Source organism: Talpa occidentalis, unplaced genomic scaffold, assembly GCF_014898055.3.
Source record: "Talpa occidentalis isolate TD23 unplaced genomic scaffold, MPIMG_talOcc4v2.1 talOcc4.14, whole genome shotgun sequence".
Lineage (NCBI taxonomy): Eukaryota > Metazoa > Chordata > Mammalia > Eulipotyphla > Talpidae > Talpa > Talpa occidentalis.
The window spans coordinates 79,988,783-80,120,129 of record NW_023601433.1 but is presented as its reverse complement, the minus strand read 5'-3'; the positions used below and the strand labels follow the sequence as shown (position 1 = coordinate 80,120,129).

At 43.6% G+C, this 131,347-nt stretch overlaps 2 long non-coding RNA genes across 3 annotated transcripts; one reads left to right on the top strand and one right to left on the bottom strand.

Moving 5' to 3' along the window:
* Positions 1-17,868: 17,868 nt before the first annotated feature.
* LOC129145804 (uncharacterized) lies at positions 17,869-126,719 on the top strand. The gene is made up of 4 exons (XR_008551880.1): positions 17,869-17,979; positions 76,484-76,564; positions 91,392-91,569; positions 126,511-126,719. It is a non-coding gene; the product is annotated as an uncharacterized LOC129145804 (long non-coding RNA).
* Positions 20,488-48,605, bottom strand: LOC119245309 (uncharacterized). Of its 2 annotated transcripts, none has more exons than XR_005125261.2 (3): positions 48,525-48,605; positions 25,470-25,600; positions 20,488-21,849 (listed from the first exon to the last, which is right to left on the bottom strand). It is a non-coding gene; the product is annotated as an uncharacterized LOC119245309 (long non-coding RNA). The 2 variants fall into 2 exon arrangements; XR_008551878.1 differs by lacking the exon at positions 48,525-48,605 and adding an exon at positions 38,599-38,791.
* Positions 126,720-131,347: the final 4,628 nt, after the last annotated feature.

The following is a 131,347-nucleotide window of genomic DNA, read 5'->3' as shown; positions in this document are numbered from 1 at the left end:
GACAATTCGGCTCTCCCTGCTGGCTTCAAGCACTCTCTAGCCAGCCACATTTACTAGATAATTCCTGAGAAATGGTGATTTGTCAGTACTAGGCCTTGGGGACCTTTCCTAGGGCCTAAATCAAATTCAGAAGCTGAAGAGCCAACCCTGAGTTTAGTGTAGATTTTACAGGTCAGTGAGGCTGAACAGCAGCTCCCGGACTGGTGATAAATGTGCTGGGTTCTCTCTCTGGCTCTGCCAAGGCCACTGTCAAGTCAGTGTCTTCATTTCCCCTGACTGTAATGGAGAGACTGGAAATAGTCATCAGGCTGGAATCCTATCCTCCACCAGGGAGGACCTTTGGGGGAGGGGGAGCTGAGCATTCTCTCCTGGTCTGGATCTTAGGTGATCTGGGGCATCCTCCATCCTGGGAAGTGACTGGGACAGGAGGGAATGGAGGGTGGTCTCCTAAGAGTAGGGACTGTGTATTACCATCCCCTTATCCCTGTGCTGAGAATTGTGCGCAGTACAAATAGAAATCTGTTGGATGACCAGATTCACAAAGGAAAGGCACCTTATGTAAAAAGCAGAGACAATGTTCATGAATGTATGACTATCCATAACATGTTCTCCATCCTTCATTCTCTTGGGATAATTTTTGGCTTTGCCTGTTTAGTATCATTGCCAGTGTTCCTACCCCAGGCTCAAATGCAAGATGTGCTCATCCATGGGTGGAGAACCACAGAAGAGATACTGGTATTTTCTTCTGAAAAGACATAGATGTACTTGTCCGAGAAGAAAGAGAACAGATTGCTAGGAAAGAGAGGGGGTATGTGAGACACTCATGGACAGAAGAGTGTGGTGGGGGGTAAGTTGGGGTATGGAATGTTCAGACAAGGTATGGGGGAGATTGGTGTGTGACACAATGGGGTCTTTTAGTGAAGTGTTTCTGTAGCTCATGAATTTGATCCTTTAGGGTGACAAAGAGATGCAGAAAGCCCATTCTTTGGTTGCAGGACTAAGTTTCCACAGTGAAACTCCAGGGGTCCAGAAATGGCCACTTGGGAACCTGAGTTTAACCAGGGTTTCACATGTACTTTTCATTCAGTTTTGGTGTCCAACATTTGCTGACCTTGACCAGTCTGAGACCTACTGTAATCTCTGGTGGTCTCAAGTCTTCTGCACCACAATGCTAATAGCTGACAAATAGCAAGAGCTTATTAAGTGCTAGACACTGTTTCGCTTAGCTAATACGCATCACAACATTTTGAGGTTTGTGCATTTTGCAAAATGAATGAAAAAAAATTCCATTTGCACACGAAGAAGCTGTTGAAAGGAAGGTTAAGCAACTTGTCCAAAGTCACAGGGATAGTAGGTGGGAGAAGCGGGGTGTGCACCTGTGTAGTGTGACTCTTGTATCAGAACTCTCAGCCTCTCCTCCAAGCGGCGGTTCAGGCTGTGATCCGCAGTATTCTGTTGTGGAGTGAGAAGACAAATTCCGTGTCCTTCCTAGACTTAAATTTGAGGTTTCACGTCACTATTTCCTAGAATCCTCTCCCCCCCCCCCCGCCAAGGCACACACACATATCATTAGGTTTATCCTCTCTCTGTTGCATTTTCCCCGGACCTGCCACTTCCTGCTACCCTGCATACCTTCTTGTTGAGACTGCCAAGTCTCCATGTCCCTTTATGATGACATTTCTCTGAGGACCTGAACCATTTTCCTATAACTAGGTTTCTGTTACCTTCTCCGCCTCGCCCAGCTCTCTTTCAGATGATGTTTGAACATGGATAAAGCCCAACTATGGAATAGATCAAATCTTTTTTTTTTTTTTTTTTAATAGAGGCATGTTTTATTTATTTATTTATTTGTTTGTTTGTTTTTGTTTATACATGCACTGGGTACAGTCAGAAGCGCGGGAGGGTGAGAGAATTCACCAGAGCCAGAGCGGGGAGCAGAGCAGGCAGAAGGACTGAAGTACACTGCTGAGGGGAGCAGCGGGCGGCAGGAGAGGTCTGCGCGCCATGCGGGACCCTCCTCCAGTGGCCGGGGAGCAGCCGGGGATCGAACCGGCGCCGCAGAGGCCGCGAGCAGCTTCGCAACCCAGCGCTCAACCGCTGCGCCACCGGGGAGGCCCGGAATAGATCAAATCTTGTTCTTCATCTCATACTTCAGTTGGATGTAAATAAATACTTGGTAGAAGTCTGTAAATCTCAGAGCTGACCCTGCTGGGTTCCCCATGAAATGTTAAATAAGTTATATGTCGTATTTTAAGCAGCTTACAAGTGGAGTTATTAATAATGCATCTATTTTTGTAAATAACAATTAGGCTCAATGGTGAATGTTTGGGAGAGAGATTAGGCTCCATGTGTGGAAATTATGGCAGATACTTGTGTACCCGCTTTCTAAAAGCCCCTCCCCCTACTGGAAGAACTTTTTTAAAAAGATTTATTTATTTATGTATACAAGAGCTGGGGTACAGGCCAGACATGTGGGAGGGTGAGAGGATTCACCAGAGACAGAGTGGGGAGCAGAACAGGCAGATCTACTGAAATACACTGCTGAGGGGAGCAGCGGGCGAGTCCAGAGATGTCTGCTGTGCCATGTGGGTATCTCCCTGGCTGGCTGGGAATCGAACCCTCATTGCAGAGGCTGCAGACAGCTTCATAGTGCTGCGCTCAACCACCTGCACCACTGGGGAGGCCCTGGAAGAACATTTTTTTACAGGCAGTGGTGTATCTAATCCCTGGCTATGAGTCATGATTGGAACAGTGTAATTTCCCTACCCCATCTGAAGGAAAGATGGAGCTGGGCAGGAAGGTGAAGCTAGGAATTGTAACAGTGTGAAGCTAATAAGGACTGGGAAAAAGAAGGGGAGTAGAAGAGAAGCAGAGGGAGATGGAGGAAGGAGACTGGCGGAGGCAGATGGAGCAGAGAGCCGTGAAGAAGAAACCACACTGGCTTCTTGGCCTTGGACTTGTACCAGGGACTTGGGGGACATGGAAGGAGCCATTTGAAAGAAACAGACGTGGGTGAGAGACCCGTGGGGAGGCTGCCGATGGCTGTTTTTATCTTGATTTTGATATTGCTCTTTTCCTTCCAGACTTGTCTGGCCCCTTCTGCCCCTTTCCTGTGGATCCCACCAGAAGGTGCCTTAGACTTGAGGCAAGCTTTTGGGCCTCAGCGGCCCTGCTTTGGGCCAACCCTGTTTGGCTGGGCACTTTCCCACAAGGGGCTGGGTAACTTTGGGTGCTTGGTTTGGAAACTATATTCTTCTTCTTCCTCTTCTCTCTGTTGAACACTAATTATTGTACACTAATTGTATTAAAGTTCTTTTCTATTGAAGGCCTTATGCATTAGAGTATGTTTTGTCTTGATGTGGTGGATGGCAGAACCCATTTAGCATGGGCAGATTTGGGGGTTCTGGGGTGCCCCTTATTCTGCCCATTGGCATGATGAGTTGAAGCCAATGGTGACACCTTCTTGCTTATTTTGTCAGCCTCCCTTGGAAGTAGAAGTGACCTGTGAGTGTTTCTGGGGACAATAGTCTTTCACAATAAAAGGGGAAAGTCACAGTTGAGAGCATCTTTCCTCATTTTTTTGCTTGCACGGTAGACGAGATACCTGTGGATACACCGGCCATCTTGTGGGAATATGCACAAGAGAGGAGCATGGAGAAGAACTCAGATGAGCTAAGAATGGCAGGTGGGCCTGGTGGCTGAACCAACAGCAGCCGCCTACTTCTGGGCACCTTGTTTAGGGTTAGCCCCACTCCATTTTTGGGGTCTCGGTTCCTGTTCAAAATTTCTGTCACTTGAAGCTAAATGTATTTTGAACTGTTACAGGAATGATTTCATTTTCTTTCTTCTTGACAACTAATGAATGCTTATTTTAGAAAAAAAAATTTAAACAGGCAAGCAAAAATTATGTGATCCATAAATAATCACAGTTGTCATCCTTTTGAAGTTTTTCTATGATTAAAAAATATTTAGTTACCATTTACCTAGTATTTACTATATGGCAGGCTCACAATAAATATTTTACTTCCTTTATTTCATTTTATTTTCACAATAACCTATGAGGCACACATCGTTACAATGCAGGAAAAAAAATGCACTTACTCCCTCTAAATTTCCCTCTTCCTATTAAAGTTAACCATTGTTATTGATTTGTTCTTATGAGTCCCAATATTTTTCCTATGCAATTACATGCACACTCAGAAGGTTTTGTATTTTGCATAATAATTAGATCATACTAGGCACACAGTCCTTCAACTTGCTTTTTGTCTTTAATAATTCATCTTGTAGATTTTTCTGTGTCAGTTCAAGCAGATCTATCTCAAAATTCTCAATAGCTGCACACTAAAGCCACTCTTTCTAAATGTTTGAACTATTCAAATGTGGTGGGAGTGGACTGCTTAAGAATTCAGGATCCCCCTGTTCCTGGAGGAACCAAGTAGAACCAAGGGAACCTCTTGCAGAGGGAAGTTCAACATCTGGAAGCTCAGTTTCTCTTGAAATAGGAGTTCAGGCAATAATTGTGCCTGGTTCCACAGGGCATACTTTCTCAAGCTCAATAGTAGCATTTAGATGGCATCAGTCCTCACTCAGACTCAATGTCCCTTTTTAGAAAAGAAAAATTTTTTATAACACTCTCTTTACTACCCAGAAGTGAATTTCACAGATAATAGAATCTACATATACACACAACTTCCAAAAATCAGTATCATGTCTTAATAGTGTTATAACAGAAGAAAGTGAAATTAGGCGATATTAAGATAGTCCATGTTTCAATATGTAAATGCTTGAATTATGGGGATCAGAGGACTCCCCTGACATCTATTCATGGCCCTGCTCAGTCCAGAACAGGGCTGGGGAGCAAATCTCAGACTTTGAGATGCTTGGCATGCTCCTGTTAACCTCTGGGTCCCACATTGAAAGGCATTTGACACACATCTTGATTACTGACATGAAAGTGACCCACGTGTACCTGGAGATGGTGCTGGGAGCCTGGCTGTAAGGGCCAGGACTGGCCACAGTACAGGTTTTCTGATCCCATGCAAACCGGGTAAAGGAGGAGTCAGAGTCCTCAGTAGTTTTGCAGGTCTTTTATTTGGGGTTCACCAGGCATATGGCAGGCAGGGGTGCTGGCTGGGGGGCTGGGAGGCTGGCAGGCCTACTAGCCCCCAGCAAGTCTTCACTCTACCTGGGCTCTCTAGCGTTTGTTCTGCTGCTTCTCGGCTTCTCTTTCGGCTTCGGCTTCGGCTTCGGCTTCTGCTGCTGGTGCTGCTGGTGCTGCTGGTGCTGCTGCTGCTGCTGCTGCTGCTGCTGCTGCTGCTGCTGCTGCTGCTGCTGCTGCTGCTGCTGCTGCTGGCGTCCCCGTGACGCCGCCCTTAAAAGCACAGCCTTAACTCAGCTGAATCCCATCTACCTATGCCCACACCCTATTCCAGGTGCCCGCCATCAGGCATGCATTCAGGACAAGTATCCATCATCTATCCTGATGGCGGAAGGGCAGAAAAGCCTGACATTTTCTTTACCCTACATTGGCTTTCCAGCTGACTCCAGGAGTGACTGGAAGCAGGGGACTTTGACCCTTCTCCTTTGGGCACTTCGGTTCATCACCTGGAGATCTGATTGGTCCAGTTGGGTGAACTGCCCTTTTTGGTCCAACCACCATGGGCTGAGAACTTTGGGGCAGGAAGTTGGCTCAGAGAGTATGAATGAGCTTCCAAGTGTTTAACTCTGGTATGGAGTGAGGAATATTTTTAGAGGAAGACAAACACCAGTTGCATTCATTGCCTGCTACAGCTTGAATGGGAGTTATCACTTTTCATGAGTCCGGGGCTGGGCTAAATGCTTCACAAGTGTTGTTATTTAGTCCTCCCAATGGTCCTCTGGATTAGGTCGTTCTTCTAGTCTCATTTCAAAAATCGGGAAACTGAGGCTCAGAGCAATGCAGCTTCCCCAAAGTCACCTGGGGGAACTGGCAGTCTTCATCCAGCTGTCGTTTGCCCCAGCAGCTGTTTTCAGATTGATAAGTGCTTTCTTTTTGAATCTTGGAGGATAAGAGGCTCCATCCCTTGGTGAAACTCTGACAGCCTGATGATGATTGTTATAAAGTTAGAGCACCTGAGTTTTGATCACTCAGCATTAGCGATGCTGGTCATATCCCGTATTCCAGAACTGTGTTGAGAAATGCAATTTGTAGCATCCCAGGTGGAAAATTTCTGATTCTCTCTGACGGAGGATGCCAAGGAGAATTGGTCTCTATCCTGGTGGAAACATAAACATCAATTCTGAGAATAAAGGGGGAGAAATGAGGACCTGGAAATTGATGGAAAGTTGGCTGTTTGGCATCTTGAAATTAACCACGGCTCTCCCTGTTGCTGGCTTCTTGGGCTCTGAGACACACATGTGGGTTTCTGAGACACATTTTTAATCCTCTTGTCATTTCATTTGACCTGGAAAAGAATATAGATTGTTAGGTGCTCGGGCAGTAGAATTTACACACAGGGAGAATTGACCTGACGGGGGCTGCTATGGCTGTTCACACACTGGCCACACAGCTTCATGTTGGGTGATGGACATGGCCAGGTCTTTGGCTGGCACACAGCAGGGACTCAGGACATTCCCTGTTTTCTTCCTTTCATTCGGCGCAACACTCATGCTGAGTCTGGAAGGGTATTTGTTGCTACTGCCAGCTAGCAGAGGGCGCTCTGAATACAACTGGTGCAAATTGAACAGAACCCATGCTAGCAAAGAGGAAATAGAACAGTATAATAAAGCGTTGCCCTGCATGGTAAAGATATTGATGGTGTCTTCGAGGGCACATTCTTCCAGATACTCAGCAACCAAGTGTGAACACCTCCTGTGATCTTGACCTTGGGCTAGATGCTGGTCGGGGTCAAATTATTCTTTATGTTTACCAGATATAGTGAAGCAGAGCCCACAATTTGCAAGGTTAAGGGAGAAAGGGTAATAAAAGCTAGGAAGTAAGAGGTGCCAAATATTAAGTACTCATCATGTACCAAGCAATATGCTAAATGCTTTTTATATGTTATCTCACATAAGCCATTCATCAGCTTCCCAAAGTAGGCATTGAACAGAAGCGGGAAGGGAGGCTTAGGAAAAGAGGTTGAATAAGTACATTATTTTGAATGACAGGGTGGGGATTGAAACTTAGGTATGTGAAACTTCCAAATCCATGCGTTGAATGAGTGGCTTGGACAAGTGTTTGAGGTGATGGAGAACTGTGATTCTTTGTTCTTTCTTCTTGCTGTGTTAAATACTTAAGGTAAACTATATGCCTCTTGGCTGAGTTAAGTTGCTTTGAGGTCATCAAAGGTTCTTAAGAGCATAAATAAAGCAGGGAAGCAAGGACACACATGCTCAGATTATGTTTATTGGGGGAGAGGAGTGTGTCTAATCAGCACCCACCCTGGTGGCTCTGGGTAGAAATGGCTACAGAGTCTGGTGTACCCCACCCTGACATGAATTGGACATAAGGACAATGCCCCACATGCATCAGCATAATAGTTATGTTTATTCACACCAAACATCCCCCCCACCCAAATATCCAGAAGTCTCCAAAACCATCAGGTTAAAATAAAGAAAAATTAAGATAAATAAGACAAAGGTGGGGGGATAGTCAGATAAATAAGATGGATCCAGGAAAGAGATTAATGCATGAATTACAAGACAAGTAGCTCTCTCCTGGCCTGCTATTTTCCTGCAGCCAATGTTATGGGAGAAATGTGTCAGTTACGGAATGCAGAGGGTTCGTAAGGCAATGAAATCTGGTGGCTCAGAAGAGGCACATCCATGGTTTATTTGAAGATCAAAAAGGCATTTTTTATATCTCCTGGAGCCTCATAGAGAAGATAGTATATAAAGTAATGAACAATACCTGAGCAATATTCTCACAGTAAACACGATTTCATTTAACTGTTTCATATCATGTCCCCCCCAAGTGCAATTCAGAAAAGTAAAAGCATTCTAGGGAGAAGAGGTAATATGATAAAATGCAAGTAGTCTGTTCCGTGGTGACAGAGGGTACTATGGAAGAGCATATTTGGAACAGAAAGAGGAATAGCTAATGAGATTATTGCAATCATGGAGAAGACACAAGCAGTGGACCATTGAGGTCAGGTTGGAAAGTGGCTTTAATCTTGCATGGCACCCCAAATCAATGAGTAGTGACTTTCTCAGATCAGTGGGATGAGAGGCATTTGAAGTTGTACCTAGGGTGAAGGTGTGCTATAATCGATTAGTGATGTCTGCTAGGAGTGAGTGGTATATTTTATGCCGGGAATTTGTTGTTGCCATTTATGCCAGGACTGTTGTTGGTGCTTTGAAGGAGGCCACAAGTCACTCAGTCACCACGGCCCTTTGCTGCATAACAGCTTTGTTCCCAATTGACCCCCATGCCCATGAGTAGCTCTTTTTTTGATAAACTGGGAGGAAGGTTGTCAGTGAAGTGCTTTGAGCGAGGGAAGTGGCTTGAACAAAACTGGTTTCTGTTTGTCTCTGGAACTCTGATGTCTCCAAATTGGGAGGAGCTTCTCATTCTCCAGGGCTTTCATCCAAGTCGCCTCCTCTCTGGAGTCCTTCATCAGCCTAGGTGGTAAGTATTGTGAGGTGCAGGGTAAATGAAGATGGCTCAGGCTTTTGTGCCGCTGGCCTCTGTGGTTATCACCTGTGGCCTTGAATGCAGGAGGCACTTGGGAGTGTGGGCTTGGGGTACATGTACCTGATGCTGGACACCTGGAATATGGTGTGGGCATGCGTAAATGGGCACACCTGCACCTGGAGGCTGAGCATCGAGAGAGCAGCAGAGGAGTGTGGCAGAGGGCAGTGGACAGTGGTGGAGAGACTGCAAGAAAACTTCAGAACGAGCTCAGAGAGTGAAGATTTGCCAGTCTCCTGTCTCCCCAAGCCCTTCTGCCCGCCCTGCACCTGGCTGCCTCACTACAAATGGTATAGAAAGATCATTAAAATCCTGAAAAAGCCACGGAGGGCTCCAGGACTCTCCTTTACCTGTCTTCCCAGATTCATAGAGAACCTGTCCTGTGCCTTTCACTGGCTCTACAGAGGTCAACATGACAATGGTGACAACCAGGAGAGAAGATCATGCCAGTTAAGTACCAAAAGCTGGCAGAAAGGCATATTGGAGCATGGCTCCTATCACCCATTCATTTGTTCATCCATTCAACAAACACTTTCTGAGCATCTACCTTATGCCAGAGCATTTATGTTTGTTGAGGAGAATGCCAGAGCAAAAAGTGCAAAGATTTGTGGCTTGGTTGCCTCCCAAGCTTCCTGAGACCACTGCCCTGCCTGCCTGCTTTTCACTACAACATTCTTGTTCACAAAGTGGGAAATGTAAGGTCATAGAATTTGTAAAATCCAGTTAAGCATTAACTGCAGTTCCTTGATTTAGACTTAAAACCAGCCAATAATTGTGGCTTTAGGCTCCATATTTTAGGCTCTACCCTCTGAATTGTCCTTCCTTTTACATAAAAAGTAGTGTGCGTTTTCATGGAGTATTTTTCTCAGCCTGCCTCCTGCTTGTAGGAATTTAGTGATCTGGATGTCTCTTTTCACTCTGTCCTCTCTCTTTCCCTTTTATTTCAATAGCACAGTGTTTGTTGAAATATAATTCTCTTAAAGACTGAATGGGTCTACAATGAGTCCTATCTATTTTTATCCTCTAGACCATAATACACAAACTACTGTACAATGAGCAACTTTGCCTGGAGGGCAAAAATATCAGGAAAGGTGCCATAGAGAAAGATGAAATCCTTTTTCTATCTGTGATGTCTGGTGCAGCTGCAGCCATCTTGCAACCATGAGGAGAGAGACAAAAGAATTGCAGAGCTGATCCAGGACCCTTGTGTGGTTGATCCACTGAAACAAACCTGGAGCTATCCACACTGCACTTCTTTGTCATGAGATAAAGAGAAAAATCAGCCTTTTTTTGAAATCCAAACAGGATGCAGTTGAATGAATCTGACTACTTATTGTCCTGTTTGTTGACTTAGCTTGTGCTTCCTACCTGACCTCATGCCCAGCTGATTTCTATTTTCTCCACAAGACTCATACCCATCCCTTTCCTGACCCCATCTGCCCTTCTTCACTCCCAGTTAGGTGAAGTGTCCTTTTTCTGGACTTTCAAATCTCCTGTGCTCCCTTCCTTAAAATCACAGGAGCTTAGTGTGTATGTGTATATGTGTGTGTGTGTGTGTATTTATATATATATATATATATATATATATATATAATCTTCATCACAGAAAAAATGGAAAACAAAACAAAATAACTCACATCCCTGGAAAAGAGCACTTAGACTACAGTTGAAACAGGGACCTGTCCTTACTATTTGTATAATCTTACCTGACTCATAACTGTATCTCTTAGCCATTACTTATGGCAGAAGGAAGGTCTCTTAGAAGTCAAGTAGGTGTTAAAAATGGAGGACACTAGAGTCTGTCTAGTGAAGTTCAATTCCTACTCCAGCACACTCACTTGGGCTTGACCCCTCTTAACTTCCATTTTCTCCTCTAGATTGGGGATGCCAATAGCGCCAACCTCAGAGTTCACTGGAATAATTGAGATGGTGCATGTGAGACTTCTGGTCTATAGTAAGGATGCGATCATTTGCTCTGATTATTAGAAATTACTGTGTCTGATAATAAGGTCAATGCTGTCGAACAGTTCTTGAACCAAGGTTTCTGTTGAGAGATGTCACTCTCTGCAACCCCTCCTGGAGATTCACAATGTTCATCAAAGACTCTGAGGACTTGTTTCTCTATTTTTCCAGGTATGTGACACATTAAAAACTGGAAGCATTGGTGCCATGTAAGGTGCTCTTGATACTTCCTCTGAAAGTAGCACTTTAAGTTTCACTTGGGGCCTACAGAATAGTATCAACCTGATCACAAAGTCTCCAGGGGACTCGTGTGCATAGTGGAGTGTGAGAAGCACTGGACAGGAGACATCTGTGGGTGACAGAGGAGGCATAGGAGCCAAAATCTTGGCCCTCAGCAAGTCTCCAAGAGCTCACATGTTTGAAACCAGTAAGGTGTAATATAAAAGAAGGGAGTGTGTGGCTAGGTTGTTTGCCCAAACTCTGTCAAAGGGAGATAAGATGGGAGTGGAGTTTGTGAAAGCCCAGGAAGGCTTCCTGGAAGAGGTGGACCAAAAACTGAAAATTAGAGGCTAAGGATGATAGAAGGGGTGAGGGGGCATTGTGAGCTTGAAGAGGAATACAAAGGAAGGTCCTTCTGGTGCAGTGTAGACTCACAGGCCTGAACAATTTCACCCTGATTCAGCTCCCTTGAGAGGAGGCCTCTGCTCTGGCCTCTCAACCATTCAGCTAACTTAGGACCATTCTAAGTTCTTAGAGACCTTTCAAAGCATGTCCAATAGCTGCAAAGCCTATACCTCCGAAGCATCTGCTTTGGTCAGGTGCAGAAAGTCCTTCGGTGCCAAGATTCCCTTGCTCTTGCACTGGGAAGACACTTTCTCCAGGTCCCTGCTGTTATAGGCACCAATGTGGGATATGCACCGTGATGTTTACCATCTATTGGGCACCTACTATATGCCGGCACTTATCACACATTTCCTCTGACTGGCACAACAACCCCATTGTCTTATTTATTCATAAGTGGAACTCTCTGAGATTCATCTTTAAAGCTTCCCAGACCCTTTGGCCAATGCTAAGGAAGATGGGGTAAACTGCCTTCATTTGGGGGATCCCATCTGCTCTCTTGGTACACTGAGGCTCTGTTCTTCAGAACTGTCCTATTCTAACCCTGTGTCAGGCTCAATGGTGATGAAACTTGAAACATGTTGGCCTTGGTGCTTCCTATTATCTTTGATCTTCTCCCTACAGAATTCTGGGTAAAAGAACAGTGAAGCTAGGGATATTGTGCGTATTTCCAAACCTCCTAAAGGTCGTTAATTTGCATCATTTTATTAGGAACTGGGTACTTAGAATCGCTTTAAAGGATTATTTGCAAGAGCTGTTTTCATTAGCGTGCTGGGTTTAGGTTTCTGTTAAATAATGCCCTGGTGAGCGAGTTGGAGGGAGACTTTATTGTCTATAGAAAAATCCGTTAATCAAGGGTACTGGTGCAGACAGAGTTGGATTAAGAAGCAGCTAATCAGGGCAGTGGTCCAGTTTCAAGAGTGCCTAAAACATCCCTGGAAATAGAATAAGATGGAGAAAATTGTGTTGGCCAGAACATCTCTCAAAAGGATTCCAGTATGTGGTTGGAAGGAATACTTGGCTAAGTTGCTTTGTTGAGGATCAAGGGCATGTTGCCATAACAATAGAAACTCATTCAATTGCCTTGTAGGTAAGTGGGGTCTCATTACCTGCTGGACTTTGTCCACAGGTCTAAGCAAGCCAGAGGTCTAAGTTCCCTCAGCAGCAGAGGAGACCCTGATGACTTAGACTGGGCTTTGTGTACCTTGTCAGTTTTGTTCATTCATTATTCATTTATTCATTGCATTAACCAATCATTGGTCATGTATTCAACAAGTATTTTTCCAGCTCTTACCTTAAGCCTTATATTGTTCTTCATGCTGGGGAGAAAACAATGACCATAATAGACAAGTTTCTTGTCCCTCAGGAACATTCGAGTGGGGATGGAGGCAGATATAAACAAATAAGTGAACAGGATGATTTCCGGTTGCATTAAGGAGTGGACTGGTCAGTGGCACACGAGCTGGCCTTTGTATGGAGACTGTTCAAACAGAGATGAAGCTGAGTCCCTGAGCCAATCAGGTTCTTTCTCTGGGGAACTTGAGCTAGTGCCATGGAGAAGAAATGCTGTAGGAGAAGAAATGCCAATCCACTCTTTTCTCATTTACCATGGCCCATTAGAACAACTTTCACCCTTTAGGAAGTATTGGGGAGAGCATCAGTTCATCCTCTCCCTTCCTTCTTCACTCTATCCAAAGTGGGGTGACTAGATAATCTATTGGGGAAGCAGGGAACAAATTGTGAATGTGACCAACTCCTTTTTTTCTTCAAGCTCTGATTTCAGATTTGCTGTGCTACTAAGAACATCTGTTGTGGGCCCCTGATTCTGCACCTCAGGATGACCTGTTCTCCATCCCCCACTCTCCACCCCAGCCCTGAAGGTCCATTCAGGATCAGCAGGTGTGGCGCAGGCTAGCAAGGGAGCCCATACTCTGCTTAGGGAAGTCCTACGGTCTAGACTGGGGAGAAGTAGAATTCTTACCTCTTGTCCCAACTCAATGCTGTGTTCCCCAGCACAGCTTTCCCACCTCTGAAGCTGACATCTTTGTCCCAGTTTGATAGCTGAGACTTTTTCTCAATTGGATCAGAACCCATGGGGGTGGAGTAAGGGAGAAGATGTGGCTGGAAATGCTGAGATCGCAATGAAACCAGAAAGTTGTATAGAGAGAAGACCAAGAGCCAATGACTTGCAATAGTGGTGGATCTCTAGGAGAGATAATAAAAAAACATTCCACAGCTCAGGGGATGACAGGATAACCCAATCCCTAGGGCTGTTCTTGGAGTTGGAGCCACCTTCATAACCCAATTATGCTTCTGCCTTGGTTTGGTCTACAGCTCCCTGGAGATGCCTGTCTCTATTCTTACAGATACATCCTTGAAACAAGTTTCCTTGCTTATCTTAACTTGAGTGAATTCTTAGCATCCAGAAGAATCCAAGTAACATGGAATGAAATCTTAATATAAAGACTTCCTCCATCCCCAGAGATTCAATATGCTTCAACCAGGAAACTATTTTGGGGAGCGCTAGCCTACACCAGGCGCTTCGTTAGACCTTGAAAATAATACCTAATACTTACAAAATTTTCTCTAGATCAGGCACTTTCCCCAGCTCAACCTAGCTTATCTCATTCTCCTAGTAGAATTACATAAGTAAAATTATTTCATTTACAGATGAGGAAACTGAGGCCAGAGAATTTAACATGCTCAAGATCTCAGCGCTAGCAAGGATATGTGTCTTAATTTGGATTCTCCTTCCTCCATCCCAAGACAAGGAATTGAATGCAAGCAGGGGAGTAAAGATGAGGGCGTAGGGGAGTGAGACAACAGGGAAGACAACTGTGCAAAGGTGCTTTGTCAAGTGCAGTTAATTTTATGTGTTAATATAATGGGGCTAAGGGACACCCAGATAGCTGGTTAATCATTATCTCCATATGTGTCTATGAGAGTGTTTCTGGAAGAGATTAGCATTTGAATGGATAGACCGAGTAAAGAAGCTGGCCCTCACCAATGTGGATGAGCTTTATCCTATCTGCAGAGAACCCAAATAGAATGGAAAGGCAGAGGGAGGGTGAAATTGCTCTCCCTCTGCTTGAATTGAGACATCCATCTTTTCCAGTGCTTCTGGTTCTCAGGCCTTTTGGACTTGACCTAAATTATACTACCAGCTTGCCTAGTTCTTGAGCTTGTGGATGGTCAATGATGGGACTTCTCAGCCTCCAAATCACATGAACCAGTTTCTACAATAAATATCCTCATATAGAAAGAGTATCTATCTATCTATCTATCTATCTATCTATCTATCTATCTATCTATCTATCTATCTATCTATCTATCTATCTATCATCTGTCTGTCAAAGCAATCTAGCAATCCAATTATCTATGTATAATTTATCTATGTATAATCTATGTGTCCAGCCACCCATCTACCCCATCCTATCCTTTAATCTACCCATCATCCTATCCCATCTATTCACCTTTCCTTCCATACATCTAACCCTCTATACATCCATCCATCTATCCATCTATTCATGCATCCATCCATCTGTCCATCCAAAAGGATAGATATCTATAGATCCATCTCTCTATTTATAGAGTTAAATATATCTCTATCCTCTGTTTTTCTGGAGACCCCTGTGGGTAAGTGGATTTTGATCCCAATGGGGAAATACTGGGACCCAAATACGTCACAGCTTCAGAGATCACCCAAACAGGGTATAACAGGACAGGGAATCTCTGCACTCACTTCTGTTGGGCCTTGGTTGAGTGCTGCTCCTGGTATGTGGGGAGGGGGACAGTCATTCACTGGCACTCTGGTCAGCCCTACAGGTGGCAAAGCAGACTCCATGATCCAGCAAAGTCCTCACGTTCACATGCCAATCACTGTCCTTACTGGTTTCTCATACTTTTTTTTTCAATTTATTTTTATTTTTCATTTTTGCATAGAAGAACTGGGGTGTAAGCCAGAGGTGTAGGGGTTGAGGATTCACCAGAGACAGAGAGGGGAACAGAACAGGTAGATTTACCAAAACACACTGCTTAACCCCTAGGCCACCAGGAAGGCCCTGACTTCTCATACTTGGTGCCACCATGCACTTTCTGTAATCAAGCCAGAGCCAGAATAACAGTTGTTTTGTTCAACATAGGCAGGATTCGTTTTTCTCATCAACATTGAAGTGAAACCATGGTGAACAAAGTGACATTATTCAAGAAACTGGTTTTGCTGTACATCATTTTGCTTCAAGTCACAGTTTCCAAAAACTTATCAAAACAAGGAAGATGTTGAGTGAGGATTAACCATACTAGATTAGGAGCGCCAGCTCCTGTGCTCTGAAGCCTGCTGAGTCATTCAAACCAGTCAACCCACAAGGAGCCTGGGAGGCCTAGGTAACACCGCTCTGCTGGCCATAAGCTGCCCCCCTAGCAGCAGCAGCTAACTCGACTCTGTCCCTGGGAGCAATCCCTGTGTGAGCCTAAGTGGTAGCTTTGACTGTAAGTTACAAAGACTTCTTCTGCTTGTCCCCTATATGAGTGTGGAGTCATGTTCTGCCATCAAAAGGATGGCTAAATCTTACACAGCAGCCTCTGAACTGGAATCCCTGGGTCTGCCACTTAATCGCCAAAGGCGCCTATGAAAGTCACTGCAGCTCTCTGAGTCTCAGTTTTTTCATCCATCAAGCAGGGCTATAAAGAGCAAATTCAATAATTTTTCCCCTCCCCCTTTTGTTTGCCCAGAGTCAGTTGGGGCATGGGAGAGCAGGACTGAGCAAGTGTTTAGGGCTGGGAATTTGGCGGGGGTAGGAACACTTCTCCATGGCCTGGACATCTCAGGATAAAAATATTAACTATTTCATCCATTGAGGGGGAGAAAGTCTATAGCTGTCAGCAGGAGCCACCTCTTGCCCTCCTGCTCAGGGGCCCGTCCCCCACACCAGGGGTAGAGAGAGGGCCCAGGAGGACAGTGAAATGAAAAACACCGGTCCATTTTCCATGCATGGGGGATGTTGGTGATTCTGGAGTCAGCTATCTTGCAACCTGTTTGTCCAGAACCTTACATCTAAATTAGGTCCCTCCAAATTTAATAAATGAGGTTTAATAGAATGCACTCAGGCGGCACTGATGAAATCTGTTGTGGAAAATATTACGATTGCATTGTTTTTGTATAACCTCCTTGGAAGCTGCTGCTTCTTGTTTCTGGGCCTCCCACCTTCCCTCCCATTTACAGGTGTTTAAGTTTTTAGCTTCGCTGTGGAGCTCGGAAGCCCGTGAGAGTGGTTTCCTCTCTCTCTCCTCCATTATCCACGGCAGGGAGGGGCTGAAAGACTTGGTCTCACCCAGGTAGGGAGTAAACAAAGTCGTAAACAGTGGTTTTAAAAAGCAGTTGGTTTCACATGAAAAAGTTCTGTGTTCAATTTGTCTTCTGTACCTAGAAGACCACCGTGGCGCCTCTCCCCCAGGGAAGGGTATGGACTATTTCAGCCCTGGGAACAACCCATGTCTTGGAAATCCTGAGCTGGAATGGGGAGAGGAGGTAACTTAGTGGCAGAGAACCCCCTGCTCTCCTCATACTTAATTCCCTGACAACCCCTGAGGTAGGTCCTCTTGTTGTCACAGGTTACTGAAGAAGTTGAGACTCAGAGGGATCTAGTGACTTCCTCAAGTCACACAGCGCCAAGTGATGGAGGCGGGATATGAACTGAGCGAGGCTTAATTATTCAAAGTCTGTGGCCTTAGCTCCTTTACAAACTGCCTTCTGCCGTCTCATTTTACATGCAGGGAAACTAAGGCTCAGGAAAGTGAAACATGGGTCATGGGTAAGATCAGACTGCTTCAGAAGACAGGCAGGCAAGAGAAGTTTCCTCTTATTCATGGTCAGCCTATGTTCTATCCAGGTTTTCAATGGGCTGGATGAGACCTACCCACCTTAGTGAGGACAACCTGCTTTATTTAGGTTAGCAACTCAGCTGTTCCTCTCCTATAGAAACCTGCTCACAGACATACTCAGAATAATGTTTGACCAAATGTCTGGGTACCAGATAGTCAGTTGAGTTTACAAGTGAAATTAACCATCACAATGTTCAAAAATTGTTAATAAATATCATTTTTATTTTTCAGACGACACTTCGGTGTTCCTATTTTTATTAGGGGATAAAAATTCTGTCTACACCCTGGGATGCTATGAGATATAAATTAGATAACATCTATAGAGTTTTTTAGGGTGATATGTAGCTCCAGACATTTTCAGGAATTGAAGGCAAGGGATTATCCCAAATGACCTTTGCAGTTTTCTTTTGCTTTTAGAATTCCTCAGCACTGAAGGACATCAGTGTGTGGTAAGCATTGGCTATGGAATTGGGGAGACTCAAAAGAATAGTGATTTCTGCCCTTAGGAAATTTATAATCTCATTAGGAGAACAAAATCTTCAGGAATCCAAATATGCCTGGATTCCTGGCTGAGCCAACGTAGAGACAAGGAATATGGCAGAGACTGGCCAGATGCTAGAAATTCTATTTCTTTTTCTTGACCACACAGGAAGATCAAATGGCCCAGCTTTTAGGCCTTTGGCCAAAATGTGGCTGGCTGTTTGAAAGTTCCTCCATATTCTCTCCCCAGCTTCTGCAGTGACTGCAGAGGTCGTGTATTAAAGACCACAGAGGCTCATGATGAAAGGAACTGGGGTCCCTGAGTCATCACCTAGAGAAGAACCTTCCAACCTGCATGGAACTGTGAGGTCAGTGGGACATAAACCTGGCTTGTCTTAGGCCACTGAGCTTTGGCTTGGTTTGGTAAAGCAGCAAGCAATACCCTTTTACATTACACAGAATATATGATTCCAGAAATAGCTCTTTCCTCTATTTGCATATACTGATTTGCCCTGGAGGCTTCTGGAATAAAAGAATTCATTAGCCTCAGTGACTGGTGTTCAGATACAGCAAGCATGCACTCAGGATAGCATGGTGATAGTGATGGTGAAGGTGGTAAGTGGGGAAGACACTCAATGAGAAGAGATTGTAGAGACAAGCGTTCAAGTGAATCTGCTGGTAGGGAAAATGTTCAATGGGCTTAGTGACTCAATCTCAGCAGAAACACCTGGAAGTTGGAGGAAAAGAGTAGTTCTGGAAAAAAAAAAGGGCAACTTTTACTTTGTTCAACCTGGACTTGTCTCTGTTGACAGAGAAGGGCCGTGTTTGCAGAAATGCAAAGTGCTGCCACACTGTGGTCCCAAGCACCAGATAATAGGAGCTCCTGGGGTGCAGGGTGAGGGGTGAGTTATGCATGATAACAGGGAGGTTGGGGCCTGGAAGGGAATGTAGGAAAGCAGTGCTTCAGGCTGGGCCTTGGAGGGGTGGTGGTAGGGGAAACAGTGGCCGCAGGAGTGCCAAATACCAGGGACTGCATAAGGTTATGCAGTCTGGGGACCACCCCCCCAGCTTCTGGATGGGGACTGGAAGTTTGAATGGGGGGTCAGAAAGGGCATGGATTATGGAGCTGGAGAACCTCAGGTGCACCCTCCCCATGACTATGTTCATGCAAACCAGTGGAGGGCCCTGGGAAGGTGCAGGGCACTACCGAGACCAGGTAGTGTGTCAGTAAATGCAGATTTAACACCTAGCAGCCTGGGCAGAGAAATGCCAGTGAAGATTCACAGCCAAGGAATCACAGGGGCACCAGTGGGCTCAGCCTTGCTGCCCAAGGACACCGGAAGATGGATTGTGACTCTAAAACATTGCAACAAGGCCCCAGTGGTGGGGGACCCTTGCTTTCTTTCTACCTTGCTCCAAACAGTTCGCAGTTTCAGGCTTAGCTGTCAATTCCCTTCCCCTGCCATCTCTCGATAGGAAATAGCAGCCCTCATTCAGCACCCGTGTTCTGTCTCTCACCAATTTTTAGCTGCTTAGAAAAAAGAAATGCACATAAAAAGAAATGCAATTTAAAAAAATGCATGGCTGTAACTGATTTATTAATAGCCCATAATGCTGGTAATAGGCAATCTATAAGTCTGTTCTTAAGAATTTATAGGGCAAATATTCCAGAAACATATTAAAGACACCACTCATAAATGCCTGCAAGCTCCCATCTATTAACTTAGGTGGTGGGAGAATATCATTATCTGTAAGAAAACAAACAGAGATCCAGCCCCCAGGTTTGGTTTCCTCGGATGCTCAAAAAAGCACACAGTAAGTAAGCAAATTGTATGGCATGCCGTAGGCAAAGGGTCCAAGCATAGAAATCAGATGTTGGCTTTCTTAATGTGTACATGTGCATTTCAGAAAGAGTCTGTGCTCAGGACTTGCAGGAAGGGGTCACAATATCTTCACTGATAGGGCGGGGGCTGGGGAGAAGCACACGCTTGGGCTCAGGCATGAAAGCCTTTTCTTTATTCTTGATTCATCATTACTTGAAATAATTCAAAATATAAATGTGAACTATACTCACTATTGAATATTTGACAAATAATGGCAAGTGTTAAAAAATAGGGGAAAAATGAATCATATTTCACTCAGCCATAGGTGACCTCCTCTTTTAAATTGTCCTCACAAGGCCTCCCTGGTGGCCTAGGGGTCAAGTCTCAGTGCTATTACCCCAGCGGCCTGAGTTTGAACCCCCAACAGGGAGCTAACCCACATATGGCGCAGCAGACCTCTCTTGTCTTGCACACTGCTCCCCTTAGCAATGTATTTCAGTAGATCCACCTGTTCCCCACAACCCTTCCCTGCCCCCTGGCACCGCCGGCCTACACCCCAGTTCTTCTACGCAAAAATAAAAATAAAATAAATAATTTTTAAATATCATCCTTACAAAATGGTGGAGAGGTCACTTACATCAGAATTCCTGGGGTGGAGGGTGGGAACCTATGAAAAATGCAGATTTCCAGGCTCCACCCCAATCTACTGCATCAGGATATTTGGAAGTGGGGTTCTGGCACCTGTATTTTTGCAAGCAATCTGTATTTGGGGGTGTGAGAGCTGTGGTTTCTTAAGAGTTTGTAACCTCAGTACTGGTTCCCTAGTGGAAACTGCAGTCTGAGGGTGAAATCTCTTGGGAGCAGCCCACTTTCCTGTGGCCCGAAGGTGAAAACAATGAAAATACCCACCCGCTGATACACACCATGTGATCTTAGTCAGCCATAAACGCGAATGTAGTGGCGACACACGCAGCTGCAATGTGGAGGAACCTTGAAACATTATGCTAAGTGAAAGAAAACAAACAGGAAAGGACACATATTGTATGATTCCATTTATTCGCAGTAACCAGAGTCGGCACCGCCATAGAAACAGAAAGCAGATTAGTGCTTTCCAGGGGCTGGGGGGAGAGCATGGGTTATGGAGTTCCTTTTTAATGGCTAAGGAGTTTCTTTGGGGGATGATGAATGTTTTGGAGCTCGAGAGAGCTGGCATACATTTTGAATCTATCTAAGTGCCACTTTAAAATGGTCAATTTTATGTTGTGGGAATTTTACCTCAATGAAAACAATCACTTGAGAAAACAAACAGACAAACAAATGCAGATTTTTCTCTGGCTCTGTCCCAAGAGACTCTGTCCCAAGAGTCCATCTGCGGCAGCGCCCAGGATTCTGAATTGTTTGAAGGCATCTCAAGAGCTACTTTTTCTCCAGCACTAGGTTTGATTGCCCCTACCTGAGCTAGAATTAAAGCCATAAAGGAGCAGAGGGAAGACAGGGTCTGGAAAAAGGCAAGTCACCTGCAAAGTTAGAGTTTCTTTCCCTATTTCACGCATCTCGCCCATGACCTTAGTCTCTGTTATGACCTTAATCTCTGTTAAATGTTTTTTTCCCCACCCCTCAAGTTCGTGTGTTGAAACCTTACCCCCAATGTGATATTTGGAAGTGGGGTCCTTGGGAAGTAATTAGGTTTAGATGACATCGTGAATGTAGGGCTGCCATGATGTATTGTCCTTAGAAGAAGAGGAAGAGACAGGAGCTCATTCTTTCTCTGCCATGTGAGGACACAATGAGAAGGAAGCCGTCTGCAACCCAGCAAGGGAGTTCTCACCAGAAATAGATTCTTGACACCTTGGCCTTGAGTCCTAGCCTCTCATACCGCAAGCCTCCCAGTCTGCGGCAATTTTGTTATAGCAGCACAAGCAGACGTATACACTCTTAATACTTGACATTCCAATCATGACTTTGCTGATGTAGCAGCCCCAGGCTGGAGTGTCTTCTTTCTGAATCTCTCCCCAAACTTAGCCTCTACCTCAGCTCAAGTTCCAATTTCAGAAGACTTCTCCACCAACATGTCTTCCCCTCCCCAGGGCAATGGCTGTTCATTTCTAGCCCCTGCATTTAGGGAGTTGAGTTAGTCAGTCCTTGACTTCATTTAGTTTTGCTCTTCATGCATCTGTTTTCACTGGCTTCATTTTTTTTTTATCATATCAGTGTCACTTTTATCATTAAAATAATGAATATCATGCTCTGTGTTGGATGAGAATTCACCTGTCTCTCTCAGCTCTGTTTCTCTGAGGCAGGGTCCCTACCTTTCTCACCTAGGGGTTCCCCACAGGTCCCACACATATCACAGAGGACTTCTTCTCCAGAAGGCTCTCATGTTCAGCCAGCAATCACTTCTCTTCCCCTTACCTCCTGCAGAAACAACAGTGTTCAAAGCAAAAGAGTATTAGTAGTGTGGTTTATTGAGCACTTATTATGTTCTTAGCATTGGATAAATTCTTTATATATATCTTCTTGGATCCTTACAACCAACTTACAAAGAAGCTATTATAATTATCACTGTCTTATAGATAAGGGAATGGAAGCCCAGAAAGCAATTTGCCCCAAGTCAAAGATAGCAAAATAAAAAATGAGACAGAGTTGAAACTATAGCTGTGACCACTAAGTCCGTGTTTCTGACCACTACCCTTCTTGCATTTCTTGTGCATCAGTCAGAGCCCTTAGCTCTACTTGCTTTGAAGGCTGTGGTGCTCCCATCATTCATTCATTCATTCATTCATTCATTCATAAAACTTAGCAAGACATTACTGCTGGAGACTCAGAGATGAATGAATGGGATGATATCCCTGCTTGTATTTGAGATAGAGTCCTGTTGTTTGTTCACTGACAAACACCCACTTTTATTTCAGATTACTCCCTTTAGTGGGGTAATCTCTCCCCATTGCAGACAGAACGGTGAGACCATAGTTGGAGGCCTGCTCTACTCTGGTCAAGGTGTGGGCCTGTGCCCGTAGCAAGACCAGTCTGTCATCTCCTTCCTGGAACTGGATTCTGAGCAGAGGGGTGAGGGATCTGAGAGAGTCAAGGCGGTTCCCCTCCCAGCCATGGCATTGTGCCCAGATTCAACGTCCTTGGCTCCCTGGAGCATCTTTAGTGCATTCCCCAGGCCCATTCTCCAACCCTGCATTGATTTCATGAGCTCTGACATCCAGCTTCATTGCTGCTTAAGCTCGCCAGAGGCTGTCCCTGTCACTCACAACCAGTGAGCCCTGCCCTGTACGGGGAAGTAGTGTGTAAACTGGGGCACATGACATGGGGACCGATTCAGCCTAAGGGGCTGAGATGAGGCATCTTGAGAGAGGAAACCTCTAAATCTTGGAGGATGAAAAGGAATCAGTGAGATGTAGCAGGAGTTGGGAGAAGGGTGTTCATAAATAACAACTACTGACAGGAGCCCTCACTGGGTGCTTTTCTACCTTGCTGCCCATGATAACTCCTGTGGCTGGTGCTATTGCTGCTTCTATTTTATACTCCAGGCCCAGATAGGCAGTGTGATTTGCTCAAGGCCACCCAGCTAGAGAATGACAGAGATGGGATTTGAATCTAGTCCCATGAAGTTTTGGAGGCCTGATTTCACCTAGGGAGGTTCAAGGTCACTCCCCAGAGAGCCAGGCAAGGGATCCTTCTGTTCTGCTGGCCTTTCCAGCCATGTGGTTCCTGCCTCTGGCAATATTTGAGCATTCCTTGGGGAAGCCTGTGCTGTGTGTATGTGAGGCTAGTGGCTGAGATGCTTCTATTTCTTGCAGAAAGAGCCATCGTTTATTTCCTTTCAGGACAGTGGCCAATTACAGGAGTCAGGCAGCAGGCCCTTGCTAATTGCCTTTGTTGGCGGATCTCAATGCGTCCTTCACTGTGGCCCCAGCAGCAGCGGCTGCTGGACATCAGCCTCTGGGAAGAGGAGAAAGCTGCCAAGAGCAGTGAAAGCCAGGGAAGGCAGGCTTTCAGGGGTATGTGAGTGTGAGAATGTGGGTGTGCATGACTGTGCATGTGTCAGAGTATGGGCATGTGCCTGTGGAAGTGTGTGTGAATGTATGTGGGTGTGTGAGATGGAGATCGGAGGGGGAGACACAGACTGCAGTTGTCTCTCCTTCCTAGGTCCTTCCCTTTCTTATTTCCAACTACACTCCTTTTTCTTATTCAATTCTTTTTCTCCTTTCTTATACAAAATCACCAGTACATTTGGGGGGAAATTCATTTAGAAAAGCAAAAATATGGGGCCCAAACTGATTCCCTCAAACCAACCACTGTGAACAATTTGTGATCACCCACTTTTACGCTCTTTTGTCAAAAACAACCAGTGGCTTAGATTAATGTTTAGGTGATGTCAGAGCTTTGGAGACAGATTTGGCATATTTAAGGGCTTTTTGTAGATTTAGTAGACAGGATCTAGTGATGGGATAGAAAAGGGAGGAGAGGGAAGAGAGACGAGCGGGGAAAGGGTTGTGGGAAGAGGGCAAACCATGAATGGTGGGGCCCAGTGGCTTGGGCACTGGCTGGATGTGCTCACGGGGACAGGAGTGTTGGCGTGGAAGATGATCACTGTGAGCTTAGCCCCAGGGTTTGGGACGTGTTGGCAACAACTGAAAGGACATGTTGAACACGGATTGTTTCATAAGTGCTTGTGAAGAGAGATCGAGCCTGATGTGGTATTTGGGAATTGTCAACAAGTGACAGTTTCATGGTGGGCCTGAATATGGCTGCCTTGACAGAGACTAGAGTAGGCCTCAGTTTCCCCTCCCTAAGGGTCAGCCCACGTGCCTCCATCCTTCAACACTCTGACTCTAACAAAATGGATCCTTCCCTTTCCCCTGGGGTTGGGAAGTAGGGTGGGGTGAAACAAAGTGGGTTTTGAATGAAGAGAAGCATTTGATATAGAAAATGGAGATAAAATTTCCAACCTCCTAGGATCTTATCTGTACACATGGCTGGCATTGGCTGGTTCACATAAGGTGGCTTTAAGAGCAAGAGCAAGTGGCTTGTCAAGAAGCCCTGCCTGGTGGGGACTTAAGGGCGGCCATCAGACAAAAGCATGACCTTCGTCACTGCAGAATGGTGACACTTTGGGGTCCCCAACTCTCTTGCTTAAAGGCCTCCTAGTCCTCATGGAAGAATGATTGCCTCTCTTAGCATGTGGATCCATGCTCCAGGGTATAAAAATCTCATTCCAGTACCAACAACTAGGTTTGTCAGCTAAGTCTGTGGTCGCTTGAGAGCAGGTAGTGGCTGTACTGGCAGCAATAATGGAAGAACAAAGGCTAATGCCCAGCTTCTGGATTGGGGAGTGCACTGACCTTGAGGGGATGTGTCTGAATTAGTGTGTGTCAGCTACTGAGGTTAAAGTTGAAGAGAAGAAGTGGAGACTTTTCTGCCTGTTTGGGTAGGTAGTCTCCCTAAGGAAACTATAAATCTGTAAAAGGGTGGCATCGTATGTCCTTGTTTGTGATATGCTCACAGACATTTTGATAGCTTCCATTCCCCCCATTATTAGTGTGCTAGAGGATCATGTTAGTGGAAGTAGGAAGAAGATGTTACCATTGGTCTGGGGCCATGTGGCAGAATGGGTGACCTGTCATGTTCAGGCAGGAAGACATCCATGTTACAAAACTCCGCGAGTGGGCTTTGCTGAACCTTCGGCAACTAATCCTAAATCTTGGAAAGATCTTCGGCCTCTCTGAGAACCTCCAAAGCCCCCACTGGGAAGTGGGAATAATGGCATGAGAATACGATCATAATCATTTGCTTCCAATTTATGAGGATTTCAGGCCTTGTTCCCATCATCTGGTTTGTACTAGTTAACATTTATTGAGCACCTACTATGTGCCTGGCATTGCCCCAGGCACTTTACATAAGTTATCATAGGAAAAGGGATGGATAATATGTCTTCCTTTAAACATATGGAATCCAAACTTCAGAGAGTTTGAATAATGACCCAAGGTCACACATCCAAAAAGGGGCAAAGCCAAAATACTTACCCAGGGTGCAGAGCAGGTGTGTTTTCTTTTATGCCTGATGCACTAAAATAACCAGTTCCTTTTATTCAACAACTCTCAGGATGAAGTACAAAACTCTTCAGAAAGAGCTTAGCGTTGCAAAACGAAACATCCTGGAATGAGATGGTAAAAAACACATTTCAAAAGAACATAACAAGGTTTTTAAAAAATGTGTCTCCTCTCATTGTTTTTCTTTTTTCCTCATTATGAAAGCAATTCATGTTCACTGTGGAAATTTGGAAAATACAGAAAAGTATAAAGAAGAAAATAAAAATCACCCTAATCTTATTACAGGAAGAAAAGTACTGTTAACATTTGTTTTATATCCTCCCAGCATTTTTATATGCCTAAATGTACATATGTATTTTTTAACATAATTGGAAGTGTCCTGCCAATTTGCTTTCCAGAAAGGTTGAACTAATTTACTATCCTACTAGCAGTGTTTAGAACTGCTTCCTTCACCCTGGCCAGCATAGGGGATTTTCTTTTTGTCTGTGAATTTAATAGGTTTAAAAGGTAGTGCCTTGTTTCCATTTGCATTTCTTTGATTACTGAAAAGGCTGAGTTCAAAACAAATTTCTAATAGCTAATAAGCTTATTAGACACTTGTATTTGCCATATGGAGAATTGATTTTTATGTCTTTTGTTCAGTTTCTTTCACCGGAATTTTTCTTTTATATTTCTTATTGATTTGTAAGAGCTCTTTATATATGTTAGCTTTAAAATTTGGGGGTTATTGGGGATATGCATACTCTCCCCTTGGTCTTGCATATTTTCACAGTTTCTTTTTAAGAAGTTGGCTCTCTGGCTTCTTAATTTGGCTTATGATTTTGGGGAGAGGAGTAAAAAAGAGATTTATTTCTTTTAATTGTGGTAAAATATAGCATTCTTTTCCTTATGATAAAGTTTAAAAATATGAATTTAAGACATTATCCTGTCACTGTAGATTACTCATTACTAGTCCTAGTTTCTCTAGCTTGATGGTCCTCAAACATAACTGCAAATTATATTGCCCCAGATCATTTAAAAAGAGATAGTCTATAACCAACTTCCAGCTACTTAAGTAACCAGAAGGGAGAGTCATCTGTGATTTGCCTGAGTTAAAAAAAAATTCCCAATGCCTTGGTTACTCCAAAGCAATTGAATCTTGTTGGGGGCGGGGGGTGGTGGGGTAGGGGCAGTAAGAGAGGTTGAACTTGGGATTCAGTATTTTACAATCTTCCCTGGTGAGTGCAATGAGCAGCCTTGGCTAAAGACCACTGCTTTAGCCCCACTCTACCCACAAGGGGAGGGATCATTGTAGGAGGTGATATAGCCACTACAAATCAGTAATAATGCAAAGTCTAACCACCACCCCCATTTATGAAATACATAATACCAAAATGGACCTCTTTCTTCTTGGAGGAGAAAATAGAATGTGGCAAAGCTAGCAAATTTTGGGTAGTGGGATGGGATGGCATGGTTATGCTCTTCAGAAAGAGAAGTACTCTGATCTAAGCCATCTGTAGAAGAACAGGAAATGCAGAGAGAAGATGCAGTGCTGAAGTCTGGTTTTATTATGTCCATTTTACTCACAAGAGATTGAGTGCCGGAGCAGAGGTTAGGCTGAGTCATGTGTTCTGAATTTTGAGGAAAGGGGAATTGTGCCATCCATCCATCCTAGCAGGGGCGGGGGCTTGATGGAGGTTCTTTCTCCCAGGGTCTTGTCTATATTTTGAACAACTGACAATGCTGGGTAGTGGAATCTCTCTTCTCATTCTTCACCTATTGTTGGGAATTTCATGAAAAATAGCTCAAACCAAATATGCTATTTTCGGTTACTTTAGTCTAGGATTCTCCAAGCCACTATTCTTTTTGGGGACACTGTAGTTGGAAGTTGGCTAGACTCTCACATTCCATCCTTAAAGGTTGGGGGTCTATAGTCATGTCTGCAGACAACAATGTCACCTTCCGGAACCGTTACAGAGTCCCACCTACAGTGCCCAGTTAATTGGAGGTTAAATCCACACTTATTTGATACATGCAAACTCAATCCTCAGAACAGCTCTAAGAAGCTGATAACATTTTTTTATCCCCATTTCACAGATAAGGAAACTGAGGCACACAGTTTAAGTCACACAAATCTCAAGGCCACTCCGGCTGTTGAACAGTGGAGAAGAAACATCGGCAAAGGCTGGAACAATCTTCCTGCCTTGTCCCCAACCCGACCAGCCTCAAGTCCCCCCACTGCATGCTTGTTACCGCCTTTCTCCCCTTTTCTCCGTCCTCAGCCTGGGAGATCTGCTTCTCAAAGCCTTTCTTCATCAGAGTGTGACAGAGTTTCTCTCCAGAGCAGCTCCTGGCTTGTAATTACTAATCAGATGGAGGCAATCAAGCTGCATTTCCATGGCCCCATTTTCCACCCCTCACCCCCTCTAGGGACACCTTTCTGGGGGCAAGGTGACTCCTTCAGGAATTCAGATTAACATCAACAACAGGGGTGGGGAGGGTAAGAGGATGGAGAAAGGCATCAAACTCGTTTGCAAATTGCAAATGACAAGGCATCTTCAGTGCTAGTTTGCTTTCTGCTATTTTAAGGGGACTCATTTAGCATAATATTTGCATCGTTTGTGTCTTACCCGATAATTAGGAGTAGAGACAAATTCTTCTTGTTCCCAGACTAAGGGCATTGGAGTGGAGAATAAAGGAAGCTGTGGAGACCGCACTAAGGCAGTAAAACCTTTAAAAGTTATTTACCCCCAACTCCCACTCTCTTGCGAAAGTTCCCTCAACACCAGACATTCTAAACTGGGGTCACTGTTCATTGTTTGGTTTCAGGGAGCCTACAATCCCCCTGAAACTCTAAGCAGAATTCTGTGTTTATGGAATTACTCGAAATTCCATAAATTCTGGGGGGAGTATCCCTAGTGTCCTTCAATCTCAAATTAAGGATGATTCTCAGTAGGCATCAGTTTAGTTTCCCAGTGTCATCTTGATTTTCCTTTAGGAAACCGGTCCTCCTCTGCTCCCTTTCCATTTTTAGGTCTGTCCAATTGAACGTTCTATGAGGATGAAAAGGCTCCAGAGAGAGCAGCTCCCCACAAAAGAAGGCTAAGAAGCTACTATTACTGTCTGACACAGCCATGAGGGTCCCTGGTGGTCTAATTTTGATCTGGTTTCTGCCCAAGCCTGACAAATTCTTCTTCCCCTCTGATTTACTTGCAATGTTGGTGGATCATTCAGTAATGTGTCAGTGGCTGAGTGGATTTAAATGCAAAATACCGTTATCCTTCATTAAAAGGCCCGTCATCACTGGGCTTGTGTGTGAGAGTGTTTATGCAATTAGAGACCCTTGACATATGGCCCAAGAATGACCATCCCATCCTGGGGTTCCTGCTTCCCTCTCTGGGATGATCATCTTCTGACTCGGCTGCTGATGTTGATAAGGACAAAGCAAAGCCCCATGGAGTCAAAGTTATGTAAGGATTTAGGACAATGCTACTTCATTTTCACCAGTGTGATAGGAATCAGGGCAGAATCCTATTACCTTCTAGAGGAGATGCATTTTCTGTCTTTCTCATCATTGGATCCTCAGGCCTGCCTTTAAATCTGTATTCTTGGTGGGAATTGTATGGGGACCATAGCCAAGATGAAAATGCATACATTGTGCAATGTAAAAAATATATAAAATTAAAAAATTAAAAAAAATTGTGACTGCCTTAAAATTGTCTATCTTTTGACTTTTAAAAGTATAATGGGTAGCTAGGATGGGATTTGCCAATGGTTAGGAACACAGCTTTTGGAGTTGGACATAACCATGCTCATGATTCTGCCTCTTATTCATTGTGTGACATTGAACAAGTTATTTAACCTTGTTAAGGTTAAATGAATTTGCTAAGTTTTCTGAATTTCCATTGAGGAATAATGGTGTGGCAGAGACTGGTGGATCCCTAAACTATAGCCATGTCTCATTTCTTTTTCTTGTGACCACTTTCCCCTATAGAAGTTGACAAAACTGGAAACTTCCCCAGCCTCCCTTGAGTTGATGGTCACCATGTGACCAATGAGATAAAAGGGGGATTGACATAGAGTCAATTATTTTATTTATTATTTTATATATTTTTTACATGATTTTTCATTTATGCACAATGTATGCATTTCCATTTTGGTTATAGTCCCCACACAATTCCCACCCCTCTTATTTTGACCCTAATCCCTCCTCCCCCAACCCCAACCCCCACAGTGTGTCTCTGGTTTATAGTTCCTTGTTGATTTTGATTTTTACTTTATTATAATTAGTCTTTTTCCTGGTCCCTTATTTAGGTTTTCTAAATTCCTGCTACGAGTGAGACCATGTAGTATTTTTCTTTTTCTTTCTGGCTTATTTCACTGAGCATGATCCCTTCCAGCTCCATCCATGTTGCTGCAAATGGCATGAGTTTATCTGTTTGATTGCTGAGTAATATTCCATGGTGTATATGTTCCACATCTTCTTGATCCAGTCATCTATTTTGGGCATTTGGGTTGTTTCCATAGCTTAGCTATTGTAAATAGTGCTGCTATAAACATAGGGGTGCAGGTGCCCTTTTGAATTAATGATTCTGTGTCCTCTGGGTAAATATCTAGGAGTGGAATTGCTGGATCATATAGAAGCTCCATCTTTAGCAGGTTGAGGAATCTCCACACAGCTTTCCGTAGTGGTTGAACCAGTTTGCACTCCCACCAGCAGTGTAGGAGAGTTCCTTTTTCTCCACATCCTCACCAACATTTGTTGTAACTAGCTTTCTTATTAATATGTGCCATTCTCACTGGTGTAAGATGGTATCTCGTAGTTTTGATTTGCATTTCCCTGATTACAAGTGATGTTGAACTTTTCATATGCCTGTTGGCCATTTGCATTTCCTCTTTGGAGAAGTTCCTTTTTAGCTCTTCTGCCCATTTTTTGACTGGATTATTTACTTCGTTTTTGTTGAGTCTCTTCAGCTCCTTGTAGATTTTTGTGATCAGTCTTTGCCATTAGTGTTGTGTGCCAAAATTTTCTCCCAGTCAGTGGGGTGACATAGAGTATTCTGGGAATGATTTTTATCTAATGAATATGAGAGTAGTGCCTGAGGATAAAGATCTTGTTCCTTTTCTTCCTTTCTGCTTGTTGTTGCATGGGAGTGTGATGCCTGGAGCCATGGTAGCCATCTTATGACCATGAGGCAACAAATCCGTTCATGAAAAACCAGCACTCTGAGCATGATGGAAGAAAATGATGTGAAAACTTAGATCCTCAATGATGTCATTGATATGCTGAACTCACACTGGAATATTCAATTCCCTCATTAAGAATGTTCTTAGGGTTTAAGCCATTGGGACTCAAGTTTCCTGTTATTGGCAGTTGAAAGCATTATAAATGATACATCAAACTCAAGCTTGTGAGAGTAAGAAAACATATGGAGATTTCTTTTGCATAACCTCTCCAAAATGATGAACATACACCATAACAGCATTTATTATTGCAAGAAATAACTACCCAGATATCCACAGGTAAGATATGAGGAAGTATTGGGAAATTTGTGAATTGTAAAATTTAACCCATCCTTCCTACTTGGATGGATATTAGAATCGTAAAATATTAGCAGAAGGGAATCTTTAATTTTAAATTCAGCCTAACCCCTTTCATTTTAAAGGACATTGTCCCTCAAAATGGGGATGAGACAGTCCCCAGGTCACATAATGAGTTAGTGGCAAAACCAGGCCTAGAGATAAACATCTCCTGGTCTTTGTGGCCAAAATTCTTTCATCCACATTCCATGGCCTTCCATTCCTATTTTGGGCAAGCTCAAAGATTTTTTATGAGGGAGTGGGATATAAAATGAGATGCCGCATAGGGAATAATCTTGACAAATCTGTGAGTTCTGCACATGAATAGGGTCACAATCCTCAGCACATATGACTCAGCATTTTACTCCTTTTGTCAAATGTACAGATGTTCTGGGAGAGGGAGGGGTCTTAGCTGGAGGCCCTTGCTCATTAGGTGGTACACAGTATTCATTGGTTCATCAATCCATTCATTGATGAATCCATTTATTCAAGAAATATTTATTATTGAGTGCCTACTCTGAGCCAGACACTGAGTAGAATTTGTTTAATACTTAACGGAAATGAGTTGGAGCAAAGAGGGCTAAGTGAAACTCCTATCCTCGTTCTCAGGGCAAAGTCCCATAGCTTGCTAGATCAACTTGTGCCATGGTAGGGATTGATTGAGGACCCACTAGTCACAGTGGATTCACTTATGTCTGGATCCTCAAGTGCTGTAAATCCTGATGATAGGCCCCATTGCTGGGACCATGTTTTTTTTTTTTTTTTTTTTTGAGTGGGAGCATGGCTTGAGGTCTTAGTGACTTACTAACAGTTTCAGGAACATTCATACTGATGTACTGACTTCTTCCCTAGCAGGCCATGAAATCTTCATATAGTGAGAGAAAAGCTCTGAGAAGGGAGATGTATTCTTTAGTCTGAGGCAGATAAGAGTGGATGGAGTGTGAATAGACTTTCAGGTCAGAGAAGCTTGTATTCAAATTTTACACTAACTCCTACCTGGTAACCTTTGGTAAGTCACCCAAATTGTTGTGATTCAGGGGTCTATAAAATGAGGATATTACTTGCTGTAGATATTAAATGTGGTCATCTGTCTGTCTGTCTGTCTATCTGGAGCTCTTTACACAGTGGAGGGCACACAGTATCCTAAGACAAGGACTTGAATGCAAGTAGTTTATTTGGGAGGTAATCTCAAGAACTACCAATAGGGGAGTGGGGAAGTGACATAGGGACAGAGGATAAAGGGGTGTTATTAAGCAGGTTAACATTGTGATCAGTTGAAAATAAATCTCATTGGGGATTTATGGGAGATGTTGGGGTACAGACCTCAGAGTCATCCCACTTGACAAATAAAGAAGCTCAAGCATTTCTCTCCCAATTCCCATCCATTATTGGGAAGTGGTGCTATTGGGATATTAATTCCCAGAACTTCCGGTGCATTCTGAGTGGGGAGGGCGGAAGCCTCAGGCGGTTCTTGCAGAGCTTGCAGTAGAATGCTATCAGAATATGTTGGAGCAGCAGATGCCAAGGGGGTTGGATAGATTGATCTGAATTCAAAGTCATGTTCTTCCACTTATGACTAGCTGTATTTTCTTGAGCAAATCATCTAATCTCCTGGCTGCTCAGAGTGTGGTCCATGGTCTGTGGAAGCATGGGCATCCCCTGGGAGCTATTAGAAATGCAAATTTTTTTGGTCCCCTAGATAATAGTTATCTATCATTGTATAACAGTTAACCCTGAAACACTGCAGCTTTAACAACAATAATTTACTGTGTTGGCCAGAGGCTGCTTCCTTTCATTGACATGCAAGGAGCCGGTGCTTTGTGGTTAAGAAAGGAGATCTGGGGTTTGGGAGAGCTGGGGATAGAAGAAGAAAGAAGACTGATTCTTGTCCAGTACCCCTTTCCCCACATCCACATCCATGCCTATCTAATGGCTTAATTTTTGATTCCAATAAAATTAAGATGAAAATTGAAAGCTGGGGCCTCCCTGGTAGTGCAGGTGGTTGAGTGCAGTGCAGGGCTTTGAATCTGTCCACAGCCTCTGCAGTGTGTTTTTGATGCCAGCCAGCTGCAGAGATACCCACATGGCATGGCAGACCTCTCCTGTCTCTCCCGCTGCTCCCCTCAGCAGTGTGTTTCAGTCAGTCTGCCTGTTCTGTTCCCCACTCTGTCTCTGGTGAATTCTCTCACCCTCCCGCATATCTTTGTACCCCTGTTCTTACATGCATAAATAAATAAATCTCTTTAAAAAAAAAAGAAAGTTGAAAGCTTTCAGGTTTAAGAAATATTTGAGAGGCTGGACCCAAGTAGTGTTTTTCAGGGATTAAGTGAGAGCCTGACATAAGGAAAATTCTTTCTCCAATTCTGCCTGAGGCCTCAGTCCTGTTCTGGCCCCTAAGAGTTCATGGTGGCCCCTACTGGATATAACCAGGGAGCAGGGCCCTCAAACAATGGCATGCTCCCTGTTCCCTGCTTGCAGGCTCGTAGCACCACTCTTAGCCCCTTAAGTGCAGTAATTAATTTAATTCCCACAACAACCTTATGAGACGAGTTTCTGTTATTATCTCTCTCTGTTTTCTATGAGGAAAGCAAAGTTCAGAGTGGTTAAATAAATTGCCCAAGATCACACAGCCAGGGAATGGCAGAATCAGGTCATTAAATGTGACCTCAGGGTTACTTACAAGTTGCAGGATTGACATAGTCAGCTTGCATGAAATTGGTTGTCAAGCACTTGATGATAATACCTCAGGGATATTATGTTGATTTCTGAGTTTTTTTCTACAGTTACCTTTTGTCCCATACCTATCTTTAGTAGTGCACATTTTTATATTTCTGCTGATTCGTTAATTCAGTACATTTCTATTGGGTACGTACTATGTTCTAGACATTAGTTAGAGGACTGGGGATGTTACGAAATATAAAAAAGTCTGTCTTTGTGGTGCTCACAGGCTAGTTGGAGGAGACCTTTAATAATGTGATATCCAACATATTAGAAGGTGACAAGTGCTATAGAAAAAAAATAGATAATGGTCAGGGGGACTGGCAGCCTATGTGAAATTTTAAATAAGGTGATCATGGTAAGGGAATTAACCTAATGGGAATGACTTGGGCAAGAGCATCTTAGGCAGAAGGAACAGCCTGTGCCAAGCAGATGACCAGAGAATGCTGGGTGTGTTCTAGGAGTATGACTGGAACAGAGTAAGACAAGGGAGAGTAATAAGTATTGGGGACCACTCAGGCAGGGTCATGGTAAAGACTTGGGAACAAAACCTTTGGAGGATTTTGAAAAGGGGAGTCACCTGATTCAATTTTTTTTTCCAAAAGGTCATGATAATATGATGGTGTTATTATATTGAGAATGGGCTACAGTGGCAAGGATGGGATAAATGAGACCAGTGGAGAGGCTACTGCAATCATCCAAGTAGACGTGATGGGGCTTTGAATGATAGGAAGATGGTCAGTTATAGTCAGATTCTGGATACAGAGACCATGAATTTCAGCAAACATGAGGTTCAAGATTTATCTGATCCACTTGCACAGCTGTTCAGGTCATAACAGCTTGTGTAAATGGTATATCCTTGGGTTCTGAGGACAGCTACTAAGACCCTTGGCTCCCCCTTGGGGGTGCACACATCAGATGTGTTGGCACCAGGAATTATTGCTGGCAACATCTTTTGTCTCTGTAGCAGGGAGATCAGTAGAAGCTTTCATCTTAATTAGATTACACAGGGTACCATCATCCATCCGTCTTCCCCAATTAACTTGGGGGAGAATATGAGGGTGGTGGCGGAAAGGAAGACAGCACCAAGCTGATAAATATGAATCAGAACAGACTGGCTGGAGTCTCTGAGGAGTCATCAGAAAGGAGAGAGAATAGAATAGGATTTGTCAAAGATGTTTTGGTGGAAAGTACAGAAAGCTGTCTTGTGGTGGGGAATTGATTTAGGCATTGCCACTATGGGTTAAGCCTGCTTTAATGGGAGAACTCCACCTGCATTCCCCAGACTTGTGACATTATTTATACCACCAAGCTGATCAGAATGTCAGGATCCTGGAGGGTTTACTAATGTCTGCAGGAGTAGTAGCTTGTATAGGTTGTTGGAGCTGGAAATGACATGAATATCAGACTGGATATACATTAGAGTCATTGGTGGAGAGTTGAGAAGGAGGGAGGAAGGAAGAGACAGAGAGAGAGTGGGGGGAAGGAGGGAATTTAGGAATTGAGCCCCCTATCCCAAATCTACCAAAGTGTAATCTGTTGAGCTTCTAGGTAGGAAACACCTCAGGAAGTGGACTGTGGACCTCTGTCCAAGGTGCTGATTTCTCCATGCGCTCTCTACATAATGCCTCCTTCTTCTTCTTCTTCTTTTTTTTTTTAAAGATTTATTTATTTATGCAAGAACTGGGGTACAGGCCAGAGGTGAGATATCCAACATATTAGAAGGTGACAAGTGCTATAGAGTGAGAGAATTCACCAAAGACAGAATGGGGAGCAGAACAGGCGTATCTACTGAAATACACTGCTGAGGGGAGCAGTGGGTGAGACAGGAGAGGTCTGCCACGCAATGTGGGAATCTCCCTGGCCAGCCAGGATTGAACTGGTGCTGCAGAGGCTGCTGACAGCTTCACAGCACTGCACTCAACCCACCGCGCCACTGGGGAGGGCCCGATACCTCTTCTTGCTTCTATCATTCAAGTATTAACAAATATTTATTGAGCACCTACCATACTCTCTTGGGGCTTATGATCTAATAGGTAGAGTCATACAAAAGTCTTGTTTTTTCTCAACAGCAAATTATATATTAGAAGATGAGAAGTGCTTTGGAAAAAAATAAAATGGGGGGGCATAGTTTTCACTAATTTGTCAATAGCTAGTCAGTCAATATTTTACAGAGATGATGCATTGAATAAACATTTGAAAGAGATGAGGCCGTGAACTGTTCTGATTTACCTATTGTTTCATGCCAAACAAGTAGTATTGCTCATGTTTCTCAGAATATCCTTGTTCTTTCTTATATTAGCGCTTTTGATTATAATGTTCCCTTTTCTTGGAATTTTCTTTAACTCTGGTAATTATTGACTTTTAAAAAAAGACCCTGTATAAATAACAACTTCCTTAGGGAGCTTACCATGGTTGTCCTTTGACAGGAAGTGATATATCTTCTCTATTAACCTTTACAGCAGTGTGTGTGTGTGTGTGTGTGTGTGTGTGTGTGTGTGTGTGTGTGTGTGTAGCTCTCTAGTACATTTTATTTTCCATTATGTTGCAGTGATTGTTTAGGTCGCCAGCTTGGATCTTCCCTTAGTCTGGGAGCTCTACAAGGATAGAAACTGTTCATCCACTTTGAAGATTACAGAGTCTGGACTCATACAGGCCTGCATTCAAATCCCAGTTCTTCTGTGTGCTGCCTATGAGGATTTAGACAATTGGGGTTTTGCATGAGCCATTTCTCTTCTGTGGAATTTAGTTTCTTTATCTATGACATGGAGGTAAAATACTACTGACTTGGAGGCTGTTGTGATAATTGAGCATCAGTGTATTTGAGGCACTTAGCAAGGTTCCTGGATTGTGGCTAGGTTTCAGGTAATGCTGGCCAGCAGTGTAATTACTTCTAATCTCCCTTATGGCTGTCCCAGGTGCTGGCATATAGTTTTTACTCCACAAAGTTTGTGAATGAATGCTTTCCTTTGTCAGTATTTCTCAAAGTATTCCCTGTATATGAATCAGACAGAGGAGCTTTGTAAAATGCAGCTGCCTAATCTCTAGCTCTCCTGAGCTTGGAGCACAGAAGCCAGGGATTCTGATTTTTAAACAATACTGTAAGAGATTCATATACACTCTCAAATTTGAGACCCATTATTGATGATAACAGTAGTTTTGGCATAGAGGTTTTTTGATTACACAGATGTGTATGTGTATATATGGATTAAATTAATATATATGAAATACATACATAGTTCATAAGAGTGCCCAGCACAGTGAGTCTTAGCTGTTACTTCCTGTTTGTAAGAAACAACTGTGAACTGTCAGTTCACATGAATTTGGCCAGAGGCTCCAAGTCTTGCTTCAGACGCCCCTTGCCTTACAGCCATGCTCTGTGTGCACAGCTGTTCTAAAGACACAAGCCTCAGACAGAGAGAGAATGAACCCAAAATGAGCCGTAAGCACTTATCCTGCTGCTGCTACTGCTGGTAGAAAAATAGCATCATCTTTGCTCTTTAAAGAATTCCTCTGGCAGATGGGCACACAGCTGTTCCATCTCCTTCCTGCAGGCAGTGAGCAGGTGGGTTCTGCCAAGAGTTCAGGAGACCATGCCATGACCAGCTCATGCAAAGAAGATCCAAAAGACTTATTCCCTTCTCACTACTCTCTCCTGTCTTTTATTTCTCTCCAAGGAGGCTATGGGGTGGAAGACATCTCCTGGCTCTAGTAACTTGATGAGGGTGGGGGAAGGCCCCAAGAGGGGAGAACTGTCAGAGTGAGAAGAGATGTAGTAGAGGAAGGTTGGGGGGATGCAGCAGGGGGTGTTGGTTGTATTTAATCTCAGAAACTCTTTCTTGCTGTGTAACCTTGGGCAGGTCACTTCTGCTCTCAGATTCTTATCTCAAGCCAACCGGCATGTTAGAGTGAGGTGAGCATAAGCTTTGGAGCCCAGTCTTTGTAGGATGGAATCCTTGTTCCACTTATACCAGCTATGTGACCTTGGGCATATCTCTTTGCTTTTTTGCACTCTTAGTTTTCTCTAAAGAAATTGGGATAGGAAATATTTGTCCTGTATGCCCAACAGGTTTACTATAAGGATGACGTGATCCAGTGATTGTGAAAACACTTTCTAAGATGTGACATGCTGGGGATGTGTGAGCTGTCATTCATTCCATCCGTGGACCCTTGTCCCCTCAAGTCCAGGGCCCCCTCAAGTCCAGGGGCCACATTATGTAGGACCAGAAAACGTATGAGAGGGTGGGTGCTGTGGGTGCTGCCTGCAGGACGACCAAGTTTCAGCATGCAACTCTCTCACTCCTCTGCTCAGATCATCCTAGGCTCTGACACAGGGAAGGGAAGTAAACCATGTGGTTTTACTGGAACATCTGCAGCAGAGGCCATTGTGGCATGGTTTAGCACAGCAGGCCTAAGGACAGCCGAGTAGCTGTGTGATTTTGGGCAACTCACTTAAGTGCTCTGAGTGCCGGCTTCTTCTATATTTCAAAGAGGATAATACTAACTACCTCACAGCATTATTGAGGACTCAAAGGAACAAAGTGTAAGTTTCTCCCAATGTCTGGTACATTGTAGATGTTTGGTGAACAAATGCCAGCTCTTATTCATCCATTCACTTATTTCTGAGTCTGAGGGAAGGATGGCCAGCTCAGCTCTGCCAAGGGCTTCTGTGGTCACTACAGTGGAGTAAATCACAGGTGTGTTGTTGGATCTACAGTAGGTGTGTTGGAAGGAGCCTCAGAGTTGGGATCACCATGCCTCAGGGTGGAGACCTCTTGATGTGACATTAGTGCCCCTTACTTTCTCTAAACTTGATTTTTCTCACCTGTAAAATGGGGGAAATGATCTTCATCTGTCTGCCTCAGGGGATCATGGTGAGACTCGGTGGGTGAAGTCATGAGATGTTGCTCAGTCAGCCTGGAAGTGCCAGGTAGATGAGAAGAGGGAACTAGTGTTTAGGAGGATGGAGCATCATCTCTCTGCCATGGCTGTTTCCTCTTTCCCACTGTAGAGTTCACTGTGAGCCTGGCAGTCTAGGTCAGATGGAATTTGGCCTGTGAATGCCCAAATCCTCCAAAAACAGAGAACTGCCCAAGTCACCAAGCTCTACTCTTTCTCTGCTGGGGTCACCAGGGGCAGGACCAGATGCCGAAGCTTCTTTGAAGCTCCTCCCTCTGGCAGTTTACCCGATAGCTGAGCCAAGACAGTCCAAGTCCTTGAGAACACATTCCAGTCTGGCCTCCCTCCACCCCTAACACAAATATCCTTTCCTCCCAATACTCGGGGCCCATGAGGAAATAGAAATGTGGGAGTTTGGAGAAAATTTAATGAAAGGTCTACTCACAGAGGAGCCAACAAAATGGTATTGAGGGTATTGAGATCCCCAGAGATTAGCAAGAATGGGGACCAGTTATCACCCTTGAATGTAGAAGGAGAAGAAAGGGGCGAGTAGAACCTGGTGAGAGGTGGAGCCAGAGGAACTCTCATCCTGGAAGAACTTGGGCACAGCAGAAGCAGGCCCTGAGCTGGGGAGGCAAGAAAGGAGAGGCTGGGAGGGGGTGTCCCTACTTCTAGTTTTCCAGCTTCCCTGATGTCTCCCATTGATCAAACCCACTGGAACCCAGAGGGCAGGTGCCTGTGCATCAACCTCCCGTGACATAGGTGGGTACAGAGATTGGCAGGGAGGGTATCTGGTTGGGGGAGTAACCAGCCCCCTGCCCCATGCTCCCCACTTGCCCTCCTGGGTCCCCAGACTTTTCATGAAGGTATCATCTCCACTTCCTAGAACATTTTCTTTTTCTTTTCTTTTTTTTTTAAAGATTTATTTATCCATGCATACAAGAGCTGGGGTACAGGCCAGAGATGTGGGGGATGAGAGGATTCACCAGAGAGAGCAGGGAGCAGAACAGGCAGACTGACTGAAGTACACTGCTGAGGGGAGCAGCGGGCGAGGCAGGAGAGGTCTGCTGCGCCATGTGGGTTTCTCTCTGACCAGCTGGGGATTGAGCTCATGCTGCAGAGGCTGCGGATTGCTTCATAGTGTGGTGCTTAACCCCTTGCGCCACCAGGGAGGCCTCCTAGAGCATTTTCATCACAGCATTGTCTCCCTTGAGGACTGACTCCTGGGACCAGTCCTGAGACTGCTGACGTGGGAAAAAATGGGACGTTCTGGGACAAGCCAGGATGTCAAAGGTCAGATGTGAGTAAAGCTGGATTCTGAATGTTTCCATCACTGCTTGGACAGTGCACCATGAGGGTAAGGCCGTGAATAGAGAGTCCACTCTTCCTGGAATTGTTCCTGCTTTCTTCTTTCCATGAAGCTTGAGGGGCATCTGACTTTCCTGGCACAGTAGTTAAGAGCAAGACTTGGGAGTCAGACAGACCTGGTCCTCCCAATCATGGAACATGAGTGAATGTGTTTGCTGGACATGTTTGCTAACCTCTCTGAGCTTCAAGTTTCTCATTCCTAAAATGAGAATAAATCTACTTCATAGAGTTGTTATGAGACTTGAAAGAGAAGCTGACAGCGGAGGATCTGGCCACCCAGGAGACTGTCAGGATGTGATAGAATATTGTACTATTACTGCACATGACCTTCACTGGTGGGGCTTCTGTGGCTGGGGTGCAGCCCCCTCTCAACCTCCTCCCTCCATCAGATGCTCACTGCTGGCCCCGTGCCCCCAGGAAAGGCTGCTGTTGGCTCAACCTGCAGAGTGTCAGGCGGGTGCGAGTGGCTGGGAGAATGCAAATGTGGCCTTATCTGAGTGTGTGCAGCTGCTTCCTTCCTTGAGCCCATCGCTAGGAACAAGGGCAGGCTCTGGGCTTTGTCTGACCCTGCAGAGTCTATAATATCAGCAACGATAATAACAACTCGCTATACCTCGAGCTTTTCTATCAGCAAAGTGCTTTTGATTTTGGTTTTGGGCCTCTTATTGTAGTCTCACAGTGACCTTGGATTATTATTACCCACCATACTGCACAGAGGAGGCTCAAGTCTCGGAAGGGTCCAGTGAGAAAAGTCCAAGGTCACATGGCTAGTTGATGGGGGAGCGGGGATTAGGACCCGTGCCAGTGGACGCCAGAATTTTAAGGTTCATAGTATTAGTGAGGATGCCTCTGGCTACAGATAATAGAAAACCTTGGCTCAATGTACTTAGCTAAGAGAGATTTTCTGGAAGACATTTGGTTCTGTGGTTAGTTAATTGGCATTTTGACAATGTCCGACTCTACTCAAAGTGATAAACTGGCTGCTGTGGTTCCAGGCATCACATAGAACATCTGGGAACGAAGAGCAAGGTAATATCTTTCAGAAGCCTTTGAAACCAGAAAGGAAGTGCCATGTCTCATGCCCAAACCTATCCCTGGTGAGGAAGTGGGAATGGCTGAGACCAATTAGACTTTACTGAGTCAAGAGGGAGGAGTAAATGGTGACAGGCAACCATCTGGCCTCCATACAAGTCTCTATTATTAATTTTGTTAATTCTGGCCTTGCGCCCCATTTTTATCTGTGTCTACCATTAGTTGCAAAGCAAGCTTCATGGTGTTTAAGATAAATCTGGTGTTGGGCTGCTGGAGCTTTGTCCTCAACCTGCTAAGACGTGGAGAATAACTGGAACAAGAAAGTGTCCCTCTCTGGAGGATGTAGTCAGTGGGCGTGCACCCTAGCTCTGGGGTCAGAAAACTCTGGTTTCTGATTCTGACTGTGCAGTTCTGAGCAAACCTTCCCAGCCTCTATTCTTTTTCAATAAAGGGGCCTTAATGGTCTCTGTCTCTAAACCACAGTGAGGGCTAGAGAGAAAACAATGCAAAAGCACCTTGTCAGTGCATAGTGCATAGTGCATAGTAGGTGTTCAATAAAGTCTAGTTGGTATCACTCCAGGTATTAAATTTCCTTATCTTGTGAATTAAGCAGTTTGTAAGATGTCTCTCTCAGCCCATATTATCAGTGACCAGCTCAAATATTGCTCCCCCGGAAGAAAGGGGGTGAATGGCTGGTGCCCCTTTGGCAGCAGAGGGAAACTTTCCAGCAGCTGTAAGTTCAGCCCTGCTTCTGAAGCTGGTAAGCAGGTGCCAGACACCATAGCCTCTCTCAGACAGCAGAGGATGGAGCATTTCCTGTCCCTGGGGCTGGGGTGGGAGACAGTGAGGAGTCTGCCATGTGCTTCCTCTGTCCCGGAGCTGGCACAGGAGTGGCATCCTGGGAAGAGCATGCCATCAGATCTTGGACAAATCATCTCTCAGAGCCCAGGTTTCCCTTCTGGAGCGGGGGTCAAAGTGTAGCTTCTAACTTCACGTTCTGCCTGGGTTCAAGTTCCACCACTTGATGTGTGACCTGTGACCTTAGACTTTACCCATCTGGGCTGCAACTTCCAAACTGGACAAATCCAGGACAATGTCCCCATCCCAATTCCTTGACTTAACCACATCCACAAAGTCCCTTTTGCCAGACAAGGTAACACTGAGAGATTCTGGGGACTGGTCACAAACATCTTGGGATGGGGGTGGGGGGTGTGTCATGATTCTGCCTATCCTAACACTGTATGATTCCATTTCTATGAAGTTCAGAACTGACAAGGCTGATTCAATCAGGATGGTGCTTGGCCTCGGGGGTCCACGTGGGGGGCTGTGATTTGAGCTCCTGGCTCTACAGCGGTGCTCACATTGTGCATATTCATCAAGCCCTGCGCTTACGATATGTGCTCTTCTCTGAATATATGTTATGCTTCCAAAGATAATTTAAATAAAAAGAAAAAAACCTGGAATCCAAATGGTACCAGCTTCATCAGGAGGTTGTTAAATGTGGTATGACACGTTAAAATCTCATTATTATGACAAGGAACAGAGGGAAATATCAGCTGCTTAGGTTGTTCTCTCGACAAACATCTTTTTTTTTTTTTTTCTTCCTGGTGGAAAAATAGTCCGTGCACAAAAAAATTGAACTAGAAGACATGTTCATACTTCAGAGCATTACATGAGTTCTATCACTCGAGAAACTCGAAGGGAAAAGAAGAAACTCTCTTTGTTAACATTGTTTTATTTGGGTGTGTTTTTAGGGGAACAAGACAAACCTGATGAGAAACAGCTGAATGCACATGTGGTTCTAGAAATCATTACATTATGAAAAAGGAAAGAAGAAAATAAAATAAGGCGTTGGATGGGGAGAAAGTCTCGGTCCTCTTGGTATTTAAAGAAAATCTGCAAAATGTTGACACAGCGGTGAGGGAGGGAGGCCAGTGCCATGTGCTTCCTCAGTGACAGCACTTTTCAGAACAGCCTCCTATGTCATTCTGATGTTGAAAACCACCCTACAGGGTCTCCCTTGTGGCCTAGGGGTTAAGTCTCAGCACAATCACCACTGCTAGGCCTGGATTCGATCCCTGGCCAGGGAGTGAACCACATGGTGCAGCAGACCTCTCCTGTCTCCCTGCTGCTCCCCTCAGCAGTGTATTTCAGAAGATCCACCTTTTCTGCTCCCCACCCTGTCTCTGGTGAATCCTCTCACCCCTGCACCTCTGGCCTACACCCCAGTTCTTCTATGCAAAAACAAAACACCGTACAAGGAAGTGTTTTATTATGCTGATTTTACAGATCTGAGATATGACAACATGTATGAAGGCCATGTGTGAAATTGTGTAAGATGGTGTGTGTGTGAGGGATCCTCAGGGATGATTATATGGACACATGTGCAAAAAGGGGCCATTTAGAAGATGGGATGTGCGTGAGACACATGCATGTGTGTGAACACTTGTGGAAGTGTGGGTGTGCACCTGGGTGTGTATGTTTGACTATGAGACTGTCTCTGGGTGCATATATGAGGTGTAGGGTAGTGTGGGGTGTGTGTGTGTACATGCAAAGTTATGGAAGTCTCTCTGTGCATGTGAGTGGGCTGCTGTGTGTGTGTGTGTGTGTGTGTGTGTTGCATGTGGGAGCTCCTGCAGTGGCGTGCATACCCACACATTGGATGGAGATAGAGTGAAGGCAGAGGCGGGTGAGAGATGGCACACACGCCCTTTCCCCTGGCACCATCTCAGAACCACTCCAGTCTCACAACATGAGTTCTTTGTAGCTAAGATTAATTTTCTTATTTAGCATTTATGTGGCACTTTGGATCTGCAAAATGCTTTACAATCAGTTTTATTGGTTGTGCTTGTGCGTTATATATAGCAGCAACCTCAGCTGCACCCAGAGACTCTCCAGAGATGTGAACCAAGCCAGGCAAGCTCTACCCCCTTCTGCAAGCTTTGCCTATTTCCTGGGACAGCGTCTGTTCTTTGTGTGGGGACCTATGTTAAAGTGGGCTGGTGGTGTTGGTGATTTGGGGTTTGGGGTGCTTGTATGGTCTACCCCCAAAGAAATCAGTGAATCCAATCACTAAAATCACTTGCCTGGCTCAGGCCGTATTTGCCTGGGCTAGTGGATGAGTTATTTACCAGACTGACTTAAAACTCCCCCCATTTCTTGTGTTAATGCTTTTGTTCTTTGTGTCTGCACTCAGGACTTAATCCCTTGCAATTTGGCAGCTAACCTATTTCCCTGTGAGTTTTTTCCCCACCAAAGCAGACCACAAGACAAGGATATAGCTGCAAAGAATTTATGAGGGAAGTGATCTGAGGAAGTGAGAATAAGGAAATGGAGAGTAAGAGGGGAAGAGAGGAAGTCAGAGGCCTGTGATCGAGGGGGTTGCTGCTGTGGGCAAGTGGAGCTTCATTCTACCTAGAAGCCAAGCCTCAGATCATGCCCCTAGACAATGGAGAACCACCTAGAGAACTGGGGTATTTATCAGTCCACTCCACACTGGATTGGCTAAGAGGTGCTCCCTCTGCCCCTTGGATGTTAACTCCCTACACTTCCACGTTGAGCTTACTTGAGGCCAAGCAAGCTAACCTGTGGCTGGAGGAAGTCTTCAGGGCGGGCAGACAGACAGACAGACACAGGTGCTCCAGGTGGAAAGCTGTGCATGGGGGCATATTGGCTGCAGATGCAAGTGAATTCAGCTGGATCAAGGGCACATGGAGCCGGATCAACAGTGTCTGCTACTCACCCCTGTGCTCTCATACAACATTCATCTCAAGGTTATACACTTCTCAGCAAGCCCTTGACTCATTGTGTCCTCTGCCACGGCTGGATGTCCCTGTGGCTGCTCTATCCTGGTTTCTGTCTCTCACCAACTGCTCCTTTGTGATTTCTTTTTCCTTCCCCCAAATGCAATATTCCCCCTTCCCCTTCCCTGGACACAAACTCACCAACAATTGACATGACACGCCCAATTGGAGAAAAGCGGTCGTCCACACCCATTGCCAAAGCTTGGTCTCGTGTATACAACTGCCTCATTGAAATATTCATTTGAGAATCAGCAACTCAAACTTAGCATTTCCAAATTGAACTCATCATCTTTGACCTCCTGCTCAAAACAATGGCATTTTTGTTTCTCCAGTTTGCTCCGGAGCCAGCTCATTGGCATCAAGTGAGAGCTGGTGGAGGTAGGATATCAGGTCCTGCCACAGACCAACTAAATCAGGATGTGCATTTTTAACAAGTTCCAGGTGCTCCTGAGCACATTAATTTTTGATAAGCATTGGTCTACACCGGTAAGTCTCTGTATTCCTATTAACGACCCCAGCATGTTCCCTATCACCCTGTCTTAAAACTTTGCCATTATTTGAATCCCAGAAGTAAGTGTCCACTAGCCCGCTCAACACTAGCTTTTGGTGGAACTCAGTTAATAATAATGTAACTGGGGCCTCCCTGGTGGCTCAAGGGGTTAAATTTCAGCACTATGAAGCAATCCACAGGCAATGTAGCATGAATTCGATTCCGAGCTGACCCACATGGCGCAGCAGACCTCTCCTGTCTCGCCCCTGCTCCCCTCAGCAGTGTATTTCAGTGGATCGACCTGTTCTGCTCCCCACTCTGTCTCTGGTGAATCCTCTCATCGCCCCCACCCCTTCCCAGCGCCTCTGGCCTATACCCCAGCTTTTATATGCAAATAAATAAATCTTAAAAAAAAAATAATGTAACTGAAGTTGATATGTTTCAGTTAAGTCTATGACAATGCCATTACACATTTGACTTCACTTTTATAAATGTTTACGGCGCTCTTGATCAATGACTGGCTCCACGGGAAGCTGTGATGATGTAGTATTGACCTAGATGTAACACTGACCCTCAAGGATCCACAGATCAGAGAAAGAAGATATGAGTATACACTGAGTGATAAATAGAGGATGCTTCGGAACCACATAATGGCAAAGTTTTAAGACGGGGTGATTGGTAACATGCTGGGGCCATTAATAGGAATACAGAGACTTAGGAATGTAGACAATGCTTATCATTGGTCAGGGGAGGATTCCTAAAAAGGGCCATTCTGGAAGAGGGAAGCTGAGGACGAGAGGCCAGGCAGCCAGTGAAACAGGAGAATGAAAGTGTTTCACAGGGACGTGACTGGGGCAGGGGTGGGAGGGAAGGGAGAGCAGGCCTCATTTGGGGGCTCTGTCCTATCCCCAGCTTTGTGACTCGAGGGGGTGGAATCCCTTCACCTCTCCCCCCTCAATTGCCTCCACTTAAAAATGGAAATAAAAGCTTTCACCTTCTCGTGGTCATTGTGAAAATTCAATAAAAATAAGGTAATTTTTAGAACTGTGGCCTCTTGGTCCTCATAAATATTGATTGTAAATAAATTGTTAGAAACCAGAATTTGGACTTCAATTACAGCAAAAAGTTATCGTGGGGTGGTGGATTGAATAGTGCCTCCCCCAAAGATAGGTCCCCATCAAATCCTTGGAATCAGTGAATGTGCCTTTAGTTGGAAAAGCGTGATTTAGATGTCTTTGAGGATCTTGAGATTATGCTGGATTTCTGGGTAGATGTTTAATCACAAGTGTACTTATGAGAAGACACAGGTGAGGGGAGAAGGTCATATGAAAGTGGAGGCAGAGATGGGAGGGATGCAGCCACAAGCCAAGGGACACCTGTTGCCGCAGAAACTGATAGAAGCCAGGAAAGATTCTCCCCTAGAGCACGGTCCCACCGACACCTGCTTGTGGATTTCTGCCTTCCAGAATTGTGCAAGAACCCATGTCTGTGATTTTTAAGCCACAGTATTTATGGTAATTTACAGCAACCCCAGGAATTCAGACACATGGTCACCAGATTTGGAGCTGTGTTCCAGATGGGGGTGCCTCCTCCATCATCCTCTGAAGGGATCCTCTTAGTCCTCTTTGGTACACAAAGACAACCCAGCTCATGATGCTCAACTCTTTTTTTTTTAAGATTTATTTATGCATATAAAAGCTGGGGTACAGGCCAGAGATGTGGGGGGTGAGAGGATTCACCAGAGACAGAGTAGGGTGCAGAACAGGCAGACTGACCTAACTACACTGCTGAGGGGAGCAGCGGGTGAGACAGGAGAGGTCTGCCAAGTCATGTGGTTTTCTCCTTGGCTGGCAGGAGATCGAATTTGTGCTGCAGAGGCTGTGGATTGCTTCATAGTGCGGTGCTTAACCCCTTGTACCACCAGGGAGGCCCGGATGCTCAACTCTTGCTCGCTGGCCACTTACTAAACAGACGGACCCATTAACTGGACCGTGCTGGGGCTGGGGGCTGAGTGGTGAGCAAGACTGTTGTGATCATAGGGCTTATACATCCTGAGGAAGAATGAACCATCTGTAACTGGGTAGAATAGTCCTGCTCTCCCCAGATTCATGTTCATCCTGAACCTCAGAATGCGACCTTATTTGGAAATAGATTCTTTGCAGGTATAATCAGGTTATGATGAGAGCGTACTAGGCTACGGTGAGACGTAACCAGTGACTGCTGTCCTCAGCAGACAGAGAAATTGTTGGGAAGGCCGGGCATGACAGAAGCAGAATTGGGAGGGATGCTGCCTCAAGCCAAGGACCAACAAGAATGGCTGGTAACCTTCAGAAGTTAGGAAGAGGCAAGGAAGGATCCTCTCCTAGAGCCTACAAGGCGCTTGGCCCTGCTGACACCTTGCTTTCAATCCCTAGCTTCTGGAACTATGATAAGTGTGTGACTTAGACCAACCAGTTTGTGGTGATTTGTCACAACAGCCCATAGATAGAAGAAAGATACAATTTTGCATGTGGACTCATAACTTAGGGAGCTCAGGGGTGAGTGAAGGGGGCGGGCAGGGGCAGCTTTACCCTGGGAGGGGCAATGGAGCTGGGTTTTGAAGGTAGAGTAGGAGCTAAGTGTGCAAAGGGGAGATCTTGGTTAGAGAGAACATCATATGCCAGGATTCTGTTGTGGACAGAAGGGCTGATCCTGGGACACACAGCCAGCAGTGGGGTGTGGTGGGGGGAGAGGTTCTTCTCTGCTCCCCATCTCATCCTATTCTGCCCTGTGGCTTCTCTTCTAGGACCAGAATTTGCACTTTAATTGTAGAGAAAAATAATCATGGGCAGTGGGTTGAATGGTGTCCCACCTGCCCCCTCCAAAGACGTGTGCGCATCAAATCCTTGGAATCAGTGAATGTGACGGAGGCTGCCAGGTCAGCCTGTCTGGGATCCACCTACCAGGTGCTCCCCTGTCTGCCCTCCCTGCCCACAGCCTGGGTGTCAGAGCTCAAGAGCTCCGAGGTCTTTTTGTCCTTGAGCACTGCGCCAGGGGTGTGCTGTGGTGGGCCTGGAGGACACACATAGCCTCTTTGTGCAGAAGAGCTCAGCAGCTTCTGGGCCCGGGAGCCGGCTCCCCTGTGAATGGTCCGCGGACAAAGGCATCGCCACAGAGTACCTGTAATTGGAGCTTCCACGTGCAGCGCAGGGCACAAAAGGGAGATGAATGGTCCGCGTCTTCTGGCTGCCGGTTGCTATGGTTTCCGCGGGGCTGGCGGGGAGGGCGGTTGCCAGGCAACGGGAGGGGGCAAGACAAAGGGAACGGTGTGCTGGGAGAGGTGTAGGGCAGGTGCGAGTGTGCAGGGTGAGGTGCAGAGGAGAGGAAGGATGGGGGAGAGCGGGAGACAGACGCAGGACAATGGGAGATGAGAGGGAGGAAGAGACAGGAGAGGAGAAAGACAAGGTGGCTTAGGGGAGGGAGAGGTAGGGACACAGCACAGAGAAAGTCAGTGAGACATTAAAAGAGATAAGAGGCGACAGAGACACAGGAACAGACACATTCACTCAGGAGGCCCTGCTGTGTGCCAGACCCTATGCCCTCTGGGCATAAAACTTAGTAAAACAGATGCCAGCCTACCCGGGAGCTCACAGTCTCAGAGAGAAGCCTGTGCTTTGGTGGAAACAGAGGGAGAAGCTCCCCTTGTTCCTTGGACTGACCCGGGCTTAGTCTTCAGGCTGGGGTCTCTTGGAAGCTGGTGACCTCTGGAGAGCCACTGTGCCCTTCTTCTTGTCTCCAGTAGGAGCCACACATAGCTCCACTCCTAAGAGGCTGTTCATAGAGAGGGGTTTGTGGTTGAAGGGCGCTGGGTCCCTCTCTAGTACCTCACTCATTGGCGGCCATCTTGACGCTTGAATCTCCCACCAAGATGGCGGCCTTGACCAAGTTACTTCACTTAATCATTACATAGTCACAAAATGCTTTTACATAAATGACCCATTTGGTCCTGTCTGGTAGGTATCATCACTATTCCCACTTTACAGGAGTGGAAACTGAGGTCTCGAGGGATGAAGTATGCCTGAGGTCACATAGTCACTCTGTGGCAAAGCCACTAAGGTCTCTGAGTCACAGCCCAGTGATCCCATCTGGGTCAAGGCCTGTGTAGTTACAAGGAGCAGAAACTTATACAAATCAATTCCAGCAAGATGGGGTTTTACCAGAAGGACCATGAAGAGGCTCTTAAGACCAGAGACTCTGAGCGGCTTCTCACAGGAGTCTCCATCAGGGCACTGAAAAGAGATCACAAGCCAAGACTGTTCTTTCTCTCTTTCTGTGCCCACCTAGAGACTCCTCTCAGCTTTTCTCTGCACATTGGCTGAACTCAAATAATTTTTAAAAAATGCCAAAAATGACCTTTAAGGAAATATTCTTTCTTTTCCAGTGCAAATTCCCAAGAGAGAACCAGATTGACTCACTGAAATAGAGTGTACAGTCCTGGACCAATCAGCTGTGGCCAGTGGGGAGCTTATGACACCACTGGCTACTCGGGATCAGCTTTTAGCAAGGGTTGTCAGAACAGAGGGTGTGGTCAGAATGGGCACCCTGAGTAATCTGTATAAACACACTTCCATCACGGGCATTCAGAGAATAACCTTGTCTGCCTCCCAGGGCTGTCTTAGGGAGCTCATACCTATCAAAGGAGTTTGCAGACCATTGAATGTCACAGATGAGCAAATTGATATTTAGGTTAAAGGGGGGTATCTGGGAGACAAATTACCCACCCTGGCCTCCTTTGCCAAGATTATGGCCCTGACCCACTGGGGCAGTGAACAAGGAAACTGCTATTGACTATTGACGAGGGAGGAAATCAAAGGAAGCATTCAGAGGATGGGTAGACAAGGAATATACCATGACGAACTGCATATGAAGAGAGGAATTCCCTTTGTTCATTCATTCATTCATTCATTAACTCATTTAATCAGCCTACAGGGTGAGCCTACAATGAGCCAGGAACTGTACCAGGTGATGAAGATTCAGTGGTGAAAATGACACGGCTGTGTTCTGCAGGGATGTACAGGGGGTGGGTACCAGGCACACAACCTGATAGTTGCTAAAATTCTTGGAATGTGCCATTAGAGAGATGAGACAGAATAAGAAGGGGTGATGTAACTCAGAAACCTCAAGAAAGGTCAAGTGTGGGTGAATCCAGAAGGTGTTTGAAGGATGAATAGGATTTGGAGAGCTAGAGAAGGGCAGGCTTGGAGTTTAGGGCGGGCACAGGTATCCTGGAAGTGTAGTAGATGCATGAGTGGATACAGAGAAGCTCAACAATTCCCATGATTGGGGGGGGGGACTAGGGGGTGTGGGGCTGATTGCAAGCAAGAATGGAGATCATTTAGGTATTTAAATACTTGACCTCTATCCTAAAGACACTGGAGAGGCACTGGAAACTTCCACAGGGGCGCTGCTTCAGATTTATCTTACAGGAAGATCACTGGCTGTTGTGCAGAGTAGACTGAGTGGGAGAGATGGAGGCTGGAGGGTGTTTCTTGTGCAAGTAGGGGGTGTTAGGTAGTGCCTCTCAAAATTTAGCATCTTTTCCAGGGAACTTGGCTGAAAGTACTATTACAGCTTCCACCCCCCTCCATCCCAGCAGAGATTGATTTAGTAGGTCTGAGACAGGGGTCCATGAATATGCATTTTTAAATAGTTCCCTAGGTGATGGGTAAAAATGGCTCCCAACCACACTTGAAGAAATTTTGGTCTATGGGGCAGGAAGGTACAGACATGAATCAGGAAGTACCTGGGAAACATCTTGCCAGTCACCACTTTAAAACCAAAGACCATTTTATGGCTCTCATGGATTTTCACAAGAGTGGTTATAATTGGCTCATCATTATCATTTTACATATATATCTTGCTACACACTCAACCGCCAACATCTGTTGCTTGTAACCAGGGAATAGAGACAGCAGGATGAAACTTTAATAGTTTCTCATTCTCATCATTTATTATCTGCCTTCCCATAGACTTGATGGAGTGGGGGTAGTAGAGAGAAAGTTAAGCTTTATTGAGTACTTTCTGCAATTTTGCAATGTCACAGACCTGGCTTGGAGTTCTGTTCCCCCACTTATAAACTGGGTGACGTTGGGTGACAGAATTCACCTTTCTGAGCCTCAGTTTCTTCTGTGACACAGCAGCTAATTAAGTGAGGACTGAAGGCATTTAAGTGAGGATTAAATGAAAATGAAGTAGTTGTTTATACCATTATGACTTCCTGGATCTTTAATATATCAGATGTGCTAAAGCTGCACTACATTATCAGTATTCAAGGGAGACTATTAAAGTTGGTCCTTCATTCCTTTGGAAATGCCCTTATGTACCCACTGCTTTTTTTAAAATATATGTATGTATGTATATATACATATGTGTATATATATTACATCATTGTTCATTTTTTGTACAATGTTTGCTTTCTCCTCTTAGGCGTAATCCCCGTAGAATTCCCATCACCAAAAGTCACCCGTGAACCATCACCATAGTCCCTTGTGCTCTTCCTGCCCCTGTTTTAATCCCTCTCCCTCCCCCACCCCTGCTGAATGTCTCCAATTTATAGTATCTGTTCAACTGCTATCGTACCCTTGGGTATGATTATACTTCCAGGCATATTTTGTTTCTTTTCTTTTTTTTTTTAAAGATTTATTTATTTATTCATACAAGCAGTGGGTACAGTCAGAAGCGTGGTAGGGTGACAGAATTCACCAGAGCCAGAGTAGGGAGCAGAACAGGCAGCCTGACGAAGTACACTGCTGAGGGGAGCAGCGGGCGGCAGGAGAGGTCTGCGCGCCATGTGGGACCCTTGCCCCGCGGCCGGGGATCAAACCGGCGCTGCAGAGGCTGTGGGCAGCTTCGCAACCCGGCGCTCAACCACTGCGCCACCGGGGAGGCCCTATTTTGTGTATTTTCTGCCCAAGGTCAGGAGTCAGTCATTTTCCCAAGGAACCCTGATTTCTTTGAATGGGAAAATGGTACTTGAAACCGCAATCTGGGAACTAGCAGTTTCATTATTCCCAGCTTAGTGATTGGTTCTAGGTGTTTGAAGAGACTTTTTTTTTTTTTTTGAGAAAATGCATCCTAAATTCCTACTGATATTTCTAATTCAAACTGAGTATACATTGTTTTCATTTTGATTTTAATTTTGTAACTCTTATTTTATTTTTTTTAAGATTTTATTTTTTTATTTATACAAGAGCTGGGGTACAGGCCAGATGCGCGGGAGGTGAGAGGATTCACCAGAGACAGAGAGGGGAACAGAACAGGCAGACTGATTAAACACACTGCTGAGGGGAGCAGCGGGCGAGACAGGAGAGGTCTGCTTGCCATGTGGGTTGCTCTGAGGCCAGCGGGGATTGAACCGGTGCTGCAGAGGCTGCGGACAGCTTCTTAGCGCTGCGCTCAACCACCTGTGCCACCAGGGAGGTCCCTCTTTTTTTTTTAATTTATTTTTTATTTAAAAATATTTTTATATGTATTTTTACAACATTCTTCCTTTTTGTACAATGCCTGCTTTCTCCTCTCAGGTGTAGGCCCCGCAAAAGTCCCACCACCAATTCACTTGTGCACCATCACCATAGTCCTTGTGGAAGAACACATTCCCTCCCCTGTTTTGATCCCTCTCCCACCTCCTCCCCTGAAGAGTGTCCCTGATTAATAGTTGCCTGTTAATTTTATGTTTTAATTTATTATAATTATTTTTTCCTGGTTCCTTATTTGGTTCCCCTACATTTCTCCTATAGGTGAAACCTTCCAATATTTTTCTTTTTCCTTCAGTCTTATTTCACTGAGAATAATCCTTTCCAGCTCCATCCATGTTGCTATGAATGGCATGAGTTTATCTTTTTTGATTGCTGAATAGTATTCCATTGTGGATATATACCACATCTAAATGGAAAGCCTTGACTCCTGATGACAAGAAACCGCAGTATATTTGCTTTATTTTAGAATCTAAACATATGCCATTTCAGAATTATGATAACAAACTGGAGACACGATTAGTCAAAAAAAAATTATTTAAAAAAAAATCACCAGGTAGCTTTTATTCAGATGCTCGCTCTATGCCAGGCACTTGGTTCCAAAAACTAGCTAGGAAAGGGGTGTGAATAGTATCCCCTTTTCACTGATGAGACAACTGAGGCACAAGAGGTCACAAAGTCACAAGTCAGTAAGTGATGAAGGCGAATCTTAGCCCTAGTCTCTGACTCCATCACTCCCTTAGAGTTTCATTTCTTTCATTTCACTGTTTCATTTCCCCCTTGCCTTTTAGAATTAATAATGTGCCTGCTCTCCAACTGCCTGGGCCACCTGGGTATTTCGTACTCCCAAAGATGACTTGACATTCATTATTTGGCAATGCACAGATGAGAGAGTGAGTAAGAGAAGCAAGCGGTTTGCTAGCCCAATGTTATTACTAGAATAGAAAGCTTCTTGAGGAACGTAGGCTCATGCTTTCAAAGTGACACATTATTGCTTTCAGTTTTATTAGCAGATAGTTCTGTTTAAAGGTGTTGATTTTTTCTCCTCTGCTGCCAGATTGTTTCAAAGGGGGTAACCAAATGGGAGGAGTCATCAGGACCTTGAGAAAAGGTATCACAAGCTCAGGCTTCACCCCAATAGGGAAATTGAAAGGGGGTGGCTGGATCCCTGCCTTTGGGTGTCAGTCAGCAGTTTTCCCCAGATGCTAGATCTGCCCGTGAGAGACGTTAGCAACCTCAGAGATCCAGTTTCTTTTTGAAGCCTCCCTTCATCACCCGAACCTGCCGCACTGGTCCAAAGTGCTCGTACTGGGGAGCATCTGTTCCCTCCAAAATACATGTTTACCTGGAAACCTCAGCATGTGACCTTTTTTGAAAAGAAAGTCTTTGCAGATGTAATTATTTAGACAAGGTCTTAGTGGCTTAGAGGGCTCTTATAAGACGAGGCCAAGAGACGGAAGGAAAGGCCACATGAAGATGAAGCAGGGGAAGCAGTGATGCAAATCACAAGCCCAGGGGTCCGGGAGTCACCAGAGACTGGAGGGGACAAGCAAGGATTCTCCTCTGGTGGCTTTGAGAGACCATGTCACTGCACACTCCTTGATTTTAGACTTCTGGCCTCAGAACCTTGCAGGAATACATGTCTATTGTTTGGGGCCAGCCAGGTGGAATAATTGGTTATGGCAGTCCAAGGAGAGTAACAGCCCCTCACCCGGTGCTGGGGGCGGAAGGCGACCCTGAAGGAGGATCTCCAAGGATGATTTGGCTCAAGCTGGTGGAGGTAGTGGAAGGGAGGGGCAGGGCAAGGGAGGCCCCCAGAGGACAGCCCCAGTAAAGTCCAGCCTGCAGAAACAGCCAGGCGAGGCAGGGCGCTGCACATGTCATTCTAGAATGTTGCAAAGAGGAGAGCGAGATGAGGCTGGGCAGGTCTGGAGGAGCAGATCATACAGGGTCAGGGAGGCCACGTAAGGAATGTCAAGGTTTCCTGTGGGAACCAGGAGCCTTTTGAGATGTAAGCAGGAGAGATGCACAGTGACAAATTGTCTGCCTGAACAGGTCTGGGGTTCCGGAGGGCGAGCGCCCCACAGGGCAGACTTCTCTGCGCATTGGAATTCAGTCCGGCACCTACAGGAGATGTGGCATTTCCTCCCTCCCGGGGACCCTGCCTCTGGGTCACCCTCCACCGACCTTGCAGGGAGGTGGGGGTGGTGTGCACGGAGCCCACTGCTCCTCCAGCTCTTGACTGGCTCTGTGAGATTCTGCCTGCAAGACAGCCTCTGACCTTTATTTTGTCATTTCAGAAAGTTCTGCTTTAATAAATCTTCCTAGCCAAGAAAGCCAAGGAGGGGTGTCTCCAGGGGAGGTCCCCGCAGCTGCTTCTCTCTGGGGAGGGGGGAACACTGGGGGAGGGGCCTCTTTGTCACCAGGAGACTGAGGCATCTTTCCAGACCATTTTAATCTTCAGTTCCAGGACACACCTGGGACGGTCCAGGGATTTCTGGGGAAGGGGAGTTTTCCCAAAGGAGAGGGAGGGTGGGCTGGCAGAGCCCTCTGGCCATCGGTCCAACTTTCTGTCCATCTTTATTATTTTTAAATTCATTTTTTTAATTTTCGTACATCATTGCTCATTTTGGTCTGCTATTCTGCCCTCATGTGTAGTCCCCATAATTCTCCCGCCACCACGGCATCACCATTGTCCCTTGTGCTCTTCTCTCCCCTGTTCTGACCCCTCCCTCTCTCTCCTGTGCTGTGCAGCTCAGATCTGTGGTTTGCTGGCAAGTTTTATTTTTTTTCCTGTTCCTTTGTTCAGTTTCCCTGTATTCCCCCTGTAAGTGAGACCATCCAATATCTTCTGTCCATGAGCTTTAGACCCTACATTCCCCACATTGAGCCTCCCTTCCAGTTTACCAATTGCCACTTCCTGCCTCTTCTTCCTCTCAAGCCTCTTCTAGATCAACCAGTAAAGGGGTTTCGTAGCAGGTGACAAAGATGCTGTCCTCCACTAACTTTCAGTCAGAAAGTCGGGCTTCCATATTCCCTTCTGCAAGGGTCCTGAGGCGGGGTGGTAGGGGCAGGAGGTTTAACCAGGTCTCTATCTAACAGGGCAGCTCAGCCTCCACTACCTGCCAGGTGCAGTCTGATACCCTGGCCTCTCTTCAGCAAGAATCCTGCTAGGCTGGTTATTCAGATACCCCCTCTTAGACCTCCGGTTTCCTCTTAGTAATTTTCCACCCAACAACCCCCCTTGCTTCTTGGCTATAAATCCCCACTTTTCTTGTATCGGGAGTTGAACCCAATCTTCCTATTGCTAAATTTCCCGCCCTTGGTCCCTGTGGCCCTGGCGGCGGCTGCCCTGAGGACTCTGACTTGTTCTTTAACAAGGATCATGAATGATTTGTTCTTTAATGCAGGTCAAGGCTGTTTGAGTAGAGGCTATAGTTGCACAGAATTTAGCCTAGTGGCTAAGCAAGGAGGCTCCAGAGCCAGCACAGCCAGGTTCACATCCTGGTTCTGCTGCTTTTTAGCTGCGTGATCTTGGACAAGTGGCCAAGGTCTTGGGGCCTAAATTCCTGCCTCTTGCAGCTGCTGTGATAAGAGAATGCTTGCCAAGGGACTAGCCCATTGTCCTTCATATCTTAAGTGATGAATGTTAATTAGCTTTAATAAGGGTGACTGCTTTTGTTTCTGGGAATGGTTGAATGAAACAAGAACGTAGAAACCAGAGACCTACTCTTCAATTCCCAGTTGGTTGCTTACTTGCTCAGTGACCCAGGGTTAGCTAATTAATTCTTTGAGCCTCAGTTTCCTCATCTTTAAAATGGAAACAGAATGTCGATGATGATGAGCGATACTGTATATAAGCTGCTTGGCACTTAGTAGGGACTCAGTAACTGGTTGGCCCCACCACTAACCTCTGACTCAAGCCAATGACACTTCCTCTCCTGTCTTAGTTTCGTCACCTCCAAAACAGGGACAATAATAGCACCTATCTCATCTGCTTGCTGTGAGAATGAAAGGATTTATTTTAAGCCAAGATCTCAAAATAGTCTCTGGCACTGTTAACCATCATCATTATTATTCCTCGTATTTTTGTCTCGTAGTAATAAAGGATGGCCACACGTGTGGGGCACTTTATATGTGCCTGGCACTAAGCATCCCAGCCTGAGGTTTTAGGAACTCTTGTCAGGTCCACCTTACGGAAAATAAACCAAGACTTAGAGAGGTAAAACCACTTGCCCAAGGTCCCTCCACCTGTAAGTGGCAGAATTGCTCTTGTCATGACCCCAAGAATGAATACAGTGATCTGGATGCATGGGGGCAGCCTGAGATTCTGTGCTCTAACCTGCCCCCACCCACACACACCCAGGAAAAACAGGGTGGCAGGTGAAGTCTAGTTGGGGTGATGGATGAGCTGAGGCAGCCCCTGCTGCGGAGTAAACAGAGAAATATAGGTCAGTTCCGGCAGCCAAGCCTTCCCTGCTTGTTTTACCCCAAAGCCAATCTTGTCAATTTGATCTTCTGCCCTGAACTTCGGCTGTCCCCGGGATGTTCTTATGTTTCATGAATTATGCAGACTGAACAAAATATGTGCTCCACAGATTAAAGACTCTATTCTCCTTCCTGCAAGGTCTTATTTTCCTCTGCTGGAGCTTTTTCTTCCTCTTGCTTTCTGCAGCCTATTTTTAAGCCACCCTGCAGAGCACCTTCTCTCTTCTTACTCTTAACTTAATTCAATGTGTGAGTCCACTGCCTGGTGCAAGTCTCACTTTAGGTTCTTTCTCATCAACTAGAAATGCTTCCGGGAATCTCAGGGTCTCCTGGAGAAGCTTCGGGGGAATTCCCTAAGCAAGCGGGTTAGGACTCAGCACGATTGGCTCTGATAATATGGGTCCAACCAGGTGTGTAGTGATCAATTGACACTTCAATATGAAGGAAAAGTCCTAATTTACAGAGTTTGCTCATTTCCATGGCGTAAATACTCTTACCGTGGTCACTTTCAAACTGCTTGGAATGAACTTGGATTTGGGAGGAGGTGCCCACAGTCAGCTCTCATCTGTACATGGGTGCACTAAGAGCATTTCTGTTTGGGGCTATGGGCAGAGTTTAATGAGTTGAAGTATATAAGGTGTTTGGCATTTAATCTAGGCACAAAGTTCAATAAGTTACCACTTACAATTACACTAGGTCAAACCAGAAAGGGCCTGTGTTAGTCAAGATAGGTTTAGGTGTTGCTGTAGTAACAGGTAGCCCCTAATCTCAAAGATATAACGTAACAAAACTTTCTCATTCATGGAGTGTGCATGAGCTTTTTAAGAAAGCAAGTTAATGGAAACTCCTTGTTGACATGTTTTCATGATCACCATGGCAAGAAATACTGGAATATGCTGAAGTGTAAACTTTCTTTTTTTAAAAAAAAGGCTGTTGATTTTTATTTTTTTTTAAGATTTATTTATACAATAGCTGGGGTACAGGCCAGAGGCATGGGAGGATGAGAGAATTCACCAGAGACAGAGCTGGGAGCAGAACAGGCAGATGGACCAAAAACACTGCTGAGGGGAGCAGCAGACGAGACAGAAGAGGTCTGCCTCGCCATGTGGGTATTTCCCTGGCCGACCGGGAATAGAACCGGTGCTGCAGAGTCTGCGGACAGCTTCACAGCCTTGTGCTTAACCCACTGCGCCACCTGGACTGTAAGCTTTCTTTTAAACCTTCACCCAGAAGTGACTCATCACTTCCACTCATATTTTCATTAGCTAAAGCAAGCAAATGAACTTATCTAAATTCAAAGGATAGAGAAGAGTTATCCTATTATGTTCCGGGAAAGAGAACCCAAAATTCTTAGTAAGCAGCTTTAAATCCCTCTACTTTTTAGATATCATTTTCTCTAGTGGCTTTTCTTTCTTTCTTTTTTCTTTCTTTTTTTTTTATTAAGCAGCTATTGTTGAGGCTGAGCAGGAATAGCAGATGGGGGTCACTCTACCAGTCCATCCCTCTATGTCTGCAGAGGCCCTAGAGATGCCGCTCAGAACCCTATCTCAAAGAACATGATTGAAAACTACCACATCTTGCTGTAACTCTCATTGCTCAGAGAGGACATTGAGGGGAGCTGCTTCTCAGTCCATTCACACAGTAGAGTAAGGTTGGATATAGGACTGGAACATTCATTTTCCAACTCCCAAAACAGCACACATGCCCCTTAATTGTGTCTCATCACCCCAAACACCATCCTTGTTCACAAGGATCTCCGGTAATGGAGGTGGAGATGGACAGAGACAGGCTAGTTATGCAGCAATGAAGTGGTTTAAGCCAGGGGAGGGAACTGGTCACATATTGAATGAAATTACCCAGCTGTCTTTGGAAGAGGAATTCTCACCGAACACAAGTTGGGAGCCTCGGGACAGAGGTGGGCATGGAGTGATCTCAAAGGCCACAGGGGACTGGGGCAAACTTAATAAAGGACAGTCATTTGGAGCTGGATTTTGAAGGTGGGATTGTGCACCAGTGAGGACTATATGACAAGTGACATAAAAGTGACTTGTATTTAATCAATAAGGAGAATTTATTGCCCAGAATCATTGAAAAGTCCGGAGCTGCTTCAGAATACAAACTGGTTTTATTCTAGCTGCACAGCTGATGTTCCCAAGGGTCCAAGTTCTTTGTGTCTCCTTGGCCTCCAGGATCACCCTTGTGCATTTATACAATGGTGGCTTTGCTGACCCTTGGGGCTACCCCAGGGGTAGCCAATTCTAGAGCTAGTCAGTAACTAACCCATGAACATGCTTTCAAATGCAAACCAGCCAAGCCATAGCTCAGACCCCAACTATCTCTTTCAGACTCTGGACCACTCTCTCCCTGCCCCAGAGCCTCCTGCCCCAGAGACCATTCTTGGCCTGATTCTCTTGCCTTGCTTGTACCTTCTGATGGAGACCACAATAAGGACTTTTGCCTGTAGCTCTTCCTTCTCCCTCTGCTTCCTGACTGACCCTGGTTCTTCTTTTCCACGCAGCCTCTACCCCCTCCTGACATTGGGTTGTGTTCCCACCTCTTGGGAATTGTGGGAAACAAACTGTCTTTCCAATAATATTCATTTCCTGAATATTTGACCTTATGGTACCTCAAATTCCTATCAATACACTTTTAAAACATGGACTGTGCCTCCCTGGTGATTAAAGGGGTTAAAGTCTCAGCACTACGAAGCTATCACCAGACTCTGTGGCATGATTTCTATCCCTGGCCAGGGAGCTACCCACATGGCACAGCAGACCTCTCCGGTCTCACCTGCTGCTCCCCTCAGCAGTGTATTTCAATAAATCTACCTGCTCTGCTCCCCACTTTGTCTCTGGTGAATCCTCTCACCTCCTGCACCTCTGGCCTACACCCAGCTCTTGTATGCATAAATAAATAAAATAAATCTAAAAAAAATTAAAACTCGGGGCCACCAGGTTTCAGCACTCTGCATTTCTTAACCTTATCTCTGGAATCTGCTCTAAATCATACATGTGCTGGGGATAGAGGCATCTTCTCCAACACCTGCTGGGGCTGTTTCTGTAGCATGAGGTTGAAGAAAGCTGAAGCTGCCTCCATCTGAGTGGAGGAGTGAGCTGTATTGGCCAGCGAGCCACTTTCTCTCCCCAATTCACACCACCCTCTCTCTTTAAATATCAGCACGTTCAGCAGCTGGAGATCATCTCTCATGAAGCATTTGCCTTATTCACCTTCTAATGCATCATCTCCAAAGGCTCCAGGGCTTTGGCAGAGCTTTTCAACACTTGGTGGATTTGGCTGCTACATCCAGGAATTTGGGAGCAGATTCCTGCAGTTATTGCCAAGGAAGAGAAGAGGAGGCAGGTGGGGACCAGGAAGGGAATCTGTATTCATTAGGGTCCCAGCAGGAAACTGATGGCATGCTCAAAAAGGAGAAGGGTTTAGAGAACTATTTGAAGAGGCTTGGGTGGGATTAAGGAGACCACCAAGTGGGTATTGAGTACTGAAGGTCTGGCATCTGTGGGAGCTTGTTAACATGCCAGGACTGAAGGGGCAAGGGAATGCTGCTTGACCTGTGGTTGTAAAAGAGAGTTTACTCAACAGGGGTAATAGTAATAGTTAGAGGCACAGAGCCACTGCCCAAACTGCAGCCTGGAAGGGAGGGAGAATGGTGAAGAGACACCTTCTACCACCTCCCCCAGCACTTCCCTAGCTGCTGCCTCTCATTGGCTAAACTACTGTTGCCAAGGCAGTGACTTCCTATAGCAGAAGGGAAGAAAATTGTTCTGGAAGGACAAATAAACAGCATAGGGTCTAAGTGACCCAGGCAGAGCCAAGGGGAACTTTGACCAGAGATGATGCAGGAGCAAAAAGTTGAGGTAGAACATGGGTGGAGTCTTTGACTCGGGTCAACTATTTCTTTTTTGACCATTTTGAGATAGTTAGCAAAAAGGAAAGAGAGATATGGTGCAATGGAAATAAGTCTTCACTGGTGTCAAAAAAAGAGCACAGGGGGCCTCCCCGGTGGCGCAGCGGTTGAGCGCTGGGCTGCGAAGCTGCCTGCAGCCTCCGCAGTGCCGGTTCGATCCCCAGCCACCAGCGAGGGTCCCACATGGCGTGCAGACCTCTCCTGCTGCCCGCTGCTCCCCTCAGCAGTGTATTTCATGGGTCTGCCTGTTCTGTTCCCCACTCTGGCTCTGGTGAATCCTCTCACCCTCTCGCACTTCTGACTGTACCCAGTGCTTATATAAATAAACAAATAAATCTTTAAAAAAAATAAGAGAGCACAGGACTTGAAGTAAAAGATGTAATTTATGCTAAAGTGTTAGTAACTGATGATGGTATTGCTCCACTAAGGATGCACTGAGTGTAGAATAGTGAGACATGCTGCAGATAGGAAATGCACCAGTGGTGAAGAATGGGGTCTCGCTCTACTGAGAAGTGGTGAGAATGGGAGACGTCAAGAGAAAAGGATTCAGAGAAAAGCTCCTTTCATTTCCTAGTCTGTTCAGAATGAATTCCCACTAGATCTAGCCTTACTGACTCAACTATCCCATACCTCCTGAGACCCTGGCTCCACGGCAGTTCAGTGTTTTTATCTGGGGAACAGATAAGAGTCTGCAGTAATAGTGTTTTGTGCCTAAGAAATAGGCAGCCCAGAAGGAAGCTGACTTGAGTACCAAGATACATCAGAAATGATGACCAGAGCCAAAGGGAGTTGTTTGCAGTGCATTGGTTGCCATTGTCTCCCTTCTATGAACTTACACTGATCCCAAGGTGATAAGCTGTAGCAGAAAAGAGAGAGATTTCTGTCTTTATCACTTTTTGACCTCAGGAGGGCAATTTAGAGAACGTTAACTTTCAAGACTCAAATGTAAGATATGAATGATGACCTCCAAGTTGGCATTCAATGATCATCTCATGCTCTTTAGGCTTTTTTTTTGTCCTTTCCTCCCAAGTTGAATGAGGCCTACATGACGGGCCAACAGAGGATAATGTGTGGCCTCCAAAGAGAGTCATAACAGGCCTTATATTTATGACCTTGGTCGATGGGCTGGAGGGAAGCCAGCCACCCTGTTGTGAGGCAGCCCTTGGAGAGGCTCATGTGAAAAGGAACTGTGGCCTTCCCCCAATAGTCAGCCCCTACCTGCCAACCACATGACTGGACAATCTTGGAAGCAGATCCTCTAGCTTCTTCCATACTTTAGACGACTATTACCAGAATAGGCTGGATTCTTGATGTTGCCTGTCACTACCTATAAGCCAATGAGCAGAGACAGGAATTGAATTTATAAGCACTTGTATTTTTCAGATCACTAGCCAGCAATCTGGGAGAATGGTGGGTGTAACACCCTGAAGAAACCCTTCTGCCCTCTCCTCTCTACCTGGCCTTTTTCTAATGGGTTAGAAAAAGACAGTCATAAGCAAACAGCCCATCAGAATATCCCATCACAGCTAATGTTCTGGTATTCATCACATTCAGGCCCTAGAACTTGTTATCAGCCTCCTGATTATCTTACGTACCCTGGTACATCTGATGGCGCCAATGTCTAGCTCCCCTGCAGGGATCATCAGGGCAGAAATCTCAGTTTAAAGAGAGTGAGTTTAAGAAAACAGATCACTAGTCATAGTGTGTCCTGCAGCCTGTGCGCTGCATGTATGTGTGGATTCCTGTACTAGGCATGGTAACTTTCCCTTCCCCCGCCCCCTGATCATGACCACAGCCCTGCTGACATCTTGGCCACAACCTCATGAGACGGCCCAAGGTGGAACCACATGGCTAAACCGCTCCATGTGTTTGACCCACTGAAACTGTGAGAGGTTGTAAGTAATTAATGTTTTAAGCCATTCCATTTTTGGCCTCCCCGGTGGCTTAGGGGTTAAGTCTCAGCGCTATCACCACTACAGCCTGAGTTTGATCCCTGGCCAGGGAGCTGACCCACATGGTGTAGCAGACCTCTTCTGTCTTACCCGCTGCTCCCCTCAGCAGTGCATTTCAGGTGATCTGCCTGTTCTGTTCCCCACTCTGTTTCTGGTGAATCCTCTCACCCCTCTGCGCCTCTGGCCTATACCCCAGTTCTTCTATACACACACACAAAGCCATTCAGTTTTGGGGTCACTTGTTGTACAGTAGGTAATGTAATTAATACAGAAATCTATACTTCCACAATTTATAAAATTTTTCTCATCCACTTATTCACTTACTCATGATTAAAGAATTTAATAAATTCTACCAAGTAACCTGCCTTGTACCAACAACGGGAATATAGCTATGCAACAAACAGCCTATCATTCCTGCCCTTCTGAAGCTTGTAAGTTTGTGTGTCTTGATTAGTGGAGTTGTCATGTCATGATTAGGGGGCACGGGTCACCGTCAGGTCCTTGCTTGGTCACTTTCTAACTATAGAGTTCTGGACAAGGACACATGACTTCATCTCACTGGGCCTCACTTTCATTATCTGTAATTGGCATAATAATAGCAGCTATCCCTGAGCTACAAAGTATGTCAGAATTAACTGAGATGATTATGCACTTTCTCCAGCGCCAAGAACCTAGTAAGTGCTCTATAAATGGTACCTGTTATTATTAGAGCTATTATTAGTAAGCCTTGCAGCATCTCTGAAGAAAGCATGTCAGTGTTCTTTGTCCCAATTTGCAGATGGTGAATTAACCTCTGAGAGGTTGAGTGACTTTGATCAAGGTCACACGGAGACAGTACTTGCACTCTAGTCTGCAGACTTTACAATCCAGTGCTCATCGAAAATTCTAGAGAAGTTGGGAGAAACCATGGGCTGAGTTCCATTCCAGACGTCACGGCAACCTCAGGTCTCAGCATATTGCTTTTTGTATGCAAAATGATTCTCCTTTATCAGTGAAGAGGTTTTTTTTTTAAAACAGGATTTATTTCTCAGGATAGTTTTAGCTTTGCAGAAAAATTGTGAAGGCAATACAGAGTTCCCATACAGCCACACCCGACTTTTCCAATGATTAAATCTTACATTAATTTGGTGCATTTGTCACAAATAATGAACTAGCGTTGATACATTTTATGAACTGAAGTTTGTGGCTTATTCATTCAGATTTTTATAGTTTTTGTGTCGTGTTTTTTTCCTTTTCTAAGATTTTTTTTCTAGCATTACAGTACGTTGCCACTTTTTAGGGTCTTCTTGTCTGTGGTACTTTTTTTTTAAATATATGTGTGTATGTATATATATATATATATATATATATATACACATTATATGTATTACATCATTGCTCATTTTTGTACAATGTTTGATTTCTCCTCTCACATGTAGTCCTGGTAAAATTCCTACCACCAAGTCACCTGCACACCATCACCTTAGTCTCTTGTGACATTTTCTTATGCTTGCCTTGTTTTGATGGTTTTGACAGTTTTTAAGAGTGTAAGTATTTGTAGGATGCCCCTCAATGGGAATTTGATACTTTTCTCATGATTAGACCGGGGAAGTGGTTTTTGGGGAGGAAGATCAGAGACATCAAGTGCCATCTTTTATCACCTCCTATCAAAGATATATACTATCAACGTCACTATGACAGTTGATGTTGAATTGATCACCTGACTTAGGGACTATCTGCCAGTCTCCTCCACTGAGGACTTATCCCCCTCCCTCTCCACACTGCACTTTTGGGAAGGAAGTTACTGTGCAGCCTGCATCTAAGGAGTGAGATTTATGCTCTTCCTTGGACAGCAAAGAATCTATAAATTGTTGCTTTTATCCTGGCACAATCAATTTCATGGAGGAATTTCCCCACTCCCCAACCCATCCTTTGTGAAGCTGAGAAGGGGAATTTGAGGCGGAGTGGGGCCACAGAGTGGAGGGCAGGATCTGGTACCAGAAACTTTCTGTCCGGACCAGAGATGGGAAAGACAGCATCCCATTGGGAGGGATCAGAGCTAATTTGTGGATCTCCTGGGCTGACACATGTCCACTACTAAATCTACTGTGAGTTGACAATATCTCCTGGCAACAGTGTCATGGGAGGCCCTGGAGACCAAGCAGAGCTCAGAGGAGGTGTCTTTTCTGTCAGGGGAGGGCACCTCCCCAACCCTCAGAGCCAAACTCTCCAGCGGAATCATGGACAAAGCCTTGAAGTATGAATAGCCTATACCTGTATGAAATGCAAATATTAAATAAAAGCAAATATCAAAGTTTTGCTTCCCAAAATGACGAAGGTCAAAAAAAAAAAAAAAAAAATATAGTGCTGATGTGGATGGAAGAAAATAGACACTCTTGTACTGCTGATGAAAGGGCAGTTTTGGGGGCCTCCCCGGTGGTGCAAGGGGTTAAGACGCAACCTATGAGGCTCACCACAGCCACTGCAGCACGAGTTTGATCCCTGGCCATGGAGCTACACACATGGTGCTGCAGACCTCTCCTGACTTGCCTGCTGCCCCCTCAGCAGTGTATTTCAGTTGATCTGCCTGTCCTATTCCCCACTCTGTCTCTGGTGAATCCTCTCACCCTCCAAAACTCTGGCCTGTACCCTGGTTCTTGTATATATAAATGGATTTAAAAAAAAAGAAAGAAAGAAAGGGCAATTCGATAATATTGCAAAGTGGTTTGGCTTCCAAAGTCTGGAGCCAGGCTGGCTGGGCATGAGCCTTACTCTGCTCTTAGGGCTGTGTGACCCTGCACAAGTTACCTAGACTCTCTGTGTCTTGGTTGTTTCATTTATAGAATGTCTTTTACTTCCTAAGGTGTTGTGAGGATTAAGTGAGATAATATGTGTGGATGTGTTTAGAAAAATGCCTGCCATTTAGTAAGCACTTATGTAAGTGTCAAATGGATAAACTTTGCACTTCCTGTGTGCCAGACACTGTCACCAAAATGATCTCATTGAAATAAATGGGATAAGGAATCTGCTATCTAGGCCCTGGTGTCAGATACCATGCTTTGAAGTCCAGCCCTCACAATTTACCAGTTGGGTAACCAAGGGCAACCGCTGACCTCTTTGGCCTCAGTTTCCTCATCTGTAAAATGGGAGACAATAGATTCTTCAAGATTGTAGTGAAATCACCTGCACATACTTACAATTGCTATGTTAGGGGTGAACTGCCATTATTATTAACCCATAACTTTCTTGCGTAGTTGACGCTGTCATCACCCCATTTTGCAAATGAGGAAACTGAGGCACAAAAGAATATGTCATTGCCCCAGAATCATACAGCTGGGAACTAACAGCATTAGAACTGGAGTTTATACCTGTCTGACCCCACTATCGAGAGGGAGTCACCCGTCCCTTCCCTGCCTTCTGTACCTGGACTCCAGTTGATGTGATTGACTGGTTTGGGGGTTCTTCTGCAGACCAGGGAACTGAAGCAGAAAGGAAACACTCATTGCAAAGCAAATGCACAGTGAGGTTCCTGCCTTGCTTAAACCCGATGTATCAATTAACACAGAAGACCTTTTGTGTTCCATAGCTGCAGGCGAGTTCATCTTTTGGATCAATTCAATTGTTGACAGTCGGCACAGGAGTCTACATACAAATCAACAGCCAAGGTGCCTTTTGGTGCAGGTGTGTGTGTATGTGTGTGTTTGTGTGTGTGTGCATGCACACATGTGATGGGGCTGTGTGAGCAAGGAATGAACTAGAGTTAGCTTCCATTTTTTTGATGCAATCTTGGTAAGAAAGAAATTTTATTTCACAAACAGTAACCCCTGCCCCTAACACACACAGGCACACACATAACTATTGCACTGGGATATTTTCCATTCCATCCCAATGCAAAACATGCTGGTTTCAACCCACTGGATCAATTTCATGGCGCTGTGAATAGATGGCAGCCCACACTGTGAACAACACTGGAATAGACTGTGGATGCCTAACCCATGTGTTTGGACACTTGGATATCGTGGGAAGCATCTATTTCTCCCCACATTTGATGTGTAGCCCTAGGGTCAAGGGCAGGTCTGTGGATGGGAGTGAGACAGACCCTAGTACAGTCTGACTGCAATATCCATAGAAAGAGGGGTTCCAGATTCCCTGCCCCATGCAAGGAAAGGTGGAGCTGAGCAGGGATGAGAAACTGAGGAAGAAGGAGAGGGAGGCTGGGGCAGATGGCCAGGAGGAGGCATACGGGGCAGAGAGTGTGAAGAAACCATGCTTGCTTCTTGGCCTTGGCTTGTACCAGGGACTTGGGGAACATGGCAAGAGACACTTGAAAATGACAGAGACAGGGAAAATGGCAGCCTTTATCTTGACTTGGATTTTGATTTTGCTCTTTTCTTTCCAGACTTCTCTGGCCCCTTCTGCCCCTTTCCTGTAGGTCTCACCAGAAGGGGCCTTAGACTTGTGGCAAGCTCTTGGGGTTCAGTGGGTCTGCTTTGGGCTGACCTTATTTGGCTGAGCATTTACCCATGAGGGGATGTGTAACTTTGGGTGCTTGATTTGGAACTTATATTATTTCTCTTCTCTCTATTGCACACTAATTGTATTATAGTTCTTTTCCATTGAAGGTCTTAGGCACTAGAGTATGTTTGTCTTGATGCGGTGGATGGCAGAATCCATTAGAGTGTGCAGGAATGAGCGTCCTAGGGTACCCCTCATTCTGCCCTGTCACATTACCGCAGCTTCTAAGCCCTGCCTTCCTCCCTGACCCTCTCCCACTGTCCTGCTCCTCACTAACCCCACAATAGCCCTTTCTTTGCTCTCTGTAATGCATCAAGCCCACGTACTTCCGTCCCTCTTCTTGCTTCAAACCTTCTCTTGCTCAGATCTCATTCCCTTCAATCTGTTTATCAAAACATTCTTTGTCCTGCCCCCTATAAATAGTAACACCCCATCATTTTTTTTTATTGGTGTCTAACTGACATAGAACATTATATTAGTTTCAGGTGAGCAACATAATGACTTCATATTTGTACCTATTGCAAAATGATCCCACAATAAATCTAATTAACATCTGCCTCCATATGTAGTTATAATTTTTTTCTTGTGATGAGAACCTTTTACTCTCAGTAACTTTCAAATATGAAGTGTAGTTTTATTAACTATATTTGCCACGCTGTCTATAGATCCCAATGACTTAAGTCTTTTATAACTGGAAGTTTGTACTTTTTTTTGTTTATACAAGAACTGGGGTACAGGCCAGAGGCACGGGAGGGTGAGAGGATTCACCAGAGACAGGGCAGGGAGCAGAACAGGTAGGCGGAGTGGAAGCACTGCTGAGGGGAACAGCGAGTGAGACAGGAGATGTCTGCCGCACCATGTGGGTATCTCCCTGGCCGGCACGGGAATCGAACCTGTGCTGCAGAGGCTGCAGACAGCTTCACAGCACTGTGCTCAACCCACTGCGCCACCAGGGAGGCCTGAAGTTTGTACTTTGACCCCCTCCCCCATCCTTCTCACCCCCCCATCCCCACGTTGCCTAGGCAACCAGGCAACCACCTGATCTGTTTTCTGTTTCTGTGGGCTTGTAGTTTTTTTTTAAATTCTACAAATGAGTGAGATCAAGTAGTGTTTGTCTTTCTCTGTCTGACTTATGTCACTTAGCATTGTGCCCTCAAGGTCCACCTGTGTTTTCACAAATAATGAGACTTCATCCTTTGGTGAATGCAAGGAGCTATTCTGGATAAAACTGACCCACTGATTTGCCTGCTCCTGCTCGCCCTCTGCTTCTTCTATTTCCTTCTTTCTGTGGTTTTGCAAATCTCATTTTGTGACTTTATATTTATCTGTTTTAATGCTTCTGTTTCTGTCTCTTTCTGTGACAAATCCTCCCTGCGTCTCTCTCCCTCCCTCCCTTGCCCCCCCCTCTTCTTCTCCCCCTTTTTTAGTGTCACCTCTGGGGTGAAGTCTGAGTGTCTGCCTCTCCCTGTCATTCCTGTGTCTCTCCCTTTCCTGGTCTGTCGCTATGGGCCTCTCTGTGATGCGGATTCTTTCCTGTTCTGCTCTCTTCTCACTCTGGCTCTCTCCTTTTTCTGGTCCTGCTGCTTGTGCCCTTCTTTGTGTACCCCAGCCCGTGTGTGTGTGTGTGTGTGTGTGTGTGTGTGTCCATTATTCTCTACTTCCAGTCCTTTTCTTCTTCTCATAAAACCCAGCCCTCCTCCTCCCACTCCCTCAGCTCTGTACCTTCTCTGTAAAATACTCTCCTGTAGAGAAACCTGAAATACCCAGGCCACACTGGAGACCCCCGCAGACCTTGGAATGCTCAGCCTTCATCAAGAGCCCCATCTGGGTCTGTCCCACTCCCCAGCAGGGCTTATCTGCAGCCCCCAACCTCCTCTGCTGCCAGAGATAAGGTGTTCTTTGTGGCTGGACTGCCTTGGCCATGACCTTCAGAAAGACCAGATAAGAAACATGGCCTGTGGGATCTTGGAGTGCCCCCTCCCCCAGGCTGAAAGATGACCTTTCATCATCAACCCTACGTTTCCCAGAATAAGCTCAGCGGTTTCACACTGCTCCAAATGTCCTTAGGAGGATGAGACTAACTTGCATTTTTGAGTTAATATTGTCAATTCATTATTAATTCATTTATTTAACCAGTGCTTATTCAACACCACTGTGTGCCTGATTCTGGACTGAGAATATAGCAGTGAAGGTAATGTACATCTTAGCACTCAGTTACTTGTGAGGTGGATTGAACATGTCCTGTGATCCAGGGGCTTAACCCATGCAAAGAACTTCATTTATTTGTTTTTTTTTAAAGATTTATTTAGGCATCCAAGAACTGGGGTGCAGGCCAGAGGTGCGGGGGTGAGAGGATTTACCAGAGACAGAGTGCGGAGCAGAACAGGTGTATCTACTGAAATACACTGCTGAGGGCAGGAGCAGGTGAGACAGGAGAGGTCTGCTGCACCATGTGGGTCAGCTCCCTGGCTGGGGATCAAACTCATGTTGCAGTGGCTGCTGATAGCTTCATAAGTGCTGAGACTTAACCCCTTGCGCCACCAGGGAGGGCCCCACGCAAAGAACATTATACCAAAATTTCTTACAGGGAGAAAACTACCTTTTTAGTGGAATATTATTATCTGCTTGTTATTATATCTATTAATTAAGTATAGCTATTATTACACTGGGCACTCAACTCACCTATATTCAGGGGTGACACTTAAAATGTTTCACAAGTCACCAAGTGACCAATGAATCCTTTCTCTCTCCTCTTTTTGTACTGCAATTCATTGTATAAGACTCCAGAATTTCTTTCACTTATTCATTCGTGCAATTTTTCTTTAATTCTTTTTACATAGTCTTAAGGGCTCCCGGGTGTCAGGCAGTGTGTAAAGAGACCGGGATGCAACAAAGAGCAGGGTATCACTAGGAACTCAGGAGGGGATGGAAGAAGACATCACCCAAGTTCATGTGACAAAGGAAAGTTCAGGAGCATGTTTATGGATGTCTAATCTAGTCAGAGTGATGAGGGAAGGCACCAGAAGAAGCGACTTGAGGCGTAAGCTGTAAACAGGGGGTAGCCAGATGAGGTCTTTTTCTTGCTGATTTTGTAAGTTTCATAGGCTGGAGCTGGGGCCCCGAGCATAGTGGGACTTCACCAAGTCAGTGGAGAAATAAAACATGACACCCGTGAAAGCAATTTTCTGGCTGGGTGGTAATTGGCTAGGGAAGTCATAATGAAGATGATTATCTTAGTCAGAAACAGCACTTTTAGCACATCTTTTGTCATTGGTGCTCCCGGTACCTGGCCAACAATCAATGGCAATTTCTCCATTCAAAAGTCATTGACGTCAGAGCTTTTAACAAACTCTTCCCCTGCTCATCCCCCAGCTGAGAAGCCAATTTAGAGTCCAGGAAAGTGGGCCTAGGAGACAAATTTGGTGACACATGACATTAGGCCCTGGGTTCCCCACTCATGCCTGTCTGGATCACGCTGGTCTGTGTTTCTAGAGCTTCTGTTCTTTTAGAAGAAACCAGAAGTCTGCATTTTCATGTTTAACCTTCTGATTTTTATGTTGAAATCTAATTTAAAACTTGAAAAGAAAGGTCATCCCATATAACAAACCAATTATCTGTGGACTACTTTCTAAGTCTGTTTGGGCGACTATCACAAAAACACCACGGACTGTGTGACTTAAACAACAAATAGTTATTTCTCACAATTTTGAAGGGAATTGTAAGATTGAGGCACTGGCAGGCTTAGTGTCTGGCTGAAGGCCTGCTTCTGGGTTCATAAGCAGTCCCAACATCTTATACCATCTAGTGAGGGGTGAGGGAGATCTTTGGGGTCCCTTTCACAAGGGCACTGATCCTATGGGCCAGGCCACCACCCTCTTGACCTAATGACCTCCCAAAGATCCCCCACCTCCTAGTACCATCATCTTTTTTTTTTTTTTTGTAAAGATTTATTTATTTATTTATACAAGTGCTAGGTACAGTCAGAAGCGCGGGAGGGTGAGAGAATTCACCAGAGCCAGAGCAGGGAACAGAATAGACAGACTGATGAAATACACTGCTGAGGGGAGCAGTGGGTGGCAGGAGAGGTCTGCGCACCATGTGGGACCCTCACTGGCAGCCGGGGATCGAACTGGTACTGCAGAGGCTGCGGGCAGCTTTGCAGCCCAGCGCTCAACTGCTGCGCCACCAGGGGAGGCCCCCTAGAACCATCACCTTAAGGGTTAAGGTTCCAACATATGAATTTTGGGAGTATACAAACAATCCATAATGGCCGCCATTCCTGATTTAGAAGCTATTTACCAGAAATGGGATGAAAGTGAGAGGGACCCATGTTCACTCTGTTGTAAACATAAGCCACCTTGTTCTGAACATTGCACTACCTGTTCTAGGGGGCCTCCTTGTGAACATTCCCTGGATGACTATCCCTATTCTGTAATCTTTGCAACAATGTCATGGGATCAGTATTATAATCTCTGTTAAGGAAAATTACCAAATTAAGTCCACAGGGATTCAATATTAGCCATCAGGAAGCTTAATATGTGAACTAAGAAGAGGAGAAGGCTTTTGCGTTAGAGATCTGTTTTTATAGGCTCCTCCTGCCCCCCAGGGGATAAGGGTCCTTGAATAGCCAGATGTTTGTCTAAATGTTCTTTGTGTGTTGGTTGGGTATATTCACTAATATCTATACATACTCTTTCCTGTAACTTTCTTGCTTAGTTTAAACATGCTGGTTAGGAACCTGGCTCCCCTGTTATGTAAAATGTAGATGACCCATAAAGTGGTTCACTATTAATTAATTGTCATGTCTGTGGTATTTGAAGTCCATGCAGGTAAGCAGCATTGATATGCCTTCAGTTTTTGATCTCCAGAGGCCTCTGAAATAGACTTTTAAATTTTTATTTGATTTATATTTATTTGATTTTTTACTTTTATTTGATTATCTGTAGCAGCCATATCTTAGAAAATCAGCAAACACTCCCTTTTACCAAAATGTCTGCAGTTTTGCCAATGATGTGAGCTTCCTGTAACCCTAGAGTGTTAAGAGCTCCAGTGTGCACGAGGGTTTCAGAGGAGCTCAAAGGCCCCTCCAAGTGGGATTTAATGAGGTCAGAGATGTTGAAACCAACACTGTGGAGGTGTTGTCTGTTCTAAGATGGATCCCATGAGTGCTCAGATAAAAGGGCTAGCCTGGAACCAGTGGGAGGCCATTAACTGGATGGAGTAGCCTTGTTTAGCAGAGCGGATGTTAAATCCTGATGTGCATTAAGAAATCAGATTTCTTGTTAGAATGCAGATCTTTGGCCTTGTATCAACCACTGCATCCTGTTCTGATTCACTGGGACAATTCATTAGGGTAAAAGACAAAGCTATGATCATAAAAGATCCCATAACAATGAAGTTTAGTGATTAAAGAAATTATTTCTCCTCTACATGTTACAGTCTGAGGTGAGTGTTTTTCATTGGTGAATAGATTTGTTTCATGATATGTGGAAAATTAAGGGTGCCCACATGTTATTTGTCACTTCTTTTATTGAAGAATGAGGTTGATACCCTCCTTGCCCCTTGAATCTGGGCAGACTTTGTGATTGAGTGAGCAATGGAATGTTGTGGGAGTTAACACTGTGCTATAAGAGTTTCTAGGTCCAGATCTCATAAGACTATAGGCTTCTATATTTTTTCCCCTTGGAATACTCAGCTTTGGAACTCAGCGGCCATGTTGTGTGGAAGCCCAATCACCCATGTAGAGGCACATTTGGAAAAGAGCTGAGGTTCCTGGTTGTCAGCCCCAGCTGAGCTCTCAGCTAAGATCCAGCACCAACTTGTCAATGATGGATGTGAATTATGGAAGTAGAGCCTTCCCACCTGGTACCAGCCCCTTTAATCCCTGCCCAAATCTTAGATGCATCTGCCTAATAAATGACTATTGTTTAAAGTGACTAAGATTTAGGGTGACTTGTTTTATGGCTATAGATCAGCAAACCATGCCAACATCTAGAGATCCAGGTTTCTTGATAGTGAGATTCTCTGCTCTATGTTAACTTGCCCTTCTCTGCTCAGTCAAGGTTGATTTCCTACCAAATCCAGGTCCCAGTCAATGAGAGAGGATAGAGAAGATGCTTCTATTTCATACCCATCATGGCTAGGAGCTGGCAGCCATGACTTCTAACATTCCACTGATGAGAATGTCACATGGAAAAAGGAAATACAGTCTCTGGCTATGCAGACATATTCTCAGCCACTATGAAGAAAAGGGAGAATGGCTTCTGTTGGAAGGTTAGCAGTCTGGGCTTGGATACAGAGATTGTCATTTTTGCAAGCCCCCTGGTGATTTTGATGTAGGTGGCCCAAGAATAGCAGAAAAAGTATGAGTTTTGAAAGCAGTGAAATCTGAGTTTGAAACTAAATTCTATTATTTACCAGGTGGGTGACACCTCTGAGTGTCAGTTTCCTTGTATCTATAAACATGCAAAAGATAGCAATTCTTACACCAGGGGATAGTTGTACAGATTTGATAATGACCTGCCTGAAAAACATGAACACCAAACTTGGTGTACAGCAAGCCTAAAAAAAAAGGTTTTATTAACTGATTCAAGTGTTCCATTCTGTCTTTTAAAACCAGCATACCATCACACTCAGTCATTAGATTAATGTTACATCAACCATAGTTATCCCCAATTTACAGGTAAGGAAACCAAAACTCAGAGAAGTTATATCAGTAGACCCAAGGCATTCAATTGAGAAATACTGGTGTCAAAATTTGAGCCAAGATCTATTCTGGTGGTGTTTGACTACAGACGCTGTATTTAACAAAAGTAAGGGGCGGTGCTCAATGGTTTGGGGCAAGGAAATGACATATCAGAATTGCGTTGTAGAAAAATCTGAGTGTTGGTACGTAATGTGTAAATCAGGGGAAACTGGAGGCAAGAGGACCAGTTTGGGAATGAGGAGAGAAGTTTGGAACAAGGACAATTGAAGTGAAGGTTAAGTGCATTCTTGCCTCTTAAGGAAGAATCCCATATACAGTAATTCCAGCTGTCACTTGAGCTCAACCAACTCTTCCACTCATGGTAGATATGATTTACAATGTTTGACATTGGTTTCAAGCCCTGATAGGTGCTTTTTGTGTGTCTTAGTTTACATATTTGAGAAATGAAAATTATAATTCCAGCTATAACTATATCCTAGGGATTCTCTAAGGAAATGCATGGGAATATATTTTTAAAAGTTATGGTCATCAATTTGATGTTCAGGTGCATTGAACAAAACAGAGAGCAGGAGGCATTTATTTAAACATCGATTTCATGATTGATTTTTTGTGTCTTAATTTTGTAAATTAAAAATTTCAGATATTAAAGTATGAGATAGTAAAGAGAGATTGGAAGACCTTCTGTGTTGTGGTTTCCATGGTGACTGTCTCAGGCATCAACCACTGGCGGAAATACAGACAAATACGAAAATGATGGCAAAGTGCTATGTGTAGTGCCTGGCACATAATAAAAATCTACTATATATGACATCAGAGTCACTCCTCCACAAAGTAGACTAGACACAGATGATTCCCAGGAAGGGCATCTTGAAATTCCCTCCTCCATTGCAATCCTTCAGCCTTAACATTTGGGGATTTCAAAAGTTGCTAAGAAAATGAAATGTAAGAGATGAGACTTAGACAAGGCATTTGATTTGTGGGTTCCTCCTTATTCTGAACCAGTTGCACAAAGCAGGCTCACCTATGTCAGTCACCTGGTATCTTTTTAAAAAACATCTTTACCTACTACAAACTCAAGATAGCTTCTATATAGTCTTTTATTTTATTTTTTATAATAAATTTTATTTTTACATTCCCCATACAATTGCAACCCCCTTATTTTGACCCCAATCCCTCCCCTCCCGCCCCCTACCCCCATAGAGTGTCTCTGGTTCATAGTTTTTGTTGATTTTGATTTTCACTTTCTTATAGTTATTCATTTTCCTGGTCCCTTATTTAAGAAGCTTCCCCATTTTCCCCCTTTACATTTGGATCCACAGTTCACCTGGACTTGATTTTTGTAGAGTGTGAGGCAGAGATCAAGATCCAGATTTTTCCAAATGGATGGTCAATTGCCCGAGCACCAGTCATTGAAAAGTTACTGTTTCTCCATTGTTCTCTAGTTGCATCTTTGTAACCAATCAGTTCCTCTATGCCTGTGGGTTTGTTTCTGAACAATCTGTGCTGTTCCACTGTTTATCTTTCCTGTATCAAAGCATGCCCCCTTAATTACTCTGCCTTTATAATAGCTCCTGATATCCAGTAGTGAAAATCATCTGCCTTTGTTCTTCTTTGTGATAATCTTAGCTCTTTGATTTTTCACATACATTTTAGAATTCCCTTATAAAATTTCACTCATACAAAAACTCGCTGGGACTTTGGGATTACACTCTCTAGATCAATTTGAGGATTCATGACGTCTTTATAATATTGATTCATATTTTTTCTCACAATCATTTCATGAGGTAGGTTCTGTTTTTATCCCCATTAATGGATGCACCCTGCTTTTGTAGCTGGGACACAGGGGTGTGAACCAGTCTGGCAGCCGACTTAGTAGCCGAGGTGAGCATGGACTACCCACCTGGAGGTGTATTATCGCTTTGACATTGCTGAGAATTACTGGCTCATGGTAATAATGTAAAGCAGAGTAACTGTAGTCAATTTTATTATATTGCTTTCAAATTCTCCATTAACCAGGCTTTCTCTCCATCTTTTCACCACAGTCCGACCACTCCCACTGCTTTTGGCTGCCTCTGACCTAATCCCATCAATTTGATTCACCTATGCAGAACTTCAGTTTGCAGGTAAGCAATGCCGATGAACAGGTGTGGGTGGAATCCATCTTGAGTGAGCGTGGTGGTTGACAGGCTCAGCTTTTTAGGGGCAAGACCATCAGCAGGTGGTGTTTCAAACCCAGAGTCACTACTATTAACTGGGGTCAGGAACAAGTTGTGACTGCAGCTGTCTTTGCTGAAGCATGCAATTTGGGTTTTGTTCCTGACAATATAATCCCTGATCATGAGTCTTCGACCTTTGTGGAGACACCAGGATCTTCTTTCCTTTCAAACTTAAAACTTGGTAGAGGAACTTTGATTATTTGCAACTGATTATTTGCAACAAAGGGCCCTGATGATTAGACTGCTCCTTTTTCTTCTTTTTCTTCTGATTACCCCTGCTCCTCTTTATCTTTCTCCCTCACCCTCTCTCCCTCCTCCTGCTCTTTCTTCTTTTACCATCATCATCATTATTATCAGTCGTGGCTCTCATGACAGTTTATGGTATTCTATGACACACAGGAAACATGGACACCAGGGCTAACAAGAAGCAGGTTTAATGAACCACTGCTGACTCAGCAGATTCATATCCCAAGGCTGAGCCCCGTCTGTAGGAAGTCAGGGGCTTATATACACTGTTAGTTTCTACAAAGTTCTGGGTGGGTTTGCATTGGCAGCTGTACATAGTCAGATAAAACGTGGCTCCACACCAAAAGGTGAGTCGTATAGTTGCATACCAAGGGTGAGTAGAGGGTCAGTAGTCAAGGGCCACCCCCCCCCTCAAGAAACATCCTGCCTCATGGCAGTATATGGTCTAAAATTCATATCAAGGACTAAGTTGCATGCCAGGAACTGAGCAAAAGGTTTTTTTACTAAGGTCCCCAGGCTGCTAATCCCAGGTCACCATGCTTTAATGGATTGTTATCTCTCTGTACTGCATGCTAACCCAGACTTCCAGAATACCAAATCTTGCTCAGCCCACACACGTGCCAGCCACCTGCTTGCCTGAAGCCAAGGATTAGACAAATACCAATTAGGACATATAATATCAGGCTGGAGGGTAATGAATGGTGTCTCCGTTTGTTGTGGCCCCACCTGCTCAGCAACCCTCCACCTCCCTCCATTTGGCAAGAGTTAAATGATGTCATGCAGAAGGAGCCAGCATGCTGCTGGCTAAAGGGCTAATAAATCATACTGTGGACATTGGGAAATAGCTAGGACTTCCCTGGAGAAGCTCCCTTGTCCAAGGTACTGTTAGTAATGCTGCTATTTGCAATCATAATAAAAATAAAAGTAATAGGAAGACCACGTAGTGGCAATTCTACTGCCTACTGGATTTTTAATTTTCTTGAGGATGCCAGAGGCAATCTTGAGCCCATTATGTCTAAATGAGGCACATTATAAAAGGCTTGCAAAGTCCAAGCTGCTTTTATGGTCATTAATTAGCCAAACTTCTAAATAGACCCATAAGATTAAGCTTGGGTCTGGGTCTGGTTTCTCGAATGGGGCTGTAGAACGGAAAAGTCAGATACTATTGGTTCAGTCACTATTTGCTTGCCCTTCTTTCTTATTTTTGTTCTAAACAGGTTTTGCCTTTTAGGGGGAGGCAGGAAGGGAGGGTGTTCTATAACCAAGCCTCTAGTGAGAATGCTGTACACTTCCCTGTGAGGCTGTGGAAACTGGATGGGTCATATTAGTTCCTATACTCATAGCATCTTGTGTACCTAACTCTGGCTTTCTTCACCTAAAAGAGAATATATGAGAAGGCTATGGGAGTGCCTAGAAGGAATGAGGGCCTGGAGGACCAGGCTTGCAAGGGAATAAGCTTGAGGAATTACAGAAAATGTCCAGGAGCAGAAATTGCCTGGTTCACTTCAACCATTTCTGCTTTCTTTGGTCACCAAGCCCCTGGGAACCCAGAGACCAAGCCCCTGCAGAACGCATGTGACTGGAGGAGCTTGATTGTCTCCTTCCCCTTATGGCCTCCACAGTGGCTCAGGGCATTCATCAGGACCACGCTCAGTGGGCATGTTCCCAAAATGGAAATCGGCAGGAAGAGGAGTTATAGACTGTGTAGCCTTCCTGGTGACAAATGCCTCTGCTCTGACATGGTCAGTAAATGTCACATGTCCAGCTGACTTTACTACCCTTCCTCTTTGGGAAAAGGGCTGTACCTCCCCAAGAAGGTAGAAATTAAGTGTTTTTTTTTCCCTTCTGAGTGTAGACCAGGAAGAGGCTTATGATGCTTAACAAGAATTGTGTATGAACAGTTATTACAAGGTATGAACTATTATTACCCCCATTTTGCATGAAGATGAAGAAAATGAGGCTTGCAAAGATGGAGGTCACTTGCCCAAGGACACACAGGTGCAGCACAGATTCAAATTTAGGTGGTCAGACTCCAAAATATACCCTCTTAACATTGCCAAGTGCTTCTTCTTTCCCTTCTGCTTTTGGGCCAGGCACATCTTAAAATGACAGAAGGGTGCCAGGACTACAAACTTGATTAAAGCAAGACCCAATGGAATGAACATATTTCAAATAATAATACTGTGCTTTTAGAAGGTACATTATCATGAACCTGTGAAACAAAGAAAGGATTGTGTCAGAGGCAGTTGGCAGCCAAGTTTGTTTAACACAGCTGAGGGGCTGGGAGGTCACTGGCACAGGCCTGTGTCACCTGAGCCTCCAGCTTAACAGGTATATATTGAATGTGTCTGTTGGGGCACAAAGAAAATCATCCTGAACCCCCTGGGTTCTTCTAGGCTGGCAAATAATCAAATAAGCATCAGAGAGATTGTCAAGAAAAAAAGTGAAAAAGAAGTTTAATGATAACATGTTTCCCTCCTGTAGACATGGGAGAGACCCAGAGTGACTGAGTCACTCCCCATGTGGCTGCAGACACCATCTCAAATAACTCAGCTAAGACAGAGAAATTGGGGGCGGGGGAAGAGATAAGGAAGGTGAGTTAGGGAGATTGCCAGAGAAGGCACAGTAGACAAAAGTATGCAGATTAAGTTCTGCTGAGGTCTTCCTGGTACACACCCTGACAGAAGTTTATATGTAAATATCTTCTTCCACAGCAACCTCTACCCCAGGCTTTCGAGCCCCTCCCATGAAATTAACCTTATTTTGGGTAGCAGACTTTCACTCCCCTACATGTTATTTTGCAGCTGGCTTTCTCTTTTAATTCAAAGGGCAAAAATACATGGTTAATCTGTAAATGAAATACTTACTATTTAGAATGTGAAGCAGTATGACTTTTGGGTCTGAATGACCTGCGTTTAAAGGCCTGTGTGCTTGTGTGATCCTGGGTAGGTTATTCAACAAGTTGGTGCCCCGGTTGCTCTGTGGGTATAAATGAAGACCCTCCTCAAGGGCTGTTAGAAAGAATAAATAGTTCAATGTGTGTGATACACTTAAAAGAGCTTCTGGAACATCCACAGGTGTGTGTGGATATTATTATTGCAACAGGGTGGTCCCCAGGAAAGGGGGAGGTTCCCTGCCCCACCCAAGGGAGGGTGGAGCTGAGCAGCAAAAGAAGAAGCTGCAGAAGAGACTGAGGAAGGAAGCAGGATGGAGCCAGGAGACCTGGAGGAGGCACATGGAGCCTAGAGACAAGTAAAGAAACTGCGCTTGTCTTTTGGTCGTGGACTGGGTGACACAGATGTGGGTGAGACCCGTGGGGAGGTGACAATGGCAGCTTTTATCTGGGTGTTGATTTTGCTCTTTTCCTTCCGGGCTTGTCCGGTTGTTTGTGACCCTTTTCTGTGGGTCCCCACTGGAAGATGCTTTAGACTTGTGGCAGGCTTTGGGGCCTTGCTCTGGGCCGACCCCATATGGATGGAGTTTTACCCACGAGGGGATGGGTAACTTTGGGTGCTTCATCTAGAAACTAGACTCTTTGCCTCACCTGTATTGTTTCCTAGTTTTTATTAAAGATCCTTCCCATTAGAGTGTCATATGTTTTGTGTTGATGCGGCGGATGGCAGAACCCATTTAGAATAGGCAGGTTTGCGGGGTTTGGGCTGCCCCTCTCCCTGTCCTATAACATTATCTGTCCCACTTGAGGCACAGTTCCTTTGCTCTGCAGTTTTCCACAGTGTGGCTATTCCCCCATAGATGGATATGAGATCATTTCCCAACTCTTGGCTGTTACAAGCAACTCAGTGTTGAAAATCCTTGGTGTCTCTCTCCTGCATGCATAGCAGCCATCTGCATTTTTTTCTCCAGGATATGTGCCAAGAGGAGAACTGTCTGCACCTTAGGACACGTGCATTATTTAGTTTTAATAAGTCCTGCCAAACAGCCTGCAAAAGGGCTGAACTGGGACGCACCCCATCACAATAGTGTGATGATCTATGTCTTACCTGCTTGAATCTGCCTTTTTGGAGAAATCTGATCTTCCTCCTGCTCATTAAGCCACGTCTATTTTCAGAGCTCAGCCAACATCTCTGGCGGCTCCCTCTTTAGGATTCCAGGTTTGTGTCCCTTGCTATTGTTTTCCTTCCTGCTCTTATTTGATGTGGCCAAGAGCTTTTGGAATCCTGGGTAATGATGGAGTCTGCGCTGCAGAGTGGAATGTGGAATTGGAGGTGCTGAATGTGGTTTTTGTGAGGCGTCTTTGGCGTGATTTCAGTCTCAAATGGAGCACTTTGCACTCAGCCGAAATTACCTCAATTGCACGTTGGCGTGCTGGGCGTGCAGTGCAGAGAGGCCCATGTTCTCAGCAAGAGTGTGGGCTGCTTTTCCAAAGCTTCCTGGCTTTGGAAACAGGACACCAGCTCACCAGGGGGTAAAGGATTTAAACCCAGCATTGGGTTTCTAAGAGCACTCTCTCTTCCCTCAAAGGACCCTTTCTAGGAACCCCAGAGGAGCTAATGCCTCAACACAGAAAAAAAGGGGAAATTATCTCTTAGGGTCTAAATTGACCATCATAAAATCAACTGTATTTATTTATCATTATTTTTTTTTGAAGGTGTAATATTTGCTGAACAGCACTTGAAAGAATCTCTAAAAATCCAAATAAACATCTTAGCAGCTCCCTGGAGATGTTGCATTTAAAGCTACTTTCTATTTTTCCATTTCTTCTGAAACTTTGCCCCTCCCATCGTTTCTCAACAATGATTGCCTTTGGTCAGCTGTCTGTGGTGGGGGGTGGGAGGGCGTGCTAACTACTTGCTCAATTTGCTTTCTCTGCCTGGAAAAAAGTGGTTTTGAAATAAATGTTTCCATTGGTGCTTTGCATTGAAATGCTAATACAGTAGCCAGGCAGTATGTTGGACATGAAATGTTTACATTAAAATGGAAATATGTAATCGATTTTTCAAAAAGGGCTTCCTATTCACTTTAAAAAACACTTCACGGGTTTAAAACAAAATGAAAAAACCACCCTTTGGAAGTCATATTGGCTGAGGCAGCAACTTCTGGTGAGTTACGGCCCAAACCAACTAGAGAGATAATTGTTTCCAATAATGCATCAGTACACCATTGTCTTTGGTATAATAAAAAAGGAGCATTTATTTCCTAGCTAGACATGCATGGGAGTATAATCATTTTAGGCACTTTTTCGAATGGTGGTGATTCTTCAGTAAAATGATACTTTCTCTTTGAGGACAAATTAAAAAAAAAAGATGTTTCCAAATGAATGAAGTTGGAGTCCTGTTAGTTCATTCATTTCATCTTTGCTGGATGGTTTGAGAAAAACAGGGTAAACGCTAGCGTTTTTGAGTCTGAAAGCTGTGGCTTGGAGTCCAAACTCAGTTGCTTATCAGCTGGGGAGTTTGGGGTCTCTGTGAGCCTCTGTTTCCACATCTGTAAAATAGAAAGAAGCGCTGAGTTAGCAGAAAATGTGGAGAAGAAAACCCACTTCAGATAATAATTCAAAATATCTTCCTACTTCATGGGAACAACACAATATTAACAATATTAACTCATATTTTATGGAGTACTTATATGCAGGTATTATTTAAGAGCTTTATTTGCACGAACACTGTAACTCCCGTAATAACTTCATTGGGTAGGTATTACTATTGAGTAGGTACTAATATGATGACAGTTTTAAAGATATTGGTTAAATTATTCAACAAATACTAGTTGAATGTGTTTTTGCATTTTGTAGTAAAATAGGATTTTGTTGATTTAGTCATGAAAACATTTATTGAACATCTTACTAAGCTCAATACTAAATTCTACGTCCTGGAGTTGAGACTGGAGCAGAATTAAGCACAGCGCTTGCTCTTGTGGAAATTTGAGTCTGGGTAGGGAGGCAGACCTTAATTAAATAAGCCCCCAAATGGATGAATTGTTGCAAAGTGAATAAAATGTGGAGGCTGCAGGTTTCCTGCTGTGAAAGTGCCCATGAAGGAACTCCCCTCTAGCATCAGGGAAGGGACCTGCGCTGAAATCTCAAGGAGGTGTGGTCTTGGGGAACAGAGCAGGTGGGTGGGGTAGGTGGGTGGGGTGTTCCAGGCAGAGAAATCAGCCATGCTGAGACCCTCATGGTGGAGGGGGGAGGGCGGGAGTGGGTGGGGGGGGTTTGGGGAGTAAGATGGCATGTGAGTATATGAGTGAGCCCCTACCCTTCCCCTCTCCCCTGTCCCTCAGTCCTTCAACCCATTTCCAGATCTATCTCTCTGGTCCTGGAAAGTGGCCAGGTTCAGAGCATTTCCCTAGTACTTGACCAAGTTTTTCATTAAGAAGCTACTGTGGGGCTCCCCTGGTGGCCTCAGGGTTAAATCTCAGCACTATCACTGCCATGGCCTGAGTTGGATCCCCAGCAAGGGAGCTACCCACATGGTGCAGCAGACCTCTCCTGTCTTGCCCGCTGCTCCCCTCAGCAGTGTATTTCAGTAGATCTGCCTGTTCTGCTCCCCACGCTGTCTCTGGCCAATCCTCTCACCTCCCCCTCCACACCTCTTGTCTGCACCCCAGTTCTTTTATGCATAAATAAAAAATAAACATTAAAAAAAGAAGCTACTGTGCTTGGTGGGGAAGAGGAAATGTTTGCTGTAGAATGTGGGGTCATAACCCTCATTCTTGTGAGAAAAATATTCTCTAGGAGCTTGGCTCTCATTCCATGCATCTCTAGAAGCTGGAGGCCCAAGTCAAAGTAAAAAGAAGAAAAAAACCACTCAAAAAAAAAAAAATAAAAAAACACCAAACACCCCCAACATGGTAGCCCCCAGGGCACTGGCTATAGGGAAAGCCTCCAGGGGAGGGGAGTCGCTGTCTCAACCCCTGTGGAACACTTGTATGGCCTGGTACTTGCACGATGGATGCAGGACTGTGTCACTGCCTGACAGATGTCCTGGGTCTTGTGACACCATTCCAGATGTGGGCAGGAGCATCTCACACCATCATCCCTCTCATGGGTAGTGAGTGTCTGTGCCTGTAACAGGGTGGTCCCCAGGGAAAGGGAGGTTCCAGGTCCCCTTCCTGACCCAAGGAAGGGTGGAGCTGAAGAGGAAGGAGAAACTGAAGAAGAAGGAGAGGGAGACTGGAGAAGAGGACTTGGAGGGGGCACATGGAGCAGAAAGACATGAAGGGCTGCGCTTGCTCCTTGGCCTTGGACTTGTTCCAGGGTTTTTGAGGACATGGAAGGAGAACTTGAAATAGACGTGGGTGACAGTGGCAGCCTTTATCTTGATCTTGATTTTGCTCTTTTTCTTCCAGACCTGTCTGGCCTCTTCTGCCCCTTTCCTGTGGTTGTCCACCAGGAGGTGCCTTAGTCTTAAGGCAAGCCTTTGGGCCTCAGCTGCCCTGCTGGGTGGGCATTTACCAGGAGGGGGTGGGTAACTTTGGGTGTTTCATGTGGAAACTATTTTATCTCTTCTTTCCCTTCTCTCTATTGCACACTAATGGCATTAAAGTTCTTTTCTATTGAAGGTCTTAGGCACTAGAGTTTGTTTTGTCTTGATGCAGCGAATGGCAGAATCTATTTAGAGCAGGCAGGTTTGGGGTCTCAGGGTACCCCTCACCTTACTCTGTAACAAGCCTGGTGTGTTGAACCTCCTGAAATAAAATGGCTTAGCAATGTGAGGCTTTGCAATGCTGGTTGTTATTGATGCCCTGCTCCTTGGCAGAGCCAGAGAATATTCTTGTTAAAATGCCTTGTGTTCTGTCAACAAGACCAGACCCTGTGTTGGGATGTTGTCAACCACAGAGGCCCCTTTCCGTGTGCACCTGTGTAGACATTCCATGTGGAAAAAAGGGCAAGTTTATCTGATTTGCAAAAAGATCTCAGGAATTGCCTGTTTAGTTGAGAAACCTCCTTTCACTGAGGAATCCACACGAGACCGCTTTATTTCTCCACATGAGATCACTTTATTTCTCCCTGTCTCTACCGCGAGATCAGACTCTCACATCTCCACCCACCCCCGACTCTCCTGCTACCTGGGACATCCGTTGAATTCCATACCTTTCCAATCTCCTAGGTTATTAAAACAGCCTAGTCGCCAGGCCATTTTTCAACTTCAATCTCAGATTTCATTCCGAGTCTCCTGTTTTGTTTCCCGGCATCGGCTGTACTTAGAGTGAAGAGGGGCTCTGCCCTCCTCACGCCTCCACCCCGCCATGGGCCTCACGTTTCTTGCTGTGTTGAGGTGAGAAAGAGAGAGAGGCAAGCCCTTTTCTTTTCTTTCTTTTTTTTAATATACTTTAGTTTTCGGAGAAGTTTTAGGTTCATGGCATAATCGAGCAGAAAGTACATTTCCCATACCCTCCCTGCTCCCCACACATGCACTGGTTCCCCTACTGTCAAGCACCCCATTCCGGAGGGAACATTTGTTATAATGGAAGAAGCTGCATCCACATGTCATTGTCACCTCAAGTCTATAGTTTACATTCAGGTTCATTTTTGGTGGTGTACATTCTATGGGTTTGGATCAATGTAGAATGACATATATCTACCATTAAAGCATCATACAGAGGATCAGGCCTCCCTGGTAGCCTAGCTGTTAAGTCTCAGTGCTATCACTTTTATGGCATGAGTTCAAGCCCTGGCCAGGGAGCTGACTCACATGGCGCAGCAGACCTCACCTGTCTCGCCCACTGCTCCCCTCAACAGTGTATTTCAGTAGATGCACCTGTTCTGCTCCCCACTCTGTCTCTGGTGAATCCTCTCACCAACCTCACCTCTAGTCTACACCCCAGTTCTTGTATATGTGTATAAATATATCTTTAAAAACAAAAGAAAATAGGAGAAGATATTACAGGCAAAGGGAACAGCCTATACAAAGGCCCTGAGGATAGAGAGAGTGGGTTGCCATTTTGGAACTAAGAGCAGGTCAGTCTCAAAGAAAGTGGTGGTGGTGCTGGGGTGGTGGGGGGCGTGGAGAAAGAAGTGTGCAGTGGTGAGGTGGTACAGGGCTTTGGGACATCCTTAGGAGTTTAGACTTCATGAGCACACAGGGTAGAGTTGAACATTGCTAAGCAGGGTGCTGATGTGGTTGGGTTGAACAGATGCTTCTCCAGGGAGACCTTCCCCCAGGAGAGTTGGAGCCAAGTGCTGTGAGCTCATCTCCCTTGGGCCACACTGAGTCTGCCTTCTTGTCTCTCCCCATTAGCTCCACTCCCATCCTCATCAGGCATGTCACAGCTAAGTAGGTCAGGCCAGGCAGAGAAGGTCCCTCAGGACTTCCAACAGCCAGGTCCAGACTCAGGGGGGATAATTTGCATGGGCAACCTGTCTTTTTGCACTGAATTGGGGGCACCCAAGGGAGAGGTTGCCTTCTCAGGACAACCTAAATAGAGAGGGTTTCTCTTTCTCACTGTCCATGGGTTTTCTCAAGATGACTCGGTCTTTCGCAGATAAGGTTGCTAAAATCTGAGACTCCAGTTTGCTGCTGCTGAAGGTGATTTTTACCCTGGACAGCTCTTTCTCTCTAAGTCACCAGAGCATGCTCTATACTGTGGTTTGTGGCATTTAAATGCATGTGTATATCATTTTAGGAAAGATCCTTAGATAATGTCCCTGTGGCTTTGGGAAGTAAGATAAATCTGGGTGTGGCAGATTGAGAGCTATTGACTAAGCCTCTGAAGACCTGCATTCTTATGCTCCTTCTTCTGTCATTAACTAAGTGACCTGGAGTATGTCAATTGTCCTAACTAAGGTTTAGTTTATTCACCCTTTAAATAAATGCATTAAATTGAAAAACTTACAAAATGTCCAAATTCCTCAAAGAATACCACATACCAAAATGAACAGAAGAAGAAATGGAAAAATCTCAAAAGCCCTTTTTCTATTTAAAAGTGAATTTTCGGAGTTTAAAACTGCTCTTTGACTTCCCTCCTCCCACAATGACAGGTCTCTTTTTGTCAAAAATTTAAGGATAAAATAATGTGAATATTGGACAAACCCCTTTACAAAACAGAATTTTCATTAACGTGTATCACTTGGCCAGTATTATACATATAAGAAACTATGATGATGATATTATTTAAAAAAAAAGAAAATAATAAACCAATAGCTTTCATCAACTTAAATATAAAATTCCTTCACAAAATATTATCAAATGGAATTCACCCAAATTAAAAAGGAGGAGTTGAGATGCTACCCTGAGCATATTGTCTTTCTTGCTCCCATATCAAACCCTGACAGATATCATTAATTGATCTCTGTTTTTTCCAGTTGAATCATTCTCAGCTTAGCTCTCCTGGAAGCTATGACAATCAATTAAAGTTGGCATGTAAGAAGAAATCTATTTGACATCATTGAACTAAATGGATACTAATAATATAAGCCTGAGATACTACAATTCTATTATCCTATTAAAATTTTGAGGTCATTTTATAGGCAAGCATTTCCTTCTGTGTGGGATGATTTATTTCAGAAAAGACACAGAAGAGCAAGGGCCGGTTGTTTTGAACAATCCACAGGAAGGAAGAAGCCATAAAATTTAAATGCCTAAAAGGATCATAACTTTGTTTGTTCGCATTTACTGCTATATCACCAGCTTCCAAGGACAAAATTGGGTTTACAATAGCATGCAGGACTGTTTGTGGAATGAATGAATGAATGAATGAATTCTGAGAGAGGCACACAAGTGCTTCTGTCTTTCTGGAGTTGTTATGGTTACTGCCATCAAGTCAAGGCTAACTAGTCACAAATGATGAGCCAGGAATTGGGGTCTCATCCACATGGCCACGTGAGGGTTGAACATCTGTAAGTCTGATTATTCTTGTTAAACAATTTTAGTCTCATCTCTCTTCTGGGTTGCAGACACACATATCTAGCTGCCTCCTTGGTATTTTCATCAGCTGCTGCAAAGACTTCTTAAGCTCATATTCTATTATAGCTGTATTGTTCCCCTGCCCCCAAATCCTTCTCCTATGTTTCTGATCTCAGCAAACTGATCCCCCATCACCCATCCAGTTATATAGACGGGAGAGTTAGAAGGCAGGATAAATACCCCTCCTGTCTCCACATCCTATGTCATTCTTGGCTCTCGAATATATGTACACCTTTCTCTGTCTTCCCCACCACCACCCTGGTCTCAGGCCCCATGTCTCTCACCTTGAAGACAGTAATCATCAGGTATAAGTCTCCTTGCATTTACCTCTGTGCAACTCTCCATGCCAGCTTGAGAGATCTGCTTGAAAAGATTGGCTTAAAAAAAATTGGCTACCTGTTGGTAGTTTCTTGTTCTTAAGAGAGAAGCCAAACTCTCTAAACTGGTCTACAAAGCCCTGGATGACCAGTCCTTGTTGTCCTCTTAAGCTGTACCATAGACCAGTCACCCCTACCTTTGGTGTGCTCACCAAAAGTGAGTGGGATAAATGTGGCCTTTTTTTTCCTCCAACCCAGTATGCTACTTCCTACTTCTCTGCCTAGAACTCTTCACCTCCTCTTCTTTATCTAGTTAGCTTCTACACACCCTCCAAAGGTCTTATCACTTCTTTGAGGAAGGTCCATAACCTTCCCCCTTGACCTCAATGGGCTGTTGTAGGCTTTCAGAAAATATGTTCCATTCTTTCATTTATCTTAATTTGTGCTGAGATACTCACTCATGTGATTATTCAATGAATAATCCAAGCAGACTATAAGCTCCATTTGAGCAGGAATTGTATTATGTTTACTTCAATTTTGTTCTCAGGGCCTAGCACTGTGCGTGGCGCTTAATGGGCATTCAATAAATCTTCAGTGAATAATGAATGAATGAAGAGCCTAATGCCTTGGGCTAACTTTGGGTTTCTTAATCATGTCCCTAATGGTAGGATAATTCTCTGTTGGGAGGACTTTTCTTTGCAGTGAAGTTTGCTTAACAGAATTCTTTTTTTTTTTTAAAGATTTATTTATTTTTATATAAGCACCAGGGTACAGGCCAGATGCATGGGAGGGTAAGAGGATTCACCAGAGACAGCGCAGAACAAAACAGCCTGATGAAATACACTGCTGAGGGGAGCAGTGGGTGAGACAGCAGAGATCTTCTTTGCCATGTGGGACTCTCGTCAGCTGACTGGGATCGAACTGGTGCTGCAGAGGCTGCAGATAGCTTCACAGTGCGGTGTTCAACCCCCTGCCCCACCAGGGGAGGCCCTTAACAGAATTCTTGACCTCTACCCACTAGATACTAGTAGCATCCCCATTATTGTAAAAACCAAAAATGCTTCCCAGGAGGGGGATTATAAAACTGAGAACCACTGTGATAATTTGTATTAAGTATTTAAAATATTTTCTTGCCATTCTGGGTTATGTAATCCTTTGTTGTGTGTGCATTATAATATACTTAACACCTCTCTAAATGCTAAGTCCTTCTGTAGTTGATCATACCATCCCTGTAGAGACCCTTTCTGTATCCCTCCCTGTGGATGAATGTATTTCCTACCTGACTAACATCACACTCAGTTTTATGGCTTGCTTTTGCCAACAAAATGTCAGCAGATGAGAATGTCATGTCAGAACAGAAATTTTTAGAACCAAGAGTGATTCCAGTTGCTCTTTTCTGTCTGACTCAGGACTGAGAATGGGGCTACCCTTCATCTGCTTCTGTAATAAAGATGGTAATGGGGACAGAGCTGAAGCCAACTTTCTGATGATATGTACATCAGCAGCAAACGAATGTTGTTGAAAGTCCCTAACATTTTGTGAGCACAGCATAATTTAGTGAAATCTGACTGTTAAAACTCTACAGTGGTTTGGCCAACAAGGACTCATCGTTAGGTAGTAATCGATCCACTCTAACTCTGTTTTAGGATAAATGCATAGACAGTGAACAGAGGAAAGATCACTGAGATTCAGGCCTTTGAGGTAGTTGTTCAGGTTCTTAATGAGGCTTCAGGACCCAGTAAAATTGCCGAGTAATTTTATCTTATTTCACACTAGATGTATCATTCAATAATCCCCAGTTGTGCTCCTTTTGCTTTGCAACTGAAAGAGCAGACTTAAGCAAGAATATGAGTACTCTATGAGCAGGGGAAAAATCTGTTTGATCCTCAGCATCTGTATAGTGTAAATTGAAATAGTTGCTCACTAAATGCTTGTTGAATGACTGAATGACCAGGAGAAGTTGCCAAATAATCCCTGTGCTTTCCTACATTTACTAGCCTGCATTTCTTGCAGTGAGACTATGATCAAATGCCTATGAGCATAGCAATAAGTGTCATTTCTGGTCTGAGAAAATTAAGAATGGGGGTGCATTCTCTATTCTCAATCACATATGTATGACAGGAGGCAAAGAACTTTGAGATAACAGAGGTGCAGACAGAGTCATTTGGTCCCCTGCTGCTCTACAGCAGGAGCACTATCAAGGAGAGCTTGTGACCCAGACCTAGATTCTAATGAATGAGAAATAAACTTTGTTGTCTTAATTCCCTGTTTCTCCACTGGGAGTATTTTGTCCCCCTGGGTACATTTGGTAATGTCTGAAGACATTTTTGTTTGTCATGACTATGGAGGCATACTGGAGTCTAATGGGTAGAGGCCAGAGATGCTGTTAAATATCCTACAATACACAGGACAATAAAGAATTATCTAGTCCAATTATCTAGCCTAGTAGTTCCAAGATTGAGTGAACCCTCCTTTAAATCACTAATTTGGGATTTATTGTTACTGCAGCATAGCAGATCTTTTTCTCACTAATGGAATGAGTGATTATAACATCATTCATGTTACCATCTTGCTTCTTTAACTAGCAGGATCATTGTATTTTCTATGGCACTAGAGCCTTCAAGAAGGCAATAAAGAAATTACAAATGAATTGAATAAGCAAAATAACTCCATGAGGAGCTGGCACATTTTCTTTGTGGAAACAGATAAGTGGAGGAAACTGCAAAGTCCAAATGTAGAGAGTTAGTGCCACAGAACTCTTAAGAGGTTGTCTTACAATGGTCTGTTGACTAAATCTGGCCCACTGGTTGTGTAAATAAAGTTTTATTGAACACAGCCATGCCCATTTGCATAAGTGTCATCTATGGTTGCATTGTGCTACAAAGACAAAGGTGAGTAATTTCAATAGAGACCAGATGAACTACAGTCTAAAACAATTACTGTCTGATCCTTTATAGAAAAACAATTGATGACTCCTATTAAGAGCCTGGGCTTAAAAACCAGCTCCAATGCTTACTAGCTGTGTGACCTTAAGAGAGTCATGTCATTCCTCTGAACTGTAATTTTCTCATTGATCAAACAGAGGGTAATCAGATCTACCTCATATGGTGTAGTTGCTTAAGGATTTTTTGAGCTGAAGTGCTTTGCACATTGTCTGGCACGTAGACTGTTTATGAATGATAGCTATTATTAATAATGTAGTACTTTAAACAATGAATAGTAATAATAAAACAAAACCACCCTTTGTGGTTAGGACAGAAGTAGATACTTCCCGGGAGCCTGGCAGTAAGCTTTTGTCCTTCATCACAGATACTCTGGCATCCCATAAGGAAATGTGTTTATCTTGAAAGCACCTGGCAGTGTCGGCATGGATGGGGCTGAGCTGGTGGAAAGACCCCATTTTTCAAGCCCAGCTTTCTACATGGAATTATTCAAAGGGAAACCTTATCAAGCAGCCTTCCAGCCCCGTGTCATCCATCTTCTGAAGGTAATTCAATAGCCCTTGGTAGCTGATGATTTATGGGTGGGTGGCCACGGGAAGGTTGCTTTTTGTATTACAGTCTGTTTTTATCAATGACCAGCAACCTGCTGGCTGGGGCCAGAAGCAACAGGCTCTTTGTTTAATCCTGTTAACCTGTGCCTTGGTTGCTGCCAGCTCCAGGCCAGCAGAGGGCTGCTGGCCACTTGGGCAGATGAAGGACTTGGATCATTTTGAGTTCAGAGTGCCAGTAGTTAAAGAAAGACTACTATGTCTTTACAGCAGGAGAGCTCTGCCTACTATACAAAACTGCTGTAGACCCCCAAACCTCATTTGATCAATGCTACAGTCCTGAGAGGCAGAGGTTGTCATCCTTGCCTTACAGATGAGACACTGAAGCTGAGAAGTGGCTATTCATCTCGTGCCCAGGTTAAGAAAGCCAAGTGCTTCTATCTTAAAGGAGTGTGTGCATGTATCACTGGTGAGGAAGCCTAGCCTATGAGTTGTCTGTGATCAATTGGTCTTGGCTCTTTCCTATGGCTGTCTTATTTCAAACATGCCAGGACAACCTTGAAGATGGTGGGACTTTGTGCTCTCATTTGTTTTTTCATTCCTACATAGATTTAAATAATGAATGGTACCTGCAACTTTGTATATGCTAGTCCTGCTCCTGAAACACTCTTGCCATCCTGTTTGCCTAGTTAACTCCTGCTTGTCCTTCAGTTCACAGCTTAGAGGTCAACTTGTGCCATTTGATATCTAATCAGGAAAATAGAAATGATGTTATTTCACTTAACTGAGAGAATTTATTGGAAAGTTGGTCAAGAGCTTACTGGAAGATGGAAGAGTTAAAAAGGGAAAACCAAGGGAAACAAGATAGTAATTAGCATATTAGTTACTCATTATTGCATAACAAATTACCCTACAAGGTAAAACAATCTTTCATTATGTCCTGTTTTCTATGGGTCAGGAATCTGGGTCTGGCTTAGCTGCATCTTTTGACTCAGAGTCTCTCACAAGGCATCAATCAATGGCAGCTGAGGCTGGGGTCTTACCCAAAGGCTCAACTGGGGAGGGACCTGCTCCTGTACTCACTCAAGTGGTCTTTGGCAGGATTCAGTGACTCCAGTGCTATGGAACCAGAGCCCTCAGTTTATCCCTGTTTATTTGCTAGAGGCCACCCTCAGTGCCTCACCTTGTGGGCCTCTCCATTGGGCAGCTCACGACATGGCTGCTAACTTCATCAGGGTGCGCAAGGCAAGCCAGAACACCCACAATGGACACCAGTTTTATTATCTAATCATAGTCATCACATCCCATCACTTCTATTGTTTTCTGTTAGAACTAAGTCAGTAAGTCAATTCTCTACTGCAGGGAGGGAAATTATACACATGCATAGATATGGGTTGGGGATGATGGTGGAGTGGCTGTGGTTCTGGGGGCCATGGCAGAGGCTGCCCCTCATAGGCAGAAAGAAGTTAATACCCAAAGGGAAGAAATTGGGTGCAAGGAAAATGGAGTTACTCAGGCTCCTTTTTGTCTCCTCCTCTTGACCCTACAGCTACCACAAGTGGCTTTGCTTTGCTCCTCAGTTGTATTACCCACACGTGGTATCAAGTTGATGCAAAAGCATGATCACAGGGAATGTGATGATGGGGTGTGTGCACCTATGATTACAGACACCCAGGCTGAGAAGCCAGAGAGCACAGGGCATACATATATATAAGTACAGACATCTGGGGTAACAAAGGGAAAATAGAGGCGAGATAAAGAGGAGAGGCCATGGAGAAACCAGAGAGAGAGAGTGTGGTGATCGCAGGGGCTGGGAGGCTCAATCGCTGCCTGCTTCCTGGTCTCCCTGACTCCCTGCTTGCTGGTCAGCCTATGTACCCAGTCCCCTGATTCAGCATTAAAGGCCTATCTAATTTACAACGGTTCCAAGATTCTTTTCCTTCTGCCTGAATCAACCATGAACATGCCTGGCTGGGATGGTTGTCACTACATTGGGGTTTCAGAATCTAGATGTTTAGAGGAGGGTCCCCATGGAGCTGAGACTGCCTCTGAGAGGTGGACCCTGGCCAGCTTATACTGGTGACTCTGACAAGGTGCATTGAAACTATTTGTAAGAGTGCGAGGAAAAATACCTGGAAACAGGTGCTAACTATTGTTTCTGGAACCAATTGGCACTTCCCTGCTGTTTATGTGTATGTGTCTTCACTGACAGAAGAGGACACACTACTGAAAGGAGAAATTTTTTCTATCCCTATTATAGGATCCGTTCACCCTCCCTACCCCCCATTCATATGGTGAAGTCCTAGTCTCCAGTTCCTGAGAATGTGACCTTATTTGGAAATGGGTCACTGTAGATGTTATTACTTAAGATCTACTGGAGCAGGGTGGGTCCCTTATTTCAAATGATGGTGTCCTTATTAAAAAGGAAAATTTGGATACAGATATAGAAACACAGTCCATGAGAACAGAAGGCAGACAGAGATGGGGGTGATGCTTCTAGAAGCCAAGATAAGACATCATTTACCACCAACTGAAGCTAGGGGAGAGGCATGAACAGATCCTCCCTCACAGCCCTAGGAAGGACCCAACACTATTGACACCTTGGTCTTAGACTTCCAGCCTCCAGGACTGTGAGACAATATATTTCTGTGGTCTAAGCCCTCCAGCTGGTGGAACTTTGTTATGGCTGCCTGAGCAAATGAATACACAGCCTCCTCCAGCCTTGCAGTCTCCTCCTGCACCATCTGTCTTACAAAACTACCAGGGATGCAACTGGCAAAGCAGAGATGTAGCTGCAGCCCAGAACCACCACACAGATGATGGAGGGAGGCTGTGAAGCTGGGGATGAGAGCATAATGGTCAGCCCAGCCCTCTTGGGTGGGGGGAAACTCAGTGATCCTACCACACAGCAGGCCCTGGCTGATAATGTCCTGTACCACCTTCCATGGTAGCACTTACTACCCTCTTGTACTCAATAATTTATATTTTCCCCTAGACTATGAGCTTCATGAGGACAGGCAATCTATCATTCTCCCCCTGTGTCAATTCAGGCAACTATCACCATGTGCATATCATCTCATTTACTCCTCAGAATAAACCTGCCACACATATGCTTTTATCCCCACCTTGCTTATGAGAAACCTGGAAATCAAAGTACTAAAATGACTTGCTCATGGTCGTACTGCTGGCAAGAGCCAATGCTTGAAACTCCTTTCTGCTATCCAGTGCTATTTTCCCCTAATTTTTTTTTCAAGTGACCATGTATTAAAGATTCACAAAACCCATATAGATGTCAACTATATCTTTATCTATAGCCATGCTTTGTTATCTATGTTATCATTTAATCCCATTTCATGGAGAACTGATGGAGAACTAAGAAACAACTGATTATTCCAGTTAAATCCAATGCTACTGTGTGGCCAGACAGCTGAAAATCAACCAGTGTCCCTCCACTAAGAGCAGATTAATAGATTGTTGATACATCTAATGGTTTGTTTAATTGATGGCTTCTGCTATTATTAGGGGAGAGTTTAGAAGGGTTTTTATGATTATAAGACCCATATCAATTAGCCTTGGAAACAAGAATGTAAATACAAAATGTTTTTTGTCCTGTTGCCAAGCAAAATAAGCACCTATACTTGTAGCCAAAGCTTTAAGAATTTATTCAGCAAATATTTGAGCACGTATTACATCTTTGGCTCTGTTCTCGCAGGATATAAAAGTATAAGCTAGATTTCCTGTCCCCAGGGGCCTTGCAATGTAGTTAAGGAAAGGCGAGCTGCACACAGGAAATGTTAATTAACAAAATGGGGCCATCGAGGGTAAATAGCTAATTAATAGAATGGACAATAGGAAAATTAATAGAATGGACAATAGGTGCTTATGGGAATTCAGAAGAAGTGATGACAGTAATGAAGAAATTTGCAGCCATTTTGCTGAGCATTTACTGCATTCCAGGCATAGTGTTGTTCATGTGTACTAACATTTTACAGATGAGGAAACTGAGGCTTAGAGAAGTGTCTTGCACGAGATTGCACAGTGGGTGACAGAGTGACCCCTTAATTACCTGCCATTCTATAATCTGAGAGAGGATTGTACTCTGCACTTCCATAGGAAGTAGCAACTGTGTTGGGGAGTTGGGGAAGAGCATGTAAATCTTAGACTGGGTTTTGAAGCATGAGTAAGAGTTCAATAGTGGCTGAAAGAAATTCTAGTAGAAGGACAAGTCTATGCAAAACATGGAGGTGGTGCCTTAATTTTTTCCCTCTACCTCTGGCTATGCTTACCTTAGAGATGGCCTTTCTTTAGAGATGGCCAGGATCAGACATCCCCAATCTTTTATGCCCCTTCCTTTAGAGAAGGGTTTGGAGTTTCTGAATATTTATGTTTTGACTCTGCAGGCACTGAGGCCTGGTTGGTTGGGAGAGAGACACCTCTGTGATTCTAGATCAGACCAAGAGCTTGTCAATTATTTTCAACACTTGGAAAAGAAAGTGATGTGACTTCCTCTCTTCCCTGGACACACATACCTATTAAAAACGCCAGGAACATGTTGTTGAGTGAAAAATCCTTGGGAGGACTAAAGTGCTTATTGCCAATTTAAAAAAAGGCATTCTGCGAGAAAACTAAAACAGATGGAAATAAATTGAATTTTCTGCCCTCGGAGATTTTGAGCACAGAAACCCATGTAATTGACCACTGGTTTTCGGGGGAAGGTGGGGATGAGGGTGAGAAGGCAGTAGGAGGAGGCGGGGAGAGGTGCTTTGAGAAACGTTTAAGGTGGAGGATAGGATCATTTTGCAGAATGAGAAACACATTCTTCTAGAAGATCTGGGTTTCTCCTCAGAGGTGGAGGAAACTTGTTAGGGATGCCACACAGAATAACCTCTTACAACTTCAATTTCTGGTCTGTGAATTGGGGGTGATGCACTGAAACTTTGAGATCACATAAGACGAGGTACATGAAGCACTTTGTATGTTGCCTGGCACATAGTAGGAGCTCAGACATATTGGTTATTATTCATAATAGTATTGTGCGTTAGAGGTGAAGTGCAGAGTTGATAACTTAGGCTGCATTTCCTGGAAGCAGAATATGAGACTGGGGTTCACATGCCTGTGCTATATTGAGCTCTCAGAGCAAGGCAGCAGGGTGGGGGGCGGGAAAGGATGGGAGAAAAAGCTAAGCAAGGAAAGGGTGTCAGAAGGAGACTAGCTACAGCTGGTGCCACAGGGAGCTCTGGAGTATGAATGATGCTGCAGATTTGACCCTAGGGTGAGGCAAGGGGATCAGTTAGTCATTGGGGTTGGGGTAGGACCCAGAGCGGGCTTTCTGGGAAAAGTGACTCCTGTTTGACAGCACTCTTCTCCAACGCAGATGCGAGTCTAGCAGCCAATACTCCTAACATCTGGGGGATAGATACACTGGATGAGTAAAGGGGATCAGGGTTGTGTGCACCAGCTGGGTCCATCTCAGCTATCAGGGTGAATTATGCTGAAAGAAAACTGAACAAAATCAGTGTGTCGAGATTGCTTTTATGTAATAAGAGGATGAGCCTCTTGACACAAAGGTGCAAGACATTCCACCTTGATATAACTCAGGGTATTTCCATCTGATTCTTCATAGAGATCTTGGCAACTTCCAGAATCCCAGCTTCCCACTAGTGTCTGTCTATCTTACTGCTTAATAAGACTTACACTGTTTAAAGACAGGCCTCTTATCTTTCTCATCCTTAAGTTTTTGAGACTCAACTGGTTCCTTTAGGACAGCAATACGTCTTATCTTTCTTTGTACCCTTCATGGTGCCAAGCATAGTACCCTGTATACGGTTGGTGCTCAGAAAGTATAGCTGATTGAAGAGCATCTCCCCAGGCATTTTCTCAGATCCCACGCTATTGACTTTCTGAGGTGATTAAAGAAATTGCCTTCATTGTGAATGTCTAGACTTCTTGTTCTGGAATTTAAGGGCCCCACCCTCTGGATCTGGATCCAAGGTTATTTTCAGTGATCCTTTCACCCACCTTCACAAGCCTCACCTCTTCGCCAATGGTTTCCAACCTCTCATACTGTGGTCTCATCATCTATTCAGTTGCTCAGGCTAAAATCCTGAGAGTAATTTATTATTCCTCTTGCCCTGACCCTAACCATCAAATCCACTGGTAGTTCTGGTTTATTGTGTTTTCAAACTATGCCCCGATCTGGGCCACTTTTCACCCTTCCCTTTGAGATCATCCCAGTCTAAATCTCTTCCTTATCTGGGTTACTAAAACCTCCTCATTGATCTCCCAGCTCTGAGTCATGCTTACCTCAGCAAGGTGCGTCTAGCACCACCTCTGGAACATAGCAGGCTCTTAAAAATATACCCACTGTTCCCCTTTTCTGTTTGGGGGCATTTAGGTTGTTTCCATATCTTAGTTACTGTAAATAGTGCTGCAATAAACATAGAAGTGTAGGTTTCCCTTCAAATTGGTGTTTTTATGTTTTTTGTTTTTGTCCTTTGGATAGATTCCTAGGAATAGAATTTCTGGATCATATGGCAGATCCATTTTTAGTGCTCTGAGGAACCTCCACACAGCTTTCCAGAGTGGTTGGACCAGTTTGCATTCCTATCAGCAGCACAAGAGGGTTCCTTTTCCCCCACACCCTTGCCGGCATTTGTTGTTGCCAGCTTAAAATGGGATACTACTCAGTAATCAAAAAAGATAAACTCATGCCATTTGCAGCAACATGGATGGAGCTGGAAGGGATTATGTTCAGTGAAATAAGTCAGAAGGAAAAAGATATTGGATGGTCTCATTTATAGGGAAGTATAGGGAAATCAAACAAAGGATCAAGAAATAGACAAAACTTGCAGGCAAACCATAGATATGAAGCATACGATGGAGGGGGGGCACGGAAAGAGGACAAAACAGGGAAGGGAAGAGCACAAGGGACTATGGTGGTGGTTCACGGGTGCCGTGGTGGTGGGACAATTATGGGGATTACCCCTGGGGGGAGAAATCAAATATTGTACAAAAATGAGCAACAAAGTAAGAACATTAAAATAATAATAATAAATATAAAAAGATATATATATATATGTATATATACCTATTGAATGAGTGAATAGGAAATGGCATGAGGGTCCCTTCTGATATTCAAAGAAAAATTCCTGGAATCCTAAAATAACAGCTGATGTCTTAGTATTCTTTAGTATACTTTGCAAAACCATGGTTGGCCAAGTACATCTGTGAATTCCGTAATGTTTTTGAATGAATAGATCCACAGACATTTGAAAATCGTTGTACTTTGGTAAGACATTGGCAAGTAGGTCAGAAAAATTGGCAGATGACTGGCAATACCTCAACAGCCACCTAGGAGGCACTGACTCACAGGTGAAAATCCACAACTCTGGTTAAACTAGGTCTTTGCTATTTATACAGCTAGACTCATTTTGAGATTCTGCTCCCACCTCTGCAACTTTGTTCTGGCCTGTGTCCTCCACTTGGAATGCCCTTTCAGATCCACCTCAAGCTCTAGGTATACAAAGTCCATCCATCTTTAAAGTCTCAACCCAAATGTCAAGTTTTTTGAAGACTTTCCTGATTTCACCCCAGCGAGAAGACATCTCATTCTCCTTGCTGAGTTCTCATATAGTTTTTATTTGTACTGCCTTTATTTATAGCTGTGACTGCTCACTTTTGGAGATTTATTAAACCAATAATGTTGAGGAAGACAGACAGAGACAGAGAGAGAGAGAGAGAGAAATGAAGAGAGAGAGAGAGAGAGAAGTCTAACAGATTCATTAACTTTTTGACTTTGCCAAAAAGGCCTTGAAACACACAGGACTAGTCAACATCATCATTTCATAAAAGAAACTTATTTAAGCACATAAAAAGGAAAAGGGAAGGAAGAATTATTTCAAAATAAGAAACCATTTTAATAATGAAATAAATTTCACTTTATGAACAATTCATCATGGATGGTTCATATCTTTTCCTTATTTCTGAGTCCTAGTGAAGAATCATCACCATAAGCCTTGGGGTACAAGGGGCATTTGAAAACTTCATCTTCCTGTTCTTCAAATCTGTACCCCATCACCACTTCTAGCCAAGGCTTCTCATGGGCAGGGGATGTGTCTGATTCAGCACCATCTTCCTGACAAAGCCTGGCTCATGATGAGTGATCTAAGGGTCCCTGATGGACAGAGGTCCTGCTCTTTTGAGGGAACACTTGATCCCTGATACTGTACTGCACTATTGATGGTTAAAGGAAGTCTGCACGGTAAAGTTATCCTTTTCTGGAAGGCAATGTAGAATTCTTTGGATGTTTCCCTGCTTAGGCACTGAAGGTGCTCAATCAACCTTCAGAAAACATTGTTCATGTACTGCAAGGAGAGAGGCTACCATATTCTGAATTTGCGGTGGCATAGTAGTTGCTCAATAAATACCTGATAGATGTCTATGGGTCAGCCTTAAACTGGTGGTGCTGCCTCTTTCTTTTGGCAGTGGGAGCTTTTACTGTTGAACATGAGTCCTATCATGCTTGGCCTTCTATTCCAAAGTCTAGATGCTTCTTTAAGTAATGGCAGGGCATGAACAAGACCAAAGATGTCTGGATTCTGGGTCTCTTCTAGTCACAGAACAGAGGGAGCACTAATGGCTCCCCCTAAGTTGCTCTTGAGCTGCTGTTTTTAAAACTCTTGGATAAATGGGACCAAGGAAAAACAGCATCTTCCTGGGTCAAAGTGCTAACTGCAGATATCAGGAATTTAGGGGACAGAGCTGTCCCAAGAAGACTGAATGCCTGGTACCCGGGCTCTCTGTCTGTAGAATAATGAATTCTCATTTGATCATCTGCTGTGTAAATCACCGCCGATGGGGAATTAATCATGCATAGGAAATGAATCCTTTCTCTGAGTTAATGAGCACAAGCTCCAAGCAGCATCTGCTTCCTCCCTCTACTTTCAAATCTCTGGCAGTTTGAACAATTAATTGTACCCAATAATTTCTCTTTGTTTTTGGGCATTAGGAAAAAGACAGCCCCAGTTCTCCCCAAAATGCACATACCAAGTAGTGGGTAAAGAAGTCTCTACTCAGCTTCTTTATCTCCTTAAAAATGATATTCTAAGAATCAAGGGGTGTGTGTATATATGTGTGTGTATGTGTGTGTGTGTGTGTGTGTGTGTGTGTGTGTGAGAGAGAGAGAGAGAGAGAGAGAGAGAAGAAAGAATAATTTTGCCTTCATGTTTATGAGCACTGAATAATGTATCAGGTAGTATGCCCAGTGCTTCATTTATAGGATCTTGTTTCATCATCTTGACACAATTACAGGCTGAGATATCATTATTCCCATTTTACAATAGAGATCACTGAGGTTCACCAGGGTTAAGATGTAGCCAAGTCACCTGGCTAGGAAGAGGCTGGGGAGGGGTTGGCAGGCAGGCTGTCCTGACTCTAAGATTCGAGGCCTTAGCTGTTCTACTATACCTGGCCTTTCCTTTCAGCAGGAAACTTCACTTATCTTCAGGTCCCTACCCTAACGCTGCTTCCTTGGTCCTTCTTGCTCAACCCACAGAGGCTCTGAGGCCAAGCCACCTAAACACCCTTCTTAGATGTGTGACTTTTCATCCTCGGGCAAGTCATTTCACATCTTGGAGCTTCAATTTCCTCATTCAGCAACTGTGTGTTTGTGTATATAGTGGTGAGGTGTGGAAAATAATACATAGAAGCCTCATTCAAATAAGGTTGGGGGCCTCCCTGGTGGCACAAGGGGTTAAGACACAACCTATGAAGCTATCTGCAGCCTCTACAGCATGAGTTCAATGCCCTGGCCAGCCAGGGAGCTACCCACATGGCACAGCAGACCGCTCCAGACTTGCCCACTGCTCCTCTCAGCAGTATACTTTGGTCAATCTGCCAGTTCTGTTCCCGCCCTGTCTCTGGTGAATCTTCTCAGCCCCCACACCTCTGGCCTGTGCCCTAGCTCTTGTATGCATAAAATAAAATCTTAAAAAAACAAAACAAAACAAAAAATCAGGTTGGGAAGCTGGAAGTGACCACACTCACATGCCCTCAGCCCTGGAATCCACTGGAAGAGCCAGCAATGCCTGCAGTCTGCAATGGGGAAGAGCCTCCTTCCCAAAAACAGCCCAGTCACTGAAAGAATCCCATAACCAGCAAACAAGAAACCACTCCATGTGGAACTTTTGGTTTCTTCCAATGGCGTCCTCATCCAGGTCCCTCTGAAACCTACATGAGGGGGTTTCTGCTGTTGTTCTGGGCAAGTGTGCACATTTTGAGACCCCACTTCCTGATTGGTTTCCATTGTTGTTTTGAATAAACTCATTTTTCTGATGAAAAAACAGACTGCTTATTTGTTTGAGGTCAACAGAGGATTAAATGATATGAGATGGAGTCTTGTTGGGAAGGTAGACAGTAATTAATACTTACATCTTATATATATATATATATATATATATATATATATATAGAGAGAGAGAGAGAGAGAGAGAGAGAGAGAGAGAGAGACAGAGAGAGACAGAGAGAGAGAGAGAGACTCCCTGGTGGCACAAGAGGTTAAAACACAACCTATGAAGCTCTCCACAGCCTCTGCAGCATGAGTTCGATCCCCAGGGAGCAACCTACATGGCCAGGGAGCAACCCACATTGTGCAGCAGACATCTCCTGACTCACTCACTGCTCCCCTTAGCAGTGTACTTTGGTCAATCTGCCTGTTCTGTTCCCCACTCTGTCTCTGATGAATCCTCTCAACCCCCACTCCGCACCTCTGGCCTGTACCCCAGCTCTTGTATGCATAAATAAATCTTTAAATATATATATATATACACACACACACACATACACACACACACACACACACTTAAATGATGACAAGAGTTATGGAGTGTCTTCACTTTGCTTTTCAGCTGAGCACAGAGGTAGACAGAAGAAATCAAGACGAGGATAAGGGGAGAGCATTTTAAGCAGAGAACAAGGGCATGTTATTCTTATAAAAACAGGATCTTTCATATTTTAATCCAAAGGAGTGATCAGATGTGGGCTACTTTTGGATGTGTGGTGGACTGTTGGAGCTCTGGGAAGGCAAAGTAGAATTGGGGGTATTTCCTATTTCCATCACCTGGAATATTTCCATGCAAATGACTAGTTGATTTTAGTTGATTTTATTAGTTGATTTTATTCAATGAAAATTTTACTCTGACCAGACCCCAGAAAGTCAAAGCTGTCTAGGTTTCAGAGGTCAGAGATTGTATTTAGTGTGCAGGTATTATTGATTAGTAATGTCTGCTTTCAGTTCTGTGTTCTGAGATCCTGTTAGTGGCAGAGTGGCAAGAATGATTAGTGATGTCTGATTCAGGCTTGGAAATAGGGATTATAGTAGGTATGTGAGTAATAGTGTCAAAAATCGTTACAGTTGGCATCAGAACTTACCTTAGAGAAAAACTGTCTTTGCCTTAGAATATATTTCATAGACAGTGTTAGGAGTGGAAATGGAGTCTGAAGAACATAAACTGTAAGAAAACAACAAAACAAAGGGAGAACTAATTTGTTTTGCATAATTAGTAGAGATTCACTGTTGCAGATGAACAAGGGAGAGAAGAGGGAAAGAAGTTGCTGAGAGGAGTGGGTCAACCACATGTTGGGTATCTGAATCTGGAAAGAAAGGGCAAGTCATGGGAAATTCCTCATGGTTGAGTGGCCAAAGATTCCAGAGCTCAGGATACCTTGTTTCCGATTGAAGTAGTTTATTTTCCTGCACGATGCAGTTTGTCCCCCCAAAATCTGTTTCATATCCTGATACTTGTGTGGGTGGCATTTGGGGAAATGAAAGAATGGGGGAACTGTTCAGTATGCGATGACATAATATAGGAAAAGAAACTATGTGAGATGCTGAATTGATGATCCAGTTCAGCAAAATAGAAAACCCTGAGATGAAAAAATGCAAGCTCCAGCCACCAAGCATCCCTGGACCAGTTGGGAAGGAGGTTGTGTCTGTTACTGCATATGGGATAAGGGTCTGGGCTAATTTCTAATGAATTTCAAAAAAATGAGATATTATAAATTGATATATGTGAGCTACATACCTACATGATTCCCAGTTCTAATTTATCCTTCTAATTTTACAGATGGGGAAACTGAGGCCCCCGTAGGGGGGAAGGAATCTAATGGCAGGCTCATTCTATGACTGCCCGATGAGCCTTTCTCTCTGAGACTGTGGTTGGAGACATTAGGCAAGAGTAATGAGCCGGGGCTTCATGTCTGCCATCATCCTTGGTCTGCAGCTCTCAGTTCAATTTGGGCAAAATATCACAGACTCTCAAATGTGTTTTTATTTTTAAAGGGGAAATGATCATAACTTAAATGAAGGCTGTTTATTCTTGTCCATGTGTGCATGTGTTGGGATGTTTGGGCAGGTCAGGGGGTGTAGTGGGGAAACTGTGCTGACTTGAAGAGAACAGGAAGGGGTAAAGAGAGGATTTTACTTTGTTCCACCTCCTGCTGTACTGCTCCTTCCTAAAGGGGTCATTTCAGGAGACTGCCTTCCAACAGTTCTTGCACATAAGCAGTGAGGGGTCCACCAGGAGGAAATGGTTATCTAGGGGAGCCAGAAGGTAAGCTAGGAGAGGCTGATGAAGACTGGGTTTTCCAATTGTCTCCCTAGCATTTCTGCCATTAGACACCCCTTTGGGATGAAGCTTGGATATGAAAATATCTCTGCTGAGAACACAAGCTCTGTAAAATCCATCAAAACTCTGGAAAGGGGCCACCCCTGGTGGCACAGGCAGTTGAGCGCCGCACTGTGAAGCTGTCCGCAGCCTCTACAGTGCCAGTTCGATCATGGCCAGCCTGTGAGGGTCACACATGATGTGGCAGACCTCTCCTGTCTCACCCGCTGCTCCCCTCAGCAGTGTATTTCATCAGTCTGCCTGTTCTGTTCCCTACTCTGTCTTTGGTGAATCCTCTCACTCTCCCATGAATCTGGCCTGTACCCCAGTTCTTGTATAAATAAATCTTTAAAAAAAAACCCTAGAAAGGATTCACTAGTGATAATTCCTCAATATGTGCTGCTGTAGGCATTGTCATTTGAATATCATCATGCTTCCACATCAAGAACAATAGAGGATGGCCCCATATTTCAGAGGAACAAACTGAGTCCTGAGAAATTATGACTTATCTGGGGCAAGCTAAGGAGCATTAGTGAGAATCCAGATCTCAGCTTATCCATTCTCAGAGTCTTAGATGATTAATTACCTCCAAACAGTATCATATGGAAGTTAATTTTATTTACACACATGATCCATTTTCATTCTAGAAAATTTGGAAAATGGAAAAAAGCCCAAGAGGAAACTAAACTTTAGCCTAAATACCACAGTGCAATGATGATCTCATTCTCAATGTTGTGTATAGCTTTCTTTTGTTTTCTTTTCCATAATTTTAAAAAGATTTATTTATTTATGCATACAAGGGCTGGGGTGTGGGCCAGAGGTGCTGGGGCGGGGGTGAGAAGATTCACTAGAAACAGGGTGGGGAGCAGCACAGGCAGATCTACTGAAATACACTGCTGAGGGAAGCAGCAGGCGAGATAGGAGAGGTCTGCTGCACCATGTGGGTAGCTCCCTGGCAGGGGATTGAACTCATACTGCAGTAGCTGCCGATAGCTTCATAGTGCTGAGATAGCCCCTTATGCCACCAGGGAAGCCCTTTTTCCATAATTATGATGACTTTTAACAAAAGTAGAATTAAAATATATAGAAGTCTGTGAAGTGAATGTATCATTTATTTAATAAGTTTTATGGTAGCATGTGTTTATAGAGTTTATTGGTTGGAAAGCAAGATGCCTGAATGAGGAGATTTATGCTAATGCATAAAACATATTTTCTTGTAAATTAGATTAACACACTTCCGAGCAAGGTGGGGGCAGATGGTCCACCCATTTATTCAACAACTAGGTTGAATATCTACTATGTTCTAGTAGATATACTGGTGTCCTAGACACCAGTATAGGAAAAGTATCATGGAGCTCAGATTGTTAGGTGGAGACAGACACCAAACAAATACATTTGTGAGTAAATGTGTGTGTGTCTATAATTATAAAGTGATGGTGAAGGTAGTATGAAGGAAAACAGGCAGGGTCAGGAGAGTAGGCATAGGGAGACACTACTTTAAATACCCTCTGACAGGTACACACAATGGAATACTACTCAGCTATAAAAAAGATGAAATCTTACTCTTGCGATAATGTGGATGGACCTTGAAGATATTTTGCTAAGTGAAATAAGTCAGATGGAGAAAGACAAATGCCATGTAATTTTACTCATATATGTAAATAATGAACTAACAACAACAAAATAAAAACATGCTTTTAAACTGTTAGAACAAAATGGTTACAAGAAAGGAAGGGGGAAGGGAATGGATCAAGTGGGCAGTAAAATGGGTCCATTGGATAGAAGATGGAAGGTGGAAGCAGGACTTTTGATGGCAAGAATAATGTAGTTTATAGAGATGTAAAATTATAATACTATACACCTGAAGCATATATGTTATAAATTAATCTTAAATAAAAATTTAAAAAATAACAAAATTATGTTCTTGACACTTCACCTGGATCTAGTTCCACCAGTATCAATGTTTGCAAATATTTGTATTTAATTATTTATTTTAGATGTGTTTATTTATGCATACAAGAACTGGGGTACAGACCAGAGGTGTGGGGGGGTGAGAGGATTCACCAGAGACAGAGTGAGGGACAGAACAGGCAGACTGATGAAATACACTGCTGAGGGGAGCAGTGGGCCAAACAGGAGAGGTCTGCTGCACCATGTCGGTAACCCCCTGGCTGGGGATCGAACTTGTGCTGCAGTGGCTGCGGACAGCATCATAGACTGTGTTCTAACCCCTTGCATCACCAGGGAGGCCCTGAAAATATTTTTAAAACCCTAAAAATGAATACCCTTGGAGGATGTGACATTTGAGCAAAGACTTGAATAGGAAGTGGATGATATGAATATGAATAAAAATGTACAGGCAGCAAGTTCAAAGGTGGGAAGGCAGGAAGGGAGCTTGGTGTTGGGAAAATAAATGCCCAACAGCATCAGGAGCAGGGGAAGCTTTAGAAAATGTAGTTGAAGAGGTAGCTAGGGTCCAGATTGTGAGGACCACAGTGGGGTGTTCGGATAGTGGATGGTAAGTTTTGAGAGGGTCTTTAGCAGATGAGTGATGTGAGCTGATGCACATTTTCAAAGACTCACTTTAGCCTCTGTGTAGAGACTATGGGCAGGAAGAAGTAAAGTCAGAATACCAATTTGGGTGTTGTAATTATCCAGTGGAGAGGCGACGGTGGCTTAGGCCAGCGTAGTAGCAAAAGGGCTAGGAGAAGAGGCTCTGAGATATCTTGCATATGTGTGACAGTGGAGCTCTTGGGACTTGTGAAGCGTTGCCTCTAGGAATGAGAGGATGGGAGTCGTCGAAGATCAATAAGCAACTAGGTGAACGGTGGGAGGATTGTGGTGGAGAGCTAGAGGTTTGCTCTTAGCCATGTTCAGCTTAAGATCCTATTAGACTCCCAAGTGGAGATATGCCAGTTGGATATACAAGCTTTGAGATCAGGGAGGGGGTGAGCTGAGATGGAAGATGTAAATTTCAGTCATCAATGCATAGATGCTCTTGGAAGTCATGGGACTGCATGGCAAAGTGACTATTTGGTGAAGGGTTGAGAGAAGGATAATGAGTTCCAAAGGGCCTGCAGGCCAGTGAGAATGTATGGACTACCCCTGTTTATTCATGATGGTGCCAAAGATGGTCTCTGTGCTTGGGTGATAGCAAGGTAGGTCTTGATAAATCAGTTGAAGGTGGGGGAGTGTTAAGCCTCGAAGAGAAGGCTCTAAGATCCCAGGGAATAAGATAGAAAGGAAGCAAGGAAATTGAGATTAAAAAGGAGACCAGGTCAGGAAGGAGTGGGAAGAGAAGAGATTGGGGTGGTACGTTCAAAGGGACAAAATGAGCCCAGGAGAGCCTGTTCTCCGCAAATAGGCCATGGCTGTGGGTTAATGCTTGACACCTGCAGAGTTAGTCATGCTGGTTGACATCAACCTGACACTGACACTGTCCTTCCAATCTTGCAGCAATCAGGTACCTCCCTCCCCTTCCAGTCCTCTGCCTACATTGTTCATTCATTGGCAAGGGTTCCAATGCTTCCTGTAAATATAGACATCTCATCTTGAGTTGCTCACTTGCTGAAATAGTACTCATTATTTTCTATCTGTGACATTTAAAAAAAGTGCTTCTGAAGACTCAGTACAAATTTGGGAGGAAATAGCAAACTCTAGAAGCCCCTAGTTTGATTCCTCCCCCTACCCTTCCCACATGCATGCATGCCTGTATCCATCCGCCATCCATTTCTCATTTAGTGAGTCAATAACTCTTACTAAGCCCTTGCTTTTTGGCAGGTATTGGGCCAGGTGTCAAGGACATAAAGAAAATAAGAAGCAGCTACTCTGTAAAGGAAGTGGGAAGCATAAGAATTGATCTGCTCTCCTCTAGACAGGTAGTGGCATCTTAATCTGTAATGCTCCAAAATGAGTCACTCTGAGACCTAGTTGCATTGTCCTTGTTTGAGGACCTATAAAAATGCATATTCCCAAGCCTACCTCAGAATTGAAATTTTCCAGGGGGTGTGGTTTGAAAAGGTCGCCAGGTGATTCTGATGCACAAACAGATTTGGGATGAATTTCATATGAGCAGTATACATTGTTTGTCTCCAGTGTAAAATGGGAATAATTTATCTTGCATTTTTTCACTTTAGTAATAATGTGAAAATTATTCAAAAATTATTTTAATACGTAGGCAACATTAGTTTACATCATGATGTAAGTTTCAGGTGTAGTTTCTCACCTTAGCAACTATGTACATTATACCACACCCACTGCTAATGCTCAGTCACCATCCACCACCAACAAATTGGTCTCTTCTCTATCCCCCCATGTCACCTCTTCCTTTCTGGTAACCACCATTCTATTGTCAGAGTCTAAGGTTTAATTTTTGTTTGCTTTTTCCTTTATATTCACAAATGAGGGAAATCATATGGTATTTGCCTTTCTCCTGAATTATTTCACTTAGCATAATTCCCTCAAGATCCATCCATGATGTTGCAAATGGCAAGGTTTCATCTTTTTTATGACTTAGTAGTATTCCAGTGTGTGTCTATATCACATCCTCAATATCTCATCATCTATTCCCAGGCACCTATGTTTTTTCCATATGTTGACTATTATAAATAGTGCTGCAATGATCACAGGGGTGTTTGTATCTTCAAAATTCTTTAGGTAAATACCCAGAGGTGGGGTTACTGAATCATAGGATAGTTCTATTTTTAATTTTTTGAGGTATCTCCATACTGTTTTCTATTATGGCTACACCAATTTACATTCCCAAGAATAGTGCACTAAGGTTTCTTTTTCTCTAAATCATTACCAACACTTATTATTTCTTGACTTTTGGGTAATAGCTTTTGTAGTTGATGTGATGTGGAATTTCGTTGTGACTTTCATTTGTATTTGCCTAATGATAAGCAGTGCAGAACATTCTTTCTCTATAGTTTGTCGATCATCTGTTTTATTTTGTGAAAAGCCTATTTAGTTCCTCTGCCCATTTTTCAAACTGGTTGTATATTTCTTTTTTTTTGTTGGGTTGTGTGTGTTATTTATGTGTTTTGGATATTAACTCCTTTCTGATACATGGTTTGCAAATATCTTCTCTCATTCAGTAAGCTGCCTATTTTTTTAATGATAGTTTCTTTCACCACACAAAATCTTTTTAGTTTTACATAGTCTCACTTGTTTATATTCTCTTTTGTTTTTCTTGCTGAGAAAATTGTGGATGTAGTATAGACACACACTGGAATACAAGAGAGATCATCTCTTTTGTTGGAGATGAATACACAAAGACACCACCAATGTCTATGCTAAAGAGCTTTTTGCCCATGGTTTCCTCTATGTATTTTATGGTTTCAGGTTTTATATTCAAGTCTTGAATCCATTTTGAATTAATGTTAGTGGATAATATAAATAGTGGTCTAGTTTCATTCTCTTTTTGTGTGGCTATCCAGTTTTCTCACCACCAATTATTGAAGAGTTTTTCCTTTCTTCAGTGTATTGGCCCCTCTGTCATAAATTAGTTATCCATATATATGTGATTTTATTTCTGGGTTTTTGATTCATTCCATTTATCATTGTGCTTGTTTTTATTCCAGTCCCATACCCTTTTGATTACTGCAGATCCATAGTATAGCTTAATGTCAGGGAGCATGATATCTCTGTTTTTCTTCTTTTTTTCTCAGGATTATCTTGGCTATTCAAGTTCTTTTGTGGTTCCATACATATTTTAGGACTTTTTTGTCCTGTTTATTTAAAGAATGTGTTCTTAATGGGAATTGCATTGAGTCTGTGTATTACTTTAAGAGTAGAGTAGACATTTTGACAGTATTGATTCTATGGATCTACAAACATGAGACCTCTATTTCTTTGTGTCTCCTACAATTTTTTTTTTTTTTTTTTTTTTTTTTAATATTAAATTTTATTTTTATATTCCCCATACAATTGCAAACGCCCCATTCTGACCCCAATCCTTCCCCTCCCGCCCCCACCCCCAAAAAGTGTCTCTGGTTCATAGTTTTTTGTTGATTTTGATTTTCACTTTCTTATATTCATTTTCCTGGTCCCTTATTTAAGTTTTCTAGATTCCTGCTATGAGTGAGACCATCCGGTATTTTTCTTTTTCTTTCTGGCTTATTTCGCTGAGCAAAAATATGGAACGCTTCACGAATTTTTGCATTTACCTAAACTTGAGCAGTGCAGAGCATTCTTTTTCTACAATGTATCTCCTGGGCATCTGTCTGTCTTATTTTATGAAATACCTGTTTAGTTTCTTTGCCCATTTTTGATGTGGCCCCAATACTTGTATGTTTTTTTGATGGTGAGTTGTGTGGTTGTTTTATAATTTATAGTCAGTGCATATGTCCTTCACTTCTATGGTTAAACTTACTGCTATGTGTTTTATTCTTTTTGATATGATTGTAAATATGATCATATTGTTTTCTTCATTTCTTTTTTGCTAGTACATCATTTGTGAATATATATATATATGTGTAAGAATTTTGTTGTTGTTCCTTGCTTCTTTACTGTATTTTTTTTATTAATTCTAACAGTTTTGGGGGGAATCTTTATGGTTTTCTACATATAATATCATGTCATATGCATTTGGTGACAGTTTTACTTCTTCCTTTCCAATCTGGATACCTTTTATTTCTTTTTTCTTCCTAAATATTCTGGTCAGGACTTCTAATACTATTATCAGGTACTATGTAATACTTGACAGGAGTCATCCTTTTCTTATTCCTGATGTTAAAGGAAAATCCTTCAGTTTTTCCCCAGTGACTATGATGCTAGCTGTGGATTTGTCATATGAAACCTTTAGTATCTTTAGTCATCTGATGATTATTTTAAAGACTTTCAAAAATCATAAATCAATGCTGAATTAGTTTTATTTTTTGCCTCTATTCAGATGATCATGTGATTTTACATTTCATTTTACTGATTTGATAAATCACATTGATAGATATGGATATGTTGAATCATCCTTGTATCCCTGGGGTAAATCTCACTTAGTCATGGTGAATGATCTTTTAAATGTATTATTGAATTTGGTTTTCTAATAGTTTATTGAGGATTTTTGCATCTATGTACTCATATCTTGGCCTATGATTTTCTTTTTGTATATTGTCCTTGTCTGGTTTTGGTATCAGCATTATGCTGGTTTTAAAAAAAGAGTTAGGAAGCATTCCCTTATTTTCAAAGTTTTTGAGGACTTTGAGAAAGATGGATATTAGATCTTTTTTGAATGTTTGATAGGATTCACCTGTAATACCATCTAACCCTGGACTTTTGCTTTTTGGGAGATTTTTGATTACTGTTTTAATTTCTTTACTCGTCATTGGTCTGCTCAGATTTGTTTCTTTATGACTCAGCCTGGGAGGTTTTATGATTCAAGGAATTTAGTCATTTCCTTTGGGTTCTCCAATTTTTGGCATATAGAGGTTTACAGTAGTTTATTTTATGACCCTTTGTATTTATTTCTGTGATATCCATAGTAATAGCTCTTCTTTCATTTCTGATTTTGAGTCCTTTTTTCTAGCCAAAGGTTTGCTATTTTTTTTTTCAAAAACTTATTTCTTCATTTCATTGCTATTTTGTAGTTTTTGTTTTCTCTTTTGTTTATTTCTGTTCTGATTTTTATTATTTCCCTTATTTCTACAGAATTTGGATTTTGTTCCTTTTCCAGTTTTTTTAAAGTACAAAGTTAGATTTTTATTGTTTCTCGAGGTAAGCCTGTGTTGCTACAAACGTCCCTCTTTTCATTCATCTCCAGATATTTTTTGATTTTTTTCCTTTGATTTCTTTGGCAACCGAACAATTGTTCAGTAGCATGTTGTTTAATCATCACATATTTGTGTTTTTTCCAGATTTCTTCTTGGAGTTGATTTCCAATCTTATACCATTGTGGTTGGAAAGGATGCTTGGTGTGAGCTCTGATTTCAATCTTTTTAAACATATTGTGATTCTTTTGTGTGTGTCCCAACATTCAAATTTTCTTTCAAACAGTTCTCTGTGCACTGGAGAAGAATGCATATTCTGCTGCTTTGGGATGGAATGTTCTGTATATATCTATTAGGTTAATTTGGTCTAATGCATCATTTAAGACATGCTTCCTTATTGATTTTCTGTCTAGAGGATTATACACTGATGTAAGTGGGTGTTAAAATCCCTTATTCTCTCCTGTGTTGCTGTCAAGGGAATAATTTTTTAATAATTCCACATACATCATTGCTAGGATTAAACAAGATCACATTAGGGAAACCCTCCATACTGGAATGCTTCTGGGTGGCCTTCTGGATATATCTGTGGTGTTCAAGGCCTTCTTGCCACTCAAAGGTCAGGTGGCATCAGTACCACCTGGTTTAAAAGACCCCCACCCCACCCAAGATGTCCTGAATCAGAATCTCTTAGGTGATTCACATGCATATTATAGTTGGCTGGTAGGAAGGGTATGTAGGTCATCAGGCCTGTCACCAAGGCAGTCATACCTGGGAGCAGACTGCTCTATTAAGGAACACTAATGAAACATAAAAATGATTTCCTCGGTGTAATTATATGATGCTGCTCTAGAGATGTAACTCTGGGCTGCTCTGTTTGTGGTTGATTTACTTGACATAGCAAGTTATGTCATGAAAGCAGGGACAGCAGGTGTCAGCTGTAGGGCCCCTGACACCTTCTGTGTTCCTAGTATGAGTCAGTTCCTAGTATGAGTTCATACCAGTGATCTACTCCTCACTAATTCTTGAACCACATCTGCTTTTCCCCAAGGCAGAAGACGCTCTTGTAGACACCATGAGGTCATGGGAGGCAGAGCTATGTTAGCTTATTCCCCAGAGTTGAAACTGGTTTCAGGGGAGTCCCTGTATCTTAGTACTTCTTGAATGTGCACATCAACCATGTCGGGCTCCTGTAAAAATGCCTATTTGAATTCAGTAGGTCTGAGTTGGGGGATCTGAGATTGTGTACTTATAGCAAGCCCCCAGGTAGTGCTGATGTTGCATGTTCTAGGGCCACATTTTCAAGAGGAAGATACCATTACTACTCAGTAGTTCTCAAAGAATATTCCCTCCCACCCAAGATGAATTAAATGAGAATTTATTGAGGTAGACCACGGTAATGGTATTTTTCAAAATTTCCATATGTGATTCAAATATATAGTCAGCCAGACAGCTACTGGTGTAAGAGAAATTTTCCCTTTCTCTTCATCTCCCTCCCATTTGTGCTTTGGATTCTCTCTCTCTCTCTCTCTCTCCTCCTTTCCTTTCTTTTTCTTTTTTAAAAAAGATATTAAGACTTCCCTGGTGGTACAAGGGGCTAAGTCTCAGCACTATGAAGCTATCTGCAGCCGCTGCAGCACAAGTTCGATCCCCAGCCAAGGAGCTGACCCACACGGCACGGCAGACCTCTCCTCTCTCGCCTGCTGCTCCCTTCAGCAGTGTATTTCAGTAGATCTGCCTGTTCTGCTCCCCACTCTTTTTCTGGTGAATCCTCTCACCACCCCACAACACCTCTGTCTTACACCTCAGTTCTTGTATGCATAAATAAATAAATATTTTTAAAGGATATTAGCTGACATCCAGAGCAGAGAGTTGAATTGAGAAAGTGCTGTCTACTCTAATTAAGGGAATGATCATGGAAAGTCTATTTGTAAGAAGGGAACTCTCTTTAAATAGAATCCTCTAGTTAAAAAAGTCTTTCTAGAAGTTTAGCTTGACTCATGCCTGCAGCAACTGCTTCACACCCCACACTTACTTCTTTTCTCATTCATGGGTATTTTGATTCTCCTGCGCTCATGTCTAATGAGCAATAGTCAATGTAGACATTTCTTGGCACAATCCACCTGTGTTTCATTCTTTTCCAAAGTTTGCTGAGCCTGTGCAGTGAGAAGGGAGAGAAAAAATGCATCTGTAAAAGCTGAAACTCTGAGTGGCAAGGCATAGAAACCCAACAGAGAGAAACTGGCAAAAATGGTATTTTCTTACTTATTAACGCAACTGAAATGTTTTGGCTGAATTGATAGGTTCAAGTAACATCCTTTGTAGTCTCTCCCCTTCTCACTTTCCTCTTCCCCATCTGAATGAGCTCTTACTTCCTCTGTGTTGAGTCCATTCTCAAGCAGTATCTCCCCTTGTGATGACAAGAAGTTTTCCAGCAACTTCAGGCTTCTATTCTATCCTTTCAGCAAACCATAAAAGCGGGGGGTGCAAGAGAAGGGGAGGTTATGATCCTTTACCAGCATTTCCCCAAAAGTCAAAATCTCTGGTTCTGATTGGGTTATAGCTTCACTACGTCGTCAATTGATAGGACAGGGACCAGGGTATGTGAACACCACGTTGTCCAGTCCTGGGCCACCCCCATCTGAGAGCCAGACATGGCGTCAACCCCGTGCAAAGCAGGCGGAGACCTAGATGTCCACCGCAGCCTCTGAAACACCTGTTAGTCCTGGGCCGTCTGGCCTTCCCCTGGCCAGCACAACCATTTCCCCAAGGGACTCCGCAGTCTCACCTTGGCAGTGTATTGTGCCATAGGCTCTTGATAACAGGCTCTCTGGAGAACACAGTAGAGAGACTGACTTCAAGTAAGTGTGGAATTAAATGGTTGTAGGAGGGAAGCAGGCCACACACTGATTGCTTTTCTCTTCCCATCCTTGTGACCTCACATTCAGTTTTAAAAGGGAATTTTGCTCACCCTCTCTGAAAGTGGGTTGGAAACTGGAGGCCCCGATTCCTGGGCAGTCAGGCTCCCATGATTTTAGGATGGAAGCAACTCTTCATTTTTGCAGAAGGGAGTGTTACATGATTAAAATAGCACAAAGGAACATGGCGGCGAGGAGACGCTGCGAGTAAGATCTCCCATTAAAAAAAGTTAATAGGGAGGAAAAGCGGCAGATCCCAGTGAGAACTGGGACACGGAAGATAAACGGACGACTCCAGCAAACTGCCCGAAGAAGAAAGTGGCCATAAAAGAGGACTAGAAGGGAGGGAAGCGCAGAACCCTGCTCCCCTCCCCCGCCCACAGAGGCAGCACTCTCCTACCGGCAGAGAGGAGGGAAACAACAAACCAAAACGGCCAACAAGAAAAACGGACACAGCAAGCGGGACTGTGAGTGGAAAGGAACTATTGCAGCCACCACACCCTGTGAACGGGAGCTGAGGCGTACCCTGCAGGATCCGCCGCTGAGGTGAGCTCCAGGCGCCATTAAAGAGAGCCCCGCCCCCCAGGAGGAGACCAGCACCAGCACACAGCCCGGCCGCCCGGCTGCTTGAAACTGACAGATGACTCCTGGAAGAACCAGAGGGGAACAGAGAAGCCCACCCAAGATGCCAGCCAGTCCCAACAACACAGTGTCCCAACGCATACGGCAAATTAGAAAACAGACAGTAGGGAGGAGAAGAACCACACGCAACCTAGCAACTCTCCAGGGAAAAAGTACACCACAAAAAGAAAGCCAGCCCCCAGATTGCAAAGACAATAACTTGGAAGAATTTCTGAGCCTTCCAGAAAGAGAATTTAAAATTGCCGTGATTAAAAAACTGACAGAAGTCATAAAGGAAAACAATGATAAGGGAAAAATAATCAACGATCAGAAGAATGCAATTGAGTCCCTAGAGAGGGAAAACAATGGTCAGAAGAAAGAAATTGAGTCCCTAAAGAGGGAAGTAAAAGAAATGCAGGAGATCAAAGAATTAATGGAAGAACTAAAGAATTCTGGGAAAAGCAATGAAAGCAGAATAGATGAAATGGAAGAACGAATAAGTAATCTTGAAGACACAGAAATAAAAAGAACCAAAACAGAAAAGGAAAGAGAAGTACGAAGGAAAAAGAACGAAGAAAGACTTCGGGAACTATCTGACTCCATGAGGAAAGGAAATATAAGAGTTATAGGAATACCAGAAGGAGAGGAGAGAGATGTAGGAACAGAGAAAATATTCAAAGAGATAATTGAAGAGAACTTCCCAAATGTGAAGAAGGAGCTGAAAATTGATATACAAGAAGCAAGAAGAACACCAAACTTCCACGACGAAAGGAAAAATACAGCAAGACACATAATAGTAAAGCTCCCAAGAATCCAGGACAAGGAAAAAATAATGAAGCTGGCAAGAGGGAAGAAACAGATAACATTCAAAGGAAAACCAATCAGGCTGACATCAGACTTCTCCGAAGAAACACTACGGGCAAGGAGAGAGTGGAGGGACATAGTCAACAGACTCCAAGAAAACAGATGCCAACCAAGAATACTCTATCCCGCAAAGCTCTCCTTCCTCTTTGAAGAAAGAATATGGACCTTCCCAGACAAACAGAAACTCCGGAATTTCATTGCAACTAAACCCCCACTCCAAAAAATACTACAAGGAGTCCTAAAGCCAGAACCTCAGAGGGACGAATAACAATGAAAGAAGGCCAAAAAAAAAAAAAGTTATTAAAAGAATAAATAAATAAAATCAAAGGAAAGACAAACACAATGGCAAATACAGATGCTAACATATCAATATTAACTCTAAATGTAAATGGACTAAACTCTTCAATAAAAAGACACAGAGTGGCAGCCTGGATTAAGAAACAAAACCCAACCTTTTGCTGTCTCCAGGAAACACATTTAGCTACAAAAGATAAAAATAGGCTCAAAGTTAAAGGATGGAAAACAATCCTACAAGCAAATGGACCAAAAAGAAAGCAGGAACAGCTATACTTATATCAGATAAAACAGATTTCAAACTCAAAAAGATAAAAAGAGACCCCAATGGTCACTACATTATGATCAAGGGGACAATACTTCAAGAAGAAATAACACTCATTAACATATACTCACCAAACGAAGGAGCACCAAAATATATCAGACAACTGTTGTCCTCTCTGAAAACAGACATCAGAGAAAACACATACGTAGTGGGAGACTTCAACACACCACTATCAACAATGGATAGATCAACAAGACAAAAAATAAGTAAAGAAACCAAAGCTCTAAATAAGGACCTAGAGCAATTAGGCTTAACAGACATCTATAGAACACCAAACCCCAAAAAAACGGAGTACACATTTTTCTCAAGCGCACACGGATCATTCTCCAGGATCGATCACATACTGGGGCACAAGACAAACATCAACAGATACACCAAGATTGAAATCATATCAACCATCTTTTCTGACCATGAAGGCATCAAACTAGAAATAAACCATAAAAAGAAGGCAAGGAACTTTCCTACCTCATGGAGATTAAAAACCACACTACTGGAAGACCATTGGACTAATGAGGAGATCAAAGAAGAAATTAAAAAATTTTTGAATTGAACGACAAGGAGGACACTAATATCCTAAATGTATGGGATGCAGCAAAAGCAGTAATAAGAGGAAAATATATAGCAATAGAAGCTCACATCAAGAAACAAGAAAGAACGCAAAGAAACAACCTCATCTCGAAGCTCAAAGATCTAGAAAAAGAACAACAAAAAAACCCCAAAACCAGTAGAAGAAAAGAAATAATAAAAACCAAAGCAGAAATAAATGAAATTGAAACTAAAAAAACAATCCAAAAGATCAATGAAACCAAGAGCTGGTTTTTTGAAAAAATCAATAAAATAGACAAACCCTAGCCAGGCTCACAAAGGAAAAAAGGGAGAAAGCACAAATAAACAGGATCATCAATGAAAGAGGAGAAATCACAACGGACACAGCAGAAATCAAAAGAATAATCAGTAACTACTATGAACAGTTATATGGAAACAAGTTTAACAATCTAGAGGAGATGGACAAATTCCTACAACTCTACAATCACCCAAAGCTAGATAAAGAAGAAATAGAACACCTAAACAGACCAATTACAATTAGCGAAATTGAAATGGTAATAAAAAACCTCCCCAAAAACAAAAGCCCAGGACCTGATGGATTTACAAATGAATTCTACCAAACATTCAGAGACGAATTAGTGCCTATCCTTCACAAACTCTTCCAAAAAATTGAGAAGGAAGGGACAATACCAAACACGTTTTATGAAGCCAACATTACACTAATACCAAAACCGAACAAGGACAACACAAAAAAGGAAAACTACAGGCCAATCTCCCTAATGAACACTGATGCAAAAATCCTCAATAAATTTTAGCTATCAGAATCCAACAATGTATCCATAAGATAATTCACCACGACCAAGTTGGATTCATTCCAGGGGCACAAGGATGGTTTAACATCCGAAAATCAATCAACGTTATCCAACACATCAACAAAAAGAAATATAAAAACCATATGATAATATCAATAGATGCTGAGAAAGCTTTCGACAAAGTGCAACACCCATTCATGATAAAAGCCCTTGAAATTCTGGGATACAAGGAACATACCTCAACATCATAAAGGCCATCTATGACAAGCCAACAGCCAGTATCATTCTCAATGGTGCAAAGCTGAAAGCAATTCCATTAAGATCTGGAACAAGACAAGGATGTCCACTCTCACCATTGCTTTTCAATATAATACTGGAAGTCCTAGCCAGGCAATAAGACAAGAGAAAGACATCCAAGGAATCCAAATAGGAAAAGAAGAAGTCAAACTATCACTATTTGCAGACGATATGATATTATACATAGAGAACCCCAAAAACTCCACAGAAAAACTAATTCAACTCATCAATCAGTTCAGTAAAGTGGCAGGATACAAAATCAACACGCAAAAGTCAGTAGCCTTCCTATACACAAACAATAAATCTGAAGAAGAAGAAATCAAAAAGACCATCCTTTTGTATTGAAACAAAAAAAATCAAATATTTGGAATAAATCTAACAAAAGAGGTAAAGGACCTATACAAAGAAAACTATAAAACACTGTTAAAAGAAATAGAAGAAGACACAAAGAAATGGAGAGACATCCCCTGCTCATGGATTGGAAGAATAAACATTATTAAAATGGCCATCCTACCAAAGCAATATACAGATTCAATGCTATTCCAATCAAAATTCAATGTCATTCTTCAAAGAAATAGAACAATTATTGATGAAATTCATATGGAATCACCAAAAACCCGAATAGCCAAAGCTCTCCTGAAAAAAAAGAAGGGAATGGAGGCATCAGACTCCCAGACTTCAAACTATACTACAAAGCCATAATCATCAAAACTGCATGGTATTGGAACAAGAACAGACATACAGACCAATGGAATCGAATAAAAATCCAGAAATAAACCCACAGATTTATGGTCAACTAATCTTTGACAAAGGAGCAAAGAATATGCATTGGAGCAAGAAAGTTTTTTCAATAAATGGTGCTGGGAAAACTGGGTCGCTACATGCAAAAAATGAAGCTTGACCACCACCTCACACCATACACAAAAATCAACTCAAAATGGATTAAAGAACTAGACATAAGACCTGAAACCATAAAATATATAGAAGGAAATATAGGCGAAACACTACGTGATTTGCACATCAAAGACATCTTTACAGACACATCACCCAAAGCAGTGATAGTGAAGGCAAAGATAAACAGCTGGGACTACATCAAATTAAAGAGCTTTTGCACAGCAAAAGGACAATAACAAAACAAAGAGAAACCCCACCAACTGGAGAACATTTTTGCACCCAACTAATGATAAAGGACTGATCACAAAAATCTGCAAAGAGCTGATGAGACTCAACAACAACAAAGAAAATAATCCAGTCAAAAAATGGGCAGAAGAGCTTAAAAGAAACTTCTCTGAAGAGGAAATGCAAATGGCCAACAGGCATATGAAAAAATGTTCAACATCACTTGTCATCAGGAAATGCAAAATCAAAACTACCATGAGATACCATCTTACACCAGTGAGAATGCACATATTAAAAAACTAGCAACAACAATGTTGGCGAGGGTGGGAGAAAAAAGGAACCTTCTGCACTGTTGGTGGGAGTGCAAACTGGTCCAACCACTGTGGAAAGCTGTATGGAGATTTCTGGACCTACTAAACATAGAGCTTCCATATGATCCAGCAATTCCACTCTAGGTATTTACCCAAAGACACAGAAACATCAATTCCAAAGAACACCTGCACCCCTATGTTTATAGCAGCACTGTTTACAATAGCTAAGCTTTGAAACACCCAAATGCCCAAAAATAGATGACTGGATCAAGAAGATGTGGTACATATATACCATGGAATATTACTCAGCATTCAAAAATAAACACATGCAATTTGCAGCAACATGGATGGCGCTGGAAGGGATCATGCTCAGCGAAATAAGCCAAAAAGAAAAGAAAAATACCGGATGTCTCACTCATAGCAGGAATCTAGAAAACTAAATAAGGGACAGGAAAATGAATAACTATAAGAAAGTGAAATCAAAATCAAAAAAAACTATGAACCAGAGACACTTTTTAGGGCGGGGGGTGGGAGGGGAGGGATTGGGGTCAGAATGGGGGGCTGCAATTGTATGGGGAATATAACATAAAATTTATTAAAAAAAAAATAAAAATAAAATAAAACAAAGATGGGAGGAGGCCTGTGATGTTTTTGAAAGGATATAAGATCAGATCAGATCACTTTCTACTTCAAATCTTCCAGAAGCTTCCCACCTCTCTTGGGATCAAATATAAACTAACACTGGCTAACATGGCCTGTGTCTCCACTCTAGCCTGCTTTTGTGACACTCTCTACTTTGATCAAAATACTGCAACCCCACTGGCCTTCCTTCTGTTCCCTGGGACCTCGCTACCTCCAGCCTTTGGATCTTTACTGTTGCTGTTTCTCTCTTTCCCCTTTCACCTGAGCCCTCACCCCTCCCTCCGTCCTTCCTGTCCATGTCTTGGTTAAAATGATCCCCATCTATATTGGGCAGAACATTGTAGCCTCCAGTCTTCTACCTTACAGAACACATCCAATGTGACCACATGCATTTCTTGAACCATTTATGTTACTGCCATTGACTTCATGCAACTCTATGCACCATGCCGGGGTGGGAGGACACTGCTTATTTTCATTCATCAGTGTGATTCTAGGGCTTGGTGTGACCCTGCTACTCAGTAAGTTGTTGAATGAATGCATTACTCTGCTGATATTCCCTGTGTCTGCAAAACCCATAAAGGCCAACTGGGGGGATCTTGTTATAAATACAGGTACCCCAAGCCCTCTTTTGGATCTTTAGGTTCAAGGTCTTTGGTTGGATCCTGATAAACCCAGTGAACTGGGGCGCGCTGTCCATTGGTTTTGGTGAATTGTGGTAGAAAGAGACATGTGCAGACATTGTTATAAATTGGACAGTGGAAGGAGAGAGAGAAATAGATGTTCCTGAGGATGCAGAGTCATGGTTCACATCAGTACACAAAGTAAACACCAGCCAATGCAGTTCAGTTTGACTTAATCCTAAACTGCTATAGTATTTGGTTTTCTTTTCTAACTTGATGACACCTGGGCGATTTCTATCACACTGTCAGACATCTAGTAAATCCATTAATGTTCTTTTGCCAGGCCTATCACATTTCTGATAGCATCCCCCACCTCTGTGCTCAGGCACTAAGCTCACAGCCTAATGTAATATAGTCACTCCTCCCTGCTGGTGAGATGATACCCTGCCTCTTCTCCACTCTCTGACAGGGAGGATTCCAGAAATTCATGTTAGTATCTTTCTGCTCTGTGTGCATGGGTAACTAAAAGTCCACAGGCTTGATATGCTGACAGTAGCATGAATTATCTTATTCTTTCTGACATGTTTTCTTAGCAACTCACTCCTGAAGGAAAAAAACAAACCACCTATCTTTTATCTCAATTATTGGACTGCTAGCTGCTTGAGGTCAGCCATGGTGCCTTCTGATTCCCAGCTACTGTGCTCATTAGAACCTAGTGTAGAGCCTCCCTGGTGGTGCAAGAGATTGAGACGCCCCACTGTGAAGCTGTCTGCAGCCACTGCAACACGAATTTGATCCCTGGCCAGGGAGGTGACCCACATGGTGCAGCAGACCTCTCTTGTCATGCCTGCTGCTCCCCTCAGCAGTGTCTTTCAGTACATCTGTCTGTTCTGCACCTTACTCTGTATCTGGTGAATCCTCTCACCCCCCACACCGCTGGCCTACACCCCAGCTCTTATATGCATAAATAAATCTTTTTTTTAAAAGGAACCTAGCATACACTTGTCAGCATTTCAACAAACATTAACAATGGCTTACCATTAATGATAGCAAGATGTATTACGATTACATCGTACTTACAGAATTTGTATAGCACTTTGAAGTGCACGAATGCATTCTTTCATTATTTCATGTAATTCTAACATGTTGCTTTCAGCAAGTGGCAAGTGACTAAGAATTAGAATTGAGTATATTTCAGACATACACATTCCTAGGACCTAGTCTAGACCATCTCTAGGAATAGAAGCTGAACATCCAAATGGTTAACATTCTCCCATGTGATTTTTATGATAATCCAGACAAGGAACCCATGAGTGTGGCTTGGGAGTCAGCCTGCTGTGCAGTCAATCCTGGCCTCTGTGGGACTATGCACCCATCGCTACAGATCTCAAACCCCTACAGTCCCCTGTCAGTAAAATTAGTCCCAAGAGAATTATACCCAGCGGATTAAATAAGAGCATGTGGTCATGACATGTGTTCGGCAGGCAGCAGCAGCTCTAATGACGTATTTTTCCTTGTGGCAGCCCAAAATAGTAGCTAAGGGCATGTATTGGGGTTTAACCTCTGTCTCTTTCACTTATAGCCTGAGATGCCTCTGAGTCTCAGCTTCCTCATCTGTAAAATGGGAATTATGGACACTGCTGTCTCGTGGGACCACAGTTTTAAGGATTAAACTAGTTAATTAAGAAAAGTGTCATGTTAAAACAAGACCCAGAATGTCCTGAGTCTTCATCAGTGTTAGATGTGACAACTTTTACATCCATTTTACAGAGGAGAATACACGAAGCTAATAAATGGGGAATTAAGACAGCACATCTTGTCTTCTGTGCCTCCGCTCTGGGGTCTTCTCACTGCACCAAGCTAACTCTTCGTGTCAACCCTTTCTGGGACTTAAAACCAGGCTAGTGAATGCTCGTCATTTATTTTTTTTATTGGGGAGGGGCGAAGGATCGACTCTCCCCCCACACCCCATTGCCAGCTCTTCCATCTTCTTGCTGCCCTCCTTGTTCTCCCAGAGCCAGGCCCCTTTGCCATTTTTCAGAACTGTCATCTTACTTAGGCACTGCACTCAAAGGCCCTACAACAGAGTGATTTGGGATTCCTGTCTCGTCCCCATCTGTCTGCTGGAGTCTGAGCAGACACCAGAACAGACTCATCTAATTAGTGGCTTCGCCTCCTCTGGGGCTCAGGGCTGCTGGTGCATGGTTTCTTGGGCAGAAATGAGATGCTTCATCAGATAGGCCAGCAGTGAAGGGTTCCCCACAAAGGCCTGGAGGAAAGGGGTTTTCCAGCTTCTGGAGCAGGGAATTGGGAGTTTGGGAGGTAGGTCCTCAGAACTGGGGTTTCCATGGGTGCGGTTGTTAAGAAGGAGAGTGTCTCACCCCTCTGCCACTCATTGTGCTCCTCGCTAAAGTGGAATGGTATTTGTGCCTACCCAACTAGCGTGTTGGGATTCTGTATATAGACTGATTATCTCAAGATCATCGGGGGCCTCCCTAGTGTCACAAGGGTTAGAGTCTCAGCGCTATCAAGTTATTGCCAGCCACTGCCACGTGAGTTCAACCCCCAGCCAGGGAGCTGACCCACATGGCACAACAGACCTCTCCTGTCTCGTCTGCTGCTCCCCCCAGCAGTGTATTTCAGTAGCTCTGCTAGTTCTCCTCCCCACTATGTCTGGTGAATCCTCTCATTGCCCCTGCTCCCACACCTCTGGACTGCACCCCAATACTCATATGCATAAATAAAACAAAATCAAGATCATCAGACTTTACCTGCATCCTTCACTCTTGCTTTTTTCTTCCTCTCTACAAACTTTTCAATGATGTGAATTAGAAAGGGAGAATATAGTCATGGTTAAGATTATGCAAAATGAAATTACCTGCTTAAGTATTAATCCTGGCCCTGCCTTTCTCAGGTCTGCTACATTGAGAAAAGTCACCCTCCAAGGTCAGTTTCCTCAGCCTTAAATTGGAGACGATAATCTTGGGCTGCTGTGTGTGTTGGTTGTGTTGTAAAGTGGGGTCAAGTGTCTCAGCACATAGAAAGTGCTCAGTAAGTATTGAGTATCATATCATGAAGCAAGCATGAGGATGATCTCCTAGTCCAGCTCAACATTGCCTTTTTCGCATGGATGATAAAGCGATATTCTCTCCCAAGAACATTATTACCTACATGATTTCACAGCTTCAGGATGCAGCTTGTGAAACACTGCTGCAGAGTTTTCCCTGGAATTTGCCCTCCTTGTGCTTTACCTTTAGTCTCCTGGGCTTTTTCCACCCACAGCTCTTTGCACATGGCTGCATTGAAGTCTCCTCTCTTGCATTTAGATTTGGGACAGAGCCCCTGGATTAGTATTTCTGTTTCCAGAACCTTGGACAGCTCCATGGATACCGTTTTTTTACATCTTTTGGGAACTTTGGTTTTGGTGGTTCATATACACAATGGAATATTATTCAGCAATCATAAAAGATAAACTTGTGCAATTTGTAGCAATATGGCTGGAGCTGGAAGGGATCATGCTCAGTGAAATAAGCCAGAAAGAAAAAGAAAAATACTAGATGTTCTCACTCATAGCAGGAACTTAGAAAACCTAAATAAGGGACCAGGAAAAAGACTAATTATAATAAAGTAAAAATCATAATCAACAAGCAACTATAAACCAGAGACATGCTATAGGGGGGAGGAAGAGGGAGTAGGATCAAAACAAGGAGGGGTGGGAATTTTATAATCTTGGGGACTATAACCAAGATGAAATTGCATACATTGTGCAAAAATGAAAAATGATGTAAAAACTATATAAAATTAAAAAAATGAGGATTTCAAGTTTGTCTTTGTCTGAAGGAAGAGGATGATGGAAGAAAAGAAGGGGGTGAGGGCACAGTGGACTATGGTGGAGAATTATGGGTGCTTTGGTGGGAGAACCATGGTAGCCACACCTATGGGGAGAATTCCTATAGTGTGAAAAAAATGAACACAGATGTAACATGATGGTAGTTCAATAAAAATATATATTTGAAAAAAGAACAAATGAAGACACAAAAGACCTTCAAGGAATGTTTCTCATGACTGTTTGTATCATAATCAACAGTAAAAATCAAGAAATACATTTTATGCCAGAAGCTGGGGATACGTGTGCCCACATCCAAGGGGAAGCAATGTTTGGATTTGTTTTGGCATTTGTCTCATATTTTACCACACACAATGCATTCTGATGATTTCTTTTCTCTCCTCATCTATTTAATTTCTAACATTTTGTCTGTGATGTGCAAAATTCATCCCAAAACTAATTGTTCAGGGCCCCCCCGGTGGCACAGTGGTTTGAGCACAGCGCTGTGAAGCAGTCTGCAGCCTCTGCAGCATGGGTTCAATTCCCAGAGGGCCAGGGAGATACCCACATGGCATGTTAGACCTCTCCTGTCACACCCACTGCTCCCCTCAGCAGTGCTTTCTCTCTTCCTGTTCTGCTCCCTGCTCTGTGTCTGGTGAATTCTCTCACCCTCCCACACCCTTGGCCTGTACCCCAGCTATTGTATAAATAAAAAAAAATCTTAAAAAAAAATAAAGGAAACTATTTAAAAAAAAACTAATTGTCCTGAGTTGAGGAACAATATTATGGACTGCTAGGAGCAGGAACCATGGGAAACACGTGAATCAGGGCAGGGATTCCAATCCCACAGCTTATTGCATGTGTATCCTGAGAAGGTCACCCTACCTCTCTAAACCTCCACTTCTTCACCTGAAAAATGGAGCTTAAAACTTAACCTACTTCTGTTTTCTTGTGAAACTTTAATGAGTTGATGTAGGGAAAGTGGTAAGTACAGGATCAGCATCTAGTAAGTACTTAACAAAAGGTGGTCATTAAACAGAACCATCCCTGGGGTCCTTGTATGACTTTTACTTTTCCCTCCCAACTTTCCCAAGTCCCCTTATTCTCTTGATTTTCCCCCTTCAGTATCACTTTCCTTTCTAAGGTCCCCACTGACAATGATCACGCCATTCTCAGAATTCTAAGAAGGAACTACAAGTTGACAGTATTGTAGCCTGACTCCAAAGCATGATGGGAGACAGCAGAAGTCTCATTGCTTTGACATAAAGAGTGAAGGAAATACCCAGAGGCATGGAATCTGCTGTTTCTTTGATTCCTCCTGATGCTGATGGGAATTATGTGACGATCTTAATAGCTACATCTAATCTAATTCCTTCTACAGGGATTTGATGGATCCCAAGACTTCCCACTTACCCATCACCAACAATTTCAGTGCACAGGACTCTGGTCAACATGAAGAAGAAGGTGGCAATTGCTACATAATTCACAATTATACAAGGAATGCAATCAACTGTCTATAGAACCTCAAGATGCTTGGCCACCACCCCTAATTCCCACAATCATTGCCAGAAATAAATCATCAAAGCAATCAAACATCACTCCTATCATGCCCTGTTGGCCTAGAGATCCCCCACTGGGAGAACAATGCTTCTGGGGTAGGCAAAGTGAATCAAAATGACTAAGTTTCCATCATAGAGGATGAACATACCATGGTGATATTCACAGGATATTAGGATGGTGCTTCAGTCAGGGGGGACCTGGCTCTAATACAAACTTGGCTACTGATCAAGCTGTATGACTGACCAAATAGCTTGATTTCTCTCTTCCTCTATTTCTACATTAGTAGAAGAGGAATATTATCTAACAATACTACCTATTGTGTTACGTGAGAAAGTGAAATAATACAAGTTAAGCATCTGACATTTTTCAGCCCTGGATACAGTTCAAAATCATCCTCCTCACTGTCATTACCACTGTTGTTTTAATTAATGATAATCACAAATGAACACGCATCTTCTGAATGAGCTGGAGACTCTTTCACATGACGAGTACTTGAGCGACCACCACCTCTTGGTGAGAGACTCCAGTTTTTTTCTGTGGACTGGTGGTCTTGCTACCTCCCGGCAGAAGGCTCTAGATGCATTGACATGTGTTTGAACTACTAGGAAGAAAGAAGCAGTTCTTTCATTCTGGGGACCAGGTGGTTTCTACCGCCTGCTGACTTGGCTTAGAATTCAAATAGTAACTAAGAGAAGAAACACAGTCCCTCATTTTCCTTTTTCTTCTATGGCTTCAAACTGGCCTCTCATCTCTGCTCCCCTCCCCAAATGGATTGATTTCGTTGCTTGTGTGATGAGTTTATTAAGGCCAGATGCTGTCACTTCTTATTCTACCCAATGTCACATGCAGCGCTTAGCATTGTGCTCCATGTCATGGCGGAATCTATCCCCTTGATTACCTGGCATTTGGTTTCTTTTCTCCACCACTGCCCCCAGTCAGCCATTTTTTTAACTAATTAGCTTAAAGAGCAGAACTTTATCAAGCTGTATTAGCTATTTTCTTTCCCTCCTTCCAACCCGCCCTTTCTCTCTCTCAGTTATGTTGAATTTCGGCAAATTCAGAGATGGGTGGTCTTACCAAAGTCGAGCCATTTTAGGTCTTCTAAAGGCCTCAGAGAAGAAATCTTCAGGGCTAATTATTCATGCTCAGCTTGTTAGAATCTGTAGATCCAAATGGTTCCTGTCATAAGTTTTGAAAGAAAGGATCTCACTCCCTGACCTTGCTTAGCAGTGAAATCACCAGGGCTAGCAAAATGCAGCCTAAACATGACAAAAATGGGAGCACCACATAATTAACAGTCAGGACAAGAAATAAAACATTGCCAAACTCCAGGAACCCACTGTTTGCACCTGATCTTTCCTAACTACAATTGTGCCTATTGCTAGAACCACTCCATTGTTTTTTCTTAATGTGCTACCACTTGTATTTGCATCCCCAAACAAAATAGTTTAATTTTGCTTATTGTTTAAACTTATTGATGGAGCTATAGTCAATGTATTCCTTTCCTCCTCCTTTCATTTAATATTGTTTGAAAGATTCCCTCCATGATACTGCATGGAATATCAGTCTGTCCATTTTCATTGCTGTATCAATATAATTCATCATGTGAATATTCACAGTACAGTCATCTGGTCTGTTGATAGGCAGTGCCATCGTTTCTTTCCATGTGTGGGTTGTGGGTGACATTTCTTATTATGTATAATGGTGTAATGAATATCTATACAGACATCTATAACAATTTGCTCAGGACAAATTCCTCCATGTGGAATTTTGGGGTCAAAGACTATGGCTACTTTTTATGCTTCCCCCAGAATTTTTGGACCAATCTGCATGTCCACTCCTGTTTGTGTCCTTACGCTCTTGCCAATGTTGGTGTTTTGAAAAAGATGCTTTCTCAAATTGCAGGAATTTCCATTTCTTTGAGAATTGTGAGGCTGGGCATCTCCCCTTCTTTATATTGATCGACTATTTGTATTTATATTGCTTTTTAAATATCTGCTTGCTATTTAAAATGGGTACGTGAGGATTTTAATAACAGTTCACAGGAGAGCTGGGGGGGGGGACGCGGAGGAAGGAATTTCAGTTAGACATGTTTCAAGTTGGAGGGTTAGGGAAATATAGGCTGGAGGGGGTGGGGGAGGGGACTTAGTAGCCCATAGATCTCAAGTGGATCTGCCTTGCAGAGAGTAATTTGAAAGCTTATTGTTCAGAAACCAAAGAGAACAGTTGTGCATTCAGCCCCGTGCTGGGGAGAAAACAATGCTTCCTGGACCTGAGGCCATTTGAGAACAAGGGATCCTGCTCTAATTGAATCTGCCTTCCACCTCCTTTGTGCCCGAGGAGTCTCTTTATGATTATGACTGCCTGGGCTTCTGCAGCGAGATGGGGGATGTGAAAAAAGGAGAGAATAGTGTGGCTTGGCTTAAAGCTTAGGATTTGAATGACCAGCATCCCAAACTGAATTTATACTTCTTCCTTTTGTTCTCCCTGACATCCTTTCATCAAAAAATATTTATTGAGCTGCTACCAGGGGCCAGGCTGCATTCTGGGAGTTAAAATTCTTCCACCGTCCGAACCCTGTAGTGTTTCCCATTTCAGCCATTGGCAGCTGCATCTTCTCAGTTCGGGGGAAGAAGCTTGGCTCTTTCCTAATATGTTACAGAACCAGCCACCAGAACATTCTTGTGGCTCTACCTTCAAAATAGCTCCAGAATCTGGGAAATAAATCAAATTTCCATCAATAGGTAATTGGATAAACTGTGGCACTTCCATACAATGGAATACTACTCAGGAATGAAAAGGAATGAACTATTGATACGTACAACAACAGTAATGAATCTCAGAATAACTGTGCCAACTGAAGGAATTCACACATAGAGAAATACTGCCAGGTGCCATTTACTGAAAATTCCCCAAATCATACTAATCTGTTGTGACAGAAGCACATCAGTGATTCAGGCGATAGCAGGTGGCAGGTGGGATGACCAAGGGGCATGAAGAGACTTTGAGGGATAAGTATGTTCATTACCTTCATTGTGGTGATGGAGTCAAAAGTGTGTTTATACATAGATCAAAGCTTATCCAGTTACATTTTCAAGTGGGAACGTTTTTGTATATCAATTCTACCTGGAATCTGATCATTTGTCACCATCTCTCCTGCTACCATTTCATCCTAACCATGATCAGCTTTCACCTGGTTAACTGAAATAGCCATATGGCATGTCCTTCTGGCACCTGCCCTGGCTTCTTCACACTCTCTTCTTAACACAGGCTGGAGTTATGCTTCTAAAAAGAAAGTGAGGTCATATCACTCCTCTATTTAAAACCATCCATGATTTCTATGCTTCCTGATCACACTGAGAGCACTTATAACTGTATGACATACTGTGCACCTGATGAGCTAAGTGACTGTCCTCCCCCTATGGTGATAAAAGCCCTATGAGAACAGGTCCATTTTTCTTCACTACTGCCTCCAAGAGTCTAGAACAGAACACACCACATAGAATATGATCAGTAGGTATTTGTTAAATGAATCAGTAAATATAATAGACTCAAGAGTTTCCATACTATGCAAAGAGACACATGTAAATGCAGTTCATATAAAAGGCAAAAAGTTCTGTGATAAAGGGACCCCCAACAAAGGCACCTAAGCCTTCTTGGCATGAAATCAGGGATGGCTTCCTGGAGGAAGTAGCATCTAAACTGCAACTTGAAAGATATGTAAAATGTCATGGGGAAGGAGATACATTTTCTGACTTCATGTAATTCTGAATACATAGCAAATACATGGGCATATATCACACCATCTGATAGGTGCCTTATGGGGTGAACATGGAGGCTGAGGAGCAGAGAGTTGAGAGCCAAACTCAGCCTGGGAAAGGGCCTGGCAGGAATGATAAGATTCTCGTAGTGATGCACTTCCTGCTTGGGATATACCTCAGACTTTCACTTAGTCTCTAGAAACCTGAGTTGGGAAAGTGCTGCCTGGTTACAGGTATGGTGACAGGAACCAAGGAATTGAGCCAAGATCTGGAAAAGTCTCAGAAATCACATTTCCCTATCATGCTTGCATCCTTGTAATGTAACTTCTACTGCACCAATGTTCCCAAGGGAAACTACTTCATCCTCACCATGCACCAGAATTACTAAGGAGCTTCAAAAGTTACTGGGTTCCACCCAGACTGATCAAATCTAAATCTCTGGGGGAGTAGCCTAACCACTGGGCATTTTTTAAAACTCAAGAGAGAGCTGCGAGGCCAGTCATTTATTATTTCTTCATTTCATTTAGCCTCAGGGCCTTTGCACTTTCTACTCCCTTTGCCTGGAATCTTCCCTGAAGTCATAACTCAGATTCTCCCCTGAAAGCAGTGCTAGAAAGAAGGGCCTAAATGCAGGTCGTTTGGTTGGGAAGAAATGCCAGGAAACAGGACCAGGAGGACTTGGCAGAGTGAAGTAAGGCAAGAGGGAAATCTCATCCAAAGGGGTGTTCTTGAGCTCATGTGAGCAGCGGAGCCTCGTATTCATGTTTTTGTGCTTCTCCTTACTTCATTCTCTATGCCAGTGAAAATGTTCCTTCTTCAGGGAAGCTCTCTCTCACCCTCTCCCCTCAGTATCTGAGGAGTGTTTATTTCCTCCAATGTGGCTATTATCTTGCTATT